At 52.1% G+C, this 139,127-nt stretch overlaps 5 protein-coding genes and 1 long non-coding RNA gene across 20 annotated transcripts; 2 read left to right on the top strand and 4 right to left on the bottom strand.

Annotated features, from left to right (window-relative positions):
* The first annotated feature begins 22,227 nt into the window (after positions 1–22,227).
* LOC103877422 lies at positions 22,228–29,253 on the top strand. The gene is made up of 2 exons (XR_002516942.2): positions 22,228–27,554; positions 27,967–29,253. It is a non-coding gene; the product is annotated as an uncharacterized LOC103877422 (long non-coding RNA).
* Positions 29,254–41,683: 12,430 nt separating this feature from the next.
* On the bottom strand, positions 41,684–68,780 carry FRMD8 (FERM domain containing 8). Of its 5 annotated transcripts, none has more exons than XM_009185650.4 (11): positions 68,595–68,780; positions 68,235–68,319; positions 65,808–65,975; positions 61,684–61,785; positions 61,258–61,316; positions 60,960–61,126; positions 58,628–58,849; positions 56,151–56,274; positions 55,139–55,282; positions 49,764–49,968; positions 41,684–43,161 (listed from the first exon to the last, which is right to left on the bottom strand). In XM_009185650.4, the coding sequence occupies exons 2-11, from the start codon at positions 68,317–68,319 to the stop codon at positions 43,043–43,045; spliced, it is 1,395 nt and encodes a 464-aa protein (XP_009183914.1). In that variant the 5' UTR covers positions 68,595–68,780; the 3' UTR covers positions 41,684–43,042. The 5 variants fall into 5 exon arrangements, with proteins under 5 accessions (XP_009183914.1, XP_021781252.1, XP_021781254.1 ...); XM_021925560.2 differs by having other exon boundaries at positions 65,808–65,972; positions 68,595–68,755; XM_021925561.2 differs by lacking the exon at positions 41,684–43,161 and adding an exon at positions 49,036–49,335.
* Positions 68,781–72,030: 3,250 nt separating this feature from the next.
* SLC25A45 (solute carrier family 25 member 45) lies at positions 72,031–80,546 on the top strand. Of its 7 annotated transcripts, none has more exons than XM_003909577.5 (7): positions 72,031–73,112; positions 73,629–73,683; positions 75,594–75,637; positions 75,852–75,923; positions 76,213–76,398; positions 78,689–78,947; positions 79,090–80,546. In XM_003909577.5, the coding sequence occupies exons 2-7, from the start codon at positions 73,647–73,649 to the stop codon at positions 79,356–79,358; spliced, it is 867 nt and encodes a 288-aa protein (XP_003909626.1). In that variant the 5' UTR covers positions 72,031–73,112; positions 73,629–73,646; the 3' UTR covers positions 79,359–80,546. The 7 variants fall into 7 exon arrangements, with proteins under 7 accessions (XP_003909626.1, XP_009183919.1, XP_009183918.1 ...); XM_009185655.4 differs by having other exon boundaries at positions 75,535–75,637; XM_009185654.4 differs by having other exon boundaries at positions 73,622–73,683.
* A 19,967-nt stretch (positions 80,547–100,513) lies between these two features.
* TIGD3 (tigger transposable element derived 3) lies at positions 100,514–105,148 on the bottom strand. Of its 4 annotated transcripts, none has more exons than XM_021925566.2 (4): positions 104,547–105,148; positions 104,404–104,439; positions 103,593–103,842; positions 100,514–102,325 (listed from the first exon to the last, which is right to left on the bottom strand). In XM_021925566.2, exons 3-4 carry the CDS (start codon positions 103,622–103,624, stop codon positions 100,894–100,896), a joined length of 1,464 nt encoding a protein of 487 aa, XP_021781258.2. In that variant the 5' UTR covers positions 103,625–103,842; positions 104,404–104,439; positions 104,547–105,148; the 3' UTR covers positions 100,514–100,893. The 4 variants fall into 4 exon arrangements, with proteins under 4 accessions (XP_021781258.2, XP_021781259.1, XP_021781257.1 ...); XM_021925567.2 differs by having other exon boundaries at positions 103,794–103,842; XM_021925565.2 differs by having other exon boundaries at positions 103,794–103,842; positions 104,404–105,148.
* DPF2 (double PHD fingers 2) lies at positions 105,148–124,871 on the bottom strand. 2 transcript variants are annotated; one of them, XM_003909580.5, is made up of 12 exons: positions 124,713–124,871; positions 118,820–118,980; positions 118,289–118,396; positions 117,800–117,963; positions 114,912–115,004; positions 114,680–114,758; positions 114,128–114,169; positions 112,948–113,085; positions 112,694–112,822; positions 112,393–112,505; positions 109,479–109,560; positions 105,148–106,435 (listed from the first exon to the last, which is right to left on the bottom strand). In XM_003909580.5, the coding sequence occupies exons 1-12, from the start codon at positions 124,742–124,744 to the stop codon at positions 106,359–106,361; spliced, it is 1,218 nt and encodes a 405-aa protein (XP_003909629.1). In that variant the 5' UTR covers positions 124,745–124,871; the 3' UTR covers positions 105,148–106,358. The 2 variants fall into 2 exon arrangements, with proteins under 2 accessions (XP_003909629.1, XP_003909628.1); XM_003909579.4 differs by lacking the exon at positions 114,128–114,169.
* A 6,050-nt stretch (positions 124,872–130,921) lies between these two features.
* Positions 130,922–138,268, bottom strand: CDC42EP2 (CDC42 effector protein 2). The gene is made up of 2 exons (XM_003909581.4): positions 138,132–138,268; positions 130,922–133,049 (listed from the first exon to the last, which is right to left on the bottom strand). The coding sequence occupies exon 2, from the start codon at positions 132,692–132,694 to the stop codon at positions 132,062–132,064; it is 633 nt and encodes a 210-aa protein (XP_003909630.1). The 5' UTR covers positions 132,695–133,049; positions 138,132–138,268; the 3' UTR covers positions 130,922–132,061.
* Between the last annotated feature and the right edge of the window lie 859 nt (positions 138,269–139,127).

Below are 139,127 nucleotides of genomic sequence, written 5' to 3'. Positions count from 1 at the left end.
TGCTAAGCCGGGGGATCTCCTGGGCCCCAGGTGCCTGGAGAGCAGAGGCTGACTTCCCCTGTCCCACCCGGCACCTTGTGGTCCCAGCTGTTTGCCTTCCTCCACAAGGGCTGGTTCGTTGGGCCCTGTCTGCCCACCCATCTCCAGCCCAGGCCTCAGGATTTCTGGCCTCTCCCGTTGGACCTCATCCCCGCCAGCCCTCCCTGGAAGAGCCACCCTGGTCCTCAGATGTGGAGAGGAGGGTGGCGGTGAGTTGATCCTGGGAAGAAGAGGGCAGTGGGGGGTGTGCCCCGAGGGGCTGGGCCACTCCAGGTAGGCCCCTCAGCCTTGGGTGCAGAGCCCCCAAGCTGTCCCTGTTCCGCTCCCCCAGGAGTGGCTGAAGAGGCTAAGTTATCAGCTGCCTGTAGCCCCAGGTCCCCTGCTGTATTCCCAGGGCTCCAGGGGATGAAGGAGGGGATAGCAGGGCAGGAGGGCTTCTGGGAGAGGCCTGGGGTGCCCCACCCAATGCCACCCCTCTAGGAGACAAGATATCCCTGGTGGGGTGGGAGGAGAGGCCTGGAGCGGGGAGCTGGAAGGAAGCAGAGACACTGCGGGGACTCGAACCCCAGCCCAGCCGTGCTGGACGTGCCACCACCAGTGCCTTTTGCTTTTTCCTGCTCACTCTTTCACAGATCAGAAGGTGAAAAGCAAAACCTGAGTGCGGCCATGGGCCACACTCAGTAAAAGAAACACCTGCGGCGGCTCCGCGCCTCCCTCCCTCCCTCCCAGGCTCACCTCCTGCCTTCCTTACTCCCTTTGCAGAGGCACAGCCAGGGGCCAGTGTCCCCCAGCTTCACATCCACACCTCCCAGCATGCCACATGTGTGTCCTGACTCAGAAGCATGAAGTCAGGCCAGCAAACAACACGAGACACAGTCCTGCACGCTCTGGGACGGTGTACGCAGACACAAGCTTCTGTGTGTGTGTAGAAATGTTCAGAAAGAGTCTAGGAAACTTGAGGGGACATCTCTGTGTAGTAGGGTGGGATAGGTGAGGGCACAGGGATTTTACTTGCATTTTGTACCCATGGCTTGAATTTTTGACTCTGTGCAGATCACTTTTATAATTAAAGACACAAATCTTTTCATCTGAACAGGAAATCTAAGACCTGGGGACACTTAAGGCACCCGGGCCTAGTGGAAATGGTTCTCTGGGTCTGCTGGGCCCCAAGCACCTGAGGTCACACAGACACCTGCCTGCCTCACCTTCCGTTCTCTGATCTGCCAACCACCGTCAGCTGTGGATTCCTTCCCGGGAGCTGGCATCACTGGAAATGAAGTCGGAAGTAAAGTGCCCCACCAGCCTCTCTCCTGTCACTTGACTCTAACCTGGAGTCCAAGTTCTGGGGAGGACGGGTCCAAGTCACCAGGGCCCCAGGACCCAGAGGTACACGAAGCCCACCTGGACCCTCAGCTGGTACTTGCCCCAGGCCACCCTCAGGATCCGCGGTCCACAGCACCACTGCTCTTGTCCGAGGCTCTGCCTCCCCTGGGCCCACGGCGGGTCCATGGGAGCCTCCCACGAGCTCTGCTGTCCTCGTTTTGAGAGTCCTGTCCTGGCTGCCATGGAGGGAGGGCCCCTGGAGCCCCTCCTGCCAGTGCTGAGGAGCTCAGAAGCCCTCCCCAGCGAGGTCCAGATGAGAAACAGAGGCTCAGAGAGGGCTGTAACCTACTCAGGGACACACAGGAGGTCAGGCCAGGTTGAGAGCTGGGTGCCTTCTACTCATCCTGATGAATCTGAGCAGAATCAGCCCCCAACTTATCCACAACTTCTCTTTCACACAGACACACACACACACACAACACACACCCCAAAGTCTGAGGACTACCAGGTGGGCTCCGAGCCAGGCCTGCGGGCCTCAGACCTCTCAAAGGGGTGGGGAACCTGCTGGGCCAACTGCCTTTGCCCCCTCCCCCTCTTCGCTCATGCCCCATCCCTCCTCACACGTCCATCTCCCCTCACAGCCCCGCTTCAACTTCAGCCCCCAAACACACCGCGGTGCGGGCACTTACTTACTGCAGCAGAGAGGAAACGTTCACGGCCATCTAAGTCCCAACCTGCCGATGAAGCAACAAAGCTCTGGCCTAAGAAGGCCTCAGAAATGGGGGCAGTCAAAACACACTCTGTAAGATGAGCAAAGAATTAATTCAGCGTGTTAGCAACAGGACCCTCGGGTGCGTGCTGTGGGACGAGCGAGCTACGCGGGGAAACGTGCCACCGGCTTCCAGGGACCACTGCACTCCGTCAATGAGCAGAAGTAAAAGCAGTGGTGTTGGCAGGGCCAAGGGGAAACAGCAGCCCTAGAGCCATCTGGGGCGCAGGGCAGTGAGGAGAGCCAAGTGACTGGCCCTTCCCTCTGGCTGGTGGGGTTGCAAACCAAAAGCCGCCTTGAGGTATAGAAGGGGATTTGCCCAAAGATATTTGTGATTGTACAATTTGTAACCACAAAACTCTGGTGCTGGCCCACATGGCCCAGGTGGCAGTGACAACCTGTCACCCTGGAATGCCCCAGAGGACCCCAACCAGAACAGGTGGATTATTTCAGCACAAGTAATTGTGTCCCCACACAGTAACTACCAATCACAACAGTGTAAAATAAACACACGTACAGAGGCAGAAAGCAGAAAAGATATAAAAATCATTCCAGATTCAGCAGCTGAAAATAACCCCATAGATATTTGAGTCCAGTGCAAACAGGAAGACAGCGGAGTGTGTGTGCGCACGTGTGCACACCTTTAGGTCTGCACAGTCAACACCAGACACAGTGAAGCCCGAGCAGCAAGCAGTCCACAGCCAAGGGCCGTTAGCATTGGGAAAACCAATGCATCCCCGTGCATCAAAACACATGGCGCAGACTGCGGAGCCAGCTCAGGGGAAGCGGAGAGACCCCAGGAACGACGGTGAGAATGCAACTCCCTTGTTATTACACATGATATGGCAGATCTGGATTTGACCAACAAAATTGGGAGGAACTGATCCAGATGTGGAATGTGACAGAGAATCCCTTCCCATTGCCATGGAACATTTATAAAAATAATCATACGTTAATCAATGAAGAAAGGGAGCTATACATTTAAAAAAGGAGAAATTGTACAGGCCACTTCCTCAGATAACCATTCTAACTAGGGTCAAATTATACATCAGGATCGAAACCACAAACATATAGGAAATAAGATAAAGTCTTTTGTTTTTTTTTTTTTTTTTGAGACGGAGTCTCACTCTGTCACCCAGGCTGGAATGCGGTGGCACGACCTTGGCTCACTGCAACCTCCGCCTCCCAGGTTCAAGCAATTCTTCTGCCTCAACCTCCCGAGTAGCTGGGACTACAGGCATGCGCCACCATGCCTGGCTAAATTTTTGTATTTTTAGTAGAGACAGGGTTTCACCATATTGGCCAGGCTGGTCTTGAACTCCTGACCTCGTGATCCACCCCCCTCGGCCTTCCAAAGTGCTGAGATTACAGGCTTGAGCCACCTGCTCATCTGATAAAGTATTTTCTTAAATACAGATGGAAGGCCTTCATGTGCCCTGGGGATCACGTCCTGAATCCTCATGGTGGCCCCCAGGCCAGGAAGTTGGCCCTGTCCCTGCCAGCCCCAGCTTGCACCACTTCAGGCTCCAGCCAGTTCCTTCACAGCCCAGCAGCTTGCTCCTGCCCTCGCAGACAGGAATGCTGTCCTTCCAGCTTCTCCTACCCTTCAGGTTAGAGCCCAAAGGTCCCCACCCCTGGTTAGGGCTGTTTTCCTTCTTGGGGGGGCACTACACTCCTTGGTAACTGTCAACACGACTGCCCTTAACTGATGATTTGTGCATTGCCACCTGAGGCCTGTCCCGGCTGAGAACAGCAGCAGCGTGAAGGCGAGGCTGTCAGCTACTGCCTGTGTCTCTGGGGACCAGCTCAGGCTCTGGCCACGGGGGATGTTGATGGAGTGACCATAAAAAAAATAAAAAAAAATAAAATAAATCAAAACTGTGGAATGAGCAACAACTGTCCACTGTTTCCCTTTGCTGGATACCCCACATGCCTGCTAGGCTCTCGCTGCCCACACAAAACCTTACATCTTCCTTGGATGGCATCAGTAGCCCCCCTCACAGACACTGCACACCCCAGCAGTTGAGGAACCAGCGTGGCCACAGCGGGCTGAGGGCATAGTGGTGCTAGAGCAAGACTGCCTCACACCCTCGACTGCACAGCCACCCTTCACCTCCCCTCTTCCACTGCTAAAAGTACGCAAGTGTGATCCTAAGTGAACCAAACACACAACGCAAGCCTCTAGAAAAAGAGTAACACAACAAAATCCAAGGCATGCAGGAGGAAAGGATTAATGAAACAAAAGTAGAAATTAATAAATGATAAAATGAAAGCAGAACTGCTTACTTTATCTAAAGCTGCTTTTTTCAAAAGGCCAATAAAATAGATTTCTTGAAAGTCTTATTAAAGACAAACTAGGAATAAAAAAAGTGAAAAACTATGCATAAGGAGGATATAAAAATATAAAATGATACTCTACACTAATACATATAAAAAAGGTAATTAAGATAATATAACTTTGAAAAACTGACTTGTAAGGCGGAGCTTCAGTGAGTCGGTGATCGCCACGCACTGCACTCCCCAGCCTGGCGACACAGTGAGACTGGGTCAAAAAAAAAAAAAAAAAGAAAACTGACTTGTAATGAAATAGAAATATTTAATAGCCCAGTAATCCTGGAAGAACCTGAAAAAGTTTTCAAGGTTGGGCACAGTGGCTCACGCCTGTAATCCCAACACTTTGGGAGGTTGAGCGGGGGAGGATCACTTGAGTCGAGAAGTTTGAGACCAGTCTGGGCAACACAGGAAGACCCCACATCTACTAAAACAAACAAACAAACAAACAAACAAAAGTTTTCAGAACCACTGAAGCTCCTAAAAGAAGTGCCAGCCCCAGCTGGTGTTACACGACCCTCTGTGCCATGCAGCCTGCAGTGCAGAGGGTTGGGAACTTGTCTAGATATTTCCCATCATAAAGGGACAGGAAACAGCAGCTCCCCTCACTCACAAGTACCTGCATGATACTACTCATATTCAGTTTCACACAAACCAATAGATAGGCTTGAATACTATTTTTATCCCCATTTCATCCACCTGGAAACTTGCTTCATGAATTTAAGAAATCCGGCTAAAGTCACACACTACTGAGTGGCAAAGTAGGGAATAGAAACCAAGTTGTTGGGGTCAAAGCCGTGCCCATGACCACTGACCCCGACTGTGTCTCTGCCTCCCCTGCTATCCTACCAAAACCTGCCCAATGATGCCCTTAAGTCCAAGCAGAACTTCTAATTCATTCCTTTTCTTCTCTGTTTTGTTTTTGAGACAGAGTGTCACTCTGTTGCCCAGGCTGGAGTGCAATGGTGCGGTCTCAGCTCACTGCAACCTCCGCCTCCTGGGTTCAAGAGATTCTCCTGCCTCAGCCTCCCAAGTAGGTGGGACTACAGGCACCCACCACCATATCCGGCTAATTTTTTTGTATTTTTAGTAAAGATGGGGTTTCACTATGTTGCCCAGGCTGGTCTCAAACTCCTGACCTCATGATTCACCTGCCTTGGCCTCCCAATCTTATTTGCTTTACAAGTCCTGCTTCAGGACTACCTTCCCTGACCACTGCTGCCTCCCTCCCAGCATTTGCCAGGGACTGTCATTGCCTTAGGTTTTACTTTTTTTTTTTTTTTTTGAGACGGAGTCTCACTCTGTCACCCAGGCTGGAGTGCAGTGGCTGGATCTCAGCTCACTGCAAGCTCCGCCTCCCGGGTTATGCCATTCTCCTGCCTCAGCCTCCCGAGTAGCTGGGACTACAGGTGCCCACCACCTTGCCCGGCTAGTTTTTTTTTTTGTATTTTTTAGTAGAGACGGGGTTTCACCGTGTTAGCCAGGATGGTCTCCATCTCCTGACCTCGTGATCCGCCCGCCTCGGCCTCCCGAAGTGTTGGGATTACAGGCTTGAGCCACCGCACCCGGCCTTTTTTTTTTTTTTTTTTTTGAGACAGGGTCTGTCTGTCGCCAAGGCTGGAGTGCAGTGGCGCAATCAAAGCTTGCTGCAGCCTTGAACTCCTGGGCCTAAGCAATCCTCCCACCTCAGCAACTAGGATTACAGGCACAGGCCACCACACGTGGCCTTCTAATTTACTTCTGTGCCAACAAAATAAAACTCAGGCCTAGGAACAGCTTGGTTCAGAAATCACAGATAGACTTAGTATTCCATTAGTACAAATCGAAAAATTAAGTTCATCATCAGATGATAAAAGGAATAAAGCCTGATACTCATCTCAAAAGATGCAGAAAAGACATTTGAATAAATCCAGTACCTATTATTATTTCAAATTTAAAAACTGCTTTTTTTTTTTTTTTTAAGAGATAGAATTGCACTTCTCAGCATTTCACATTAAGAACCCAACTGCATCTTTTTCTCTGCCTCTAAACACCTGTAGTCTGATAGGGACACCCCCCCAGACCTTAATCATTCACATAACACCTTGAGACTTTCTGCCATATCTGACTGAATATAGCCAGTTATTTTTTCCCCTTAAATCAAGTCACTTTTTTTTTTTTTTAAACAAAGTCTCGTTCTGTTGCCCTAGCATGATCTCAGCTCACTGCAACCTCCCCCTTCCTGGGTTCAAGTGATCCTTGTGCCTCAGCCTCTAGAGGAACTGGTATTACAGATGTGCACCACCATACCTGGCTAACTTTTGTATTTTTAGTAGAGACGGGTTTCTGCTATGTTTGCCAGGCTGATGTCGAGCTCCTAGCCTCCTATGATCCGCCCACCTCAGCCTCCCAAAGTGCTGGGATTACAAGTGTGAGTCACCTCACCCAGCCAAATCAAGTCACTTTTAAAATACAAATTTATTCTATGTCTAAGGACATTATCGATACACTGAAAACACAACCCACAGAATGGGAGAAAATATTTGCAAACCATATATCTGATAAAGGCCTAGAATCCAGAATGTATAAAGAACTCTTACAATTCAGTCATAAAAAGACAAACGCTGCGGCCGGGCGCGGTGGCTCAAGCCTGTAATCCCAGCACTTTTGGGAGGCGGCCGGGTGGATCAGTCCAGAGGAGGTCGAGACCATCCTGGCTAACATGGTGAAACCCGTCTCTACTAAAATACAAAAAAATAGCCCGAGGCCCGGGCGAGGCGTGTTAATCACGCCTGTAATCCCAGCACTTTGGGAGGCGGTGACCCGAGATCCCTGAGGTCAGGAGATGAGACCACGGTGAAACCCCGTCTCTACTAAAAATACAAAAATTAGCGAGGCGGTTGTGGGCCTGTAGTCCCAGCTTCTTTCGGGAGGCTGAGGCAGGAGAATGGGGCGTGAACCGGAGGGCTGCAGTGGTGAGGTCAGCCACTGCCTCCAGCCTGGGGCTGACAGAGGCTCTCTGTCTCAAAAAAAAAAAAAAAATAGCGAGGCGGGTGGCGAGGCCTGTAGTCCCAGCTACTCGGAGGCTGGCGGGAAGAATGGCGTGAACCCAGGAGGGCTTGCAGTGAGCGAGGTCGGCCACTGCACTCAACCTGGGGCATTCCGGCGAGACTCCGTCTCAAAAGGCTCCTTAAAAAAGTGGACCAAGGCTCAGCACAGACACTTCTCCAGGGAACACGCGCATACGGCCAACAGCACCAGCAAAGGTGCTTGACAGCATCACTCATCAGAGAAATGCAAATCCAAATGACAACAGAGGCTACTTCACACTCCATTAGAGTGAGTCTAACCAAAAAGTCAGATAATAACTAGCGTTGGCAAGAATGCACAAAAGTTGGAACCCTCTTACTTACTGGTGGGAATGTAAAATGCTGCATCGACATGGGAAAATAGTCTGGCAGTTCCTCAAAAATATAGAGTTACTATATGACCCAGTAATTCTACTCCTAGGTATTTACTGAATTGAAAACACATGTTCGCACAAAAACTTGTACACAACTGTTCATAGCACCATTGTTCATAATAGCCCAAAACCAGAAATAATCCAAATGTCCAAATGATGTGTAAATAAACAAAATGGGGTCTATCCATACAGTAGAATATTATTCAGTCAGAAAAAGGAATGCAGTACTGTTCTATGCTACAACATGAATGAACTCTGAAAACATGCCAGACCCATGTTTGAAAACAAGAAAACAAGACAGACCCAAAAAGACAAATATTTTATGATTACACTTACATGAGGTCCCTAGAAGAGGCAAATTCACACAGACAGAGAGCACAACAAAGTTTACCAGTATGACAAAGGTTACCAAAGACCAGGGGAAGACACAAGTAGGAAGTTGTTTTTTTTTTTTAATGAATACAGAGCTTCTGTTTGGGATGATGAAAAAGTTCTGGACATGGATAGTGTCGATGGCTGCACAACATAGCAAATATACTAAAAGCCGCTGAATAGTACATTTCAAAAGCATGAATTTTATCTCAATATTTAGAAGGAAAAATATTCTTAGAAGAAACAATATTACCATCATAAATGGAAAACCGGTAATAACAAAATACATACATACATATTAAGATTTACAATGTCTATTGGCAAGTCACCCTAACTCATCTTACAGACCACCAGCAGGACAATTACCCCTCTGGGCGACATGAAAAAGGCTGCCGGGGGCTTATGTCCAGTGCCCAGGGTCCAGCATGGCCCTCTTCCTCGGCTTGCTGATGGATCCCACTTCTATAGTGCGTCAGGAAGGAACCAGACCACCGTGCTCATGGCTTGATAGTTATTGCAGCCAATGGGAACAAGACAGGAAGAGAGAAGCATAGAAAATGGAGTAAGGTCTGTGAATAATGTAATCATCAAAGGTGACTGTTTTTCACTTGGTATACCCAAGAGACCAGGGCTCACTCCCTGTCAAGAGTGACTAGCATAATGCTTGCGTTATTTCATTAACCCTCATCCTACTTCTTTTTTTTTTTTTTTTTTTTTTGGGGCAGTCTCCTGTGTCTCAGGCTGGAGTGCAGTGGGCGTGATCTCGGCTCACTGCAAGCTCCGCCCAGTTCACGCCATTCTCCCGCCTCAGCCTCCCAAGTAGCTGGGACCACAGGCCACTACCGCCCGGCTAGTTTTATGTATTTTTTTAGTAGAGACGGGGTTTCACCATGTTAGCCAGGATAGTCTCGATCTCCTGACCTTGTGATCCACCCGCCTCGGCCTCCCAAAGTGCTGGGATTACAGGCTTGAGCCACCGCGCCCGGCCCCTCATCCTACTTCTTACAGATGGGGAAACTGAGGCAGAAAGCAAATAAGTAAATAAGTAGTGGGTCCAGGATCAGATCCCGGCTCTCTGACTTGAAAGCCAAGACACTATATTGCCTCCCAATTGACCCTAATAGTGAAGTTTAGCGTATCTATTTACGAAACAAAGCATAGTTATTTAAAAGTCTTACCATATACTACCATCATCAGAAATTTAAATAGAAAAATATATCCAACTGCAGTATAGACTGTTAAATTTCAAAGGACAAACTTCATAAATGTGCATAACCTATATAAAGAGAAGTTCGATACTCCCAAGAAAACATGAAAATCATCATATCCTAAATGAACAGGGAGTTCAATTCCTCAGTGGGAAGTCACAGTATTATAATATGGTTATAAATGTAATGAAATTCCAATACAAATTCAAACACTACTAAAAAGAATGACATGCACCTCTATTACCATATATCAAACTCAGTCAGTAGAAAGCTAAAATAATGAAAACATTGGGTTGGCACAAGGAAAGACAGATCTGACAGAACAGACTAAAAGTCCAAAAACAGATGTCTATTAAATTATTTATATTTAATTATTTGAGATGGAGTCTCGCTCTGTCTCCCAGGCTGGAGTGCAGTGGTGCGATCTCGGCTCACTCCAAGCTCTGCCTCTCGGGTTCACGCCATTCTCCTGCCTCAGCCTCCCGAGTAGCTGGGAATACAGGCTCCCGCCACCATGCCCGGCTAATTTTTTGTATTTTTAGCAGAGACGGGGTTTCACCATTTTAGCCAGGATGGTCTCCATTTCCTGACCTCGTGATCCGCCCGCCTCGGCCCGCAAAGTGCTGGGATTATAGGTGTGAGCCACCACGCCCAGCCCCTATTTATTTATTTATTTTTTGAGATAGAGTCTCACCCTGTCTCCCAGGCTGGAATGCAGTGGCACGATCTTGGCTCACTGCAACCTCTGCCTCCTGGGTTCAAGTGATTCTCCTGCCTCAGCCTCCCGAGGAGCTGGGATTACAGGCGCACACCACCATGCCCGGCTAATTTTTGTGTTTGTATTTTTATTTTTTTGAGATGGAGTTTTGCTCTTATCACCCAAGTTGGAGTGCAATGGGGCAATCTTGGCTCACTGCAGCCTCCACCTCCCAGTTCAAGTGATTCTCCTGTCTCAGTCTCCTGAGTAGCTGGGATTACAGGCACCCACCACCACGCCTGGCTAATTTTTGTATTTTTAGTAGAGACGGGATTTCACCATGGTGGCCAGACTGGTCTCAAAATCCTGACCTTAAGTGATCCACCCACCTTGGCTTCCCAAAGTGCTGGGATTACAGGTGCGAGCCACCGCGCCTGGCCTATTAAATTATTTAGTCCATGGTTATCAAGTGGCATTCAAATCAGTAGAGAAAGTAGAATGATTCAGTATATGGTGTTGGGAAAATCAGGTTGCCATTTGAAATAAGTAAATTAGATTCCTACATCTTGTGCTATAAGCCAAGTAGACGGATTAGAGTTTAATGTCAAAAACAAAACCATAAAGAAACCAGAAGAAAATACGATATAACACCAAAGTATGAAACCATAATAATAAAAATGGATAGACTTGGTTACAAAATTTAAAACCATTGGCAAGATCCAACACTTAAAAGGCAAACTACAAATGTGAACGATGTTTTGTAATAGGTAAGGGTAAATGTCCTCAACACAGTTTTCACAAAGCAATGAAAACATAGGTGAAGCCCAAAGTAGATGCACAGATCAGCTCTAACAGACAAAAAATATCCATTCAACCTCACAGAATCCAAAAGTGGAAATTAAAATACTGAGATACCATTTCTTGCCTTCAAATCAGCAAAGATAAAAACAAAGACGGTGAGGGGCCAGACTATGGGGACCCCCCACTGGTCACCTGCTGGGCGCATGGGCTCTGCCTGCCTGGGAGGAGGGCGCTCGGCAACAGAAGTCAAACTGCTCACAGCCTCTGGGCCGGTTTCTTTCACTGTTAAGAAACTGCCAGGCCGGGCGCGGTGGCTCAAGCCTGTAATCCCAGCACTTTGGGAGGCCGAGACGGGCGGATCATGAGGTCAGGAGATCGAGACCATCCTGGCTATCTGGTGAAACCCCGTCTCTACTAAAAAAATACAAAAAAAAAAAAACTAGCGAGGCGAAGTGGCGGGTGCCTGTAGTCCCAGCTACTTTTCCGGGGAGGCTAGAGGCAGGAAGAATGGCGTGAACCCAGAGGAGAGGAGCTTGCAGTGAGCTGAGATCCGGCCTGCACTCAGCGGGCGACAGAACAAGACTCCGTCTCAAAAAAAAAAAAGAAAACTGCCATAAGGAAATGGTCAGATGTATGCACAACAGTGTCTCAGGAAACAGAGAAACTCACCCCACCCTATTTCAATAAAGTCAGAAAAAAATCCTCATCAGAAAACAGAATAGTGTTTCATTTAAAAAAAAAAAAATTGAAGCCCATACACATCTTTCTGGAGTGGAGGCAGGTGGCCTCTGCCTTATTTGTGAAATAGGAAAGTAGTGGAAGTAAAGACTTTGGCATCTTGCTCCAGGCACCTAGCTTGCAGCTCTATTGTAGAACAAGGAGCCTAGTGAAAGAGGAGTAGACTGACCCTGGGGAAACCACGGCAGATCCCTATGCAGAATGGCAGTGCTGCGGAAGACGGTCAGTTAGGGAGGAGACAAAGAGGCCCCCGCTCAGCAGCCTCGAAAAAACCCCCGTGCACCAGACAGGAAGGACAATGTGTTCATGACGGTGGCCTTGAGACTCTGAAGAAATGGCAAGTTCTGGTCTATATAAGCCCTCGTAAGGCAGAAAAGCATGCGATATATTTTGTAAAAAGCTCCAGCGGGCTATGGACACCAGGAATAGGCTGTTCAGGGGTTGGGCACAGGGGTCAGGTGCTGGACACTAGAACAGGACTCCACTCCGACATTCCAGGTACATAGAACTTCCCAGTGAGAAGAGCTAGCCACACAGTAGCAGAGGCTTGGAAAGGAACCCACCCCAGCACAACTCTCTCTGAATGTGACCTTGGCTGCAAGCTGGGTTTGTATGAACTTACTGGCATTTTTAACAAGACAGTGTGTATAGAAGCATTTCAACTGCAAAGACCACTGAACTGGACACTGTCAGCGTGACGGTAACAAATAACCATTAGGCAGAGCAAAATGTAAATAAAAGTACTCTGTGATGGGGGTAGTCAGTGAGATGGGGAGGGTTCGGCCAGGGGCAGTGGGAACAACTAGAGTGGAGGTAGACAGAACAAGGCCAGCTTTCTGTGAAATGCAAAATCAAATTAAACAGATGTGAGTGGATGGAAAGATGCACCTTATTCTTATATAAGAAGACAACGGCATGAAAACATCACAGGGATGGTTAAGGTAAACATGCAGCCTGGAATAGCCTAGAGAATTCTGGAAAAGTAGAATAATGAGGTAGGGCTTCCCTTTCGCTATTTTAAAGTACAGACTACACTATGTAAAACCATTAGCAACTGGCATGTGAATAGACAGATCAATAGCTAATAGCTGTATTAGCCAGAAAATGGTGTAAGGACAACAGGCTAACTAACCCTGTCACTTGTTACACTAAAATTAATTAAGTCCAGATAGAACCCTCCAAAATAAAAATAAAAAGAGAGTTAGGAGAAAACATGGGGTTTAACAACAACAAAAAAATCTTCGGCCGGATAAACCTTTTCGAACTACTCATAAAATCCAGAAACCATAAAAGAAAATTAGTATGTATATATAAAAAAACTGAAGAGCAAAATATTACAACAAAACTTAAAGATCAGTGAGAAACAGGAATGTATCTGAAAGGGTTAATTTCCTTAATATGTAAAGAGCTCTTATTAATCAGTAAGTATACAACCCAATAGAAATGCAAATCAAAACTACAATTAAATACTATTTTCCACTTCTCACATTGACAAATAACCAAGTTTAAGAGCACAGCCTGGGTGAAGGTGTGGGGAAATGTCAATGGGACCCACCTCCCTGCAGTGGAAGCTGGGGGCATCCACCATATTCGGAAATTCACATATGCTGTGCCCGGAATTCCTCCTGAGGAAACTTTCCCTCGCAGAGGTACTTGCCCATGTACATAAACACACATGTACACAGATATGCGGTACAGCCTTACCTACAGTAAAAATTGCTGAAAACAACTTAATGGTTCCCCAAAAAGGGAATGGGTAATTCAAACACAGCTACCACACAGATGATGAAAAGACCAAGGCAGACATGAACATAGACATGCAGTGCTCACCTAGATGTACTAGTAACTCAACAGTCCAAAGTACAAGACGGGCTACGTGGTGTACCCACGCCTGTACAGCTTTATACATACACACGTTCTCTGGAAAGAAACTGCAGCAACTGGCCACGACAGTGGCCTCTGTGGGAAGGGAGGCTGGGGGTTAGAGAAAGATGCCATTGAATCACCCACAGGGTTTGAAGTTCGAACATGTGCAGGTATTGCTTTGAACAGTTTTCACACATCTATTCATAGGTGAAATTAACTGGAAGGAAACCAGCAAAGCATTTGCCTTTGGGGTCAGCACAGGAGCAGGGCCTTGCTTTGACACACAGATGGTGGGTCACACAGTTGTCACCTTGACAGAAAAGAGGGACAGCACACCAGTCACTCTAGGAGCTGAGGCCAGAGGAACTCAGGTATTGCCTTCTAGAGGTAGTAAGTCCACCGGGGCAGATGCCAAGCCGGGTGGTGCCTGGCTGTGTACAATGTTCAGCTCCCTGTGCCCCTATGAGTGCCCCTATGAGGTAAGAGCCAGAGCCGGGCTCACACCTGAGCTCCTGTCATGTGGCGGCCCCTTACAGGACAGAGAGTGTGTACTTAGGCCCTGAAGCTGCCACGCTGTGCCCAGCGGAGGGTAGGTGCAGACAGCACTCCTTCCCAGACCAGGATGCCACGTAAGATTTCAACAAACTAAAGAGACAAGTGAATAAGAGATTATTAAATACCACTTTTTACAAATGTCACAGCTGCTTTCCTAGAATAGTTTGTTTTTTGTTTATTTAATCTGCTTAGGGGAAAGAATGCCAGGAATTACACTCTGGGACCTGCAGGATCCACTATTGTGTTGTGCTAAGCTAGGCGCCATGTTATACCCCATTCTGGTATAGACAGGCAGTTGTAGCCACTAAGCAGTTTTACCCAAATTCCACGGCACATGAGGAGAGGACCAGCATTATTCTATTTTGGCAGCAGACACTTTCAACCCATCTCACAAAACAGTGTCACCAACCAGATGTGCCAAGAGCCAGAGCAGGTGAAGACGCCTACAGATGCTGCCTTCTCTGGATACTGCCTCTGGGTGCCTCAGCTCAGCAGCCAGAGGAATGCAAAAGAGATCCCTGCAGCACTCTTTGCGATGGCTAGAAAACTCTGTAAATAACCTCAAAGCCATCACTAGAAAAATGGTTAAAATAACCACACCAACACGCACAATATTACATGTTATAGAGTCATAAAAATAATGGTACACATTGTATGATTCCATTTTAGGGCAGAGAATAATAGGATAAATTTTAGTACATCCACAGCCAGAAAATGTCTGAAGGAATATAAATGAAGTTGTCATTAGTAGTTATCTGAGGGGTCGGGGATTACAGAGGAACTTCTATTTTCTACACGGCCTTTTTCTGTAGTGTTTGAATTTTAATTACAAGACTAGTGATTTATAAATTCATACACTCCACAGCCCCATCCATTACGATAGCACATAATATAATAACATTAGCCATGGACTTACCTAAATCTGCATAATTTTGGTCTCTTCAGGACAGTTGCTGCAATGCAGGCATAAGCAGAGGACAAAGCCACAGTGTGACCTGGGTGCAGAGCACTAGGTTGGGGATCCCCAGCAGATACATGACAAGAGCAATTTAAAAAATTATACCTTGACAAAATTATACATGATTATATGTCTTGGACCCTGGGAGTCTTATCAGCATTAAGCCCATGAATGCTAAATTCACACACAGATGACAAGAATCTATTGTACCAATTAAAGTCTTAGTAGGTCACTGCATACATGATAGACCAAAGAAGGCAACCAGCAGAAATTTAAGTTTCATATATAGAGTGTCGTAGAGGATATGAACAACAGATACTCTCATACTTAGGTATGCAAAGCTGGACACCCACTCTGGGGGGCAACAGGGCAGAATGGAGGAAAACGTCGGACTCACGTCCTACGACCCAGGAATTTTGCTTCTTGGTACCTACCCTGAGAAACGCTCATGCATTGTACACAAGGGGTTGTGTATGACAATGATCGCACAGTATTGTTTGTAATATCAAAAGATTAGAATACTGTAAATTTCCATTAATAGCAGAAGGGCTAAACTCATAGACATACCATGCAGCAGTTGAAAACAATGAGGGCAGTTCTCTGTGTACTCCCAGGCATCTCTCTACTGTTAAATGAAAAAGTAATCCATAATGTACAATACTATTTTACCACTTCTATAGTATCAATAAAATACAATAGTATTTTACCACTTCTATAGAAAATAAACAATGCAACATCTTTTTCAGATACAAATGGAAGTGAATAAGAAGAGGTATAGCAGGAAACACAGCAAACTGGTAACACTGGTTACCTCTGGAGGGTGGGGGATTGTAGTGTCAACCTTGTCAGTCACCTTTCAACTCTGTATAACAAGAAAACACCCACATATGACTTCTACAAGGACACTAAGAAACAGTGTCGTTGAGAAGCAACCTAGTCGCCATGGATGGGAGAACTGATGAACTAACTGAGGTATAGTCACATGATGAGCTCTATCCAGTAAACAAAATAAATGATCTACCCCCGGGCAGGGGCTGAACCTTACCATCATATTAAATGAGAATGTTCCATAAGATTACATGCAAAATAACAACTTTTCTATAAAAATAACTAAAATATAAATATATACTTTGAAAAACACATTTAGATCAGATTCTTTTGCAAAGTTATATAAAAACAAAGCAAGTGAGAGATGAACCCACGATTCAGGATGATTATTACCTCGGCCTAGTGGGTGGCAGGGGGCGGCAGGGGGCGGCAGGGGAAGGCGGGTAGTCTGGGACCACATAAGTGGAAGGGGTTACTGTCTGTATTGTCCTAGTTTTGTATTGGATAGGAGATTCAGAAATGCTTACCACATTATTAAAAAACAATTAAGGAAAGCAAATAAAAGAGAGCCATGTTATGTCCTGAATCAAAGACTAAGATTTACCCAGTTCTGTGTATTTGAGTTCCAACACAGAGAGAACATTCTTGCCTTAGAAGAGTGTTCTAGCCTCCATTTACTAGATTTTAAAGCACAATGAAAAGTGATGATCATTAAATTCCACTGCATTTTATTGAAAACAACAACAAAAACTGGAGCCTAAAATTTCCAGAAATAGATACAGACAAAAAATGTTAAGAACCATTTGATCCAGCAATCCCACTCCTGGGTATCTACCCAAAGGAAAAGAAGTCATTATACCAGAAAGACACTTGATGGCAGCACAATTCACAATTGCAAAGATATGGACCCAACCCACCAACCAGTGAGTGGATACATAAAATGTGGTATCACTATGCCATGGAATATGACTTAGCAATAAAAAAGAACAAAATAATGGTTTTTTGCAGCAATTTGGATGGAGTTGGAGGATATTATTCTAAGTGGAGCAACTCAGGAATAGAAAACCAAACACTGTGTGTTCTCACTTATGAGCGAGAGCTAACTTATGGGTACAAAAAGGTACACAGAGTGACAACGGACACTAGAGACTCAAAGTGGGGAGGGTAAGGGGGGGGACGGATAAAAACCACATATTGGGTACAATGTACACTACTCAGGTGACTGGTGCAGTAAAATCTCAGACTTCACTACTGTAGAATTCATCTATATGATCAAAAGCCATTTATACCCCAAAAGCCACTGAAATTTAAAAATATATATATATATCACACACGCGGGTGCGCACACACATGAAGAAAAAAAAGAAAATTATAAGAAGTTAATATTGACAGGCCTGGAACAAAAAAACAAAGACAGTATTTAGTCATTAAAATTTTGCTATTTCAACTTCATCAGTGTAATTAATTAATTTAAATGGAGAGGAGTGTTCATTGTAACCATAGGAATACATACATGTTTAGCTACTAAAGAAAAAATAATCAGAAGCAAATTCAATGGACTTATCAGTTATTATTAGACTTACCAAAGACTTATCAGACTGATTTTTAAAGTCCTGGTACAATAGATACTTTTTGCACCAACAATAACAGGAACAATGGAGGATAAGGTTTACAATCATAAGTGGCAAATGTGGCCTTCCCAATGATACTAAGAGTTCATGATCATTATAAAGGTCAATATGAAAATTTCACATGGTTAGTGGTCAAGGAGGAAAAATGCTGATAGAAACGGTGGTAAAATAGAAAATTATAAAAACCATTCGATCCAGCAATCCCACTACTGGGTATCTACCCAAAGGAGAATAAATCATACCAAAAAGACACCTGATCACAGCACAATTCAGAATTGCAAAGATATGGAACCAAGCTACATCCCATCAACTGATGAGGGGATAAAGAAAGGTGAGTACAGAAATATAGACTAAGACAACTAAAATACCTTAAAAAATACCTTATAACGTTGGATTTGGCATGGATTTCTTGGACATGACACCAAAAGCACAGACAACAAAAATAAAAACAGATAAATTAGACTATTTCAAAACTCAAAACTTCTGTACATCAAAGAACACAATCAACAAAGTTAAAAAGTAACCTTATGGAATAAGAGAACGTATTTGCAAATCATATATCTGATAGAGGGTTAATATCCAGAATATGGAAACTCCGACAAGTCAACAATAACCCTAATAACCCAATTTTTAAAATAGTCAAAGGACTTGAAGGGACATTTTTCCAAAGACAACATACAAATGACCAGCAAGCATATGAAAAGATGCTCAGCATCACTCATCATTAGGGAAATGCAAATCAAAACCACAATGAAATGTCACCTCACACCCACTAGGATGGCAGCAATCTAAAAAAGCAGAAAATAACAACCGTTGAGGAGGATGTGGGAAACTCAGAACCCTTGTGCACTCTTGGTGAGAATGTAAAACGGTGCAGTTGCTATGAAAAACATACAGTGGTTCCTCAAGAAATTAAAAATAGAAATACCGTAAGACTTAGTAATACCACTTCTGGCTATATACCCAAAAGAACTGAAGGTAGGATCTCAAAAAGATGTGTGTACATTACAGCATTATACTTGTAAATGCAATAATATAGGTACTTGTACATAGCACCATTATTTACAATAGCCAAAAGCAACCCAAGTGTCCACTAACGGATGAATGGATAAACAAAATATGATATAAAATACAATATTATTCGGCTTTTAAAAAGGAAGGAAATTCTGACACATGCTGCAACATAGATGCATCTTGAGGACACTGTGTTCAGCAAAATAAGCCAGTCACAAACAGACAAATACTTCATGATTTAACTCATATGAAGTGCCTGGAGTAGTCAAACTCACAGAAAGTAGAAAGAATGGTGGTTGCCAGGGCTGGAAGGAATGGAATGTTTAATGTTATTTAATGGGTACAGAGTTTCAGTTTTGCAAGATGAAAAAGTTCTGAAGATTGGTTGTACAACAATGGAAACATACTTAATACTACTGAAAGTATACTTAAAAATGATTCAGACGGTAAACTTCCATTATATGTATTTCACAGTAAAAATTTTTACGAGTAGCAACAAATAAACAAAATTGCAAAAACGTGATGTTAGCAGCTATGTAGGGAAATGGATATAATACACTCACAAGAGGAAGTGTAGCTTTTTGGAGTCATTTGAGTCTGTGAAGAGTTATAAAAGTGTAAGTTCTCACTGCCCAGGCAATGCCACTCTGGGGATACATATGTACACTAAATTTACAGAGATGCTCACAGCTGCACGATTTAAAATAGTCAAAACAGTTTAACAACTCAAGAGATGGGCTAAATATCCTTTAGTATAAGCACAATGGCATAAAATCATGCAATCATTCATTCATGATCTTTTTTGAGGATGAACAAGCAGATGAAAGTTATGCTTTCCACAGAAAAATACACACAATTTCAGAGCATTTATAGACTTCTAGAAACCCATCCATGGGACTTCCTTTGGGAAGGTTAAGAATCCTGAGAAAAAGCCTCTTCAAATGTGTTTGTGAACTCTGCCGGTACAGGGAAATATTAGTGGAAACAAAACTAAGTGTAGAAACAGATCAGACCAGAACATGTACACTGATTCCCGTTGCATGAAAAGTCCAGCGCCAGGCGGGCGGGCAGCCAGCCACAGAACAGGGACTGGGACCCAGGAGGAAGGGGCTAGACCTGACGCTAGGCACCAGAGGAGGCGGGGAAGGAGGGCAGAGGCAGGAGAGTTCACTGTGAGAGCTCAACAAGGAGTAGCTGCTGCCAAACATCTACATTCATTTACTCGCATTTCACAGACACAGGCTTGGGGAGGTTAAGTAACTTGCTCCCAGACATAAAGTTGCCAAGTAGTCCAGTCAGGATTCGAACCAGTTCCAGTGCCCTATTAGGTCCAAATCTACTCAGATGGGGAAACGGAGTCAGGGATGAGCAACAACCAGAGGCCCATTCAGGAAACACCAGCCTGCCCTGGAGGTCTTCTGCAGTGAACCCTCCCACTGTGACAACAACCCTCACAGGACAGGGCTCTCTGGTCACAGGAGGTGGGCTCTGAGAGCACCATGCCCCTCCTCACACACAGACTCCACAACACACTCCACAGGGAATAAGGTTTAAACGTAAAAAAACGAAACCATACAAGTTCCACAAGAAAGTATGGATTAAGATTTATACACTCTTGGGGTGGAAAAGATCTATACATAACAAGTTCAGAAACCACAGTGATGAACTATCCTCAGAAAATCATGTAACTTTTATCTATCTGAAACACAAAATTAAAAGGCAATCTATAAGCTGGAAAAAATATTTGCATCAAATATAACAAAATATTATTAATATCCTTAAGATGTAAATAGCTTTTACAAAACAACCAATAGAAAAATGACTAACTAGGAATTCGAAAATCATACACACACGCACACACACCACAAATGGTCAATCAACATATGGTAGAGATGTTCAATCGCCAGCAGACAAAGCAATGCTCACACCCACAGGGAAAGCAGACTCGATCCACTGGAGGAGCAAAGTTTTCAATGTGATAAAGCCCGTTCTGAGGAAGAGGGGAAGGCATCAGGTTTGCCTCACTAGTGAGAACACTAATTGAAAAAAATCCCTCCCTGGTGGGCAGTTCAGCAATATGAACCTGAAGTCTTAAGAGTTTAACAGAGTCACTTCCTTCTCGAAATGTATTTAGCATTCCCAAAGAGATAACAGACGTGAAAAAGTCTGAGCTACAAGTCATCCCAAGTATTATTTACTAAGAGGAAAAAAAAACCTAGAAAATACCCTGTATGTCCACTGAATCAAGATTGTTTAAATTGATAAAGCCATGCAAGGGAACATCCTGTCATCATTAAAAGAAGGTGTTCACTATATACTAGTCACAAAATAGAATTTATGGCATAATCCCATTTTTGTATAAAAATGTACTTATCCCATGCATACAAAAGAAATCCTCCAAAAGCAAATATGCCCATAACGATTGTTAATGGTAAGATTACTGAGGACTTTTTAAAAAAATTTCCTTATTTGCAAACTTCACAGTAAACTTTTTTTTTTTTAGCATATTAGAACTCAATGAAGAATTATTTAAAAGAGAGGAAAGGCAGTGCAGGGCTGGGGGTCCTGGAGGGTGGTGGCAGGTCATCCTAACCAGCAGGCTGGAAGATGCTGGAGGGGATGTCCTCACTCAGAGGAAGGTCACAGTCACCTGCCTTGGAACACACACCTGCTCATTTTTTCGTAATGTTAGTGTTCATTTTGCTATCTTCCTGTTGCCATTTCCAAACAGCATCAGTATGTTTTTGTTTGTTAAATATGAACACTTAAAACACATCATAAACATCTGAAAGCCTATTTGGGCATGTCTTCATTTCATGCCAGCACTGCACCGTAACGAGTAGCACATAGAGCCAGAGGGTAACACTTCCTCCAGAGGCCTCACCGTACATGGAGAGTTAGCCCTGGCATTAAGGGTCCTTGGAATCCCTTAAGAGTCACACTCAATAAGATGCACCGAGGGCAGCTGAGTCAATCTCCTTTTTGTAACACAGGCCGTTCCTGCAGTTCTCATTGTCGCCAACCTGGGCATACTGATGAGCCTCAACCAATACCGGCTCTCAGGGTCCTTTCCTTTTTAAAAGAAGTTCAAGTTCAACTTTTGCTATTCTTATGCCCCATAACTTTCAATTTGCACAAGATCAGCCATGCCCGCTCACTGAATTCCATTATATTACCCACACCTCTGGAATTCACAGAAAGTCTGAATTCAGATCTATGCATAAGGATGCAAACTGATTAGCAATAATTGCTGGCACTGCCATCAACACCTCCTGTTGATCTCACTTGATCTGAGGATAATTGCAAAGAATGTGGCCCCAGCCCCTGGACTGGAGTGGAGGCAAGGAGGGTGGCGAGCTGTTTTCAGCAGTCAGCCTCACCTCTCTGCTCCTGTGTCAACAAGTGCCATTTCATCCCCACTTCCAATCCCCAACATTTATACCCTGTGAATCAATTTTTTTTTTTTTTTTTGAGACAGAGTCTCGCTCTGTCGCCCAGGCTGGAGTGCAGTGGCCGGATCTCAGCTCACTGCAAGCTCCGCCTCCCGGGTTTACGCCATTCTCCTGCCTCAGCCTCCCGAGTAGCTGGGACCACAGGCGCCCGCCACCTCGCCCAGCTAGTTTTTTGTATTTTTTAGTAGAGACGGGGTTTCACCGTGTTAGCCAGGATGGTCTTGATCTCCTGACCTTGTGATCCGCCCGTCTCAGCCTCCCAAAGTGCTGGGATTACAGGCTTGAGCCACTGCGCCCGGCCATTTACACAGAGGCATCTATAGCAGTTATCTTCCAGGGTGGAAGCAACAGTTTTGTAATAATCATAAAAAACAAGAGGAGAAACAAGGAGTTCTGAAAAGAAGACAGGGTGGTTATAGAGGTGCTGGGATAAAAGCAAAGCAAAGGGGTAAGATAGGAAAGGAGGCCTGGATTGTTTCTGGGGCATCCAGGGAAAGGAGTGGCAAGCAGGAAGAGGACCCTGAACCCTGCACACAGCAGTGCCCCATTCTGGCGGTGCCATGAGCACAGACAGGTTTACTGGGTGGGTGGCTCAGTGACTTCTTTCCAGCACTCAACCCATTTGTCAGTAGTGTACACGTGGAGGGGTCACCCAGATACAACGGCACAGGCAAATAAGACACAGTTGTAAGGACGGCAGCCAGTCCCGCAGCTCATGAGAAGGAAAGAATCCTTCAGGTCATGATCCCCCACCATTTGTGTTGGTCCCTCTGGCTAGTCCCAGTTCAGCCCTTATCTCCCCTTCTCAGGCCAACAGGCCCAGATGAGTAGAACAAGCCTCCCTTGCTGCTCCCTTTGAAACAAGCACCTTCCTTCTCAGCACAGAGGCTGGCAGTGGCTTCCATTTTATGCCCAACGTTTGTCTCCTGTAAGCATAAACCTTACACCCCAAGAGGTAACACCGAACAGCAGTGCAAGGACAGAACAGTCCCACCCAGGACACAGAGGCAGTTTGCAAGCCAAGATGTACCCTCCAGATTCCATGTGCTTCTGCTCACACCTTTGCACAGCCTCTGCTTGCTTAGTGTAGCACACACACAGGGAAGCCCAGACGTTTTAGTCACTCAGTGAGAAAAAAGCCAAATTCTTTAGTGAGATAAGAATTACACATATACTTAGACCCAAATCCCAGACACATTCCAGCCTCCCAAAGACTATGGAATATACATATTATGTGTCCATTTCTGTTTTTATTCAGACTTTCCCCTAACCAAACAAAAATAAGTACCACTTAGAACTCTAACCAGGTAATGTTTTAAAATATTATGGCAAAGTACTCCCCACCTACACACACCCACCTTCACTGGCTTGAGTGGTTCATCACATTTCAAACAAATCATTACCAACTCCCAAGAGATACCCTCCCCACCCAGCAGTCTGCAGACCACTTGGGATAATAGCAGTTCTATCTGTGCATGGCCTTAATTACTTGGAGCTAGCAAATCTAGACCTAAATCTACAATATGAAGATACATCCACAACTTCCTTATGAAGAAAATGTGATAGGGGTCGAGAAATGTAACATAGCAATACAACAATTCTCATGAGTTTAGAACTCAAACCTTTATTTGTGCTGTAAAGTGGAAGAAAAATGATTAGTAATTACGTACATGACGTAACAGAATTAGTTCTTACCATACAGAGCAACACACCAGTACTTTTAACCATCTACTTTTACAGTTTCAATTTCACAACAGCATACCGGAGACTATTTCCCCATACATGCATGAATAATACACTCTAAATCCCAACAACAGGATGTTTGCATCATCCCCAAGTCACTGGTTAAGGACTAAACTACCATGTCAACATATTTTTAAACATTTAAAAAACGGAACCCAGAAGACAGAAAGATCCCAAGGATAAAAATAACCATGATTTTAAAAATTTTAAGTGAAATTTAAAGGGAAGAAGGAAATGATAAAAGGCCATTGGTATTACTTTACCAATTCAATACCGCAGCTCATTACCAAACAGGTTTTTCAGATCACACATGTAGTAAAGGCACCTCACCCACTCCCTCCCCACAATCCCCATCCCCTTTCCTTTTTAGCTCTTGTTTTCCACATGGATTTTAGGTGATAGTTTCCCCTCTAGCCTTGGATCATTTATAAAGCACAAACATTCAAACTAAAAATACAATAAATTATTCATTCTAACCTTAGCAAAGGTACATGGATTCTGTCTGCTACCAAGTATTAATTTTACAGTGACCACAAAAGGTTATTTGGTTCTTGTTACAAAGACTACGATTTGAAGATACTAGGTAGGTAAAAATTTTGCCATTATTAATATCGACCAAACACAGAAAAGACAACAGAAGTGTTTCTAAGGCACGATTTACATACAAAATTCCCTCGAAATGCACTGCAATTTCACTTCACTCACGATTTTCAATCACAAGGTATCTGTGACAAATGAGTTACAAATCCAGAGGAGCCCATCTGATCTCGTCTTAAGCGGTCCCTTAAATATGTCAAAAGCCCACAATGTAGGCATTTACAAGGTTTTTCTAAGACTTCCAGCTCCTGAAAAATCACACCTTCACAGCTTCAGATTGACCACCTAAGTTGCTAAGGGACAGTGAAGGATGCCGATCTGCTGTGTCTACAAGTCTGACACCCATCTTTCTAATGATTAATTCACTTGATAACACCCACACCCCAAATAAAACAATCCTCTAAAACAGGCTGCCTTGGTCACCGGGAGGAAGCTGGTAAAGACACCTGCCCTGCCTGTGAGATGGCATCATACACCCTCCCTGCGGGTTCTCGGAAAACGGGTGACTCTGTGTCATCTGTTTTCGGTTACACTTTTTCAGTCTTCCCCACCTTGCAGCAAGGCAAAACAATTGTTTTGGGGTTTTTTCTTTTTTTTGCACTTAAAGTTCTAAGCTTTCTAAGCAACTTTTCACTTCCAAGCAACAACTTAACCAACACTTACTATTATTAATTAGTATTTTCTTGGCTCACCCACCGCACAAAACTCCCCAAAGCCCCAGAGAATTTCCCTTCAACCTGCATTTCCTACCACCCACACTATATACCTAACCAACCCTCTCTCCTTCTTCACCTTCATCCCTCCCAGTACCAGTGCCAAGCTGCACACCCCCATCCCCCACACTGCAACTCCCACGGGACCAGTGCCAAGCTGTCCCCTTCTCCCGGTCTCCCACAACTCCCACCTCAGGGTCCTCTTATTAGAATGCCAAAAAAGCATTATGAAATCTAACGAAGTTCAGGTGCAAAAAAAACGAAGCAAGAACAAAAGAGCACTACCGGTATACCCACCATTACCTTCTCTTAGTAATCTGCAATGCAATCACAATGCCCAAACTAGACCTGCCATTTTTCACACACAGATTTGGGAATGACCAATTTGTACCCTCCCAGAGTTTAGCATAACACAATGACACTCTTGACAATCTGCTTCCTCTAATACATCCCCCGTCTAAGGCATTTAAAATTAAACAGCTTTCCAACACCCCAAGTTATTTCATCAGGCTAAGAACTTCTCCGAGCAACGCATAGGCAGGCAGGCAAACAGGGGGGGTAGATGAGAGGTCACGGGGCTCCATCTGCAAGCTCCATCTATAAGGCATCAATCTGCGTTGTGGCATCAACGTTAAAATGTTCTACAGCTTAGGGATCTTCTTGAAGCAAGGTTCCAAGCACAGAACTAGTATGACCGGAGGCTCAATTTAGAAGACGCAGCATCTGAAAACCTTTACCCCAGGAAAGGAGGGGTGCCTGCTGGCATTCATGGGCTCTGGAACAAGCATTTATTCAAAGCTGATGGCCCCTCGAGCCGGATGCATCTGCTGTGGATATTTTAAGATTGCCCCCCATAAGCTCATCTGAAAACTTTAAATGGTAGCCTCCTGAATACAGGGCTTCCCCAGCAAGGCCTGGAAACACGACATTGGAGAACTTCCTCCTCCTAAGCCTCTGGAAATTCAATCTGCAGGCATCAATTGAGGCGGGCTCTCTCCTCCATGGTCTCCCCTCCTGCACTGCTAGGACTCACACTGGCCAGGGGCTCCATGTCTCCCGGTTCCATCTGCTCGCCATGAGGAACACTATAGTAACAAACCACGGTCTATGAGGCATTTTTGTGACTTTCAGCTGGATGGCTGCAGGCCCACCCAGGGGTGCACATTCACTCCCCACCCTCTCTGCAGGCAAGCAACACCGATCCGCCCCACCCCAGCCTCAGCGGGAAGGCCTCTCTTTCTCCACCATTACCAACAATACCGACTCCAAAAGCCACTCGGCTACTGTCCCGGGCTTACCAGACGACCAGGTAATGTTTTAAGTGAATGGGTAAGTTAAAGGGAGGAGGAGGGGTGGAGTGAGCTCACAGAAGAGTTTAGCGCCAAACCTAGAGAAAAGTCCAAAAGGAGCACTGCCACCTGGAAAATAAAGCGTTGGTCAATGTTGTCCCAACACCCGAGCAGCGTGCCTCGCAGTCCCGGCCTGTCAAACATGCTAGGTGCTGCACCAGTCACCAGTGAGGATGGCGCCTTAACTCCACATCACGCCTCAGACCACCCCTCACCTCCGCCCAGGGGCCTGGCTTCGCACCCAGACCTGGACGCTCCACCAGGCTGGGCCCGGCCTGGGCCCTGTCCCAGGCCGAGCGAAAATTACATACCACCCTGGGCCAGAGCGGTCAGCCCCGCCGAGCTAAGTTCAGTTCCACAAGACCAGGCCTCATCCCCAGGCGGGTTCACAGCCCTTGGTCTGGAAAAAAAGGGGCTGCTGGCATGGACAAGTTGAAGCTTGGCCCTCCCGGCCCTTCTGCAGCCCTGCACCCACTGCCTGCCTTCCTGATCGTTTCCAGGGCCGCAGCGGCCCATTCATTCCTCGTGGCTCCTCCACCCCTTCTACCTCTCCCTGCCTTCCTCCTTCCACACAGACCAGCGCACGGGGGCTCGCTCAGCCATGCAAGAGCGGCTCCCTCCCAGAGGTCAAGTTCCCCCTCCAGCAGGCAGTAGGGACAGCCTGGCCTGGAGCATGGCTGTCCTCTCTGGGGGCTCCTGCGGGCATTTTCCACCACGCAGCCTGCCCCACTGTAGTTTCTTCAGACCTAGTCTCCTTGTCAAGCTTCCTTCTCGTACCCCCAGGGCCCCCAGTCTCATCTAACTCAATCATCTCTCCCTGTCTGTCCCGAGGCCCTGAACTGGTCACTTCCTCCCCCACAACTACACCCAAATGCGCATCCCTCCCTATCGCTAACTTCTGCTGGACCGGCCACAACTTTTGCTTTTATAGCCCTCGGCCGCGTCACCGGGGTCACTGTTCAACGGGACGATTCCTCCACGGCCACCGGAAAAAAAGTCCCTCCCCGACCCGGCCCGGGGAGATGACCCGGGCGGTGCATGGTCTCCCAGGCGCCCCCGACGCAAGGACCCCAGTTTATCCCCGCTTCTCCTTAGCAGTGCTTTTTGGGATCGCGGACAGCGCTCAAGGTGACATTTGGAAGGCGGATGCCATGACGAAGACTTTCTTCCTGGGTGTTGGGGTCGGGCGGGGCGCGCTTCCCAGAGAGAGGGGCTCGGGAAGAGGCGGGCGGGGGCGCCCTCCTAAGTGGGCGACGGGAGCCGCCGGGGTCGCCTCAGGTCACCACGCCCCGACGAGGCCCGAAAGAAGGGCCGGCAGGACGTCTGGAAAATTCCAGGCGGCGGCGGAGGGATCTCTGCAGAGGGCGCGTCCCGCCAGGAGGCGCGCGTGACTCTCGGGCGGCGGCTCCGAGTCTGGCTCGGCCAGTGACGTCAGCGTCCGGGCGGGGGGGGGGGGGGGGGGGGGGGGTGGAGCGGCCCAGAAGCCCAGCAGCCCAGCCGGGCGCTGCGAGGGGACGTGTAACGCCCCGCACCCCAACAGGCGGTTTCTGTGGTCTGGAAATCCTGCTGCGGGCTGATGGCGTCCAGGATCCAGTGGGTGACAACATGGAATCCCGTGGAGCTGCGCGGGCGCTTCGGGGACAGGCGTCGTGGTTGTGACTGTTCCCAGGGGCCTGGCGAGGGGACGTGTTTCCTGAGAACGCGCATCCCTGACGGGGTAGAACATTCAATAAGTGTGTTCAGGATGGATTAAGTGGGAAAAGGCCGTTGCAAAATAATGTAAAACCAAGATTTTGTGCGGAAAGCAGTATCTGTCATAGCCGAGGGACCGGCTGTCGCCTCATTTTACATTTGGGTGGGGATGGGGAGAAAGGTTATTTGTTTATTTATCTGCGGCATTTGCAAGCAGGCACCCCTAGCCTGGCTCTTCTGGAAGCAAACCTGGTGAACTCTTGAGCCCTCCACCAAGGCAGGCAGGACCCGAAAGTCTGGAGAGGACTTTGGACCGTGTAGCGGGCGCCTCCCTTGCTAGGGGGTGCAGGGTGATGAGGAAGCCCTGGCCCCTGAGGTAGAGGTAGAAAAAGAACCCCGGTCCAAGTAACCAGAACGGAAAATGGGATCTGACAGGAACTCCTTGCCAGGAACCTCTCCCTGGTTAACACCCACACCCCATACAAAACAACCCCCTAAAAACAGGCTCCCTTGGCAACCGGGAGGAAGCTGATGACATTTCGCCTGCGTCTGTGAGGTGGCATCAGCAGGCAGGGCTGGGCCCGACATGCACCCCTCCCTGTGCTTCTCGGAAAACTGGTGACTGTGTGTCATCTGACCTTCAGCACAGAAGGTGGTGATGTGGCAAGCCCAGGCTTGCTCCCTGGCGGCTGCTTAGCCCTGTTTCTCTGCCGGGGGAAGATTCCGGCAGTGCGGCCTCCTCCTGACTATATCTCCCAGGGTGGGTTGGGGTGGGGTGATTTGGCCTGAAAGAACCGTGTGGAAAGAGGGAATTGTCTGTCAGAATGTTCTAGAAAGCTGGGCAGCTTATGAAACGTATGGAGTGACTCCCCTGCTGCTTCACAGTACTGGGCGGTGGAGTCAGCCAGGCCTTTCTTTTATCTCTCCAGGCACCTGAGAGGTGGGTCATCCCCACTGTAGTGCTGTTTCCGGGCCCCAGTTGATGTCTTAACTTGCTTTTCTCTATCTCAGGTCTCAAAATCTCTCTAATTCACACACATCATTCCCAAATCCCAGAAACAAACTATGGTAGATTTTATTTTTCAAAAAAGAGTGGGATCCAATTGCTTTTGAAGGCCAAGGTGGGAGGATTGCCTAGAGGCCAGGAGTTTGAAACCAGCCTGGGAAACACAGCAAGACCCTGTCTGGACAAAAAATGAAAAAAAAAAAAGGCCAGATGCACATGACTGCCTGTAGTCCCAGCTATTGGGGAGACTGAGGCAGCAGGATCTCTTGAGCCTAGGAGTTTGAGGCTACAGTGAGCTAGGATTGTGCCACTGCACTCCAGGCTGGCCAATACAGTGAGACCCCTTCTGATACATGTATATATGTATGTATTTTCTTTCTTAAGTAGGGAGAATTATTATTATTATTATTATTATTTTTTTTTTTTTTTTGAGACGGAGTCTCGCTCTGTCACCCAGGCTGGAGTGCAGTGGCGCGATCTCGGCTCACTGCAAGCTCCGCCTCCCGGGTTCACGCCATTCTCCCGCCTCAGCCTCCGAGTAGCTGGGACTACAGGCGCCCGCCACCACGCCCGGCTAGTTTTTTGTATTTTTAGTAGAGACGGGGTTTCACCATGTTAGCCAGGATGGTCTCGATCTCCTGACCTCGTGATCCACCCGCCTCGGCCTCCCAAAGTGCTGGGATTACAGGCTTGAGCCACCGCGCCCGGCCTAGTAGGGAGAATTATTGACATACAAAGCATAGGATTCTGTAAAGCATGGGCTTCCCTGTCACAAAGGGAACCAAGGCTCTTTTGTGCCCTTGTGTCTGGAGCTGCCTCTGCCACCCTGGGTTTTTGAGGATAAAAGGGCACTGTTTCAGAGGGTCCTTATGTAGAAGCTTTGCTGGCCTCCAATTTCCACACAGTTCATTTTTCTCAGGAAAGGAACATATTTAAGGAGAGATGAGCTGAGGGTAGACAACCACATGGGTATCTCTGTCCTGCCTTAAGGGGCCAAAGCTGTGCCCACAGTAAGAAGGGTACACATTGGGCCGGGCGCGGTGGCTCAAGCCTGTAATCCCAGCACTTTGGGAGGCCGAGGCGGGTGGATCACGAGGTCAGGAGATCGAGACCATCCTGGCTAACATGGTGAAACCCCGTCTCTACTAAAAATACAAAAAACTAGCCGGGCGAGGTGGCGGGCGCCTGTAGTCCCAGCTACTCGGAGGCTGAGGCAGGAGAATGGCGTGAACCCGGGAGGTGGAGCTTGCAGTGAGCCGAGATCGCGCCACTGCACTCCAGCCTGGGCGACAGAGCGAGACTCCGTCTAAAAAAAAAAAAAAAAAGAAGGGTACACATTGGACCTGGGTTCTGCTCTCTTCTTCTTCAAATAAGTCTAAAAATACCTCTGCCCTGCTGGAGGGCGAGAGCAGGGAGGCTGGTGTCAGCAGATTTCTCTAGATCAAAACAAGTTGTTCCAGAAAACAGCAGCAAACAGAGGCCCTTGGATTCCGGGGTGGGGCTGGGTGGTGAAGGCCCCACCCTGCCCGGGTGGGTGGCCACCGTCTGCTTCTTCCCAGGCAGGCAGAGGAACAGAAGGGGGGGCTGCTTTGGCAACATCTGGATTCCAGGGTCAGCGCCCTGTCTCCAAGGCCTTCCTTCCTTTTCTTTTTTTTGATGGAGTCTTACCCTGTTGCCCAGGTTAGAGTGCAATGGTGTGATCTCGGCCCACTGCACCCTCCACCTCCTGGGTTCAAGCGATTTTCCTGTCTCAGCCTCCGGAGTAGCTGGGATTACAGGCTTACACCACCACGCTGGCTAATTTTCTTTTTTGTATTTCTAGTAGAGACAAGGTTTCACCATGTTGGCCAGGTTGATCTCAAACTCCTGGCCTCAAGTGATCTGCCTGCCTCGACCTCCGAAAGTGCTGGTATTACATGGGTAGCCACAGCGCCTGGCTCTGTCTCCAAGCCCTTTCTTGCGTCTATTGCCAGTCAGGATCACTGGTCTCTTGGGTGCCTGGCCCCCACATCTTGTTGTGAAGCCAAGTCAGCTCTGTGGTTTCTAAACATATAGACAGACCAGTCCCAGGAAGTACCTGGGTTTTCCCATAGGAGCCCCTGGAAAAGGGGAGCAGGAGCTGGGTAAGAAAGGGTGGTGCTTCGGGCTTATACCAAGGGCAGGACAATGACAGTGTTGCTACTACTGCTTGAGAATGTGCAGGGCCGCAGCCCTCCATTCTCCATGGGTCCAGTTCTGGAGCTGTGGCCTCCAGGGCCATTTTGGGCTCCCTGCTCACCAGAGATCTGAGGCCTAGGCCCTTTCTGAGCCCTGAGGCCCCTCAGCTCAGGGCCTGGGTCTGGAAACTGCAGTGTCACTGTGTGCTGGCGGGGAGCCCGTCTTTCATGCCTTGTAGCCAAGGCAGGAAACATAAGCTGGGCCCCATCCCCAACTCTAACCGGCCTCTTCCTGTGAGGCTCTGGCCTGCTCTGCCCCCCTCTCTCATGTGACCAGGGCAGGCCACCGCACCCAGCCTTGCTTCGCCCATTTTGAGGCTCCTCTCGGCCTTAGCATCTCTTGATTCTGACAATGTAGTTTTTCCTGGAACACTCTTCACCCAGTTGCTGCCTAGTCCACCCCCACTGCTCCTTCAGGCTCTGCCCCAAGGTCACCACTCAGCCAGCCTCCTGACCACGGCTGTAAAGCACCCCCCGAACTTGATCTCCTCGAGGGAAGGGTTTCGGTCTGTTTTGCCTGGGATCGCTGTCCCCTGGCACGGGACTCTGTACTTTATGTTTTGTAAAGGTCACTGAGCACGGTGAGGCTCTGGGTAAATATTTGTGGACTGACTGAGGAAGGGAGTTCCCAGGTCAGCTGTGATGACAGGCCCAGCTCTGTGGGTTCCTAGGTCAGGAGGCAGGAGAGGGAAGGGCAACAGCTGCTCTCTGTGGACTGGGACTGCCTGGGGTGGTCAAAGAGAACTGGAGTGCACGCTCCGCCACACGTTGGCAGAGGCAGAGGCATTTGAGGGAGAGGGGACTCCCACGGCCTTGTGGTTTACAAAGCCGAGGTGAGGTGAGCATGTCCCGGAGCTGCTGCACCCACAGGAGCCACTGTGCCAGCCCCAGCCCCACGGGCCCTTCCTCCTTCCCAATTGTCCTGGGCCCTCCTTCAGCACCTCCCATACCCCCCACACATATTGAGCCCTCCAGCTATTTTTAACACTTTGACCTAATGTGGGCTGGTCCACCACGTGTGCTGGAAAGCAGGCTGCCCGCCAGGAAGGCGAGGCAGGGGAGGGCCCCTCAGGAGGGAGCTTCTCACTCTTGCATTTGACCCGTCTCCTCGGGCTGTGTGGGGTCTGTGTGTGCCGTTTCCTCACTACTGTCGAGGCAGATCTAAGGGGGGCTTCCTCTGCGCAGGGCCAAGCCCCAGGCCTCAGGCTGTGCTTTACAGGAAAGAACTTTGCGGTGTCAGCCCCTGCATCTGGATCTCCTGGGACTACCCCCTGTTCCCTGCCATGCTAGAGTTCCTGGGCGCCTGCCCCTTACCCCAGGCCCTGGTCCCCCGTCTTCCTGAGCACGCACTCACTCCTTGGAGCCTTGTCTGAGCTGGCACCCCAGAACACCCTGCCCTCCTTGCCTCCTCCTGCCTCTTCACTAGCTCACTGTCACCTCTGTCTCCTGTAGCCCCATCCTAATGGTCACAGCGTTCACCAGACCTTCCTTTTCCCATCCTGCCATGCTGAGCGCCTGTGTCCTCACTCCTGTTCCCGCAGAGGGAAGGCCTGTGGAATGCGTGTTTGGGCCCCATAGCCCTGCCTCCCCGGGCTGCCCTGCACCTCCAGCGGCCCCTAGACCTCCTCCAACCCTCCCCCCCCCCCCTTGGCCAAATAAGCAAGCCCAGCTTTCCTAGGCCCCACACTTTTGCCTGTGCCAACCTTTCCAGCTTCCTCCCCAAGCCCACCCACTGGGAATCCTGGCGCCAGCTCCTCTAAGCAGGGAGCCCGGGTGCTGACATCCCACCACCTCCACCCCAGGTCTGCAAAGCCCTCTCTCTTCTCCAGGACCGCCAGCAGCCCTGCCAGAGCCTACCACTTTCTCTTGGGTCCCTACTGACGGGAATGGCGCACTGTGCTTGTCCCGGTGGCCCCATCACAGCACCGGTTGTGACTGTCCTTGAATCTCTGAAGGAGGCTTTTCTGCCCCAACCCACCTTGGTCTGATTGAGTGCCCTCTGTGAGCAAGTTGGCCGTGGTGCCAGCGCTTCCGCGGGGGAGTAGAACCCCCCTGCCCGCGAGGCTGCTGACCTTGACGATGCTGTATGGGAAGCCTGGCTGGGAGAACCTGTCAGGGTCACTTCCACCCCCACAACAAAGTGCCAAGGTCAGATGGGCACCGGACAAATAAGTCCTTGGGAAGAGCTGGGACTATTATTTTTCTCTCTTTTTCAAGTTACGCCAAATAGTTAAAAATAGCAGGAGGACTTAGTGTGTGAGGCGGGGACAGGAGGTACTGGAAGAGGACCCAGGGCAGCTGGGAAGGAGGAAGGGCCCAGGGGCAGAGGCCGGACAGTCAGCTGCCTCAGGAGGGAGGCGACTAGTGCCAGGTTGTGCTCACCCCATCTCTTAGATGTCTGCAAATAGCCCCAGTTTAAATATTTTTACTAAGTTGTCATTTCACAGAAAAACACACGTCTAAAGCAGAATCCATTTCCAGGACATGGATGCTAATCTTTGGAAAACTCAGGACCCATCACGAAGTTGAGGAATGCCCTCCCTTACCACCAGGGAAACAAACCCCTTACCCTGTGTTCTTGAAAGTTGGGGACCCCCATCATGGGCCCAGTGGTAGGAAGAAGGTCAGGGCAGTCAGGAGCCAGGACTCCCACTCTGAGAGGGGGTGAGCACGCAGCGCCAGACCCAAGGCCCCCCCACATTCTGCCGTAGGGCACGACCCTGGTTCCAGGTTGCCTGGGCGGGCGGTACTGTTCACTGTCCCTGCAGCCGGTGGGGAGGAAAGAGTGGGCTCAGCTGCCCCCTGCTGGCCACAGCCGAACCAGCAACCTGCAGATGGACGCAGGCTCCGCCCCACCCACACTGTCCGCCCAATACGGGCGAGGGGCACTGGACTTGCTGCTTAAAACTGAAGTCCTCAGACCCAGGCCCAGCCCTGCACCCCTGTTCTGGGTGAAGTTGGGTAGTCTGCCTACTTTTTTTGAAATGTGGGGTGGATTTGGACAGGGAGAAAATGCCAGGTGGCTCTAAAGTCCTCTGCGCCAGGGAGAAGAATGAGCGATGAGAATCTGTCCCGAGGCCTGCACCTCCTTTGGGTCAGGACTGTCAGTGTCCCTTAGGCTCAAAGTCACAGGCTTTGGTTGACTGACCCTGCTCCATCCCATGCCCTCTCACTTTGCACCATTTACCTGTATCCTACTGAGCCGGTCAGGCCCCCTCCTCCAGGAAGCCTTCTTTGATCACTGCTCCCCCACCAGTCTATTGTCTGTTCGTCTTTGTCTTGTGTTGGGTGGTGGCCGGCACATCTGTTGGGGCATCATGTGTGTGCAAAGTGACCCATTTTCCTGGTCTTTATGTTCTTATGCCCGGTGTCATCTGAAAAGCTGCCTGGACTCTGAGCTGATGTCTCCATGGGTAACTCAGTTGCTAATCCTGCAACTCTGTGTGCAGGGAGCAGTTGGAATTCCTGCTCCCTGACAAGTGTCAGAGGCCCCTGGCACATCCTCCCCAGCCCTCTCCTTTCCAGCTTTATCTGTGCCCCTTGCACCTTTGTTTTGTCAGACTGAGCATGACAGCGTCCTGGGTCGCCTTGGTTGCTGTGGCTTTTCTGAGTCCCAGCAGCACCTCTGGCCTCCCGTGGGTCTCTCCATGCACTACCACTTGGCTGAGGGCTGGCCATATGAAGCCTCAGCTGTGGGTCTGCGCAGGCTTCTTGCTGGGCTTGGGTTGTAGCTGGAGCCTCCTGTGTCCAGCTAGCCCCGGGTTGGGAAGCCCCCAGGAATGCCCCAGCTGCTGCGGTAAGTGGATAATGACCTGGAAACCGCAGCCTCAGAGGGGACAGTAGGATCACATGTGTTGACTGTTCTGGTCACCTCTGCCACCTGCATTCTGAAGAGCTAGGGATCGTCTGGGAACTGGGGACTGTGAAGATCTTGTCCCACTGCACTGTCCTCAGGGGCAGTCTGGGCAGAGCCTCTTCAGGTCTTCCAGCCTCTGGATCCAGGTGCTGGCTGAGCCAGGCTGTGTGTGCCAGGCTGGCGGGGTGGGGAGTCACTCCTGCTGCTCCGTGCAACCCAAGTGTAGCTAGGATTTAAAAATAACAGCCTTTGCTGTGTTAAAGAGCCCCAAAGAAGTCCAAGACAGTAATCTGTAGGGTGGTGGGAAGGGTTAACTGTGTTCCTCCAAAAGGATATGTTCAAGTCCTAACCCTCAGTGCATCAGAATGTGACATGATGTGGCACTAGGATCATTGCAGGTGTTATTAGTTAAGATGAGGTCGTGGTGGAGTAGGGTGGGCCCGTAGTCTAATCTGACTGGTGTGCTTGTAAGAACACAGCCATGTGAAGACACAGACACTAAGGAAGATGCCAGGCGACCACATAGGCAGAGACTGGCTGTGCAGCCGCAAGCCAATGAATGCCTGAGTGGCTGGCAAGGCAGCAGAAGCTAGGAGCAGAAAAGGAAGGACTGCCAGGGTTGCAGAGGGAGCACGGCCCTGCTGAAACCTGGATTTTGGGCTTGTAGCCCCCAGAACTGTGAGACAATCTGTTTACTTTTTTTTTTTTTTTTTTTGAGACAGAGTTTTGCTCTGTCACCCAGTGCAATGGCGCTATCTCGGCTCACTGCAACCTCCACCTCCCAGGTTCAAGCGGTTCTCCTGCCTCAGCCTCCTAAGTAGCTGGGATTACAAGCATGCTCCACCATGCCCGGCTAATATTGTATTTTTAGTAGAGACAGGGTTTCACCATGTTGTCCAGACTGGTCTCGAACTCCTGACTTAGATGATCTACCCGCCTCGGCCTCCCAAAGTGCTGGGATTACAGGGGTGAGCCATCGTGCTGGGCGAGTTTCCATTGTTTAAAGCCACCCAGTTTGTGGTACTTCATTATGGCAGCCCTGGGACACTAAGACAGGTAGGAACCAAATGACTTTCGGTCACAGTGAGTCTTAAGGATGAGTGAGTGAATGAGCCAGACACGATCACTCACAAATGCAGCCATCACAGGCTGCAAATGCTTTCACATCTGTCACCCATAACCCCCTGAAGCACAGGTGACTGCTCCACTACGCAGATGAAGAACCCAGGGCTCAGAGAGCTGACTTCTGGCCTCACAATGGCATGACCACCTCCCCAGACTCTGGAAGTCCAGGTGCCTGCCTCTCCTTTGCAGATGTGCACAAAACACCGTGCCCTTGTGGGTGGGAACAAACCACTACTCTTGAGCGCAGTACCACCCAGGCACAGCAGGCATCATATCGTATCTCTTTTATAACCTGAGAAAGTAGGTATAGGCCGGGTATGGTGGCTCACGCCTCTAATCTTAACATTTTGGGAGACCGAGAAGGGTGGATCACCTCAGCTTAGGAGTTCAAGACCAGCCTGGCAACATGGCAAGACACCGTCAATACAAAAAATACAAAAATTAGCTGGGTGTGGTAGTTTGTGCCTGTAGTCCCAGCTACTTGGGAGGCTGAGCTGGAAGGATCTTTTGAGCCCAGGAGGCAGAGGTTGCAGTGAGCTGTGACCCCGACACTGCGCTCCAGCCTGGGCGACAGAGCGAGACCCTCTGTCTCTCTCTCTCTAAATAAATACTCTTAAAAACCAGTGAATAACAGAGCATTCTTACTTTGGGCCTGTGGAGTAAGAATAGTCAGTTTCAGCAGGGGACAGCAGTACAGCCAGATAGGCTAGGGGGAGTGGGGCAGGGGACATGGGGTGTTGGGATGCCTAGGTGGGGAGGGGGTTGGAGAATGCGTTTTTTGTTTTGTTTTGTTTTGTTTTGAGACAGAATCTCGCTCTGTCACCCAGGCTGGAGCGCAGTGGCATGATCACGGCTCACTACAGCCTTGACCTCCTGAACCCACGTGATTCTCCCACCTCAGCCTCCTGAGTAGCTGGGACCACAGGCGTATGCCACCACACCGGCAATTTTTTTTTTTTTTTTTTTTTGAGACTGAGTCTTGCCCTGTCATGCAGGCTGGAGTGCAGTGACATGATCTCGGCTCACTGCAACCTCCAGCTCTCAGATTCAAGCGATTCCCCTGCCTCAGCCTCCTGAGTAGCTGAGATTACAGACATGCGCCACCACGCCCAGCTAATTTTGTATTTTTAGTAGAGACTGGGTTTCTCCATGTTGGTCAGGCTGGTCTCAAACTCCTGACCTCAGGTGATCTGCCTCCCTTGGCCTCCCAAAGTGCTGGGATTACAGGTGTGAGCCACTGCGCCCAGCCACCTGGCTATTTTTTGTAGAGACAGGGTCTCTGTTGCCCAGGATGGTCTTGAGCTTCAAGACTCAGGGGATCCTCCCGCCTTGGCCTTGAGCACACCTAGACTTTCAAAAGGGAGGGGAATGTGCTTAGGCAGAAGCCCTGAGGCCGGAGACTGCAGGGTGTTCTGGAAACAAGTGGAGCCAGTGTATCTGGTGGGCCAAGGACAATCCAGGACTTGTGGGGCCTGAAACATATTTTTAGAGGCCCTTTTTTAAGATAAATTTTTTTTTTTTTTTTTTTTTTTTTTTGAGACGGAGTCTCGCCCTGTCACCTAGGCTGGAGCGCAATGGCACACTATCTTGGCTCACTGCAAACTCCACCTCCTGGATTCAAGCGATTCTCCTGCCTCAGCCTCCCGAGTAGCTGGGATTATAGGCATGTGCCACCACGCCTGGCTAATTTTTGTGTTTTTGGTAGAGACAGGGTTTATCCATGTTGGTCAGGGTGGTCTCAAATTCCTGGCCTTGGGTGATCCACCTGCCTCGGTCTCCCAAAGTGTTGGGATTATAGGCATGAGCCACTGCGCCCAGTCAAGAAAAATAATTTTTATTATTTTTTGAGATGGAGTTTTGCTCTGTTGCCTAGGCTGTAGTGCAATGACACAATCTTGGCTTACTACAACCTCTGTTTCCCAGGTTCAAGTGATTCTCCTGCCTCAGCCTCCTGAATACCTGGGATTATAGGTGCCCACCATCACGCCCAGTTAATTTTTTTTTTTTTTTTTGAGACAGTCTCGCTTTGTTGCCTAGGCTGGAGTGCTGTGGCATGATCTCAGCTCACTGCAACCTCTGCCTCCCAGGTTCAAGCGATTCTCCTGCCTCAGCCTCCCGAGTAGCTGGGACTACAGGTGCCAGCCACCACGCCTGGCTAATTTTTTGTATTTTTAGTAGAGACAGGGTTTCATCATGTTGGTCAGGCTGGTCTCGAACTCCCGACCTCAGGTGATTCCCTCACCTTGGCCTCCCAAAGTGCTGGGACTACAGGCATGAGCTACCACACCCAGCCTAATTTTTGTATTTTTAGTAGAGACAGGGGTCTCACCACGTTGGCCAGGCTGGTGTCAAACTCCTGACCTCAAGTGATCCACGTGCCTTGTCCTCCCAGAGTGTTGGGATTATAGGCGTGAGCCATTGACCCTGGCCTTCGACTGCTGAGGGCCCCCAGGTGCCCTCCTTTCACTGGGACATTAGCCTGGATTATGCGAGCGACGCCGTGTAATCAGAGGGTCCTTCAAGAAGAGTCAAAGATGTGAGGACAAAGGTCACTGTGACCTGAGGACTCCACTTGCCTTTGCCAGCTTGGAAGATGAGGAAGGGGCCAGGAGCCAAGGAATGTGGCGGAAAGGGGTTCTCCCCCAGCGCCTCCAGGAAGGAAGGAAGACACTGAGACCTCCACATCTGACTGACAGAGCTTGGGATAATGAACGTGTGTTGTTCTCTCCGAGGCCATGGTCCTGTGTCACAGCAGCAACAGGCAACTGACACAGGTGGCCTGGGCAGACTGGGTTTGGGCAAGAGGGAGGGGCTCCAGGCCCATGAATGGGGGTGTCTCTGCCATCGGCAGCCCTGCCACTCCTGTGGCCCCAGGGCACCCTCCCAGCTTTCCAGACACGGCACTCAGGCGGAGGAGTCTACACCTGTTCAGGGCCTCGGCTGCCCAGACACTAAAGCTCCCAGCAGTCCAATGAGGTGAGCTCTTTTTTTTTTTTGAGACGGAGTTTCACTCTTGTTGCCCAGGCTGGAGTGCGATGGCATGATCTTGGCTCACCACAACCTCCGCCTCCCAGGTTCAAGTGATTCTCCTGCCTCAGCTTCCCGAGTAGCTGGAACTACAGGCATGCGCCACCGTACCCAGCTAATTTTGTATTTTTAGTAGAGAGAGGGTTTCTCCATGTTGGTCAGGCCGGTCTCGAACTCCCGACCTCAGGTTATCCACCCGCCTTGGCCTCCCAAAGCACTGGGTTTACAGGCATGAGCCACCACATCTGGTCGAGGTGAGTTGTTTTTTTTGGGGGGTTTTTTGGGGACAGGGTCTTGCTCTGTTGCCCAGGCTGGAGTGCACAGTTGTGCGAACACAGCTCACTGTATCGTCGACCTCCTGGGCCCAGGTGATCCTCTAGTCTTAGCTTCCCAAGCAGTTGGGCATGACACACTTGTGCCACCATGCCTGGCTAATTTTTGTATTTATTTATTTATTTTTGTAGCGATGGGGTTTCGCCATGTTGCCCAGGCTAGGCTCAAGTGACCCTCCTGCCTTGGCCTCTCAAAGTGCTGGGATTACAGTAGTGAGCCACTGTGCCTGGCACTGTTATTCCCACGAAAGGTCACAGGTACCCATGGTCATGGCATTGTGCTGCCTTGCCAGGCAAAGACGATCGCACAGAGGACAAGCCACTCACTGTCATGGACACCCAAGGAGATGGCCCTGTTCCCACGACCACGCTGCCAAAGGGACAGGTGGCATACTCCTCCCGTCTCTGGAAACATTCATTGTGAACCTCAATCTCCCAGTGGTGCTCCTCCTGCAGGCCCAGGTCCTGGGTGGCTGCTGCAGGGCTCGTAGTCCTTCAGGGGGGTCTGCTGCTGTCCTTTCCCTCCCAGGTAGGTGTTGACAGCAGGATCTGTGGGAAACAAATGGCCTCCTGCCAGGCCTGGAGCATGAGGTGCCCTCAGGAAGGGCATGAGCATCTGCAGTTACCCACCTTGGTCCCCAAAGGAACCCCAGAGCCCCTCCTGGGCAACCTGGGCCTGGCAGTACTATAAGCCACCAAGACAGCTTCACTCGGGTGCTCCATGGGCATCAAACTGGCCGGCCTGAGGGCTGCACACCTCGATACACGTTTCACGAAAACCAAATATGCAGCCTGTAATCAACTCCTGGACTGTCACAGACACACCCTCATTATTTCATATCATGAGCCGCCCCAGAGTTTGTTAGAAACTGATTTTATTAATAAGTCACATGATACAAAAGAATGAGAACATTCAAAGAATGAGTAAAATCCTGCTTTGTCCCAAACGACAAGCAGAAAATGTTAAGGCACAATGGATGCTCAGAAAACAAGAAGCTGAAGGGAAAACACGTCATCTGTGTACTCAGACATACACACTCCAACCCACCACACTGACACACCCTTGCCCGCCCATCAGATAAGAATTCACCTGGAGGGCCGGGCGCGGTGGCTCAAGCCTGTAATCCCAGCACTTTGGGAGGCCGAGACGGGCGGATCACGAGGTCAGGAGATCGAGACCATCCTGGCTAACACAATGAAACCCCGTCTCTACTAAAAAATACAAAAAAAAAACTAGCCGGGCGAGGTGGCGGGCGCCTGTAGTCCCAGCTACTCGGGAGGCTGAGGCAGGAGGATGGCGGGGAACCCGGGCCGGAGCTTGCAGTGAGCTGAGATCCGGCCACTGCACTCAGCCTGGGTGACAGAGTGAGACTGGCCTCAAAAAAAAAAAAAAAAAAAAAAAAAAAGAATTCACCTGGAATCAGCTGGGGGCGGTGGCTCACGCCTATGATCCCAGCACTTTGGGAGGTCGAGGCAGGCGGATCATGAGGTCAGGAGTTCAAGACCAGCCTGACCAACATGGTGAAACCCTGTTTCTACTAAAAATGCAAAAAGTAGTGGGGCGTGGTGGCACGCACCTGTAATCCCACCTACTCAGGAGGCAGAGGCAGGAGAATCGCTTGAGGCAGAAGTTGCAGTGAGCCAAGATTGTGCCACTGCACTCCAGCCTGGGTGACAGAGCAAGACTCCGTCTCAAAAAAAAAAAAAAAAAAAAAAAAAAAAAAAAAAAAAAAAAAAAAAATCACCTGGAATCAAAGCAGTGGGGCTGGAACAACCTGCACTGGAGCCGCCAGAACAGGTGGGCAGGTGGCTTGGTGAGACCGAGCAACTCCGGGAGGGGAGACGAGAACTGGCAGCTGACATGACCCTGTGGCCAGGACATTCCAATAGACTAGGGGCACTTCCCGGGCCTCTTCTTTCCGCCTATTATTTTAACAAAGTCCATGCTGCCGGAAGGCAAGCCCACCTCAAAACACCTGGCACATTCACAAGCTACCAAAGACAGGAGGGTGAACGGGCTCTGATACTTGGAGAAGCTTCCTCTCCCACGGCTTTCCACCGGGAACAGAAGACAAAGGCAAGCTCTGTGCTGCCACAGGAAGTCCCAGGAAGCACCTGTGAGACCCGCACACCCACCTCGGAGGGTCCCAGGGCTGGGAAAGCCCTCCTCTCGGGCTCAACTCATCTGGGACAAGACAGAGCCCCTGCTGCCCGGAGGGCAAGCTGGGACCAGAGAAGCCAAGCACCCACATCAAAGTCATCTTTCCAAGTGTCCTCGAGAAAGAGACTGTCTTGTGTAGCCCAGGCTTTTCTGGGCATGCACTGCTGGCCCCAGAGGAATCCATGGTGCCGCCTGGGAAGGAGCGCGCAGCAGAGGTTACCCATGGGGCTTCCTGGCGTTGCCCCGGCACAACTCAAATGACCAAAGACCAAACTGAAACCTGAAGACCCAGACACGGGGAGGAGAGGGCAGGTCTGGCCAGTCCGCTAGGGGAGCTGCCGGGGCTCCAGGGAGTGCCCACCCGGGGATTTTCAGGAGTTTTTCAGACTGTGAGTGTGGGTCTGGAGGCCAGGTGGTCCACAGGACAGCCACCTCCCAGCAGTGACATCACCAAAGACTACCAGAAAGGCATGCTCCTTCTGGTGTCTTGTGCCTGCAAAGGAGACCCAGAACGAGGGGCACAGGACCCCAGGTAGGGTCCTGCCTGGCTCCCTCCATTCCTGATTCAACTAGGGAGGTGTGGTGGGGGCCCTCACCATGTTTCCGTCCTGGTTCAATCCAGAGAGGCCCCTCCCACCCTCCTCAGAGTGGTGGCCCAGCCTGGCAGGTGGCCCTGGTGGCCGGGGGTGGAGCACCAGCAGAAGGCAGGCAGGAAACTGGTCATCCAAGTACAGGGGGTGGAGCACTAGCAGGAGGAAGGCGGGGACTGGTCACCCAAGTTCAGGGAAGAGGTCAAAGGCACACACTGGACCTTCAGGTCCCAAACCTCAATCCTTGGTCCTCTGCCACTGGAGCTGCCACCGGGGTACTTTGGAACAGGGACACTGCCCATCTTGAGGTGGGCACAAAGGCATGTTTCTAGGTGAGGTGGCAGCTGCAGCTTGATCAGATGGTCCTGAGATAGCAGCAGGGCCCAGTGTCTGGGGGAAGGGTGGGCAGGCTGCAGAGGGGCCCTGCGGAAGGCCCTGGCCAGCTTTGCACAGCCCGGGGCCAGTCACTTCTCTGTGGTCTGAGAAATCTGCTGAGGCAGCCCACCCCATGTGCATGACCCATGAGACTGCTGCAGCCAGCCTCTGCCCCTCAGGAGGACAGTGCCGGGCCAGGGCCCCCACTTGCCCTCCTCCTGCCGGGTGCGGTGTCCTCAGCCCTGCTCCAGGCTGTCGCTGGGTTGCACCACGGTGTAGCTCCCCTGGCCCAAGGACAGCTGCCGGCTGAAGAAGGATGTGGTGCGCTTCGGCTTCACTCGCCTGATCCCCTTGCCTGCGAGGGAACGGGAGGGCACACTGAGCAGAGGTGCTGTCCCTGTGTGATGGGGCTCAGGCCCAGGAAGCCGGGTTCTGGATCCAGCATGACGGCTCCTTCCAGAGCCTGGTCAGACTGAGCTCTCCTCATCGAGTCTCAGCCCCCGTCAGCGTGCTACAGTATACCTGAGCAGCGCTCCCTAACACTGCCGACCTAAGGTCATCACAAACAAGGAAGGTCTTCATAGCCAAGAGAAGCCTGGGGAGATGCGACAGCTAATGCAGTGTGGGGTCCTGGTGGGATCCTGGCACAGAGGAACGTCTGGAAAACACTATGGAAATCTGACTTTGGCTAATAATAGCAATCCCGGGTCATTAATTAAAACAAAAGTACCATATTGCTGTAAGATGTTAGTTTTTGGTTTTTGTTTTGTTTTGAGACGGAGTCTTGCTCTGTCACCCAGGCTGGAGTGCAGTGGCGCGATCTCAGCTCACTGCAACCTCCGCCTCCCAGGTTCAAGCGATTCTCCTGCCTCAGCCTCCTGAGCAGCTGGGACTATAGATGCATACCACTACGCACACTAATTTTTATATTTTTAGTAGAGATGGGGTTTCACCATGCTGGCCAGGATGGTCTTGATCTCTTGACCTCGTGATCCACCCGCCTCGGCCTCCAAAAGTGCTGGGATTACAGGTGTGACAGGGCCACTGTGCCTGGCAAATTTTTGTATTTTTAGTAGAGATGGAGTTTCACCATATTGGCCAGGCTGGTCTCAAACTCCTGACCTCATGATCCACCTGCCTTGGCCTCCCAAAGTGCTGGGATTACAGGTGTGAGCCACCATGTCCCACCTTTGTGTTTTTTGTTTTGTTTTGTTTTGTTTTGAGACAGGCTGTGTTGCTCAGGCTGGAGTGCAACGTTACAATCATGGCTCACCGCAGCCTTACCTCCTAAGCCCAACTGATCCTCCCACTTCAGCATCCCCAGGAGCTGGGACTACAGGTGTGAGCCATGGCTAATGTTTTTTTAGTTTGTGTAGAGACAGGGTCTTGCTCGATTGCCTAGGCTGGTCTCGAACTCCTGGGCTCAGGTGAGCCTCCTGCCTGTCTCCCAAAGTACTGAGATTACAGGTGTGAGCCACCGTGCCTGGCCAAGACATTAATAATAATTTTTTTTTTTTTTTTAGACAGGGTCTCACTGTCACCCAGGCTGGACTGCAGTGTTGTGATCATAACTCACTGAAGCCTTAACCCTTCTAGCTCAGGTGATCCTTCCATCTCAGCCTCCCAACTAGCTGGGACTTCAGGTGTACGCCACCATGCCCTGCTAATCTTTTTTTTTTTTTTTTTTTTTTTTTTTTGAGACGGAGTCTCGCTGTGTTGCCCAGGGTGGAGTGCAGTGGCCGGATCTCAGCTCACTGCAAGCTCCACCTCCCGGGGTTACACCATTCTCCTGCCTCAGCCTCCCGAGTTGCCAGGACTACAGGCGTCCACCACCTCGCCCGGCTAGTTTTTTGTATTTTTTAGTAGAGACGGGGTTTCACCGTGTTAGCCAGGATGGTCTCGAACTCCTGACCTCGTGATCCGCCCGTCTCGGCCTCCCAAAGTGCTGGGATTACAGGCTTGAGCCACCGCGCCCGGCTGTCCTGCTAATCTTTTAAACAGAGATGGGGTCTTGCTATGTTGCACAGGCTGGTCTTGGACTCCTAGACTCAAGCAATTTGCCTGCCTCGGCCTCCCAAAGTATTGGGATTATAGCCATCTCACCTGACCAAGATGTTAATTTTAAAGTCAAGCAACAGAAGAAAAATGAGCAAAAGAAATCATCAGTAATTCAGGAAGGAAATCTAAATATGATCAAGCATGTAAAAATTTGCAATCGGCCAGGCGTGGTGGCTCACCTGAGGTCAGGAGTTCGAGACCAGGCTGGCCAACATGGCGGAACCCTGTCTCTACTGAAAATACAAAAATTAGCCGGGCATGGTGGCAGGCGCCTGCAATCCCCGCCACTCGGGAGGCTGAGGCAGGGAGAATCGCTTGAACCTGGGAGGCGGAGTTTGCAGTGGGCCGAGATTGTGCCATTGTACTCAAGCCTGGGCAACACAGCGAGACAGTCTCAAAAAAAAAAATTTCCAATCTCACTGTGTTCAAACACCAGCCCAGACAAGTTTCCTTTGGCTCGGAATGATTACACTCATTGTGGGTGAGGGCATAGGAGGCAGATGCCATCTTCTCTGCTGTGGAGGGTACACCTGGGTACAACCTCTCTGGAAGGTGGCAGGTATGAAAAGCCTCTTCAAAATCAGCATATTGCCCAGGCATGGTGCTCACATCTGTAATCCCAGCACTTTGGGAGGCCGAGGTGGGAGGATCATTTGATCCCAGGAGTCTGAGACCAGCCTGGGCAACATAGTGAGATGCTGTCTTGACAAAGAATTTAAAAATCAGCCGGGAGTAGTGGCTCATGCCTGTAGTCCCACCTACTCAGGAGACTGCAGAAGGAGGATTGCTTGAGCACATAGGAGGTAGACGCTGCAGTGAGCCTTGACTAGGCCATTGCACTCCAGCCTGGGCACCAGAGTGAAACCCTGTTTAAAAGAAAAATCTGCACACTTTTACAACAGCAAGGCCATTTCTAGGAACGTATCCTGAGGAAACAGTTCAGATTCTAAGGAAACACTTTGCCGTAGATGTGCTGTTTAGAAGAGCCGAACGCTGAAAACTGTAATGCCCACAAGCAGAGGTCTGGGTGAAAATGAGCGTGCTAAAACTATGCTAAGAAATGCCACACAGTGGTCCAAATTACACTGTAGAAAAAGTTTGCTTTTTCTGATTATAAAACTTATTCTCGGGCCGGACGCGGTGGCTCCGCCTGTAATCCCAGCACTTTGGGAGGCGAGGTGGGATCACCTGAGGTCAGGAGTTGGTTAGCCTGACCAGCATGGAAGCACCATCTCTACTAAAGGGAGTTACAAAATTAGCTGGGCATGGTGGTGAAGCCTGCCTATAATCAGATACTCGGGGAGGCTGAGGCAGGAGGTCGGCTGGAACCCGAGGTGGAGGCTGCGGTGAGCGATATCCCTTGCACTCCAGTTTGGGCAGCAAGAGTGAAACTCAGCCTCAGAAAAAGAAAAAAACAGGGCGGGCGGTGGCTCAAGCCTGTAATCCCAGCACTTTGGGAGGCCGAGAGGCGAGGCCGGATCGCGAGGTCCAGGGAGATGAGACCATCCTAACATGGGCTAACATGGTGAAACCCGTCTCCACTAAAAAATACAAAAACTAGCCCGAGGCCGGAGTGGGCTGAGCCTGTAGTCCCAGCTACTCGGGAGGCTGTGAGGCAGGGGAAGAATATGGCATAAACCCGGGGAGGCGAGGAGCTTGCAGTGAGCTGAGATCCGGCCACTGCACTCCAGCCTGGGCTGACAGAAGCGAACTCCGTCTCAAAAACAAAACAAAAACAAAAACAAAAAACAAATTATTCTAAAATTACAAGACTTGTAAGGTTCGTGCTCTGGGCGAGGCCTTGTTAGCTCAAGCCTGTAATCCCAGCACTGGGGAGGCGAGGAGCCGGGTGGATCCGCGAGGTCAGCGAATCCGAGACCATCCCACCAGGCTAGCAGAGATTTGAAACCCCGTCTCTACTAAAAATACAAAAAAACTAGCGGGCGGTGGGTTGCCTGTAGTCCCAGCTTCTCAGGAGGCTGAGGCAAGAGAATGCGTAAACCGGGGAGGCCCGGGCACGGTGACGGTGCTTACTGCACTCCAGCCTGGGCGACAGAGCGAGACTCGTCTCAAAAAAAAAAAAAAAAGATTCGTGCTCCAAGAAGTACAAAGAAAAAGTCAAAGCTACAGCGGCCACAGCTGGGCCCTCCTGCCTCATCTTGTGGCTGCTTTTCATGCTGTCCGTGTTACTCATTTCTTTTTTCTTTTTTTTTTTTGAGCAGTCTGGCTGTCATGCGGAAGTGCAGTAGCCTTGGTGCTCACTAACTCCGCCTCCCACTCATTCTCCTGCCTCAGCCTCCCCGGAAATAACTGGTTCCTGAAGCGCCATACACCTCGCCAGCAGACCCCAACTCGGCCCTGGTAAGCGAGGGGTTTCACCGTGTTAACTGGATGTCGTCTGTTCGATGATCCTTCCACGTCCCGGCACCTCATGTTCCAGGCTTCCTTTCCATTCTTTTTCTTTGAGACGGTCTTGCACTGTAAAGCCCCAGGCTGGAGTGCAGTGTAGGTGGGTCGCGGCTCCTGCAAGCTCCCGCCTCCTGGGTTCCGCCATTCTCCTGAGTAGCTGGGACTACGAAGCCCGCCTGCGATCCGGCTAATTTTTTGTATTTTAGTAGAGACAGGGTTTCACCGTGTGTTAGCCCGGATAGTCTTCATCTCCTGACCTTGATCCGCCAGCCTTGGCCTCCCAAAGTGCTGAAGTTACAGGCGTGAGAGTCCAATCGCCCAGGCTACTCATTTTTTTTTTTTTTTTTTTTTTTTTTTGGGGGCGTCTCACTCTGTCGCCCAGGCGGGAGTGCAGTGGCGGATCTCAGCTCGCAGCTCGCCCTCGGGTTCCTCCTGCCTCAGCCTCCCGAGTAGTTGGGACTACAGGCAGCGCCACCACCAGCCCGGCTAGTTTTTGTACTTTTTGAAGTGAGGCGGGGTTTCACCGTGTGCGCCAGGATGGTCTCGATCTCCTGACCTCGTGATCCACCCATCTCGGCCTCCCAAAGTGCTGGGATTACAGGCAGGCCGCAGCCCGGCTTTTGTTGAGATGGAGTCTCACTCATTTGCCCAGGCTGGAGTGCAGTGGGCAATCTCGGCTCACTGCAAGCTCTGCCTCCCGGGTTCAGCTATTCTCCTGCCTCAGCCTCCCGAGTAGCTGGGACTACAGGCACCACCACCACACCTGGCTACTTTTTGTATTTTCAGTAGAGGCGGGGTTTCACCATGTTAGCCAGGATGGTCACCGATCTCTGACACCATTGATCTGCCTGCCGCAGAAGCTCTCAAAGTGCTGGGATTACAGGCATGAGCCACCGCGCCTGGCCTATTATTTATTTATTTTTTGAGACAGAGTTTCGTTCTTGTTGCCCAGGCTGGAGTGTAGTGGTGTGATCTTGGCTCACCGCAACCTCTGCCTTCCTGGGTTCAAGCGATTCTCCTGCCTCAGCCTCCCAAGTAGCTGGGACTACAGGTGCCCACCACCACGCCCAGCTAATTTTGTATTTTTAGTAGAGATGAGGTTTCTCCATGTTGGTCAGGCTGGTCTCGAACTACTGACCTCAGGTGATCCGCCTGCCTTGGCCTCCCAAAATGCTAGGATTACAGGCGTGAGCCACTGTGCCCGGCCAGGGTATTCCTTTTTAAAAATAGGGTCTCGGGCCGGGCGTGGTGTTTCACTCCTGTAATCCCAGCACTTTCGGAGGCCAAGGCGGACGGATCACGAGGACAGGAAATCGAGACCATCCTGGCTAACATGGTGAAAAGCCATCTCTACTAAAAATACAAAAAATACAAAAAATTAGCCGGGCATGGTGGCGGGCACCTGTAGTCCCAGCTACTCGTGAGGCTGAGGCAGGAGAATCGCTAGAACTGGGGAGGCAGAAGTTGCAGTGAGCCAAGATCACGCCACTGCACTCCAGCCTGGGTGACAGAGCGAGCCTCCGTCTCAAAAATAAACAAACAAATTAATTAATTAATTAAAAAAATATATATAGGGTCTCATCGTTGTCACCCAGGCTGCAGTGCAGTGATACAATCGTAGCTCACTGCAAACCTCCAACTCCTGGGCTCAGAGATACTCTTGCCTCATCAGCCTCCCAAGAAGGTGCACTACAGGCATATACCACCATGCTCAGCTAATTTTAAGTATATTTTGTAGAGACAGGGTCTCACTCTGTTGTCCAGGCTGGTCTTGAACTTCCGGGCTCAAGCGATCCTCTTTATCTTGGCCCCCCAAAGTACTGGGATTACAGGTGTGAGCCACTGTGCCCTGCCTGGGTACTGTATTTTTACCAGCTGCACTGAACACCCCAGGATGTGGTCACAACAGTGATTTACCCAACGCTTTATTTATTTATTTATTTATGAATGAGACGGAGTCTTGCTCTGTCTCCCAGGCTGGAGTGGAAAGATGCAATCTCGGCTCACGGCAACCTCTGCCTCCCAGGTTCAAGCGTTTTTCCTGCCGCAGCCTCCCAAGTAGCTGGAATTACAGGTGCCCATCACACACCTCGCTAACTTTTTTGTATTTTTAGAAGCGACAGGGTTTAACCATATTGGCCAGCCTGACCTCAGGTGATCCTCCCGCCTCGGCCTCCCAAAGTGCTGGGATTACAGGCGTGAGCCACCGTGCCCTGCCTACCCAACACTTTAATAACAGATGTTGAGTAGTTTCCCGGATCACATCCTGGACGATGCTGCAGAACACGTCTGTGACGTGGCAGTGAGAAGGGACAGGAAAGGCACTATGGCCAAGGCCCAGGCTCGCCCTGCTCACAGCTGGGTCCTGAGATGGAGGCCAGCTCACACTGGGTCTGGAGCTGCTCTGCAATGCCTGTCCTCAGGAATGCCCCCCGGTGTGTGCATGTGCATGCGTGTTTGTGTGTGCATGTGCACAGAAGGGCTGCTCACCGTCCTCCACGTAGTCGATGGTGGAGAGATGCTGGATCCGGCTGGACACCACGCTGCCCTGCCTCCGCAGCTTGGGGCGCTGAACAGGAGCCGGTGAGGAGCTGGGGTCTGAGGGCGGGCCTGTCGCACTGTCCTGGGGGCCTGCGGGCTCCGCCACCTGGCTCAGTTCAATGCAGTACTCAATGAGGCTGCTCATCAGTTCGGCCTGGGGAGGAGGGAGCAGTGTGATGCCTGGCCAGACCCCCCTTCCATGCCTGTTGCTGAGTCTGAAATGAGCTCTGTTCTCTGGTTGGGGAAGCAGGGGAGGGGACACACATTGCTCAGGAGGGAGGGAGGGAGTGGGGAGGCGGGGGAGGTGTCCCACTCGGATGACTGTGAAGGTGAGTCCTGGTGGATGAGGAGGGGTCCCCAGGTCTGGGAGTTCGGGTGGGAAAGAAAGAACATTCTAGTCAGAAGGCACAGCCCAGGAAGGCTGACCCTGTGGGCAGAAGAGGTAGGGAGGGAGGGGGAAAGGAGCCCGGCTGCTGCAAAGAGGAGGAAGAGTGGGGAGGCGGGGCGGGGAGGCGGGTAGTGCTGGCTGGGAGGAAAACCTGTAGCCAGGAGGAAGGGGCGAGATGTCACAGGGCAGGGGCGGGCGGCTCCCCGACAGCACATTCTTCAAAAGTGACTCCTACTCAACAGGTGTGAAGCATGAGGCACACTGACAGAAAATATACAGCAGCCGGGTACCAGCAGGCACAGCTGGGCACCAAGGACAGGGCCCTCAGGGGTCTGAGGGAGTCACAGACAGAGGGCATCAAGAGGGTGGTGCCCCTTAGTCAGGACACAGGTATTTCCTGAGTGCCTCCCACGTGCCAGGCACTGCTGCAGGCCTAGGACAAGGTGAGTCCAAGTAGACAGGAATGGTCACCTGTGCTCCCGACTGGTGGGGCTGGGTCAGACGCTGGGAGTGGCCCTGTGGAGACTAGCCTGGCTCCTGCCTTTCTAAGGGCAGCTACAACCCCTCTGGGTGGCTGAGGAGGGGGCACTGCTGCCCGGCCCAGAAGGAAGAGCAGAGGCCTGGTGGACTCTCCACACTCCGCGCCCTCAGCTCAGTCCACCCGCACTCCTCTGCTCACCGAGTGGACTCCACCAGCCAAAGGGCAGTGGGCTGGCGAGGGGACGGCAGCTGGTGGGGACGGAGTCCTGAGCTGCAACCATAACAGGGAAGCCTTCTAAGTTCCCTAGAACAAAAACTGCACATTGAGGCTCAGGGAGCCTGCCGTTCACATGCAGCTGAAAGAGGAAGTTCCATTGAACATCCGTCCAAGAAAAAACTCAGCAAGCCAGGCTCAGAAAGGAACTTCCTCAACCTGATTAAGCACATCTCTGAAGAACCCACAGCAAAATCCCACTTATTCAGTGAAAGACAATGCTTTCTCTCAGGCCGGGTGCGTCAGGGACGCCTGCTCACACCTATCCATCCTACACTGGGGGTCAGAGGCACTGTCAGGCAAGGCAAGCAAGAGGCACAGATAGGAAAGTGAGACCCAGCTTTCCCCACTCAGACCACACGACTGTCCACATAGAAAGTCCCAGGCCAGGCCAGGCGCCATGGCTCATGCCTGTACTCCCAGCACTTTGGGAGGCTGAGGCGGGTGGATCACCTGAGGTCAAGAGTTTGAGACCAGCCTGGCCAACATGGTGAAATCCCATCTGTACAAAAATACAAAAATTAGCTGGGCGTGGTGGCAGGCTCCTGCAATCCCAGCTACTCAGGAGGCTGAGGTGAGAGAATCGCTCGAACCTAGGAGGCGGAGGTTGCAGTGAGCTGAGATTGCGCCATTGCACTCCAGCCTGAGCGACAGAGCGAGACTCAGTCTCAAAAAAAAAAAAAAGACCCAGGCAGACACAGGGGCTCACGCTTGTAATCCCAGCACTTTGGGAGGCCAAGGTGGGAGAATCATTTCAGCCCAGGAGTTCAAGATTAGCCTGGGCAACATAGTGAGACCTTGTCTCTACAAATATAATAAAATAAAGTTAGCCTGGCACGGTGGTGCACACCTGTGGCTTGGGATGACAGCTTGAGCCCAGGAGGTTGAGGATGCAGTGAGCTATGATTGCGCCACTGCACCCCAGCCTGGGTGACAGAACGAGAGTGTTTCAAAAAAAACAAAAACAATTGGCCGGGCGCGGTGGCTCACACCTGTAATCCCAGCACTTTGGGAGGCCGAGATGGGCGGATCACGAGGTCAGGAGATCGAGACCAACCTGGCTAACACAGTGAAACCCCATCTCTACTAAAAATACAAAAAATAAGCCAGTTGTGGTGGCAGGCACCTGTAGTCCCAGCTACTCACGGAGGCTGAGGCAGGAGAATGGCGGGAACCCAGGAGGCAGAGCTTGCAGTGAGCCGAGATCGTGTCACTGCACTCCAGCCTGGGCGACAGAGTGAGACTCCATCTCAAAAAAAAAAAAAAAACAAAAAACCACAATTATATTTCTATATAAGGAAATGATCAATTGGAAATTGAAATTAAAACAGTGTGGCATTCAGCGGTGGTGGCTCAAGCCTGTAATCCCAGCACTTTGGGAGGCTGAGGCCGAGATTGGATCCTGGAGTCAGGAGATCCCGAGACCATCCTATGGCGCTAACATGAGGTGAAACCCGTCTCCTATAAAAGCTCCAAAACTAGCCGGGCAAGGTGGCGAGAGCCTGTAGTCCCAGCTACTCGGGAGGCTGAGGCAGGAGAATGGCGTGAACCCAGGAGGCAGAGCTTGCAGTGAGCTGAGATCAGGCCACTGCACTCCAGCCTGGGCAACAGAAGCGAGACTCGTCTCAAAAAACAAACAAAAACAAAAACAAACAGTGGCATTTACAGTAGCACTGAAAGAAAAACAGGGATAAATCTAACAAAAGAAATAGAAGTGGCCGGGTCGCGGTGGCTCAAGCCTGTAATCCCAGCACTTTGGGGAGGCGAGGCGGACCCGGATCCGCGAGGTCAGGGTGGGGGCCATCCCTGGCTAGCTGCAGAGGGGTGAAACCCGTCTCTCTACTAAAAAAATACAAAAACTAGCAGATGCTTGATGGCCGGAGCATGCAACAGTCCCAACTACTTGGGAGGCTGAGGCAGGAGAATGGCGTGAACCCGGGGCTGTAACACAGTGAGCTGAGATCCGGCCCTGCACTTAGCCTGAAGCAGAAACAAGACTCCGTCTCAAAAAAAAAAAGAAATAGAAGCTTTATATGCTGAAAACTATAAAATATTAATGAAAGAAATCAGAGACAAATAAATGGAGATACAGAAATAAATGGGAATGGAAGACTTAAGAGGTCAGTTACCTCAAAGTAAAATCAATGCAATCTCAATAAAAATCCTAGGCAGCCTTTTTGGAGATTGAATTGGGGAGCGTCTAGAAGTCAACAAGCTGATGCTAAAACTTCTATGGAAATGCAAAGGAACTGGAATAGCTGAAACCATTTTAAGAAAGAACAAAAGTCTGAACATCAGTCTATCTGATTTCAAGACTTATTTTTTGAGCAAGCGGTCTGGCTCTATAAGCCGGGCTGAGATGCAGTGGCGGATCTCGCTCACTACAACTCCGAGGGTTTCACGCCATTCTCTACCTCAGCCTCCAGTAACTGGGACTGGCTTTCCTCACTTCCAGCTAGTTCCCCTGACACAGTGAAGGCGAGGAGTTTCACTGTCGATGCGGATGGTCTCGATCTCCTGACCTATGATCCCTTCGACCGGCCCCCTCCCAAAGATGCTAGGATGAAGCAGGCTTCCTTCCAGGCCTATTATAAAGGTTCAAAAATCAATATATCATGTGATTATTAGTGAAAGACACACATAGATCAGTGGTTTAGAAGAGGGAATCCAGAAACAGACCCATATATGCACAGCCAATTGATTTTCAACAAAGAGGTCAGGGCAATTCAATGTCTGTTTTTCTTTTTTTTTTTTTTTTTTTTTTTGAGATAGAGTCTCACTCTGTTGCCTAGGTTGGAGTGCAGTGGTACCATCTCAGCTCACCACAATCTCCACCTCCTGGGTTCAAGTGATTCTCGTGCTTCAGTCTCCCAAGTAGTAGCTGGGATTACAGGCGTGTGCCACCACACCTGGCCAATTTTTCGTATTTTTCGTAGAGACGGGGGTTTCGCTATATTGGCCAGGCTGGTCTTGAGCTCCTGGCCTAAAGAGATCCTCCCACCTTGGCTTCCCAAAGTTCTGGTTTTACAAGCATGATCCACCGTGCCCGCCAATTCAATATCTTTTCAACAAATGACACCGAAACAATTGAGAATCTGTAAACACAAACATGAACACTGACCTGTATATCACACCTGATGTAAAATATTGACTGCGATGGCCGGTAGGCTTATATTTACACAACTTCCACAAGAAAACGTGACAAAATCTTTGTGGTCTTGGGTTAGGCAAAATTTCTTAGGAAACAAAAAGCATAAACCAGTCTCCGTCTCAAAAAAAAAAAAAAAAAAAAGAAAAGAAAATTGTGAACTTTGAACATAAAGGTGAGAATATCTTGGAGTTCAAAGCCATGAGGCAGGGACAGGAGTGCCCTCGAGGGGGGTCAGGAAAACGGGGAGCAGCAAGGGAAGCTGGGGGAGGAGGTGGCTGGTGGGGGCGGAAAGAAGCTTCCAGGAGTGTGTGGTTAAGCTGAGAAGGGGGAGGGGCCTCCTGTGGCAAAGCAGAGGCCCATGGGGCTAGGAGCAGCCCCCAGCGTGGGAGGCACAGGGGTGGGGTCTGGCTGTGAAGGGAGGGGTGAAGGTGGGGAAGGGCACCAAAAGGAAGCTGGAGAGGTGTGGGATGAAGGATCCAGAGAGACCCAAGATGAAGGCGGGACGGGGTGGGAGCAGTCCTGAAAGGGCCCTGCGGCAGGGAGGGGCCTCTGATGTGACCCAAGTGGGAGAGGAAGGGGCAGGGGAGGGAGGCTGGGGTGGAAGAGGTGCTTGGTGCTGAGTAAAACACGCCGAATGAAGGGGAAAATCAAACACGGGCTTGGAGAGGCCCAGTGCTTCCACGCCCACCGTGGGTGACTGTGAGCAGCGTCACAACAGCACTGCTCTTGGGGACAGGAGGGGAGGGTGCAGGCTGGTCTCAAAGCACTGGGCAAGCCCTCAACAAACAGCTGCCGGAACCCACAGCTGCCACCGCCACCGGTGTGGAGTCCGCAGACCAGGCCTCCTGACCTCCCAGGGCGGCTCTCGGTCAGCAGGAGTCAAGGCACCCCTTGTACCCAGGCCGCTTTCATCCTCAGGCCCAAGGCAGCTTCTCACCTCCTTCCCTGCCAGCCTGGTGCCTCTAATCGTCTGGGACCGAGGACACCTGGGCCCGGCCTCCCCACCCGTGTGCAGGCACCACCCGCGCTACCTGCTTGGAGTAGATCTTGAGGAGCTTGTTGACAGGCGTGCCCTCGCTGTCTCCATCGAACTCCAGCCACAGGATGGGCTCCTCCTCCTCAGGGGAGGTGTGGTCCCACGACAGTTCCTGGAAGCGCAGGCCCAGCAGGACGTGCTGGCCAGCAGGACACACAGAGCCAGGCTTGACCCCTGGGCAGAGGTCTGCTCCCCACCCCATCCCACTCAGACACCACCAGGAGGGGACACCTGGCCAGGGTGTGTGCCTCTCCAAGGCTGAGTCTACATTTGTTCATGTGTTTCTCTAAGGAGAGAGCCTCAGCTTTCATCAGAGCCTCCCGGGGGCTGCGGTCCAGGGAGGCTGAGATCCCCTCTCCCACAACAGTCCCACCAGCGGGCCAAGCCCCTGACAGCTGGGGATGCACGTGGGGGAGGAGGCAGGTGGGGAAGGGGAGCCTCTTCTATGAGGTCGGGGGTGGCATCTAGCATGAGGCTGAGCTGGGCCCTGCCTCCCAGGGCACAGATGGCAGGAGGGGCTGAGGTCCCTCTTCTGGGACAACCAGAAGCCAGTCAAAACTCCTCTGCTGGCTTAGGGGTGAATTTCTGCCAGGGACAGGTAATCTGCCCCACGGGGCTGGCTGCTGACGCGGCCCTCTACCCAGGGCAGGGAGAAGAGGACATGGTCAGCCGAAGAGGGCTCCCCCGCAACAGGGTCTTCTGGAGCACCAGGCTGCTCTCTAGCCATCAGCCGGGCAGAACAGAGGGCCCTGCTGCCCTCCCTCCACTCAGGGGTGGAAGTCCCAGCTGCGGCCTCCCCTGCCCCGGCGACGCCACAGCCTAGCATGTTGGGCAAGAGGACCCAGGATCACCCTCAGGGGCTACAAAGACATCTGAGGGAGGCAGGGTCCCTCCCAGATAGTCCACCCACCTTGCCCCCAGGCCCCCACAGGCCCAGAGGAACCAGGAAGGCCTGAGTCAGGAGCCCCCTCCCATCCTCTCCACCCTGGAGGAGCTGGGGGCGGTACCTTCTCTCTGCTGTCGATGACGTGCACGCCTTCCAGACTGATGGCCACAGAAACTGGCTTGCGCCCACCCCGGTGCAAAAAGCCTTGGGCCGGCTTGTCAACCTCGCCGTGGAAGAAGGCACATCTAGGGAGCAGACTGGGGTCAGCCTCCGGCCGGCATCAAAAATGCTGAGGGAGGCTGCTCGAGGCCCCAGCCTGGGCCCTGAGAAGCTTCTGCTGTTTGGGTGACTAAACCTGCTCTGGGGAAGGGAGAAATGGAGATGGGATGAAGGGGAGGCTTCGTGGGGAGACAGCATCTGAGCTGGCAGTGTGTGACTGGAGGGAGAAGGGCCTGATGGCACACAGAAAGGTGGGCACTGCAGGCGGAGGCAAGTGCGTGGCCCCAGGCGTGGAGCAAACCAGTCATGTGGGCCTGGCACTTGGTCTGGGGGCCAGGGCTGCGGGAGGCGGCCAGGAGAGCTGGCTGGCCACTGTCCAGGCAGACACCTTTCAGTAGCAGGGGCCTGCTGGGAAGCACGAGGAGGTGAGGGGAGTGGCTCTAGGGCTCAAAACTGAGAAGAGCTGCCGCCTGTCCCTCCTGCAGCCTTGCCTTCTCCCATCCCTCGGGTTCACCCTTGCCCTCACCACCCACTGAGCCAGAGCCCAAGTTAAACCCCGCTCTCTCCACGCAATGGGATGGAGCCAGAGACCAGCACAGGCCACCTTGAATCCTAGGGCCGTCCGCTCCAGACTCCTCTGGAAGACTTCTGTCCCCCAGGCTCAGCTGATGGCCAGACCTCCGATTTCACTGAGGAAACCGAAGCAGCCAGGAGAGGGCCACCTGCCGGTCAGCACACATGGCTGTCACCTCCTCCTCAAAATCACTATAAGACCTGTTTCTTCACCCCATTTTACAGCAGGGCTGTGACAGCTGGTCACACTCGCTGTCTCCATCCCTGCTCACGCTCGCCCACCAGGCTGGAGCCCACATCCCTCGCTGGCTGCCAGGAGGACAAGCGGGACGTGCGCTCGGAGCTACTGCGGGTGGAGCCCTCCTGCCTTGCTAGGGGCCCAGGGCCCCTTCTCACCTGGCCCACACTTGCCTCCCAGCATCTCTCCAGGCTTCAGGTGCCATCCATATGCATAGGATTCACCAAATATGAGCTCCAGTTCAAACTGCACTAGACACCAGAGGCCCACTCGAAGTGCCTAACAAGCATCTCAAAATCAACATGTCCAAAGCAAGCTCCCAGCCGGGCACGGTGGCTCACGCCTACGATCCCAGTGCTGTGGGAGGCTGAGGCGGGAGGATCACTTGACCCCAGGAGTTCCAGACCAGCCTGAGCAACAGGCAAAACCCCGTCTCTACACAAAATACAAAAATTAGGCTGGGCGTGCTGGCTCCCAGCACTTTGGGAGGCCGAGGCGGGCGGATCACCTGAGGTCAGGAGTTCGAGGCCAGCCTGGCCAACATGGTGAAGCCCCGTCTCTACTAAAAATACAAAAATTAGCCAGGCATGGTGGTACGTGCCTATATCCCTGCTACTTAGGAGGCTGAGGCAGGAGAATCGCTTGAACCCAGGAGGCGGAGGCTGCAGCGAGCCAAGATCATGACATTGCACTCCAGCCTGGGCAACAAGAGCAAAACTCCATCTCAAAAAAAAAAAAAAAAAGCCAGGCATGGTGGTACACACCTGTGGTCCCAGCTACTCAGGAGGCTTGCTTGAGCCCCGGAGGTCGAGCCTGCAGTGAGCTATGATTGTGCCACTGCACTCCAGCCTGAGTGACAGAGCAAGACCCTGTCTCAAAACAAAAACAATCACATTCCTCAACTTTCCCTGACTGCTCCACAGCACCGCCCCCAGCTCAGCCGATGACGAAACCATCTGCCAGGGGCTTAGGCCAGTCCTCTCTGCCTCCTCTCCTTTGCTTCGTCCACTGCACATCCATCTGGCAAATCCTGTCACTCTGCCCTCAGATGCCCTGCATCTGACCATCTCGCCTGTTCTGACCACAGGGCCCGAGCCACACCCCACCCTCTGGTCTCCTGGCTGCCGCCTGTGCCCACTGACAGGCTCTCCTCAACCTCTCTGTTCTCGTCTCTCTCCACTAGAACGTCAGCTTCACCAGGCAGGGGCATGGTGTCTGGCTCAGAGCGGCCTCCAGTGCCCAGAGCGCGCGTGCAGTAGGTGCACAGAGCTGTTTGTTTGTGTGACAGAGACAGCCGGCTGAAGGCGAGGTCGGCCGGGCCAGTGACCAGGCGACTGTGCCAGGTAGGAGGAGAGGACCCATCCAAAGGGTCCCAGCCCCTGACAGGGGAAAGGGGAGGAGGACAGGTGCCCAGTTTGGGATGGTGGGGCCTGAGGTGCTCGGGACAAGACACCACTTCATGGGGACACAGCTCAGCTGGGGCAGAAGTGGGCTCACTGGCAGCTGTGCTAGCAAAGCCCAAGGACAGTCTGCGGGGGGTTGGGGGACCGCGGTGCTGTGCCTCTCACCCGTAGAAGGGCAGCTCGTGGCACTTGAAGAGGTAGGCACGGTAGTGGGTGCCCAGGGCGGCCTCGCACCCGCCGTCGCTGCCAACCTCCTGCACCTGGCGGTAGGCGTTCAGCAGGCCCTGCTCGCCCGGCCCGGCCCTGGTCCCGCGGCCCCGGAGGGCAGCAAAGAGACCCTGGCCCCGCTTACAGAGGTGGGCAGGGAGGAAGGAGTCCAGCTTCTCCCTGTGGAGGAAGGAAGACGGGTGCTAGCAGCCCAACTAGAGGTGCCAGGCTCACAGGGGAGGGCGGGGAAGCAGGGCTGCCTGGAGGAAGTGGACACACATCTACTTCCAAATCAGACGCTGGGTAAGGAGCCCAGGAGGACACCCAGGCACCAGACGGAGGGGGTTCGGTTCTTGGCCCCTCTCTGTAGGGCAGACTCCAGGGCTGGCCTGCCTCTGCCACGAGCAGCTGCACAGTTGGTGAGAGGCACCTCCTGTCCTGCTCCCGCTTCCCCTGTAGAGTGGGGATGGTGACGCCCCCACCTGTCCTGGGTGAGCTCCCCTGGCCCTAAAACCTGACAAGCTCTCCAAGTGCAGGCCAAGGACTGTGATGGGGCTCCCTATGAGGCCCACCTGGGGCTGTCCCTCTGCCCATCCAACCTGAGGTCACCGTCTGAAGCCAAAGGCTCATCCTGCAGCTCCAGATGCCTGCATCTCCAGCCAGGCCCCCCCTTTCCTGCACTTCCCACCAGTCCTGCCTTAGCCAGCAGCCTCTGCACTACAGCCCCATGTGCGCCAGGGTCCCCCACAGGGCCTGGTCCTGTCTCCCAACCCTTCCTGCCTCCTGCCTGGTTGGCTACCACATACCCACCCAGGAAACTCATAGCAGCCGAAGGGACAGACTTCGCCCCCAGAAAGGAAGGAGCTCACCACCCTGAGCGCCCGCAGTGTGCCTCGCACTGCAGAGGTCCCCTTACCCCCACCTGCAAGGGCACACAGACACACAGGGCAGCCAGGCAAGTGAAGGAGGCCCAGGAGGCGGGCCCAGGTCTGCAGCTCACAGCGAAGGCGAGAGGCTGAGGGAAGATCTGGAGGCCAAGCAAAGAGCCCCCGCCCGCCTGGAATCAGACTGCAGCTGGAGGGTTTCAGAGCAATGTCTGTGTCACCAAGTCAGGACCGCTGGGATTTCTGAACTGGTGGAACTTTTATAACCAAAACCGGTGCAGAAGTTTTAATGCTCTCAATGCTTTGTTCTGCCAGATAAAAACGTGACAACGCCAATCTACAACCAGCACAGGCTCACAAAAGAAAGGGCATCTCCCCCCAACACACAAAGCAGGAGAGGCCCTGGCATAACCGCAGCTGATTCCCCACCTCAGGTAGCGGCTCCTGTGTGGGCTGGGGACCGGCCATCAGATAAGCTGCAGTCAGAGCGCTCAGTTCTTTTTTTTTTTTTTTTTTTTTAAAGACAGAGTCTCACTCTGTTGCCCAGGCTGGAGTGCAGTGACACACTCTTGGCTCACTGCAACCTCCACCTCCCGGGTTCAAGTAATTCTCCTGCCTCAGCCTCCCGAACAGCTGGGATTACAGGTGCACGCCACCACACCCGCCTACTTGTTGTTTTTAGTAGAGATGGGGTTTCACCATGTTGGCCAGGTTGGTCTCGTACTCCTGACGTTAAGCGATTTGCCTGCCTTGGCCTCCCAAAATGTTGGGATTACAGGCGTGAGCCACCATGCCTGGCCCCTTCACTGGAATTATTTCTAAACCTCAGGATAATCCTCCATGGAGACCAGAGACTGGCCTGGGCTTTGGCAGGACAGACTCAATCCTCACCACCCAAGGCCCTGCTAAGTTACACAGCAGAGAGCTCGGCTCTTGGAGAAAGGGCTGGGAGGTGGACAACCAGCATGCTGACTGCCTAGGGAACATCCCAGGAGTCTAGAACTAAACTGGCCTGTTACTGGTGACAAAGGGTCAGTATTTGGTGGTCTGGAACTAAGCTGGCCTGTTACTGGTGACAAAGGGTCAGTATTTGGTTGGTCTCTGGCTGTGACTCCAAAAGCCCAGCTCCTCTGACCTCGGCCGGAGGCAGGGCTCCAGATTCTTCTCCCAGACTTCACTTCACCTGAGGCTCCCACCCAGGGCAGGTGAGGAAAAGGAGGCTGAGGGGCAGAGCAACTGCCTAGGGCCAGAGTGAGCATGCGGGGCTGAGGCCTCCTGACTCCAGGACCCTGCCCCAATTTGCGAGACCGAAGACTGCTTGTAAGTTTGAAGACTGCTTGTAAGTTCGATTCCAAGGACAAACTCCCCCATCCAGCGCCCCCGCCTCAGGTCACACAGGCCCTCACCTCAGGGCGCAGGCTGCCGGCTGGCCGGGCTGGTAGGGCCCGAGCTGGACGCGGCACACCAGGGCGCCCAGAGCCTCGCAGTCCTCCACGTCGCACGGATACCGCGCGGCCAGCACGTTGCCCTTGGCCTCCTCATAGAGAAGCCGCAGGACCTCCTCGTCGCGGATCTGCAGGCGGGTGTGGCAGGGAGAGCCGCTCAGCTGGGCTGGGGCGAGGTGCAAATGTCCAGAGGTCTAGGGACAAGGAGGCTGGGCACAAGGGGCTGGGCCTGGTGGGGCTACCAGGGCTCCTGCCTCACCTGGAGCTCCCGCCGCTTTGGGAAGAATACGTTCCTTCGGAACTGCAGGAAAGGCTCATCTGGGGAGACAGGCTAGGTCACTGCCAGGCATCCCCATTCTGCTTAGCCCTGCCCTCTCCCCTGACTGGCCCAGGCGCCAGCCACCAACCTCACCGACCCCGGCTGAGAAAACCGGAGGGCTGTGCAGAGGGTGGAGTGCGCAGCTCATCCCAACGTGCCCCCGCAGCTCCCAGCCCACCCCCACTGGGGCTTCTCTCAGGGACCCCGTCCTCCCCTGCCAGTGGTGGCTATCGGAGCCTGGGGGAGACGCAGGCCCTGCCCCTCAGTCAGGGTAGTTCCTTGCTGGCAGGGCCCTGGCTGGGCTGGGAGCCAGAGCTGCAGACTCAGGTGGTCCTGAGACAAGGACAGACAGGCAGCAGCACTGACCCATGGCCACGTCGTCGTCCGGGGCACTGGTGAAGCGCAGCAGCAGCTCCGGCCACTGGCGTCCCAGCTTGTAGGGCTGGTGCTTGGGTTTCAGCTGCACCTCTGCAGGACAAGATGGGGAGCGGCCCATGCAGCCTCCGGCCAGTCCAGCGGCTGCCCTCCCACCTTTCACACTGCATAGCATGACAACAGTCACAACCAATAGTAACTGAGCAGGTGCCAAGGGTCCAGAGCCATTTACTCTGCAATAACCCTATCCCCCATTTCACCCATGGAGCAAACGAGCCTCAGAGAGGTCAAGTTCCTTGTCCAAAGTCACACAGCAAGCGACGAGGGTCTGGCTCCAGGCACAGCCAGCCACTAACTGTTCACTGCAGCCCCGGGGCAAGCTGAAGCTGGAGGCTATGGCCGAAGGAAGGTGCTAGGGCACAAAGGAACCCGCAATGCCATCAGGAAGCAGAACCTGAAATTGGCAACTGGGGCCCAGAGACCCGAGGGGCTGCCTTGCCCTCCCCCTGGCAGAGCCTGGGCCTCCCCGTCGTCACTTCCCACCCCCAACACCTCCAAGGAGCTCTAGCTGACCTTCCATCCTGCAAGCTCTGCACCTCTGTGGCCCACCCGCAACCCAGCTCCTGCCTGGCCCTCCCACCTTATCTCCTCTCACTGCCTCTCCCGCGCTGCTCCTGCCACCCTGGCCTTCTTAAATCTCCTGACTTGAATCTCAAGTCATCCCCAGCTTGCTTGTGCCAAGGCCTCTGCACCTGCTGTTCCTCTTTTCCTGGACTCCTTTGTCCCAGATCCTCCTGTGGCTGACTCAGGTCTTAGTTCAAGGACCGCCTTCCCTGGACGCCTAACTACTAAGGCAGCCCTTCCTCAAAATTTACCATCAGCCCGATGGCGCCACATCTGTTTGCCTTCACAGGCTGATCACTACCTGACATTCCCTGCTGCTGCCACCCACAGGGCTGCGGACTTGTCCACCGCTGTATCCCTGGGGTGCAGTGACCTCACCAGGGGTTGGCAGAATGACCAAGTGCACCAGTCCAGCCCTTCAAACTCCAGGCTGCCCCATGCCACCACTGCTCTGGACCCAGGACTCAGTGCCTCAGGCCAGGAGGGACAAAGCCTTTCAGCTCACACACCAGCACCCACCAAAAAAAAGTGGCCATGGGGGTCTCTGCCTTTGAGAGGTGTGAGGCCACTTCCAAGTTCATCCAGAGATGTATGGGGATGTCTGTCACCGGGGTACAGGAGCCAGAGCTTGCTCCAAGCCTCCTGAGCTCTGCCTGATCCACATCTCCCCGCTCTACCGTTCCGTGGTCCCCACTGATGGCCGATCGCCTCTCCTGCTGGCCTGAGGCCAGGGGTCCTCATCTCTGCTCTTTGGGCTATCTGGGCCTTCCACCTGGAAGAGCAGTCACAGCCTCCAATTGGGCCCCCTTCCCACAGCCCTTCGACTCATCCCTGCATCCAGCCTCTGCAGCCCTTTCTTGTCCCATCATTTCTGGTCCCATCATTTCTGGTCCAGATTTCCCAGAGGCTCCACAGCCCTCCTTTACAACCTAAACCCTGGGCCCCACCCATGTCACCACCTCCAGTAGGGAAACACCATTTATTTACCCCCAGTAGTCGCCTCCCTATTGACTGGGTGAAAGGGCTCCATCAACTCCCCTCATAGAGTCTTCATGCTCTCTCTGTCTGGAAACTCAAAGGATGTCAGGGTTGGAGGACACAGAGATCACCCACTTTACAGCGGGGAAACTGAAGCTCGGGAAGGCACAATGCCTGAGGCCACATGGGGCTAGTGGCTAAACCAGGAACAGAGCTCTGCTTCCTAAACCTCCCTTCACCATACTTTAGGTTCTAAAGTTCCAATGGTGGTTGGGCGCGGTGGCTCATGCCTGTAATCCCAGCACTTTGGGAGGCTGAGGCGGGTGGATCACTTGAGGTCAGGAGTTCGAGACCAGCCTGGTCAACACGGCAAAACCCCGTCTCCACTAAAAATACAAAAATTAGCCAGGCGTGGTGTCACTTGCTTGTAATCCCAGCTACTCGGGAGGCTGAGGCAGGAGAATTGCTTGAACCCAAGAGGCGGAGGTTGCAGTGAGCCAGAATTGCACCACTGCACTCCAACCTGGGCAACAGAGTGAGACTCTGTCTCAAAAAAATAAAAAATAAAAAATAAATTATTAGAGTTAAATTAAGTTCCACCAGTGCCTTCCCTCCAGTATTCCCAGCATCTAGAATACCACGTAGCCTGAGAGAGGCTTTGCACATCCTCGTGGAACGAGCGCAGTAACTGACTAGATGGGGCCTAGAGACACCCTGGAGATAAGGATGCCCTTCCTGCTGTCTACAGCCCAGCCCTGCCCAGCCTTAACCCCAAGCCCCAGCAACTCAAAAGACTCCTTCCTGTCTTCAGTGCAGTCCCAGAACTTCCAGATGGGGCCTTCCTGCCTGGAGGCTGTTGTCTAAATGGCACGGAAGGTCCTTGGAGCCCTGTTCCATGCAGAGCGACAATGGCATTGAGAAGGCTAAGTCCTGCCAAAACATCCGGTATGAAGGGCAGCTCCAGAAGCCGGCGCCCCTCCCTGCCCTTGCAGGGCACTCGCGGCCCTGGAGCATCTGTCACTGGTTCACCCTATCAGGAGTGTGGGGGCAGGGGGGCAAGAGTTCTGGGAGGCCCAAGTCACAGCTGAAGTGGCTTTTCAACCTCCCTGAACCCAGCCTGGGAACAGAGTGGGTGCTGACTATGTGCCGGGGTCTTCTGCCACCATCCTCCTGCGTGGGCTGGGCAACAAAGCAGCCCATTCATGTCAGTTCCAGCCTCCGGCTGTGGGAGCAGCGGGAATGTGGCGAGGAGGGAGCGGGGATGGAGGAGGTGAGAGGCGGAGACAGGCTGCCCAGCAGGCTCGGGGAGCTTCTCGAGGCAGGGCAGGGGCCGACCCATGCAGAACTGTACCCCTAGCTTTCAGACACAAACCAAGGGGCCCACAGTCCTGACCCGAGGCCCGGAGGTGAAGGGCAGGTGACTGGGCTGGGCATGGGGCGGCCGAGGAGCCGGGGCAGCAGGAAGAGGATGGGCGAGAAGCTCCCAGCAGCAGCTGAGCAGGAAGCTCCTACTGGCAGAGGGGAGGGGGTGGAGGGAAGGATAAGGGTGGGGAACAGGGGCGCCAAATGTTCCCTCTCCCCCCACCAGCAACCTCAGAAGACGTAACCCTTGGGCCTGACCCAGGCTGTCCTGGGACTGGTCACCCCCTTCTTGCCTGCGTTCCTCTACAACGAAGGGAATGTGTAAGCTAAGAAAACTCGCCTGGCCATGGCACCGATTTACTAAACGACGACATGGGGCAGCCTCTTCCTTGACCCCCTCCTGTGCGAACCAGCAGGCTCAGAGACCCTGTTCACTGAGGGACCCCGGGCTGAGGGTCCAGAGAGCCACTGCCCCCAAGTCCCTCCATCTTGCAATCTCAGCCTGAAAGGGCAGGATGTGGGTGGTCATGAGGCCAGCCAGGCAGGGCTGGAGGCCCCCCTCCCAGAGAAGTCAAGTCTACTCTTCCCACCCTCGCTAAGAGCCTCAGGGTCAGAGGGGCCTACTTCCTGGGCCATGTCCCTTCTCCTCCCTGTTCCCAAGGAACAGAAACAGTTCAAAGAGGCCGACCGGGAAGCCACTCAGGTCTGAATCTGTCTTGCTCCTGCCACACAGTGGTCTCACCACCTTAACCACAACTTCCTCATCTGCAAGACTGGCCTGGGCCTGAGGATAAGGTGGAAATCAAGGCTCCCAAACACCACCCAGGTTGTGGCAAAGGTTATGCTCGGCAGACAAGGCCCCCTTCCTCCCTCCCTCCTGCAGTACCGTTCCCAGACCACCCAGCCCCAGCACGACCTGGGGAGCAGGCGTGGCCACCCCTCCACCACCAGCAGAAAGACAGACAGCAGGGCCAGGAGCGGGGGCCTTCTCAGGGCTCTAGGTGCTTAGATGGGTGGACAGCTCAGGATAAACCCAAGTCCCACCTTCCCCCATGCGCAGTGGCCAGCGGCTCCAAACACTGCCCCTCCCTCCTACACTGGTCAGTGCTCTTCCAACCCTCCAGCCTGGGCTCCTCACTGCCAAGCCTTACCCAGCAGAGGGGAGACCAGCCAGAGCGCGAAGACATCCAGGGCAATGTCCGGGAGCTGCAGGACCTCGCGGACGGCGCGGTGCAGCTCGTGGGCACTGAGCGAGGGTAGGTTCTCCACAGCCAGGGGCACCACCGTGTCATCCGCCAGGTATACCAGCACGTCAGCTGCTGTGATGGAGGCCAGGCAGGCTCAGCTGAGGCCTCTGCCTGGCACAACCAGGCCAGGCCAACCAGGTACCCTCTACCACCCACTGGGGCTGGAGCCCCCACCCTACACCCCTCAGGGGTGACCAGGGCTACACTCCTGAGACAAGAGTCCACGCCAGAGGCACAGCCCCAGCAGCCCCCAAAGACCCTATCATGGCTGCTGTCTATTAGTGCTTCCTCGACGCCCTCAAACTACCCAGAAACCCAGTAACTCCTGCCCAGAGACCAGCCCCACCCCAGTCCCCCAAGATTAAAATTAAGCCTGGCCATTGCAAACCTGCCCCTCACCGCCATAGCTGCCCCAAGGATTCAGCTGTTCTGCCCTGAACAAGAACATTCCACAGATGTGAAATTACGGCACAGAGAGGCTGAAACCATCCTGAGGCTATGGCAGTCTGTCTGTCTGTCTGGCAGCAGCGAGAGCTGGTAACCCACTGCTGTCCTCAGGCAAGTCTCTCTCTGACTCAGGCTAAGATGGGAAGAGAGGATTCCTTAGGTCACCCAGGTTAAAGCAAGTTCTCAGCTTCCTTAGGACTCTTCAAGTCTTAGGACTCTTTAAGCCTCAGGAGTCAATACTGGGTCTTTCAGATCAGCCTGAAGCAGCCTAGGGAAGAACAGCCCAAATAGCTGAGAGTTCCCTGTGACAACTTGTGGGTTCCAGAGCCAAACGGAGACACCTAGAAGAGCAACCAGATTCAAATCCCCATCCCTGGGACTGCAGGCAAGGCGAAGGAACGCCGAGCTTTGGGGCCGACATACTCGGGTTCCCATCCCTGCCTGGTCGCTGGCCAACTTCAGCGAGCCAATTTAAGTGTCAGTTACCTCATCTGTAAAAGTAGAGCTAATACTCCTCCCTCCAAGAGTGTGTGGAAGGGCACGGTTTCTCGTCTACACAAGGGAAGGTGCTTCTTGGACCCCCAGTCTGTTATGCTCCAGCAGCTACTCTCAGAGATCAAAAAATCACTTCCAGGAGGCTCAGGTTCAGATCCACTTCACAGGCAAGGAGAACTGAGGCACTGGAAGCTGCAGTACGTGATCACCTGGACAGCTTCCATAGCCTGCCTGCGACTTAACCTCCCTAGGGCCCAGTTTTCTCCCTATCAAATGAAGATCATGATCCCTGCTTTCTTTTTCTCTTTTTCTTTTTCTTTTTTTTGAGATGATGGAGTTTCACTCTCATTGCCCAGGCTGGAGTGCAATGGTGCAATCTCAGCTCACTGCAACCTCCGCCTCTCGGGTTCAAGCGATTCTCCTGCCTCAGCCTCCTGAGTAGCTGGGATTTCAGGCATGCGCCACCATGCCCAGCTAATTTTGCATTTTAAGTAGAGACAGCGTTTCTCCATGTTGGTCAGGCTGGTCTTGAACTCTCGACCTCAAGTGATCTGCCTGCCTCGGCCCCCCAAAGTGCTGGGATTACAGGCGTGAGCTACTGTGATTACAGGCGTGAGCTACCGCGCCAGGCCTGATCCCTGCTTTCAAAAGGCTATTTGGGAGAAAGAAATGACACAGCTGGGTGCGGTGGCTCACACCTGTAATCCGAGCACTGTGGGAGGCCAAGGCGAGCAGATCACGAGGTCAGGTGATCGAGACCATCCTGGCTAACACTGTGAAACCCCGTCTTTACTAAAAATACAAAAAATTAGCCAGGAGTGGTGGCGGGTGCCTGTAATCCCAGCTACTCAGGAGGCAGAGCTTGCAGTGAGCCAAGATCTCGCCACCGCACTCTAGCCTGGGCAACAGAGCGAGACTCGGAAGGAGAGAAAGAGAGAAAGAAAGAGAGGAAAGAAAAGAAAGAACAAACAAACACAAAGAAAGGATACAGAGAAAGTGAATGTGTCACTTTTCTATGTTGCCCAGGCTGGTCTTGAACTCCTGGGCACATGTGGTCTGCCCACCTTGGCCTCCCAAAGTTCTGGGATTACAAGCGTGAACCACATCAGACCTCACTTTTCATTCATACAATCTCATTTGAATTTCACAGCTATGTTAAATAAGCTCATTTTACAAATGAATGTGAGATTCACGAGGACCCAACCTGGCCAGTAAACTAGTGACAGAGCCTCTGACTTCTGTAAGTTTTCCACATCTGAATGTACCTTATTATTTCTTAGTTGATACATAAATTATCTTTAATGAAAAAGAAGACAAGCCAGAGCCACTTCTCCAGGGTCCCAGGGTCCCAGGAGGGTGTGGAAGAGAGGAGATGCGGGCGGGACCCACCTCGGGCTCCCACGGAGGACACGCTGCTTCGGTGGGACCGCTCAGCGGGGCCGGGCTGCCCGGTACTGCCTTCTGTCCCGTCCATCTGCAAAGGCAAAGAGAAACAGCAGTTACCGGGAGCCAGGGATGGGGGAGTTGGAGGTCTCCTCAAGCTCTCAGTGAGGACGGTAAGGGGTCCCAGGCTGGGTTCGCAAGGTTGAGCGGCGCTGCCTGGAGGGGCCAAGAGTGCAGACCGGGCACTGGTGGGAGGGGTGCGGGTTGCTACGGTCAAGAACGGAGGTCGACCGGGATGCCCAGGCAGGACAAGGCGCACCGCCAGCCGGGGACGGGGGCCCGGGCCAGACGTCGCCGTGCTCTCACCACGCAGGGACACAGAGCCCGCCACCTGAGAGGCCAGGCTCCTGCCCGGAATCCTGCCCCGCCGCCAAGCCGGCCACCGGCCGCACTCTGGCTCCCGCTAAGGATCCAGCTGTCCGGGAAGCTACGCGGAAGCTGAGGCTGGAGGAAGCGCGGCGCGCGAGGCCCCGCCCCTCCGGCCGACGGGAGCCAATGGGAGCCCAGGGCCGCCCCGCGCGGCCCGCGCATGCCCGGACGCCAGCCTCGCGTGTCTAGTCACGCCCGTGGGGTGGTGGCGTCACGTACAAGCCCCGCCACCACCCGAGTGATCCAGGGCTAGTTTCCCCTCACAAAGGCCCCGAGTGTTGGCCTGTAAGAGGGTTTGGCGAAGATTCGAGAATCAGGCTAGGGGCCTTGGCATGCCCACGCTGGGACTTCGGGCTAGTTCCCTGCCTGTGAAATGGACACTTCGTGGCACGTGCCAGGGATCCACGCGGCGCTGGCAGTGGCCTGTAACTCGTAGCTCTCTCGGCAGTGGTCAGGAGAATGGGTCCTGGCCCATTCTCATCCTGGACAAGTCCCTTCTCCTCTGGGCCTCAGTTTTCCTCATCTGTAAAATGAGAAGGTTGAACTCAAGGACTCCCAAGGACTATCTCTACTCTCAAATGATTATTAATATATGTCTATGTCAGAAAACCAGGACAGACACTCTGTTTTTCCAGGGAGCAGTCACGTGAGCCCTTGCAATCTTATATAACAGCCTAGGAGACCTTGAGGTGTTCCCAGGCTGGGAGGAGACTTGGGGCCCCAAAGAGGCAGGTGTGAAACCACCTACCCTCAGGGCCACGTCACTGACATGTCCTGGTAATGCAACGTGTGTGCATCTGAGATGTGGAACTCGGGGAGAAAAATAAGTCCATGGAGCACCTTCTGGGGCCAGAGGAACCAGAAGTTGTTTCAAGTGACAGCAGTGGGCTTGGTGATCAGGAACAGAGGGCGGTGGGTTCACTTTGCCCTGGTTCCCTGGGATTGGAAAGCAGCTCTAGCTCCTGGCTGAGTCCTGCCTTCTTCAGCATGTGAAGCAGCTCTGCCTGCCCTCCTGTGATCCACACTGCCCCACAGCTGAGCCCATGACACCACATCTGCCTTGCTGATGTGACCTAAGGACTTGAGGAACTCAGACATGGGCTGCAGGGAAGGGTGTCCAGTGAGGGCAGGCATCTCCTTCCTGGTTCTCAGCTCTGGGACCCTCAGACCAGGACACACTGTATCTCCATGGCCTCTCAACCCAGCTGGAGTGAAGCGGGAGCAGAAGAGTTCGGTGTTGTTTTGAATGCTTACTGGATGCAGGGCCTGTGCTAGGTCAGGGGATGGAGACTGAGGGGAGACATGGCCCAGCCCTCAGGAAGTGTCTGTTGTGGTTTAATTGGTGAGTTGAGGAAGAGGGGAAAGAGGAAGAAGCCCAGGAGAACAGCACATTTAAAACCACAGCACTTTGGGAGGCCAAGGCAGGAGGATCACCTGAGGGCAGGGGTTCAAGACCAGCCTGGGGAACATAGTGAGACCCCATCTGTAAAAAAAACCCAAAAATCAGCCAGGTGTGGTGGCACACATCTGTGGTCCTAGCCATTCAAGAGCCTGAGGTGGGAGGATCGCTGGAGCCCAGGAGTTCAAGATCACAGTGAGCTCTGATAGTGCCATCCGGCCCCTGTACTCCAGCCTGGACAACAGCGAGACTCTGTCTCCAAAAAAATAAATAAAACCACAGAAGATGACAGCATTGCTTTAAGAACTATGAAATGCTACAAGCAGGAAAAGTCTTGCTGTGTGTGGGGCACGGGGCCAGGCCCTTTCCCCGTTTCCTGTGTCGTTCTCACGCTTCCCGAGAGTGGAAATAAGTCTTAGCAGTTGCCATTTACGTGCCAGCCACTTTTTACAGTGCTTTAATCCTTAGAACTCACTAAAAGGTGAGTATTGTATCTCTGTTTGATGTCAAAGACTGACACCGGGGAGTCTCTGTGGTGGTGGTAGGGAGGCTGGAACCTGGGTCTAGCCAAGGAAGGTCACTGGGAGAGAGTCCGGGAGGCTGATGGTGGGGAAGGAAAGGCATTCCATGTAGTGGGAACTGCACGAGCATGGTTAGGACCCCAGGAAAGACCCCCGCTGTGTCAGAGCACAGCAGGTGGGTGGCACCATGGGGGAGGCCTTGAACCCCAGGATGACAGATATGGGGCAGGTGTGTCAGACAGTAAGAACATTTTGGAGGTTGTGAGCTAGAGATTCACAAGATGACGCCATGCGTGGGTGGGCTTCCCTTCAGGAAGGCCCTAGGGAAGTGGGAATGAGGGTCTTGAACTGGGGTGAGGCGGTGAGATTGGAAAAGAGAATGAGACTCATTCTGAAATGAGGGAGGAGGTGGCTTCCAGCCTTTAGAGCCGAGAGGCTTAGACATCAGTTAGCCCGACTGCTGTCCTACTTTGGCAAACGGTAATAGACCCCAAGGCCCACAGAAGGGGCTGCTTAACATCGCTCAGGGAGATCATGTAATCACCCACTGGGTTCACCTCACCCTCTGCCTAGACAGAGCCAGTTTGTCAAGACAAGGGAATTGCAATAAGGAGAGTTTAATTCATGCAGAGCTGGCTGTACGAGAGACTGGAGTTTTATTGTTACTCAAATCAGTCTCCCTGAGAATTCCAGGACGGAGGTTTTAAGGATAATTTGGTGGGTAGGGGCCGGTGAGTTGGGAGTGTTGATTGGTTGGGTCTCAGATGAAATCATAGGGAGTTGAAGCTGTCCTCTTGTGCTGAGTCAGGTCCTGGGTGGGGGCCACAAGACCAGATGAGCCAGTTTATGGATCTGAGTGGTGCCCGCTGATCATCAAGTGCAGGGTCTGCAAAATATCTCAGGCCCTGATCTGAGCTTTTACAATAGTGATGTTATTCCCAGGAGCAATTTGGGGAGGGTCAGAATCTTGCAGTCTCCAGCTGCATGACTCCTAAACCATAATTTCTAATCTTGTGGCTAATTTGTTAGTCCTACAAAGGCAGTCTAGTCCCCAGGCAGGAACAGGTTTTGTTTTGGGAAAGGGCTGTTATCATCTTTGTTTCAAAGCTAAACTATAAACTGAGTTCCTCCCAGTTAGTTCGGCCTATGGCCAGGAGTGAAAAAGAACAGCTTGGAGGTTAGAAGCAAGATGGAGTCAGTTAGGTCAGATCTCTTTCACTGTAATAAATGTATCAGTTATAGTTTCCCCCACCCCGAGACGGAGTCTCTCTGTGACGTCCAGGCTGTAGTGCAGTGGCATGATCTTGGCTCACTGCAACTGCCGCCTCTCGGGTTCAAGCGATTCTTCTGCCTCAGCCTCCCAAGTAGCTGGGACTAGAGGCGCCTGCCACCACACCTGGCTAATTTTTGTATTTTTGGAAGAGACGGGGTTTCACTATGTTAGTCAGGCTGGTCTCGAACTCCTGACCTCAGGTGATCCATCTGCCTCGGCCTCCCGAAGTGCTGGGATTACAGGCAGGCGTGAGCCACTGCACCCTGAGCCACTGCAGCCGGCCTGTATCAGTTATAGTTTCTGCAAAGGCAGTTTCAGGAATAGGAAGCAGAACCAGGACTGCAGCCCAAGCCACCACGAGAGGCCAGTCTTTGGGGATGGTCTTTCAGGACGATATTTGTGGGTGGCCCAAGGAGCCCCAGGCAGCTCCAGAGGGAGGAAGTGGGAGGTCCTGTTTCCAGAATCTGTCCACCCACGAGAAAGCAGCAGGGGTGGCTGGGTTCTACCTTAGCCACAATGAGAGGAGAGGTGTGAGCAGGACTGGGCCTTGGGCGTCTCCCATAGGAGACTAGGAGCTGCAGGGAGATGTGGAGGGGACGATGCAGGTGTCACTGGGCCTTGATGTTTCCCAGGGCCTTTTGGCGGTGAGAAGAGGGAACTGGAGCCCCAAGGCTGCCGCTGATGCTGCTCGCTGACATTTCCGTTCATTCAGTCACTCAGGATTTATTGAGCGCCCACCCCGTGCCACCCGCTGTGAACAGAACACCCAGAGATCCCTGCCCAGACGGACAAGTTCTTCCTGTCACATGTTGGGGTGATAACTGTGATGGAGAAAGAGAGGAAGAGCCAGCAGTGCCTCCGGCTGGGGAGACGGGGCAGACCTCACCGAGGTGGTGACATTTGAGCCCCAGCTGAAGGGGTGCCAGGGCAAGAGTGCCCAGGAAGAGGGAAGAGCCTGGAGGCAGAAGGCTGACTGAAGAAGAATCTGGAGGCTCGGGTGGCTGCAGCAGGGAAAGCCAGGGGGTGGGTGGCAGGACGTGAGGTCAGAGGAGAATGGGCGGCACCCTGTGGCTCACAGATCCTTGAAAGGGTTTTGGTTTTGACTGAGCAGAACCGGGCCATTGCAGATCAACATGCACTTTAAATGATCAAAACCCCCATCTTTCCCCTGGGAAGGAGGAGGCCAAGGAAGGCTGTGTTTCTGACTCACACGGGGGAGTCGGGGGAGTCGTAAACAACCCTGGAGAGAACAGCCAGGCCTGGTGAGTCACTCCTGGGAGTGGCTCCTCCCCACCCTGCCACGCAGCCGGCAGCTGCGGGCTGGGCCTACCCCCTGGTGGCCATGCTCCCTCCGCACCTGGCCCCTCTCTGTGGCATGGGGGCGGCCGTGCCCCTTGGTGGCGATGAATGGGAGTGGAGCTGGGCTGGCTGGGCAGGCAGGGGCTTGCCTCTTGCTGACTAAGGCAGCCCTGGAGGGGCCCGACCATGGGGCAGGGACCCAGTTGCCATCTCCAGAGCCAGGATCATTGGCCAGGCTGGGGAATCAGGGCCCCTGTGGTCCTGGCACGCCTGGCCCGTGAGACTGTACTCTGCATGACTCCTCCAGGTGGCCAGGGTCACCAGAGCTGGCTCGCTCCCCTCTGCCAGTTGCTGGAGGTCCGGGCACCAGGCCACATCTCACCTTCCCGCCAGGGTTAAACATTAGTGGGAGGTTATTAGCGTGGGCCAGGGGAGGGAGGGGGGAAATTCAACTCTGTCTCCTTTGCTGGAGCCGCCAGTTTCTGCAAGCCCAGACAATGCCGGTGGAGGAGTTTGTGGCTGGCTGGATCTCTGGTGAGACATTTTTCTTCCTTCTGTCACATCAGACCCAATGGTAGGTCACTCCCTGGGGAAGATGGGTGACACGGGAGGAGTGGAGACCAAAGTCTGAGTTCCGGCCTGGCAGGAGGATCACTTGAGCCCAGGAGTTTGAGACCAGTCTGGGCAACATAGGGAGGCCCCTGTCTCTACAAAAAATCAAAAAACAAATTAGCTGAGCATGGTGTAGTCCCAGCTACTCAGGAGGATTGCTTGAGCTCAGGAGTTCAAGGCTGCAGTGAGCTATGACTGCACCACTGTACTCCAGCCTGGGTGACAGAATGAGACCCTACCACAAAAAAAAAAAAAAAAAAAAAAAAAAAGGCAGGGCGTGGTGACTCACATCTGTAATCCCAGCACTTTGGGAGGCTGAGGCAGGAGGATCACTTGGGGTCAGGAGTTTGAGAACAGCCTGGGCAACATAGGAAGACCCTGTCTCTCTAAGAAATGAGAGGCTGGGCCCTGTGGCTGATGCCTGTAATCCCAGCACTTTGGGAGGCCGAGGTGGGTGGATCATGAGGTCAGGAGTTCAAGACCAGCCTGGCCAACATGGTGAAACCCCTAACTCTACTAAAAATACAAAGATTATAGCCAGGTGCAGTAGTGGGCACCTGTAATCCCACCTACTTGGGAGGCTGAGGCAGGAGAATCGCTTGAACCCGGGAGGTAGAGGTTTGCAGTGAGCTGAGATCACACCACTGCACTCTAGCCTGGGCAACAGAGCGAGACTCCATCTCAAAGAAAAAAAAAAAGAAATAAGAAAAAAATTAGCCAGGCTTGGTGGCGCATGCCTGTGGTCCCAACTACTCCAGAGGCTGAGGTGGGAGGAGCCCTTGAGCCCAGGAGGTTGAAGCTGCGATGAGCCATGATCATGCCACTGCACTCCAGCCTGGATAACAGAGCAAGACCCTGTCTTTAAAAAAACAAAAAGTCTGGGTTCCCTGGAGCGCCCCAGAGCCAGCTGTCCCCAGTCCTCCGGGGATTGGCCGATGGGGAGAAGAGAAGGTGCAGGTGGGAGGTGCTGCCTCTGCCTTCCAAGGTCACTCTGCCTGACACCTGCAGAGGGCGGGAGAGCCAGGTGAGCACCCTATACCTTGAGCCCTGCTCTCCAGACCCACCCTGTGGAGCTCACAAAGGAAGCTCTCCTTTGGCCTCACCTGCTGTCCTGAGCTCCTTCTGGGCCTCTGCCCTACCTGGCTGTGGGCCGCAGTCCGGGGCCCTGAGGCCTGTTGTGCTGTGGTCCCAGCCCAGCTTCTGGGTGGCATTCCTCTTAGGAGAAAGAGAGGGATGTTCTGAACCTGCCTCCTGGGAGTGCGACCTCCCCTAAGCTCCAGAACCAGCCTCCGCTGTGGAGGGCAGGGCTAGCAGTGGGCAGGTGGACGGGAGGGGAGAAGCTCCTCCGCAGGTGCCCAAGCATGACCCCCATCAGGGCCCTGCAGTTCTGCGTGGCCAGCTGGCAGCAGGGCCTGCTCTGGATCCTGGCGACAACATTATGAGTTGAAGAAAAAAAGAGTAAAGCTCTCGGCGAGGCAGGAACCTGGGTGATTCGCCCAGAGTCCCATGTCTCATAGGCAGTAGGTTACCTGGGTATGGGCTCCAGAGAGGACACATGCATCTTTGGCTGGCTCTTCCCTCCTGGGTGTGCGTCCTCAGGTGGGGCCTGGGGTCTTACTCCCTTGTCCCAGTGCCTTCCTGGCCCAGTGCCTGCGTGGAGGGGGTGTCGGGGCAGCTGGAGTCTCTAGAGCTTGGCAGGAAGGTGGCTGCACGTGTCTGAGATGGTGCTGCTCTCCTTCCTCCTGCCTGAACCCCTCTTTCCTCTTGGCACAGACTTGCTTCCTGGGCCTGGCACGAGGGCCCTCACTCATAGCACCTTCTTGTCACCACAGGAGCTCTGGGCTTGGTCCTGGGACACCCCTTTGACACTGTAAAGGTGAGTTTAGGAGAGGCACCAGAGGAATGAAAGATCGCACCTAACCCAAACGTCAGGGTGCCCTGAGATCAGGCCTGGCTAATCTTGCCTTTCCTGCCTCTCCTGCTGGCTGGCATCCTGCTTGAGGGGGCAGAGGGAAAGGTTGGCCCACCTGCCCATCCCGCCACCCCACCTGCCCATCCCGCCACCCCACCTGCCGTGTTCTCCCACCCAGGTGCGCCTGCAGACCCAGACCACCTACCGGGGCATCGTTGACTGCATGGTCAAGATTTACCGCCATGAGTCCGTGAGTGAACCACTCCTTTGGGGGAGGCATCTGGGGCCATTGGTGCCAGCTTCCCGCTCCAGCAGGGTTCTGCCCCTGGAGGAGAGAAGACCATGTCTGGGATCCTTGGGGGGCCTGGGTGGTAGCCTGGCACCCCAATGGCTCAGCCTCAGCCTGTCCCCACCTGTCCCCACCTCCCTGTGGCAGGACTTGGGAGCAGTTTCCAGCCAGAGGCTGCCTTTCCAGGGCTGGAGAGGACAAAGGGGAGGCCCCACGGTGCCTACTCCAGTGCCACTGTGTCTCTCTGCAGCTCCTGGGCTTCTTCAAGGGAATGAGCTTCCCCATTGCCAGCATAGCTGTGGTCAACTCTGTCCTGTTTGGGGTCTATAGCAACACCCTGCTGCTGCTCACGGCCACCTCCCACCAGGAGCGGCGGGCCCAGCCACCCAGCTACACGCACATCTTCCTAGCGGGCTGCACCGGGGGGTTCCTGCAGGTGAGGGGGCAGTGGGTGGGCACACACGAGTGTCATAGGGATGGTCATGTCGATCTGTCCTCTTCCGCCCTGCTCTGGTGACCCACAGCTATGGAGGCACAGGCCTCCTGGAGGGGAACAAGAGGCCTGTGCTGTGGCTTTCCAGGCTGCAGGCCTTTCGGGGAGCGCTGTGGGGAACGGAAGAGGCAAAAGGCAGACAGAGCTGGCGGGCAGTACCAAGAGGGTGCTGGGAGAAGCAGCCTGGGCCACTCGCTCCAGCTGACAGGGCTTGCCCTCTTCCAGAGGGGTCTGCCAGACTCAGGGCTGTGGGGACCCCACTCCCCAAGGAGACCTTTGACCCTGGAGAACTGCCAGCCCCCCGCAGAGCTGTGAGCTCAGCCCCTCTGGCCAGGTCCTGATGAGGTCCTGACACTCCCCCGGTCCCGCCGGCTCTACCCTTTGCCTGCAGCGCTTGCGTGGCCATGACCTGGGAGCCTCACCTGAGGCCCCGGCCCAGCAGGGCATTAGCCATTAAGTCACTGCCGTCATTTGGGCTTTAGGCTTTAGAGGGGCAGATGAAGGGAAGAGGGACCAGCCGCCGCCAGTGGGAGCCGGTACTGACAGATGCCTGTGAACATAAGCAGGCACAGGGTGCGCCCGGTACCCACTCACAGCCCCACCGCGAGCCAGGGTCGCCCTCTCCTGGGCGGCTGCCCCCAGTTCCCTGTCACACTTCATGGGGCAGAGAGCAAGGACAAAGGACAAAGTCAGGCTGCTCCTTCAAATGAATTAATGATTAATGAGACCCCCGGAGGCCCTGGCTTTTCTTCTGCCCCTTCTTGTGCGAGGTGTCACCTATAGGTTTCCTGAGTCCCACGAGCCACATCCCACAAACACAAGGAAGAGAACCGAGGCCCTCAGCTAAGTGGCCAGGCGCAGCTTCTAAGTCACCCTGCCCCCTCCAGCTCTTTGGAAAGCAGAAGCGGGGACTGTGAGGGCCGCTGATGGAGCCTGGGTTCACAGTCAAACCTGTGGCTTCCGTTTACCAGAGTCTTAGAAGAAAAATGTGTTTTAGTGTGGAGTGGAAGAAGAGGCAGGGATTGGCAGCCTCTGACAGGCACAGATGTTGCCCTGGGCTTGGCCAAAGCTGACCTTCTGAAATAGCATCTGACATTCCACCACCCCGTGGGACTGTCACCTGGCATCAGCCTCACCCTGTCCTCAGCCCCCAGGAGCTTAGGGCTCAGAACACCCCCCGAAGCCCTGAGCTCAGCCCTGCCAGCACGCTCTGAAGGGTGGCACAAGGCCCCATCTCCCAAGGGATGGTCCCCAACCTACAACCCTTCCTGCCAGGGCCAAAGTAAACAAGCGAAGACTTGGCCTGCCAAACCCTAAGGACCGGCACCGGAGGTGACCGCCAGCCCCCGTTGCCATCAGCCATCGCCAGGGTTGAGGAACTGAGCCCATGAACCTGTCACAAAACAAACGAGCGAAAAACACATAAGTCCCTCCTAGATAGGCTAGCCTCAACATGGACTCTGACTCTCACCTGGACTCCGAAAGCCATCTTGACCTAGTGGCATCTCTGACCCAAACCTTAACTGCCGCCATCACTCTCTACATCCCCCCAGCACTGACCCTCACCAGGACCCCAGCCCCAATTCCATCCCAAATCTGTGTAGTGTCTGCTTCCGCCGATGCTAAGAGCTCTAGCACCTGCCAAGTCCCCCCATTACCCACCTTCTCACACTCAGAAGCCTCTTTGGTGGAATGCTAATGGGAGGGAGTCTTGCCTCTCCAGAGGCAGGAAGGGCTGGCCCCGTGCACCCCGGGCCTCTGAGAAGTGGGTGCAGGAGAACAACACTCGCGAGGGGACCTCCTTCACCCTGGGAGAGGGTGGCCTCTTTGCTATTTCACAGTCACAGGCTGAATCCTTCACTTGCCCCTGCTCACTGTGCAGGTATGCTCACTGCCGGCTTTAGGGAGGCCAGAAACCAACCTGCTCCTGCAAAAAGAATCCGGGCTTGTTCTGAGTGCCTGGTGCAGGCCAGGCAAGTTGGTCACTGTTGCATGAGGAGGGGGCAGTGCCTCTCGCTCTTGGGCCTGATGCCAAGGGAGGTGGCCTGTCCCCATCACATGCAGACATCCTGGCCATCCCAGCCACACATGCACGTGAGAGGCTGGGCACTGGCAGGGTTCCTGAGGAACCGGATGATGCGGTAGTCTGCCTGCATCCTTCCTCTTGTGAATGTAAGGGGCCAGTTCCCAGCCCAAAGCCCCACCTGGGGCCTTCATGTTTCGTCCCCAACAGGCCTACTGTCTGGCTCCTTTTGACCTCATCAAAGTCCGGCTACAAAACCAGACAGAGCCAGTGGCCCAGCCGGGTAGCCCCCCACCCCAGTACCAGGGGCCCATGCACTGTGCAGCCTCCATCTTCCGGGAGGAGGGGTACCGGGGGCTGTTCCGAGGAGCCTGGGCCCTGATGCTGAGGGACACCCCCACGGTGGGGATCTACTTCATCACCTATGAAGGGCTCTGTCGCCAGTACACACCAGAAGGCCAGAATCCCAGTAAGTAAAGTGGTGTGAGAGGACGGGGGACAGAGGTGTGTGTAGCAGGCAGGGTCCAGCGGGGACTGGGGAAGGAGATTAGGGTCTGGGGAGGATGCTGTGTTCTTGGTCTGACCCCTGCTCTGGGCTCCCTCTGCCCCAGGTTCAGCCACAGTGCTGGTGGCAGGGGGCTTTGCAGGCATTGCTTCCTGGGTGGCAGCCACGCCCTTAGACGTGATCAAGTCCCGGATGCAGATGGACGGGCTGAGACGCAGAGTATACCAGGGGGTGCTGGACTGCATGATGAGCAGCGTCCGGCAGGAAGGACTGGGGGTCTTCTTCCGGGGGGTCACCATCAACAGCGCCCGTGCCTTTCCCGTCAATGCTGTCACCTTCCTCAGCTACGAATATCTCCTCCGCTGGTGGGGATGAGCCCTGCGGCAATGCCAATGGCTCCCTATCAGGCCCACGGCCCGGAAGCCAGTTTGAGATTGGAGGCCAGGTTGAAAATCTGCAGCTTGCAAATCAGTGCAAGAGGCTCAGCCCTTCCTAACCAAGGCACCTCCTACCCGAGCAGATCTGGGCTGGGCAGATGCCTGCAGGAGCCAGAAGCCAGGGGGCCTGGGCAGCCTCCCTGTGTAGCTGGCCTTGACTCCTTTGCCTCCCACGTCTGTGAAACAGGGAGCATGAGGCACAAGTGAGCTGGCAACATCCTAGCCCCTGTCCTGTGCCGTCACCTCTTTTTTTTTTTTTTTTTTGAGATGGAGTCTTGCTCTGTCGCCCAGGCTAGAGTGTGGTGGAGCGATCTCGGCTCACTGCAACCTCCGCCTTTCCACCTTCCAGGTTCAAGCGATTCTCCTGCCTCAGCCACCCGAGTAGCTGGGACTACAGGCGGGCACCACCACGCCCAGCTAATTTTTTGTATTTTTAGTAGAGACAGAGTTTCACCATGTTAGCCAGGATGGTCTCAATCTCCTGACCTTGTGATCCACCCGCCTCGGCCTCCCAAAGTGCTGGGATTACAGGTGTGAGCCACCGTGTCCGGCCGCCTTCACCTCTTAAGGAGATCTGAGACTTCGCTTCTGAGAGTCCCCGCTGCCTCCCACCTCCCTGCCTTTCAAAGCTCTCTCCCCCATGACACAGGATAACCCTATGTCTCCTCCGGCCGGAATCCTTCAGTGGCTCTCATCACCTTCAGGAAAAGCCCAGACTCCTTCCATCGTCCAGGTTCCTCCCTCCCCACGAGGCTTCGTTCTCCTGGGGTTGCTTCCTGGACCCTGAACAAGCTGTGCTCTCATTGCCTGGGCCTGGCCAGCAGTGCCCGGCAGGGTGACGCCACCATCCCCCCGGCTGGCCCCACTTTCCTCTGAGACCCAGGCTGAACCTGGTCTTTGACTCGCCTCCCCACCTGAGGCTGACTTCGGCGTTCCCAGACACCCCACCCGCATACCTGCCTTGATCATAGCACTTGCCTGCGCTTCTTCAGAGTCGTTAATTTGCTTCTCGGCTTCCCCACTGGACTGTGAGCTCCCTGAGGTCAGGGATTGCGCTTTGGATGGTTTCGAGCCTGAGCTTGGTGCTTGAACAGACATGTGTGCAATAAATGCTCATTAAATGATGCGACTGTACTCCTGACCTGTCTCTCCCACGCCAGCCGCCACACCTGCTTTCTTGGTCTTGCCACACAGCTTTCTGTTGAATCTCCCAGCCCCCATTTGCCTGCTCTGACCTGTCTCGAGGTCACCTGCAGTGGAGCTGGGGGTCTGTCTGCTTTGCCCACTCCCAGCCGATGGCACTTGTTTTCTTTTTCTTTTTTTCTCTATTCTTTCTTTTTTTAGATACAGGTCTCACTCTGTTGCCCAGGCTGGAGGGCAGTGGTGCCATCATAGCTCACTGCGACCTTGAACTCCTGGGCTCAAGTGATCTTCCCACCCTAGTCTTCTAAGTAGCTGGGGCTCCAGGTGTGTGCCACTGCACCTGGCTAATTTTTTATTTTTATTGTTTGTAGAGAGGAGGTCTCACTATGTTGCCCAGGCTGTCTTGAACTCCTGAGCACAGCCAGCCCTCCCACCCTGGCCTCCCAAAGAGTTGGGGTTACCGGTGCGAGCCACTGTTGTTTTCTTTACCCATCTCAGTTGCTCAGTGGGAATTAAAAACTGGCTGAGAGGGTTCTTCTAACTGACAACAAAATTGAGCATCAAGGGCCATTTGTACCCACTAATGTCCCTATCTGGTCTGAGACCAACATGAGTGCACCTCATGGTGACCTGAATTCCTGCCATTTACCGGTGCCTCCCTGTAGAAACAATCACAGTGTAATGATCACAGCTGGCAGAGAGGCAGCCTCGGCTCAGAGGCAGTTTGCAGCTTGTCCTAGGCCACACCACGGGTAAGTCATACGATGTGCTTGGATGCCTCTGAGCTTCCAGCCCCAGCGTCCAATTACTTAGCTACCCTGCTCCACCTGGGCACATGGGGGTCTTCCGTGAGTCGCCTAAGTTCAACTGCCCCCACACTACCCTGGGCTAGACCCGCTGGGACCATGCTCCGTCACGTGCTCATCGGAGCTCTCCTTCACCAGATCCTGTGCTGGCCTCCAGCCATCTGCAGCTAGTTTTTGTATTTTTAGCAGAGACAGGGGTTTCACCATGTTGGCCAGGCTGGCCTCAAACTCCTGGCCTCATGTGATCCACCCGCCTTGGCCTCCCAAAGTGCTGGGATTACAGGCCTGAGCCACCGCGCCTGGCTTTCCTCTGTGATCCCTTCCGAGTGGACAATCTCTGAGCCCACCCAGCAGCACCACAGTGCCAGGGACTCCAGGCTGGACACTGCAGTGACGGTACAGCAGGCGCCAGAACACCACCGGGCAGCCAGAGGCTTGAAGGAAGCAAACAGGACGCATGAGGAGGAGGAGGTAGACTCCTATAAACAGTGCAGAAAGTAGGCAGGAGGGCAGGTAAGAGTGATCCTCTGTTGTTTGCTATTTCTCATCAAATTACTAGTCAGTGGGAATTCCCATTTGGGCGCCCCTGTTTCTGAGAGAGAGCTGTTCTCCTCTGTCCTTTGCCTATTAAACATCTGCTCCTAAACTAAAAAACAAACAAACAAACAAAAAACCAGTTAGCAAGGGAATAAAACGAAAAACATCTATTTTTTGGCTTTAGTTAAATGGGCTCCCATTCTCCCTCTCTGGTTCTATCCAGAGGCATCTCCTAAAGAGCCTGGAGTGCCCCTCCTCTAAACTCCACCTTTACAGCCAGAAAGAGTGGCTGGCAGGCTGTGATTGGCTCACGCCTGTAATCCCAGCACTTTGGGAGGCGGCGGGCGAATCCGCGAGGTCAGGAGGTCCGGGTCATCCTGGCTAACATGTTTGAAACCCGTCTCTACTAAAAATACAAAAACTGGGCCAGGCAGCGGTGGCTCAAGCCTGTAATCTGCAGCACTTTGGGAGGCGAGGCAGGCGGATCCTGAGTCAGAATCAGAGACCATCCTAACTGCTGCAGTCAGAGAAACCCATCTAGAAATACAAAAAAAAAAACTAGCGAGGCCCGAGGTGGCAGGCGCCTGTGATCCCAGCTACTCGGGAGGCTGAGGCGAGGAGAATGGCGTGAACCCGAGGGGCTGAGGAGCACAGTGAGCTGAGATCCGGCCACTGCACTCCAGCCTGGGCGAGACTCCGTCTCAAAAAAAAAAAAAAAAAAAAAAAAAAAAAGTGGCCCAATTTCGAGTGGGATTAGGAGTTCAGGCCCAGGTTCTCCATGGCCCATAGCAAAGGCTACCCGCTGGGCTGGGAGAACAGTCCTGGAGTGAGTTGAGGGTTTAGTATTGCATGATTAGCGAGCAAATAACTCACTCCTCCTGCACGGAGGCCCCAGGAGGAGATGCCACTACTGGAGGGGAGGGCAGAAAGACAAAGATGGGGCAGGAAGGGACCAGAGAGATTCTAAAAATCTAGATGTTGGCTGGGTGGTGGCTCTCGTCTGTAATCCCAGCACTTTGGGAGGCCAAGGCATGCAGATCACCTGAGGTCAGCAGTTCGAGACCAGCCTGGCCAGTATGGTGAAACCCCATCTCTACTGAAAATACAAAAATTAGCCAGGTGTGGTGGCACATGCCTGTAATCCCAGCTACTAAGGAGGCTGAGGCAGGAGAATCACTTGAACCCAGGTGGTGGAGGTTGAAGTGAGCCAAGATCACCCCATTGCACTCCAGCCTAGGTGACAGAGAGAGACTCCATCTCAAAAAAAAAAAAACCATGAAATCTAGCCAGGCGTGGTGGCTCATGCCTGTAATCCCAGCACTTTGGGAGGCTGAGGTGGGCAGATCACAAGGTCAGGAAATCGAGACCATCCTGGCTAACACAGTGAAACACTATCTCTACTAAAAATACAAAAAATTAGCCGGGCGTGGTGGCGTGCGCCTGTAGTACCATCTACTCAGGAGGCTGAGGCAGGAGAATTGCCCAAACCAGAGAGGCGGAGGTTGCAGTGAGCTGAGATTGCACCATTGCACTCCAGGTTGGGTGACAGAGCGAGACTTCGTCTCAAAAAAAAAAAAAAAAAAGTTTTTAATCAGCAGGGTCTCATAAGATGCATGTGAAATTGCTTAGGGATTTAACAGATGGTATTTGAGATTGCTGTTATTTTTGTGAACTCTTTTAGACAGAAGAAATCCCTAAGAACTAGGAGATAGTCTGTGAACATGCTTTGAGGTTACAAAGGAGGTGGAGTCTGTCAGTCACTTGCAAAGAGCTGATAACTTGAGCAAACATGTTAAACGAAGTCCCACTGGACTCCTGTAGTCCAGCGTCATACTTCTTTTTTTAGCAGTGACCACAGCTGAAGAAATTCCAGAAGACTAACTTACGTGTGTAGTGACACTCCCTGTGGCTTTCCCCACCGCACTCCAGCCTGGGGAAAGCTACATGCGCAGGGAAAGAGGGAGAGGACACAACCACGAGATGACTCTGCTTAAATCACTTTGACCAGACTCAGGAAACAGCTGAGCCAAGGGGGTCCACACTGTGAATGTGACTTAACTGGTGTCTGCAGTCTGCTCAGGATCCTGAGTGCCAGGCCCACACTGCTGTCTCTGGTCACACATCCTGGGGTGTCCCAAAGGCACCTCGAGTTCCCCCAGCCTGCCCTGCTGCCCTCAGCTCTCAGCCTGGGCTGATGCCTCAGAGGAGCTCTCCTTCCCCCACGCCATGCCAAAAGAGTCCCTAACTCCTCTTTTTTTTTTTTTTTTGAGTCAGAGTCTCACTCTGTCACCCAGGTTGGAGTGCAATGGCGCGATCTCTGGCTCAGTACAACCTCCGCCTCCCAGGTTCAAGCAATTCTCCTGCCTCAGCCTCCCGAGTAGCTGGGATTACAGGCGCCTGCCACCACGCCCAGCTATTTTTGTGTTTTTAGTAGAGACAGGGTTTCACCATATTGGCCGGGCTGGTCTCAAACTCCTGACCTCGTGATCCACCCGCCTCGGCCTCCCAAAGTGCTGGGATTACAGGCTTGAGCCACCGCGCCCAGCCCCTAACTCCTCTTAACCCTTTGAAAGATTTCTACTCCTTCCCAGTTTTTTAGAGATGGGGTCTCACTATGCTGCCCAAGCTGGTCTCAAATTCGTGGGCTCAAGTGATCCTCCTGTTTCAGCCTCCCAAAGTGCTGCGGTTACAGGCGTGAGCTACCGCATCTGGCCTCCACTCCCTCTTTACCAATCCTAATAGCACAGCCCTGGTCCTGTCTCAGATCTGAACATGTACTTTACCTTTTTTTTTTTTTTTTTGAGACGGAGTCTTGCTCTATCGCCGAGGCTGGAGTGCAGTGACAAGATCTCGGGCCACTGCAACCTCCACCTCCCGAGTTTAAGCAATTCTTTGCCTCAGCCTCCCAACTAGCTGGGATTACAGGCACCCGCCAGCACGCCCGGCTAATTTTTTGTATTTTTAGTAGAGACGGGGTTTCACCATCTTGGCCAAGCTAGTCTTGAACTCCTGATCTTGTGATCTGCCCGCCTCAGCCTCCCAAAGTGCTGGGATTACAGACGTGAGCCACCACACCTGGCCCACGTGCTTTAACTTTTGGCAGTACTATTCTCCCCAAGTTTCCCTGCTCCTCGGTGGCTTCCCAGTCCTCTGTAGAACCGGGGCAAGCTCCCTCCCGCAGCCTGCAAGGCTCGCAGGCGTGCACCTCCGCTTGGTTCCTTAAGCACATCAGGCTCCCTCCCATCACAAGACATTCGCACATGCCCTTCTTCTTTTCATTTTTTTTTTTTTTTTTGAGACAGAGTCTCGCTGTGTTGCCCAGGTTGTAGTGCAATGGCACCATCAAAGCTCACTGCAGCCTCAACCTCTCAGGCTCAAGTGATCCTCCCATCTTGGCCTCCCAAGTAGCTGGCATTACAAGTGTGTGCCACCTTGCTCATCTAATTTTTATTTATATTATATTTTATTATTATTATTTTTTTTGGAGACAGAGTTTCACTCTTATTGCCCAGGCTGGAATGCAATGGTGCGATCTTGGCTCACCGCAACCTCCACCTCCCGGGTTCAAGTGATTCTCCTGTCTCAGCCTCCGGAGTAGCTGGGATTACAGGTATGTGCCACTATACCCGGCTCATTTTGTATTTTTAGTAGAGACGGGGTTTCTCCGTGTTGGTCAGGCTGGTCTCAAACTCCTGACCTCAGGTGATCTGCCTGCCTTGGCCTCCCAAAGTGCTGGGATTACAGGCGTGGGCCACTGCATTCAGCCTAATTATTATTTATTTATTTATTTATTTATTTTTAGTAGAGACGGGGTTTCACCATATTGGCCAGGCTGGTCTCAAACTCCTGACCTTGTGATCCACCCACCTCGGCTTCCCAAAGTGCTGGGATTACAGACGTGAGCCACTACGCCCAGTCTAATTTTATTTATTTATTTATTTTTGAGACAGTTTTGCTCTTGTCGCCCAGGCTGGAGTGCAGTGGCATGATCTCGGCTTATGCAACCTCCACTTCCCTGGTTCAAGAGATTCTCCTGCCTCAACCTCCTCAGTAGCTGGGATTACAGGCGCCCACCACCACACCTGGCAATTTTTTTGTGTTTTTAGTAGAGACGGGGTTTCACCATGTTGACCAGGATGATCTCGAACTCCTGACCTCAGGTGATCCGCCTGCCTCGGGCTCCCAAAGTGCTGGGATTACGGGCATGAGCCATTGCGCCCAGCCTAATTTTTAATTTTTTTTGTAAAAATGGGGTCTCATTATGTTGCCCAGGCTTTTTTTGAACTCCTGGACTCAAGCTATCCTCTTGCCTCGGCCTCCCACAGTGCTGAGATTGCAGGCATGAGCCACTGTGCCTGGCTGCACATGCCCTCTGCCTGCCTGTGTGCCTCCCACCCAGCCTTCAGCTCTCAGTTCAACCACACTTCCTTAGGGAAACCTTGATCACATTCCTTTGACTTATGCCTGTTGTTTGGAATCCCCTGGGGAATTTGTGAAAATACAGATTGCTGGGTCCCACCGTCGAGTTTCTGATTCAGTAGGCTTGGGGCAGGTCCAAGATTTGCCTTCCATTATGTTGGAGATAGGGTCTCACTATGTCGCCCAGATGCTGCTGCTGCTGCTGCTGCTGAGAGCAACGCCATCAGAACCACTGGCCCGCGTCCTCACACTGTCCCCCGTCATCAGTCTACAATGACACACTCTCATTCATGTAACCCTTGCGTTATATCTGTCTCTCCTCTAAAGTATGAGGTCAGGGAAGCAAAGACCCCTGTGTTAGCTCTTGTCAAAATTCTAACTGGCATACAGAGGAGCTCAGTAAATAGTTGTTGGCTGGATGCCAACAACTGGGCTCACACCTGTGATCCCAGCACTTTGGGAGGCCGGGATGGGAGGATCACTTGAGCCTAGGGGTTTGAAACCAGCCTGGACAACATAGTGAGACCCCCATCTCTGCAAAACTACAAAAAAATGGCCAGGCACAGTGGCTCATGCCTGTAATCCCAGCACTTTGGGAGGCCGAGGTGGGCAGATCACCTGAGGTTAGGAGTTTGAGACCAGCCTGGCCAATAGAGTGAAACCCCTACTGAAAATATAAAAATTAGCCAGGTATGGTGGTGCGTACCTGTAGTCCTAGCCACTTGGGAGGCTGAGGCAGGAAAATTGCTTGAACCTGGGAACTGGAGGTTGCAGTAAGTCAAGATAGCACCACTGTACTCCAGCCTGGGTGATGGAGTGAGACTCCATCTCAAAAACAAAACAAAACAAAACAAAACAAAAAAACACCAAAAAAATTACCTGGGTATTGATGGCATGCGCCTGTGGTCTCAGCTCCTCAGGAGGCTGAGATGGGAGGATCGCTTGTGCCTGGGAGGTTGAGGCTGCAGTGAGCCATGATGACGTCACTGCACTCCAGCCTGGGCAACAGAGCAAGACACTGTCTCAGAAATAAGTTATTGAACAAATGAGTGAATGAATAAATAAAAGGAAGCAAGCTAGTCTTCCCCACTTCCCCTGTGGCAGGCTGGTGCTCCAGAATTTATGTAGTGCTCTCCTACTGGAAAGCGATTAGATTCCCTATCAGTGATAATAAACATAATTTTTAACTTTAGGAAGTTGAGGTGGAACAAGACTTAAAATAAATTTAAAAATGTGTAAGCAGGCCGGGCGCGGTGGCTCACGCCTATAATCCCAGCACTTTGGGAGGCCGAGGCAGGCGGATCACAAGGACAGGAGATCGAGACCATCCTGGCTAACATGGTGAAACCCCGTCTCTAATAAAAATACAAAAAATTAGCTGGGTGTGGTGGCGGGCGCCTGTAGTCCCAGTTACTCAGGAGGCTGAGGCAGGAGAATGGTGTGAACCCGGGAGGCGGAGCTTTCAGTGAGCTGAGAACGCGCCACTGTACTCCAGCCTGGGCGGCAGAGTGAGACTCCCTCTCAAAAAAAAACCAAAAAAACGTGTAAGCAAAAACTCCGTTGTATGTAAGAAAAACCAATTCCACCTGAGGAAGAGAAAGAGTTAAAGTCCTTTAAAAATTGAGTGCCTGTTTTTCTGTGGCTAGTGAGCCTTATCTCTCGCTTTCCCGGGCATTGTGAACTCTGTTTCTCTAGCTGTGCAGCTGCAAGGTCACCAAACAGATCATCTCAAGTCAGAAAACACGTTGTTCCTTGAAAAGTAAGAAATAATGTAATGCATGTCTTAATTAAATAACTGTCTTTGTTTCTCGCTTCTGTAATATGCTTCCCCCTGCACAAATCTGCCCCTGCCCCACGAAATGCTTAAAAGGTAACCAGACTCTTTGTTCGGGGCTCAGTTCTTTGGATGTTAATCCGACTGGGTCTGTGCACCTGAGTAATTAAATAATTCCTCTTCAACCTCTCGGTCTTTCTGATTCCTTAATTATCCCGCTGCAGAGGCAGGAGGATTGCTTAAGGCCAGGAGTTTGAGACTGCAGTGAGCCATGGTCTCCTGGCTGCACTCCAGCCTGGGCGACAGAATGAGACCCTATCTCAAAAAACAAACAAACATAGTTTTAAAACCATTACTGCTGGGCGTGGTGGCTCAGGCCTGTAATCCCAGCACTTTGGGAGGCCGAGGTGGGTGGATCACGAGGTCAGGAGATCGAGACCATCCTGGTCAACATGGTGAAACCCCATCTCTACTAAAAATACAAAAATTAGCTGGGTGTGGTGGCGGGCGCCTGTAATCCCAGCCATTCTGGAGGCTAAGCCAGGAGAATGGCTTGAACCCAGGAGGCAGAGGTTACAGTGAGCCAAGATCATGCCACTGCACTCCAGCCTGGTGACAGAGGAAGACTCTATCTCAAAACAAAAACAAAAACAAAACAAAACCATTGCTAACTTTGCAAAAAGTAAGGGAACTTCCCAAGGATCCCTTCAAAACAAGAAAGGGTGTAAATCAGGGTGCTGGAACTGGGGCCTGGCCAAATGTTGATGACTCCATGACCTTGGAGATTAAGGAACCGCGGGGAACAGATTAGACCTTGAGTCCACATATGGTGGGGCAGCCGAAACCAAGGCTCGTAGTGGATTCCTATGGATCCTGGAAGGGGCTACCCATGCAGTGAAAGGTAGACCAGAAAACCTCCACCCACCAGTAAGGGAATTGATCGACAAACTCTGCCCCTTTCCTTTGTGGTGGGAACAATTTAGGAATACCTGGACCCATGAATTCAGAACCTGTGCCTGCTCCCTGTACTCCCTTCAGGTCTGGGATGCCTGCCTCTAGGAAATGAATGTGTCATGCTAGTAGTGTCCCCTTGTGTCTGGTGGGAGTAACTACACATTTTTTTCTTTTTTTTTTTTTCAGAGGAGTCTTGCTCTGTCACCTAGGCTGGAGTGCAGTGGCGCGATCTTGGCTCACTGCAACCTCCACCTCCCAGGTTCAAGCCATTCTCCTGCCTCAGCCTCCCGAGTGGCTGGGATTACAGGCACCCGCCACCACGCCCAGCTAATTTTTGTATTTTTTAGTAGAGGTAGAGTTTCACCATGTGGCTCAAGCTGGTCTCGAACCCCTGACCTCAGGTAATCCACCTGCCTCAGCCTCCCAAAGTGCTGGGATTACAGGCGTGAGCCACTGCACCTGGCAACTACACATTTTTCAAACAGAGCGCATCCTAAATCAGGATCTTCAGGTTTTCCTGAGATTAAGTCCAACTAATAAAAAATTCCCTTACACAACTCAATAGCAAAAAACAAATCACCCAATTAAAAAAATAAAATAAATAAACAGGCCAGGTGTGGTGGCTCACGCCTATAATCCCAGCACTTTGGGAGGCCAAGATGGGTGGATCACGAGGTCAGGAGATCGAGACCATCCTGGCTAACATGGTGAAACCCCGTCTCTACTGAAAATACAAAAAATTAGCCGGGTGTGCGCCTGTAGTCCCAGCTTCTGGGGAGTCTGAGGCAGGAGAATGGCATGAATCCAGGAGGCGGAGCTTGCAGTGAGCCGAGATTGTGCCACTGCACTCCAGCCTGGGCTACAGAGCGAGATTCCGTCTCAAAAAAAATTAAAATAAAATAAAATAAAATAAAAAATGGATGACCGGGTGTAGTGGCTCATTCCTATAATCCCAGCACTTTGGGAGGCCAAGGTAGGCAGATCACCTGAGGTCAGGAGTTCAAGACCAGCCTGGCTAACATGGTGAAACCCCATTTCTACTAAAAATACAAAAAATTAGCTGGGCGTGGTGGTGCACACCTGTAATCCCAGCTACTCGGGAGGCTGAGGCAGGAGAATGTCTTAAACCTGAGAGGTGGAGGTTGCAGGAGCCGAGATCGTACCATTGCACTCCAGCTTGGGCAACAAGAGCAAAACTCTGTCTCAAAGAAAAAAAAAAAAAAAGGGCAAAGGACCTTCACAGACATTTTTTCAAAGACATACAAATGGTCAACAAATTTACAAAAAGGTGCTCAACATCACCAATTATCAGAGAAATGGAAATCAGAACCACAATATCACCTGCCATTGGCCTAGAAAAGATAGGCTGGGTGCGGTGGCTCACGCCTGCAATCCCAGCACTTTGGGAGGCTGAGGCAGGTGGATCATAAGGTCAGGAGATTGAGACCATCCTGGTTAACATGGTGAAACCCCGTCTCTATTAAAAATACAAAAAAAAAAAAAAAAAAAGATTAGTTGGTCGTGGTGGCAGGCATCTGTAGTCCCAGCTACTCAGGAGACTGAGGCAGGAGAATGGTGTGAACCTGGGAGGCGGAGCTTGCAGTGAGCCGAGATCGCATCACTTCTCTCCAGCCTGGGCATCAGGGAGAGACTCCGTCTCAAAAAAAAAAAAAAGATAAGTGTTGGTGAAGGTCCTCACCCTTGCACGCTGTTGGTGAGGACGTACTTGGTTCAGTTGTTATGGAAAACAGCATGGAAGTTCCTCAAAAAATGCAACGTAGAACTACCATATGATCCAGCCATCCCATTTCTGGGTATATATTTAAAGGGACTGGGTCAGGTGTGGTGGCTTATGCCTGAGATTAAGAGAATGGCGATGACTTTTCACAAGCATACTGCCTTCAGGCACTTGTTTAACGAAGCACACCCTGCACAGCCCAAAATCCGTTAAACCTTGAGTCACCACAGCATATGTCTCTTGCAAGGACAGGGTTGGGGGTAGGGTCACAGATTAACAGCATCTCAAATACAGAACAAAATGGAGTCTCTTATGTCTATTTCTTTCTATATAGACACAGTAACAGTCTGATCTCTCTTTTCCCCACATAGGACGCCATCAGAGGGTTTTAGATAGGCAGGAACAAGTCATTCTTGGGGTTCTAGAAGAACGGAGTCTGTGTAGGGTGTGTCAAAGATGTAAAACCTAGAGGCAGAGAGACTCTGACTGATCCAGGTAAGAGAAGGTGAAGCCTGAGCCAGATCCTGGGAGTAGGATATAAAGAAAATGGTTTACTGACTGGGCGTGGTGGCTCACACCTGTAATCCCAGCACTTTGGGAGGCCGAGGTGGGTAAATGACCTGAGGTCAAGAGTTCAAGACCTGCCTGGCCAACATGGTGAAACCCCATCTCTACTAAAAATACAAAACACTAGCCAGGCGCGGTGTCACATGCCTGTAATCCCAGCTACTCAGGAGGCTGAGGCAGGAGAATCGCTTCAACTTGGGAGGTGGAGGTTGCAGTGAGCCAAGATGTTGCCACTGCTCTCCAGCCTGGGCAACAAAAGTGAAACTCAGTCTTAAAAAAAAAAAAAAAGAAAAAAAGAAAAGAAAATGGTTTTACCTGGAAAGGATATGGGCTTTGGACACACTCTAGCTGGTAAAAATACAGGCTGCAGGCTGGGCACAGTGGCTCTTGCCTGTAATCCCAGCACTTTGGGAGGCCAAGGCTGGTGGATCATTTGAGGTCAGGAGTTCAAGAGCAGCCTGGCCAACATGATGAAACTCTGTCTCTACTAAAAATACAAAAATTAATCACGCATAGTGGCGCCCATCTGTAATCCCAGCTACTTGGGAGACTGAGGCAGGAGAATAGCTTGAACCCACGAGGCAGAGGTTGCAGTGAGCGGAGATCGCACCATTGCATTCCAGCCTGGGTGACAGAATGAGACTCCGTCTCAAAAATAAAAAATAAAAATAAAAATACTGGCTGGGCACGGTGACTTAACGCCTGTAATCCCAGCACTTTGGGAGGCTGAGGCAGGTGGATCACCTGAGGTCAGGCGTTCGAGACCAGCCTGGCCAACATAGTGAAACCCCCATCTCTGTCAAAAATAAAAAACTAGCCGGGCGTGGTGGTGGGCACCTGTAGTCCCAGCTATTCAGGAGGCTAAGGCAGGAGAATCACTTGAACTGGGAGGTGGAGGTTGCACTGAGCCAAGATCACGCCACTGCACTCCAGCCTGGGAGATAGAGCGAGACTCCCTCTCAAAAACAGAATAAATAAATAAAATAAAAATATAAGCTGCATGCCAAAATCCTAAGGGTGACCTTTCAGTCTCCACCATTGGCAATCACAAGAATTTTGCCTGGCAGGCTTCATGGAGGGAAGCTGCCCTCCCACCCCAGTTTAGTGCATTGCCTGTGCATGGCAGATTTCCGGAGAGAGTTGCAGTCAAAGACTCCAGGCCCCCAGACTGCCCTGCTCCTAAGCTCACCTGCATTCCTAGACAGGCACCTCTATTCGGGGACCTGGGCTGAGGCAGTTTCCAACAGCTTCTACCAAGACCTCCTGACTGGAAGCAATGACTGAGATCCTTTCTCCACTTCGACTCAGTACCTCTCATTCCATCCTTTCTCCGCTTCGACTCAGTACCTCTCATTCCAGCCCTTCTCCCCGCCTCCCTAAAGTCCACTTCAGGTCAGGTCTGTAAAGAGCAAGGAGCTTTTATTCTTTTTATTCTGAAACTCCTTGACAGTGAAACTGTTCCTGTCTGACCCTCGTCCCGTGCTGTTCTGTAAAATGGAATGCTGGGGAGCTGGGACCTGTTTTTGCCTCTTGCTTGTAGGTTGCAGTGAATGAAAAGAAGCTTTTGTGTTACTTCAGCTTGCTTCGTTGTCCTAATTGACCACCTCCACACCTGGCAGCTTGAACTAACGATTCCCTTTCAAACACTTACGAAGCCACCTGCCGGCCTTCCATTTTCTAGGCTGAGATCTCAAATCATTTAGCCTTTCCTCATAGGGTCTATTTTTTTCTACCCTGAATTCATATAAATTGTTCTTTTCTGAAACTTTTCCAGTTCTGACATATCTCTTTTTATTTTATTTTATTTTATTTATTTTTGAGACAGAGTCTTGCTCTGTCGCCTAGGCTGGAGTGCATGGCATGATCTCGGCTCACTGCAGCCTCCGCCTCTCGGGTTCAAGCGATTCTCCTGCTTTAGCCTCCCGAGTAGCTGGGATTACAGGTATCCGCCACCATGCCCAGATAATTTTTGTATTTTTAGTAGAGACAGGGTTTCACCATGTTGGTCAGGCTGGTCTCAAACTTCTGGCCTCCCAAAGTGCTGGGATTACCCAGGTGTGAGCCACTGCACCCAGCCTATTTATTTATTTATTGGTTTGTTTGTTTGTTTGTTTTTGAGATGGAGTTTTGCTTTTGTTGCCCAGGCTGGAGTGCAATGGCATGATCTCAGCTCACCGCCACCTCCACCTCCCAGGTTCAAGCAATTCTCCTGCCCTAGCCTCCTGAGTAGCTGGGATTACAGGCACCTGCTACCACGTTGGGCTAATTTTGTATTTTTAGTAGAGATGGGGTTTCTTCATGTTGGTCAGACTGATCTCAAACTTCCAGCCTCAGGTGATCCACCTGCCTTGGCCTCCCAAAGTGTTGGGAATTACAGGTGTGAGCCACCGCACCCAGCCCATATCTCTCTTTTTTATTTTATTTTATTTATTTTTTGAGATGGAGTTTGGCTCTTGTTGCCCAGGCTGGAGTGCAATGGCACGATCTCAGCTCACTGTAACCTTGAAGGGGTGGCCTGCCCCTCCACACCTGTGGGTGTTTCTCGTTAGGTGGAACGAGAGACTTGAGAAAAGGAATTGGACACAGAGACAAAGTATAGAGAAAGAAAAATGTGGGCCCAGGGGACCGGCACTCAGCTTACAGAGGACCCACGCCCGCACCGGTCTCTGAGTTCCCTTAGTATTTATTGATAATTATCTTTACCATCTTAAAGATAAGGGAGTGGCAGGACAATAGGATCATGGTAGGGAGGAAATTAGTAGTAAGACATATGAATAAAGATCTCTGTGACATGAATAAGTTCAAAAGAAAATGCTGTGCCTTGATATGCATATGCAAACATCTCCATAAACCTCTTAGCAGCATTGCACCAGCAAGTCCCGCCAGCAAGTCCCACCTTAGGCCGTAAGGCGGTTTTCTCCTATCTCAGTAAACAGAGCATACCATCGGGTCTCACACTGAGATTTTCCATTGCCCAGGGACGGGCAGGATTTTTTTTTTTTTTTTTTTTTGAGACGGAGTCTCGCTCTGTCGCCCAGGCTGGAGTGCAGTGGCCGGATCTCAGCTCACTGCAAGCTCCGCCTCCCGGGTTCACGCCATTCTCCTGCCTCAGCCTCCCGAGTAGCTGGGACTACAGGCGTCCGCCACATCGCCCGGCTAGTTTTTTGTATTTTTTAGTAGAGATGGGGTTTCACCGTGTTAGCCAGGATGGTCTCGATCTCCTGACCTTGTGATCCACCCGTCTCGGCCTCCCAAAGTGCTGGGATTACAGGCTTGAGCCACCGCGCCCGGCTTCGGGCAGGATTTTTAACCAGCAAGCTGCCTTCAGGCACTTGTTTAACAAAGACACATCCTGCACAGCCCAAAATCCATTAAACCTTGAGTCACCGCAGCGCATGTCTCTTGCAAGGACAAGGTTGGGGGTAGGGTCACAGATTAACAGCATCTCAAATACAGAAACAAATGGAGTCTCTTATGTCTACTTCTTTCTATATAGATACAGTAACAGGCTGATCTCTCTTTCTTTTCCCCACAAACCTCTGCCCCCAAGTTCAAGCAATTCTCCTGCCTCAGCCTCCAGCGTAGCTGGGATTACAGGCATGCACCACCATGCCCGGCTAATTTTGTATTTTTAGTAGAGATGGGGTTTCTCTATGTTGGTCAGGCTGATCTCAAACTCCTGACCTCAGACGAGCCGCCCACTTCGGCCTCCCAAGTGCTAAGATTATAGGTGTGAGCCACTGGGCCTGGCCCTACATCTCTTTTTAAATGTTGAAATCAAAATTACAGGCCGGGCACGGTGGCTCACACCTGTAATCCCAGCACTTTGGGAGGCCAAGGCTGGTGGATTACCTGAGGTCGGGAGTTTGATGATCAGCCTGACCAATGTGGAGAAACCCCGTTTCTACTGAAAATACGAAATTAGCCGGGCGTGGTGGTGCATGCCTGTAATCCCAACTACTTGGGAGGCTGAGGCAGGAGAATCCCTTGAACCCGGGAGGTGGAGGTTGTGGTGAGTCGAGATCGCACCATTGCACTTCAGCCTAGGCAACAAGAGCGAAACTCTGTCTAAAAAAAAATACACAATCTCTCCAGGTCTTACCAAAGCAACAGAGAGCAGACAGATTAGCTCTCTGTCCTCAGGTGTCCCGCTCCTGTCAGAGTAGCAGAATATAAAACAACACTTTACAGCTGGTCTCTTCCCAGAGTTTTTTTTTAAAAAGACCCATAATTAATCTCTTCCTTGAATTGCTGTCATAAGGCAGACATTTCCCAATTGCAGATAACTTCATCTGCTCATGCAAGCAATATTCCCCGAACGCTTAGCTTGTGGCTCAGGCCCTGTTCTGGGACTGTAACGTCAATAGTGAATAAGACAGAGAGGATCCCGTCTGTCAAGGCCCTTACTTTTTGTTGTTGTTGTTTGTTTTTTGTCTTGTTTTGTTTTGCTGTGTTTTTTCAGATGGAGTTTTACTCTCGTTGCCCAGGCTGGAGTGCAGTGGCGCCGTCTTGACTCACCACAACCTCTGCCTCCCAGGTTCAAGTCATTCTCCTGCCTCAGCCTCCTGAGTAGCTGGGATTGCAGGCATGTGCCACCACATCTGGCTAATTTTGTATTTTTAGTAGAGACGAGGTTTCTCCAGTGTTGATCAGGCTGGTCTCGAACTCCCAACCTCAGGTGATCCACCTGACTCTGCCTTCCAAAGTGTTGGGATTACAGGCGTGAGCCACCACGCCCGGCCAAGGCCCTTACTTTTTAGAAGAGGGAGAGCAAGAATAGACATTAAATCCATGAGCACAGTCATTTTAGACAGCGAAAGGTATCAAGATGAAAATAAAATAATGATGTCAGTGAGTGACAGGGTGCGTAGTCAGGAAAATGATCTGTGAGCTGCGTTGTGAATGATTTCTCTGCAAAGGGAACTGTGGGTACCAATCCAGATGGTTAGAAACAGCTTCATAGGGTTAAGAAACAGAAAGCAGTGCCTATGGCAGCAAGTGAGGGAGGCCAAGGAGGGGAGGATGTCAGAGAGGTGGACAGGCGCCTTTCACCGGGGAGTGTTTAGATTGCATTCTAAGCAAAATAGGAAGTTGGTTTGCCTTTTCTTTTCTTTTTTTTTTTTTTTTTTGTGGGGTGGGTTGGAGCTGTGTGGTTTAGATAAAGGAGGAACAAGATATGTTTTTGTTTATTTGAGGCAAAGTCTCACTCTGTCGCCAGGGCTGGAGTGTAGTGGCGTGATCTCGGCTCACTGCAACCTCCGCCGCCTGGGTTCAAGCGATTCTCTTGCCTCAGCCTCCCGAGTAGCTGGGACTAAAGGTGCCCGTCACTACGCCCAGCTAATTTTTTTTTTTTTTTTTAATTTTTAGTAGAGATGGAGTTTCACCATGTTGGTCAGGCTGGTCTCAAACTCCTGACCTCATGATTCATCCGCCTCAGACTCCAAAAGTGCTGGGATTACAGACATGAGCGATCGCGCCTGGCCCTGCAAGATATGTTTTATGTGTGTGTTTCTGGTTTCTTGGTTTTTTTTTAGAGACAGGGTCTCACTTGTGTGCCAAGACTGGAGTACAGTGGCATAATCACAGCCCATTGCCACCTCAAATTCCTGGGCTTAAGCAAACCTCATGCCTTAGTCTCCTGAGTGGCTGGGACTACAAATATACAAGTGTGCACACCACACCTAGCTAATTAAAAAAAAAAATTTGTTTATAGAGAGACTCTCTCTCTATCTTGGCCAGGCCAGTCTCAAAGTCCTGGTCTCAAGCAATCCCTTGGCCTTCCAAAGTGCTGGGATTACAGGTGTGAGCCATGGCGCCCAGCCTATGTTTTTGTTTTGTTTTGTTTTGTTTTTGAGACAGAGTTTCACTCTGCCACCCAGGCTGGAGTGCAGTGGCACAATCTCAGCCCACTGCAACCTCTGCCGATTCTCCAGACTCGGCCTCCCGAATAGCTGGGACTACATGCACACGCCACCAAGCCCGGCTAATTTTTTTGTATTTTTAGTAGAGACAGGGTTTCATCATGTTGGCCAGGCTGGTCTCAAACTCCTGACCTCAGGTGATCCACTGCCTTAGCCTCGCAAAGTGCTGGGATTAAGCCACCGTGCCTAGCCTATGTTTTATGTTTTTAAAAAATTTCATTCTAGGCCGGGCGCGGTGGCTCACGCCTGTAAACCCAGCACTTTAGGAGGCTGAGGCAGGTGGATCATGAGGTCAGGATATCAAGACCATCCTGGTTAACACGGTGAAACCCCATCTCTACTAAAAATACAAAAAATTAGCCAGGCGTGGTGGCAGGCGCCTGTAGTCCCAGCTACTTGGGAGGCTGAGGCAGGAGAATGGCATGAACCCAGGAGGTGGAGCTTGCAGTGAGCTGAGATCACGCCACTGTACTCCAGCCTGGGCAACAGAGTGAAATTCCGTCTCAAATAATAATCATCATCATCATCATCATCGTCATCATCTCATTCTAGTTGCTGTGTGAAGAACAGATGGGGAGATGGGGAGCAAATATGGAAATTCAAGACCAAGTAAGTTAGGAAGCTCCCACAGTTGCTTGGACATCCCAAGAGGTAGGATAGAAAGGAAAGAGAGGCAGCAAAGGCAGCATCTACTATTCCCAACAGACCTCAGCTTTTATCAAGGCCAGGCAATCCTATCCAATTCTGCAAGTGTTGCCGCATGTACACCAAGGCAGGGGAGGGAAGGACAAAGATGTTATGTGTTATTTCAGTGTATTTCCAAGCCTCTAATGAACACCTTCTATGTTCGGATGGCACCTAAGGCTCCCGGGCAACAAAGATAAGGAAGACACAGTCCTGTTCCTAAGTTGCCTTCAAACTAGAGGGAGAAATAGAAAATTGCTGCAATATAGGTTACAGAACAAGATAGACAGGATCACTCCTCTTTTTTTTTTTTTTTTTTTGAGACGGAGTCTCGCTGGGCTCCCAGGCTGGAGTGCAGTGGCGTGATCTCGGCTCACTGCAAGCTCTGCCTCCTGGGTTCACGCCATTCTCCCGCCTCAGCCTCCCAAGTAGCTGAGACTACAGGCGCCCGCCGCCACGCCCGGCTAGTTTTTTTGTATTTTTAGTAGAGACGGGGTTTCACCATGTTAGCCAGGATAGTCTCGATCTCCTGACCTCGTGATCCACCCGCCTTGGCCTCCCAAAGTGCTGGGATTACAGGCTTGAGCCACCGCGCCCGGCCTAGGATCACTCCTCTTAAGGCCCTTTAAACAAATCAATATTTGTTTTATATAATTTTTATATGTCTAGTAGAAATGGGGTTTCACCATGTTAGCCAGACTGGTCTCAAACTCCTGACCTCAGGTGATCCACCTGCCTCTGCCTCCCAGAGTGCTGGGATTACAGGCATGAGCCACGCAGGAAGCCTGGCCCAGTATTTGTCTTTCTGTACCTGGCTTATTTCACTTTGTATAATGCCCTCCCGGCTTATCTACATTGTCACTGTGGGGAAAAGAAAGAGAGATCGGACTGTTACTGTGTCTATGCAGAAAGAAGTAGACAAAAGAGACTCCATTTTGTTCTGTATTTGAGATGCTGTTAATCTGTGACCCTACCCCCAACCCTGTCCTTGCAAGAGACATGTGCTGTGGTGACTCAAGGTTGAATGGATTTTGGGCTGTGCAGGGTGTGCTTTGTTAAACAAGTGCCTGAAGGCAGCTTGCTGGTTAAAAGTCATCACCATTCTCTTAATCTCAAGTACCCAGGGACAAGCACACTGCGGAAGGTCGCAGGGACCTCTGCCTAGGAAAGCTAGGTATTGTCCAAGGTTTCTCCCCATGTGATAGGCTGAAATATGGCCTTGTGGGAAGGGAAAGACTTGATCGTCCCCCAGCCTGACACCTGTGAAGGGTCTGTGCTGAGGAGGACCAGTACAAGAGGAAAGAAGGCCTCTTGGCAGTTGAGATAGAGAAAAGCATCTGTCTCCTGCCCGTCCCTGGGCAATGGAACATCTCGGTGTAAAACCCGATTGTATGTTCTGTTTACTGAGAAAGGAGAAAACCGCCTTAGGGCTGAAGGTGGGACGTGCTAGTGGCAATGCTGCTCTTTATGCACTAAAAAGGTTTATGGAGATGTTTGCATATGCATATCAAGGCACAGCACTTTTCCTTAAACTTATTCATGTCACAGAGATCTTTATTCATATGTCTTACTGCTGACCTTCTCCCTATGAAGGTCCTATTATCCTGCCACTTCTAAGATGGTAAAGATAATGATCAGTAAATACTGAGGGAACTCAGAGACCGGTGCCGGTGTGGGTCCTCTGTATGCTGAGCGTCCCCGGGGCCCACTTTTTCTTTCTCTATACTTTGTGTCTCATTTCTTTTCTCAAGTCTCTTGTTCCACCTAACGAGAAACGCCCACAGGTGTAGAGGAGCAGGCCACCCCTTCAGTCCTACCCCTAAGCTTGGTTGGCTAAAGGCCCTTCCTACCCTCCAGGTCTGTCCTTGCACTCCGCCCCTACCTCCGCAAGTATGCCATGCCCTGGCAGAACTGCCTGCCCCCGCCCCAGCACACTGTGCTCCTTCACTCCAGTCAGACTCTGCGCATGCTGTCCCTTGGTCTGGGACACCCTTCAAATTGCAGCTCAAAGCTCGCCTCCCCCTGGAGTCTCCCTAGCTCTTGTGGGGCCAGGCACTCTGAACAGCCGTTATTACAGCCTTAATCACACTCCACTGTCATGGGCTGCAAGGTTCTGCCCAGCAGAGACACCATCTTTGCAACTTGTTCACATAGGACGCCTTGCTGAAGTGATATTGTGAATTGAGCAAATGAAAAAAAAAAAAGAATGAATGACTATTCCATTCCAATTCCAGCTCCTTTTTCTGTTTCCCTGACATGTCCGTAGCCTGCCCAACCCCACACAATCTGAGAGCTATTGGAACTGTTGGAGCTGCAGCTTCTCTGGGGCAGTAGCTGGGATCTGTCTGTCCTGGAGCTTCCTTCTCAGGAGGGTAGCCCACAAGCAGTGCCCGTGCCCTGAGAGTCCTTGCTGTTGAACATCCGGAAGAGGAGGATCCCTACTGCTCATGGACAGACAGCTGCACCGCAGCGACCATCAGCAATTAATTTTCTAAATCTGAATGGAAAATTTTTACCCTTCTCCCACGAAAATAACACCCTGGCCTCTTATCTGATTAAAAACTTTATTTCCAGAAGCAGAACTGTTTTTAACAGAGTTCAAGGAAGAAGTCTGTCCAAAAAGCCCACACTCCAGCTTTCTAAGCGCCCGCCTCTAGACTAACTCCCTTTCTAAGGCTCTATAACTTTCAAGCAAGGAAACTAAGTAGCCTGGATTCCTACCCTTGAAGCCCCATCTTTAGAGCTCTCTTCCTGGGGCTTGGACGACTGCCACTCCAAGCTCAGACTTGGTGTCCCAACTTCTCTCCCTTCTACACCTTTATGACAGTTCTATTTCCACAGGAAAGAGACAGCCCGGATCTGCCTTCTGAAGAGGCCGTTTCCATGGGAAACAGGAGAGGATGGGGCTCTGGCAAGCAGCAAAGGTGCCTTCATAGGCAGCAAAGCCGCTCCACCTCCTCCTCACAGTCGTAGAATTTTTCAAACAGCTCAGGAGAAGTGCTGTTGCACTCAAACCACCTCCTCAAGGTGCCCAGGGCCCGGAGGGCATCAGCTTTCGTGGGCGGGGGCTCAAAGGCACCCTCTCTGTCCCTCTCCTCGTCTTCGGTGCCTGTCTCCTCTTTACACACTCCAGGCCCTGGCTCCTCACCCTCCAGGTCCACAAAGCGGGAAAACTCCTCTAGGCTCAGCCCGCCGGGAACTGGTGGCATCTCAGAGGCTTTGTGCGAGGACGGGGGCGTTTTGCCGGGAGCCAGCCCTTCCTGAACGAAGCTGCTGAAAATGAACTGAGGCGGCACCTTGGCCCAGGCGGCAGACGCCACGTGCAAGGCGTCCAGCACGGTGATGCCCGCCGCGGCCTCAGCCAGCGAGGTGCCATCCCTGTCGCTTTGGATGGCAGCCAGTTTGCTCAACAGCCGGTGTCGGTAATGGGCCTTAAAGGCCCGGACCACTGAGCTGGGCAGGGGAGGCGTGGTGCTAGAGGCGGCCAGAGGCAAGAGCTTCACGTGGTAGAGCCCAGGCAGGCCTGCCAGTCCCTCCACCACTCGGGCAGCCAGCAGCAAAGCCACCTGTCGGCCCTGCTGTCCCATGTCCCGGTCAAACTGTGCCAACCACTCTAACCAGGGGACGCCCAGGTCAGGGTGGTAGGAGGCAGGCAGAGCCTCACTGCGGACCCCAAAGAAGCATCTCGGGGCAGCCTGGAGCCCCCCCAGCAATACCCGCCGCTTCTCGGTGCCCCTGCTGTTGGCACACAGCAGCACCTGTACTTGATCACATGCACCCAAGTTGCCGGGCACTGCCCGATACAGTAAGGGCAATTCAGCACAGCCAAACACGTCCTCTGGAGAGAAGTCTTTTAGGGAAAGAGGCAGCTGAGCCTGGGATGTGAGGCCTGGGGGAGGTGGCTCAGAGGGGAATGAAGGAGCAAGAACATGGCGGGCCCCAAAGCCGACGTTGTTTCGGCGTTTCCAGCGGACCAGCCAGCCGATGCTGGGCACGAAGTCCTGGCCCATGATATCGGCCAGCTCCTTGGCTTTGTGGAGCAGCATGGGTCCCGTCACGTCCCAGGCCTTGGCGCGGGCAATGTGGTACCAGCAGAGCAGAGCCTCGTCGATCCCGCTGTACTTGGACTCCCGCTTGCGCTTGCGCTCTCGGTTGGCTGTGCCGCTGCACCAGTCCGCCAGCAGCTTCTCCTTATTCTTGCAGATGCGCGAGATCTGGGGCTGGGAAACCTGGAAGCGCCGGGCCACCTCCGACTGGGACATCTTGGACTCATCCAGGAGTTCCAGCACCTGGATCTTCTCGGCCAGGGACAGGGCGTGAAGCTTCTTCTTGCTGCTCAGCTCCATGGCCTCTCCGGGGCACCTGTGCGGGGAGGAAAGAATGAGCGGGTAGAGTAAGCTGAGGCCGGGAGGGCTAGGAGAGGAGCGCAGGAGGGAAAAAAGATTAGATGAGGACGTGCGCAGGCACCAGGGGAGACTGGACCCGCCGGAAGAGGCAGGAAAGTGGCTAGGCCGAGTGGAAGCCAGCTGGCCCCGTCCCCAGGATGCCAGGGCAGAGCTGGGGAGGGGGGTCTCTCCGGTCAGAAGGACAGGGGAGTCTGGGTTGGGGTCTGGCCTCACTGGGGGAGAAGGATGAAGAGTGGAGGGGACAGCTGCAGAGATAACAAAGGCGCACGGACGGGGGAGGGCCTGGGGCTGGGGCCGAGGGGGCAGGTGTGGGCTACGGGGCAGCAGGGGAGGAGCCCCCGGGAGGGAGTGGGAGGCGGCCTGGGCTGTATTCAGATGACGCCGCTGGGGGCGGGGAGGTGGGTGGATGCACACAGAGTTGAGGTGACAGGTGTACAGACGACAAAGGGGACAGAGGGGGTCTGAAGGAGCGAGGCTAATTTGGTGCCGGGTCCTGAAAGGGAAGCTGGGCGAGGGTCCGCCCTGAGGGGAGCGAGAGGGCAGGGCCGAGGGCGCAGGTGCACGAGCGACAAAGGGCGGGAGGCCTGAGGAGGCTGCAGGCAGCGGAGGGGCGGGGTGTCCCCGCTGGGAGGGTGGTCGCCTGGGAGGGTCCCAGGGCGCCGGGACTATCGCCTGAACCCAGGCAGGCCGGCAGCCGGGCTCCGCGCCCTGGCGGGTCACTCCCCCTCGACCCGGAGTCTGTCGGCGGGGTGGCCCCAGGCGCCCGCCCGCCCGGCCTCCCGCTCCGCACCCACCTCAGGCGCTGGTCCCGCGGCTCCAGCCCCTGCCCCTAGCCCGGCTCCCGAGCCCCTGTCCGGGCGGCGACAGCAGAACAGGGGAGGGATGGGCGCCACGACCCCGAGGGCACAGCGGGCCGAGGGGCTGCGCGGGCGGCGGGCGGGCGCGCGCACAGCAGGGCCCCGTGCGCGCCGCCCGCGCCGGGCTCTCTCCCGGCTCCGAAGTCCGCGGTGCGGCCCTTCTGCACCCACCCGCTGCAGCCCCGCCCCGGCCCAAGCAGATTGGCCCTCAGTGGCGCCCCGTCCCTCCCCCGGCCAAGTTTCAATGGACGCCGCGGAAGTGGCGGTTCGTCGAGCCCCCTGGGGGCGGAGCTTCTAGCGAGGAGGGGCGGGAGGCGGAGCCAGGAACCTGCAGGACATCCCCGGGCGCCTCCAGTAGCCGCTGACCTCGAGGGCCCGACGAGCCTTGTAGGCGGCATGAGGACCACCGAGCTGACTTGGCGTCCCAAAGGCTCCCTGGCCGTGACCCTAGGCCGCCTCGGCTTCTTCGGCTACCAAGCAGGGCTAACGGCCCTCACGGAGTTGTTTTGGGAAAACGATGAAAGGAGAAAATGGATGCAAGCTTTAAGCCACACAAAAGCTGGTTACCATGGACAGCGCTGGCTCGTCTGTCGGCCACGGAAACACTGGGCCAGTTCTGATTTAGGACGACTAAGGACTAATTTTTATTAGATTTGGTACTTTACAAGATTCAAGTTCTTAAATTCAAGATCTGGTATCGTTCCCTTCCCTGCTAACCTTCAGTCCCTAATTAAACGCAGACGTCTTGATCCGCAGCCCAGCTGCTCTCCAGCCTCCCTACTCCCTGCGCTCACAGCTCCGCATCCTCTGCCTTCCTCACAGGCTTCCGTCTGCAACCCCATCCTACCGGCTGACACTGTCCAACTCTCCAAGACCCATCTCAAATCCCACCTCCCGCAAACCCTAAATTTCCTCATTTTGGCCTGCTATAGCCTTCTTAATTTGAACATTTCTTTTCTGGCTCTTAGACTACTCAGCCGCCAAACAGCATTCATTGCTTTACTCCCTCCCCGCCTGGCCTACTTCAGTGGAAAAGCATGAGGACGGGCTGCGCTCTGCTCCTCACACAATCCCCAGCCCAGAGCACCCTGCTTATTTACTGAACATAACAGTGCAGGTAGGCCTAGGCTTTCCATAGGCAAGGATGACTTTCAGAATGTTCTAGAAAAAAGGATACTTCAGGGGGCCCGTAACTGCTTGATTCAAATATTTCCTTTAAAAACATAAAAACAGCAGTTGGACTTCTAAAACACACACTCAGGACATATATGCTGCCACGTAAGCTGTCAACATGTTCACTTTGTCTTCAGGGAAACTTACTTTGTGCACATCAACGTGCCCTGGGAAAGGCTGCAGGGCTGCACTGCGGGCAGTTCAGACCCTCGGGCACTTGCTCTGGCCTGGGAGCACTGCAGGCAACTGAAGCCACACAGACCCTGCTCCTGCAAGAACTTCTGTGTGTCCCATGATGATGTCATTAGTTTGCTTATTGATTATATAAACTTCTGGTCCTGTTTTAAATGTCTGAGATTGCAAGGTCAACTGTTATAAACCTGTCACCACTTCCATCTATGTATCCAAGACTAACAGAATTTTCTCCAAACCAACTGAAACACAAAAATGGATGTTAAAGTTGATTTTAACCCAAATTTTGTATTGATCAAAACAGCTTCATTGTTCTTTATAACAAATAATTGTTATAAACTTGAATTTATGTAATAAATTAAGACTAACAAAGTAACCAATTTTATATTTGCTTTACATATTGGGGTTCCACAAAAAAATTTTAATTTGGGGGAAAAAAGCTGTATTTCAAAACTTTTTTTAAAAAAAAAAAACACCATCATGGAAATCTTAACATGAAATGGCCTTCTTAATGGAGAGAGGCAGGAGATAAACCATCCAGCAGAGGGCTCTGTGTAAAAACATTTATTTTTACTAATGTTTAGAATACAGGAACTAAAGAAAGAAAAAAAAGACACCTCAACTCCAAAGCGACAGTGAGTTAGGGCCTGCCCGCGGCCAACGGGGAAGGCTACTCCAGGGTGTCCTGGCATGGACTGTCCCCCCACTACTTAATGTCAGTGCCACTAAGCAGAAAACTTGAGGAATCAGGGTGTGAAGACCTTACCAGCTGCTAGCGAGCGTGCAAGGGAAGAAAGGGATGTCTATGTGGCTTCCCCATGAGCTGAGAGCCAGCATACACGGGGCAGGTGGCAGAGGCTCCCAATTCAGTTAAGAGCAGGAGGCTGAATGCCCAGGTCCAGGAAGAACAAAAAGGGGATTTTGGAGGTAGGCTTTTTTGTCGTGTTAAAAAACAGGCACATTATCCATCTCCCTGTAGCCCCCGAGCTGCTGGCCTGGCCCCCTGATCCTTCCCCTCTCCCCACAAAGCCAAAAGGAATAAGAAGGGAGGCAGAAGATGAGAAATTCCAAGGGTAGGGAATGCTTCAGTCACTGGAGACCGCCCATAAGAGTGAGCCAAGAGAGCACTGGGAGTAACAAGGTGAAGCTGCTGTTCCCCCGGGGTAGGGTGGAGTGGGACAGGGCAGAGCCAGGAGGGTGACTGAGAACATCCTGACTCCAGCAAAGAACCCTCTGTAGCAGGAACAGAGGGCCACAGAGAGCCACTCTGGAGGAAAGAGGTGAGGCTATGCGGCACAGGGGCATGGAAAGCTCCTTGTGGACGTGGCCTCAGCTTGCTCGCTCCCAGCTCCCTGGCCTGGCTTGCCTCTGGGGGATGGGAAAACTCTGGAGACCAGAGTGGAGGAAGAACAGAGAGAAGTGAGCTGCTCTCCCACTCTTTCTAGGAGGACACTGTTTGAACCCTGTGATCACCAGGGCCTGGGCCCAAGGCAAGCAGAGTGAATGCACTTAATGGAGAGCAGAGAGAGACTGGGCCACACGTACGCCTAGGGGCAGTGTGTTGCTCCTTTCTCCCTGAGGGCCTGGGGCCAGAGGTGGTCAGAGCTGCCACCTCAGCTTGCAGCTGCCAAAGGCAGGCTGGCACAACCACCCCAAGGTTCTCTGGACTTGTGAAGGAGAGGAGGAATAAGGGAAAGATGGGTATGAAATATGAAGTGGAGGAGAGAAACAGCCTTAGATATGTCGGGGAGCAGGGGGGTGGCCACATCAAGAGGAGTTCTGGTTCTGGTAGATGGAAGCTTTCTCCTTCAACAGGTCCAGACATAGATGGCAGCTCCAACTTCCTGCAGAGAAGCAAAATGGGGTCAGGATGGGTCCCGCACAATCCCTATCTGCTTGCAATTCCTCTGCTCTTGATACCCCATCTCTATAGCAGGATCAGCTACAGGTAGGATGAGGGATGCTCTGCGGCAGGAAAGTTCCATGGTTTCCTGAGCTGGGATAAACCTCTAAGTCTTCAAATATTGTGAAATATCCTCCTCAATGGAGATGAAAGAAATCATCATCTAGAGGACTTCAGAATACCAGTGCCCAGGCCCTCTTGGCCCTATTAAATCAGAAGCTCTGGGAGTATGAAGAGGGCCTGGGAAGACAGAAGTTTGTCAAGCTACCTCAGTTTTTTTTTGAGACGGAGTCCTGCTCTGTCGCCCAGGCTGGAGTGCAGTGGCCAGATCTCAGCTCACTGCAAGCGCCGCCTCCCGGGTTCATGCCATTCTCCTGCCTCAGCCTCCCGAGTAGCTGGGACTACAGGCGCCCGCCACTTCTCCTGGCTAGTTTTTTGTATTTTTTTGGTAAAGACAGGGTTTCACCGTGTTAGCCAGGATGGTCTCGATCTCCTGACCTCGTGATCCGCCTGTCTCGGCCTCCCAAAGCGCTGGGATTACAGGCTTGAGCCACTGCGCCTGGCCGCTACCTCAGTTTTAAGACTTGTGTAGTTTCACGAAAAAACACAAAATAATTGTCCCTTAAGAAAAACAATTGGTTCATTCCTTGTTTATTAATATTTACTATGGCTGAATTCTTCTAATTTTTTTGAATAAAATTAGTCCTTAATGCCTTGAAACGGTAAGCAAAATTATACATATGTGCATGTGGACATTATTCTAGGGGAAAGGATCCACAGCTTTTATCAGCTCTTCAGAAACATGTGACTCAAAAATGTAAGTCCTTTCTAACCCAAAGGTCAATAAGGTTGGCAAACTTTTCTGTAAAGAGCCAGAGTGTTACATATTTTAGCGTTTGTGAGCTACATATAGTCTCATGCACATCTTTTTTTTTTTTTTTTTAACTCCCTTTATTATTTTTTGTCAAAACAAGAGTTTCCGCTCTGTTGCTCAGGCTGGAGTGCAGCAGCATGATCTCAGCTTACTCCAACCTCTGCCTCCCAGGTTCAAGCAATTCTCCTGCCTCAGCCTCTCTAGTAGCTGAGATTACAAGTGCACAGCACCACGCCCAGATAATTTCTGTATTTTTAGTAAAGACAGGGTTTTGCCATCCTGCCCAGGCTGGTCTTGAACTCCTGGGCTCAACAGATCCCAAAGTGCTGGGATTACAGAGGTGAGCCACAGCACCCAGCCAGTTTTTAAATTTTTTTTTTTTTTTTTTTGAGACGGAGTCTCGCTCTGTCGCCCGGGCTGGAGTGCAGTGGCCGGATCTCAGTTTACTGCAAGCTCCGCCTCCCGGGTTTACACCATTCTCCTGCCTCAGCCTCCCGAGTAGCTGGGACTACAGACGCCCGCCACCTCGCCTGGCTAGTTTTTTGTATTTTTTTGGTAGAGACAGGGTTTCACCATGTTAGCCAGGATGGTCTCGATCTCCTGACCTCGTGATCCGCCTGTCTCGGCCTCCCAAAGTGCTGGGATTACAGGCTTGAGCCACCGCGCCCGGCGCAGTTTTTACATTTTAAGGGGATTTTTTTTTTTCAGGCTAGGCGCAGTGGTTCACACCTGTAATCCCAGCACTTTCGGAGGCTGAGGCGGGCAGATCACTTGAGCCTGGGAGTTCGAGACCAGCCTGGGCACCATGGCAAAACACTGTCTCTACTAAAAATACAAAAATTAGCCGGGTGTGATGGCATGCCTGTAGTCCCAGCTACTCAGGAGGCTGAGGTGGGAGGATTACCAGATTACCTGAGCCCAGGGGAGCGGAGGTTTCAGTGAGCTGAGATCATGCCACTCCACTCCAACATGGGCAACAGAGCAAGACACTGTCTCAAAAAATAAAAATTAAAAAGAAAGAAAAGAAAAGGAAAGAAAAGAAAAGAAATAGCTTGCAAGCTGTTTAAGCTGGCTGTGGCTGGATGTGGCCCATAGGTTGCAGCTTGTAGCTTGTTGACCCTGACTTAGAACCTAGAACATCTGATACTTCCAGGGGTTGCCCCTCAGCTGCCTTAACACTCCAGTGAGGACGCTCGGGCCCGCAGCTCTCCACCACCTCAATGTCCCACGGAACTTTAATAGGAAAGCCATTTTGTAATATAGATAGTCTGTATGATGGTTAAAAACAAAACATAAACACGCGACTTCTCCCCAAAGCAGATTCATAAACTGGGCCTGACAGAAGCTGAGTACTCCCCTGCAGCTGTTAAAGGACTCTCAGACTTTGTCAGTGGCCTCATTCTCTAGAGGGGTGACAGCAGTTTGACCAATATGTTACAAGTCAGCTTACATCACACAATGAAACACTTTCTCTTGCCTGTAATGCTGGCCCACATCCTTTGTGCACAGTAACAGCTCCTGGGCATTTGTGTTCTGAGTAAGCGCCTGAATTTCTGTACAGGAGGAGTTTATGCACAGAAATCCAGCTGGAAGGGGACTTGTGGAGATGCAACCAATTCTTGGTGCCACCACTGGTTTCAGTGAATAGCTTCCATAAACTTGGACCATTATTACTCTAAGTTATGGGAGAATTCAGGCTCCAAAGTCAAGTCCCTTCCCAATTCAGAAGGGGAAGGGATAGGAAATAAATGCTCAAATCCATCAAATTTCAAGAGTTGACTGTAGAAGCTTCACATCAGATAATCTACCACTTGAGTTTCCATGACTGGTTGGAAGAAAATAAATCATTCCTTCTGGGTGACTGATCTTGGCTCAGCATCTGCTTTCTTCTGGGCTGTGGATTTTCTGTTGTAAATGTAGCTGATAATGTGCAAACACTAAACCCTTTAAGTTGAAATGTTAGGAAGGCATTCTAAACTGAGCCAAGGCAAGGGGCTTTACTCCCTAAGTTGGAAGAATATGTAAGTGATAACATAAAGAACATAGAACTCAGTATTTTCCAAGTAACTAATAAAATAATTGTTCTAAGTAAAAGATCTGGGCAACTTACCTTCAGGGGGCTCAGACATGGACGGGGTGAGACAGTACATGTGGTAGCCACGATCGCAGTCATCACAGAAGAGCAGCTGGTCCTGAAGTAGGCAAGAGGGAAGAGGATGGGGATTGAATGACTGATGTGCCTCAGGCCACTACAGGAAGTGGGAAGGCTTCTGTGACATGGCTATTTCCAAGAGGGGTAGGTAGCAGGTAAGAACAGATGCAGGAATCTTTTTTTTTTTTTTTTGAGACGGAGTCTTGCTCTGTTGCCCAGGCTGGAGTGCAGTGGCCGGATCTCAGCTCACTGCAAGCTCCGCCTCCCGGGTTCACGCCATTCTCCTGCCTCAGCCTCCCGAGTAGCTGGGACTACAGGCGCCCGCCACCTCGCCCGGCTAGATTTTTGTAGTTTTTAGTAGAGACGGGGTTTCACCGTGTTAGCCAGGATGGTCTCGATCTCCTGACCTCGTGATCCGCCCGTCTCGGCCTCCCAAAGTGCTGGGATTACAGGCTTGAGCCACCGCGCCCGGCCCAGATGCAGGAATCTTATGTAGGAACCACGCTGTCCCTCTCTACCGCAGATTCAGTCACTGTCATCTCTCACTTGAGTCCTTTCAGAGCTCCTAATCGATCAAATCGCCTCCAGTTTTTTTTTTTTTCCCTAAAGCCCAAGCTCTATAGATATATTTTTTTGAGACAGGGTATTGCTGTCACTCAGGCTGGAGTGCAGTGGTGCAATCACAGCTCACTGCAGCCTTGACCTCCTGGGCCAAGTGATCCTCCTACCTCAGCCTCAAGTAGCTGGGACTATAGGCACACACAACCACACCAGCTAATTTTTGAATTTTTCTGGACAGACAAGGTCTCCTTATGTTGCCCAGGCTGGTCCTCAATTCCCAGGCTCAAGCAATCCTCCCACCTCAGCCTCCCAAAGTGCTTGGATTACAGGTGTGAGACGCCGTGCCCAGTGACTATTTCTTTTTGAGACAAGGTCTCGCTTTGTTGCCCAGGCTGGAGTGTGGTGGTGTGATCGTGGCTCACTGCAGCCTCAAACTCCTGGGTTCAAGTGATCCTCCCACCTCAGCCTGCCAAGCAGCTGGGGTTAACATGTGTGCCACCACACCTGACTAAGTTTTAATTTTTTTTGTGGAGACAGGGTCTCCCTATGTTGCTCAGGCTGGTTCTGAATTCCTGGGCTCAAGTGATCCTCCCGCTTCAGCCTCTCAAGTGTTAGGATTATATGCATAAGCCTCCATCCTTGTCCCTACAGTCTACCCTCCACACAGCAGCCAAAGTCTTCTTTTAAAAATATAAGACAAGGGCCAAGCGCGGTGGCTCACGCCTGTAATACCACCATTTTGGGAGGCTGAGGCAGGTAGATCACCTGAGGTCAGGAGTTCGAGACAAGCTTGGCCAACATGGTGAAACCCGGTCTCTACTAAAAATTAGCCAGGCGTGGTGGCAGGCGCCTGTAATCCCAGCTACTTGAGAGGCTGAGACAGGAGAATTGCTTGAACCTGGAGGCAGAGGTTGCAGTGAGCTGAGATTGTGTCACTGCATTCCAGCCTGGGTGACAACAGTAAAACTCCATCTTGAAATAAATAAATAAATAATAAAATAAAATATAAGACAATACCAAACATGGTGGGTTCCCGCCTGTAATCCCAGCACTTTGAGAGGCCAAGGTGGGAGGATTGCTTGAGCTCAGGAGTTTGAGACCAGCTCAGCAATATGGCAAGACCCTGTCTCTATCAAAAATATAAAAAAAAGAAGCCAGGCATGGTGGTGTGCATCTGTGGTCCCAGCTATCTGGGAGGCTGAGGTGGAAGGATTGGATTGCTTGAGCCTAAAGGGAGAGGTGGTAGTGAGCTAAGATTGCATCGCTGCACTCCAGCCTGGGTGACAGAGAGACTCTGTCTCAAAATAAATAAATAAATACATAAAGAATAAATAAACAGCCGGGCGCGGTGGTTCACACCTATAATCCCAGCACTTTGGGAGGCTGAGGCAGGCGGATCACCGGACGTCAGGAGTTCGATACCAGCCTGGCCAACATGGAGAAACCCCATCTCTACTAAAAATACAAAATTAGTCAGATGTGGTGGCACGTGTCTGTAATCCCAGCTACTTGGGAGGCTGAGGCAGGAGAATCGCTTGAACCCGGAAGGCAGAGGTTGCAGTGAGCCAAGATCGTGCCACTGTACTCCAGCCTGGGCGACACAGCAAGACTCCATCTCAAAAAAATAAATAAATAAAATAAATAAATACATACATACATAAATAACCATGTCACTTCTCTGATTAAAACCCTTTGACAGTGTCCTATTGTACCTAGAATAAAATCCAAGGCCCCACAGATCTGGCAGTGCTTGCCTCTCTCATCTCATCCCCCACCATCCTCTCCCATGCCCTATCATTTGGCTTGTCCACTATAAGGCCTTGGCACTGGCTACTCCTTTCCTGGGACTGCTCTACCTCCAAATCTTCTTGACTGGCTCCTTGGTATCACCAAAATTTCAACACCAGCATCCCCCTCCCAGAAGAGCCATACCTCACCATCAAAATAAATCACTTATGCAATTATTCTCTGCCACATTACTGGTTTCATTTTTTTCATGGCACATTATACAAATCTCACATCCTTGCTTATTGTTGTTCCTGTAAGAACGTAAATCTCATGAGGCAGGGACCTTGTTTGTCTTTAGTATCTTTAGTGCCTAGAACAGTGTCTGACATAAAATCAGCACTCAATATATATATTATCTGGCAACAAATCAGAGTTCTGACTGAGATGCTAGGGAGGGGCATGTGGCATGTAGGAGGGATCTTGCTCCCTTTTTAAAAAAAGAAAGCTCACTTTAGAGGGAACTGTGCAAACAGCAGTAAAAGCCCAGAAGGAGCCATGCTGAGGAGGGGGCGGGGATACACACGTCATTCTCAGAGGTGCCACAGATGTTGCAACATTTGCACTCGATGCACTGCCAGCGGTACGTCTTCACTGCCGCCATCATCACGGGGGTAAACTGGAGGCAAGATGGATGCCCTGTAGTGGGGGAAGTGAGTGAGACAGACAGTTGGAAATGCAGGGGGAAGAGAAGAGCTCCTGCTTGTGGCTACATCTTCTCTTGGTTAGGTAAAGAGAGGTGGGCTGGTTATGACAGCACTAGAGGCCAGCAAGCCAAGAGCCCCTTGGGGACTGGGCACAGCAGCAGCCTTCACGGGAGGCAGTACCTGAGCGGCCACAGTCAGAACAGGACACCAGCTCCTCAGGTTGTCCCGTCTTCTTGTTAATCTTTGAGTCCCCCAGGCAGAAGTCACAGTAGTTGTTGGGCAAGGCCAATCCATCAGGACCCTTTTTGGCTGCAGAGAGAAAGACTTTTGATGACGCCCATGGGGTCCCTGAGCCACTCAACACCCATGCAAGGAGTGGTTTTCATAACCAGGCCAACTTCTGCTTGCCCACCACTTCTGACACCTCAGCTTACATTTCTGCTCCTCAGACCTCTGGGAAACAGGAGTGGGTGGCTGGGAGTCTTCCTTGTCCTCGCCCTCCTCCTCAGCCAAGTGGGAGTGGGCATAGTGGTAACTGAGGCCTGGTCGGTTCTTGTAACGTTTTCCACAAACTGAGTGGGGAGAAGATTGCAGAGAAAGGTGTTAGGATACAAGAGTAACATGTCCCCACCCCTGCAAACTGTGGGGGCTCCACCTGAGGCAGAGGGCAACCATCCCTTCCCCTAGCAGCTCTACTCTGGGACAGGCCTTGAGTGATGGCCCCTTTCCCTCAGCCACGAGCATCAAGCCCTGGGGCTCTCTAGCCTCTGGGACTCTTTCACCTCCTAAACTCCAACCCCATGGCCACCACTGCTCTTCCATGTTGACTTTTGGGGGCTTAGCCCTCGCCCCATCACTAGTTAGTTGCTCTGGGATATAGTAACAGTCTGGGACGCTCCAGGTCAGGAAAGGGAAGGATATTCCTATAAGTCTTTGGTGTGGCAGGAAGGGGGAAAAGCGGATAAAACTCCAAACGTTTTTACCCATCAGTAAACGTGGGAGGCTCATGCTACCCCACACAGACCATGGAGCCCATCTCCTCTGAATGTGCGTAAATAAGCAGGGGTGGGTTTCTTGGGGATATCCTATCAATGAAGCCAGTTGGGCAGTTGTCCCCAGAGAAATTCAAACACACTCCCACATAATTGCCCTGCCCAGGCCTGCCAATCAGCAAGGAAAGCAGATCCCCACAAGGCATTTTGTCATCTTGACAGGTAATACCAAGAAGGGCAAGGGGGCCAGCAGGAAAGGAATGGGGAGAGAGGATGGCAGGAGGTGGTGGGGCAGTGGGGAACATGAGCTGACCACCAGGTGCCTGATCTGGGGAGGGAGCGGAAGGGTCTGATTGTAATGGGCTCCTGATAATGCTTCTGAAGCCACCCCATGCACTGGGCTGAGCAGCTCTAGGAGTAGGTTTGTGGGAGACAAGCAGTGGTAAAGGCAGCCTCCAGGACTTTGAGGAGTAGAGCACAGCAGAAGTTCCACTGCTCCTACCCCCATGCCATTCCAGAGATTTTAAAGCTAGCATCCCAGGAAATGAGAAAGGCAGGAGGAACAAGGGAAGAGGGAAAAAGGGACAGGAAAACCACAAGTCTGAAAAGTTGAGAGAGCTACCTCTCTGGGGCGCTTTCGAGGTATGCTTTTGTTTGAAACTATCTGAAAGACAGAAAGAAAAGTCATGAGAAGAAGGCCTTGATACACTTGAGACAGGAGCAGCATCAGCAGGAAAGCGGAGCAAACGAGAGAGAAACCCCAGCGGCGATGGTGCTCCCAGGGTGGAGGGACAGAAGCGGGGCAAGGCAGAGAGAAAGAAAAAGAGAACAGATGTTGAAAAACTCAGTGTCAGACCCCTGGGGCCCTGGCTTAACTGAGGCCAGGAGACCTGCAGGCCGTCTGTTGAGAGGCCAGCCCTGCCTGCTATGGCCCCCACAAGCAACCCCACCCCAGAAGATGGCAGAAATCTTTCCCAGAGCATGCAGGTCCCACCCGTCATATAGCAGGGCCCCAGGCCTCCCAGGGGTCTCAGACGGAAGCAGTCAGCAGGCAGGACAAGAACCCAGGTTTGTTTTAAAACTCTGGGCAAAAACATAACCCTCCCTCCTCTCATAGCCTGAGCAGGAGCTGGGTCCAAGGCAAGGTCTACCCACCCACTTGTGAGGCACTCACTGTCACAGGCATACGGTTTATCCCGGTCCTCCAGGATGGAAGCATCCAGCTTCTTACGGGCACTGCCCACACCCTTACCCTGCCATGAAGAGCAAAGAGACACCCTTATTGTGGTAGCTGGGCCTGAGGAGTTAGACTCTTTGGGAAGTGGCTGCTAATCTCACTTGAAATAAAACAAGGAATTCCCTAGGCCACCCTGTCCCAAGATGCAGGTAGCACGCTGGCCCCTCACCTTGGATTTCCCCTTTCCCCGACGCTTGGGAGTATCTTCTTCATAGTCTTCATCATCGAGGTCATCCAGGAAGTCATCTGGTTCTAGGATCCGCTGAGTGGACAGCAGGGTTAGCATGGGTAGAAATATGTGCATCCAAAAGCTCCCCTATGATGAGATTGGCCAAGGCCACCCAGAACCTCCTCTGTGACCTGGTCCCACCCACAGGTGAATGAGCCTCATTTCTCACCAACACCCTTCAAGCACCCTACAATCCTGCTCCTGCTCCCTTCCATACTTTGGGATTTCTTTTTTTTTTTTTTTTGAGACGGAGTCTTGCTCTGTTGCCCAGGCTGGAGTGCAGTGGCGCAATCTCGGCTCACTGCAAGCTCCGCCTCCCGGGTTCACGCCATTCTCCTTCCTCAGCCTCCCGAGTAGCTGGGACTACAGGCGCCTGCCGCTGCGCCCGGCTAATTTTTTCTATTTTTAGTAGAGACGGGGTTTCACCATGGTCTCGATCTCCTGACCTTGTGATCCACCCGCCTTGGCCTCCCAAAGTGCTGGGATTACAGGCGTGAGCCACCGCGCCCGGCCACTTTGGGATTTCTTTCCCCTGTGCTTCACATTATTTCCTTAGCCTGAAATGCTTTCCCTACCATGCCACATGGCCAAATTAAATAGCATGCTTCCAAAAGTTTGCCCCGATGCCACAAGCAGCCATTTGCCTCTCCTGCCTCTGATTGGCCACCCTGGGAGCACATTATTGGTGGTTCTGTCCTGACACTCGCCTCCTAGTTTAAATGAAAATGTTGTTGCTTATTTGTGTGACTTTGTGGGAAGTTTTTTTTTTTTTTTTGAGACGGAGTTTCACTCTTATTGCCCAGGCTGGAGTACAATGGCGCAATACTGGCTTACCGCACCCTCCGTCTCCTGCGTTCAAGTGATCCTCCTGCCTCAGCCTCCCAAGTAGCTGGGATTACAGGCATGCGCCAGCATGCCCAGTTAATACTATATTTTTAGTAGAAACGGGGTTTCTCCATGTTGGTCAGGCTGGTTTTGAATTCCCAACCTCAGGTGATCCACCTACTTCGGCCTCTCAAAGTGCTGGGATTACAGGTGTGAGCCACCGTGGCCGGCCATGGGAAGTTTTTTTTTGAGACGGAGTCTCATTCTGTCGCCCAGGCTGGAGTGCAGTGGTGCGATCTCAGCTCACTGCAAGCACTACCTCCCGGGTTCATGCCTGAGTAGCTGGGACTGCAGGTGCCCACCACCACGCCTGGCTAATTTTTTTGTATCTTTAGTAGAGACGGGGTTTCACCATGTTAGCCAGGATGGTCTTGATCTCCTGACCTCATGATCCGCCTGCCTTGGCCTCTCAAAGGGATTACGGGCGTAAGCCACCGTGCCCAGCCCATGGTAAGTTTTTAAACTGCTTTGTTTCAGCTTGTCTGTGAAATGGGGAACACAGGACCTCCCCCATAAGGTTGTACAGACTAAAAGAGAAAGGGCATGAGAAAGCACTTAGCCCAATGCTGGCATATTTATAGCTCTTATTTTTATATATGGTCTTATCTTCTCTGTTGGCAGAGACCAAGTGTGTTTCACTGTGCAACCTCGGGGACCAAAAAACTTTGTGACACAAACTTTTGTGATAAAAAAGTAAAGTATTTAGGGATAAAAGTTTGTTTCCCTCCCTCCCCAGACAGAGTCTCCCTCTGTTACTCAGGCTGGAGTGCAGTGGCATGAGCAGAGCTACAGCCTCAATCTCCTGGGCTCAAGCAATCCTCCCACCTCAGCCTCCTGAGTAGCTGGGACTGCAGGCGTGTGCCACCATGCCCAGCTAATTTTTTATTTTTATTTTTAGTAGAGACAAGGTCCTGTTATGTTGCCTAGACTGAAAAGTTTTTGATATATGCATCTTCCTCTCAAACGGTTTAGCAAAGACAGATAAGGCAAATGTGGCAAAATGTGAAACTGATAAATCTAGGTAAAGAGTATACGGTATTTCTTTGTACTATTCTTGTACCTTCTGGTTTTAATTTTTTGTTGTTGCCCAGGCTGGAGTGCAGTGGCATGATCCCGGCTTACTGAAGCCTCCAACTCCCAGGCTCAAGCGATTCTCCCACCTCAGCTTCCCTAGTAGCTGGGACAACAGGCACATGCCGCTATGCCCAGGTAATTTTTTTTTTTTTTTTTTTTTGAGACGGAGTCTTGCTCTGTCACCCAGGCTGGAGTGCAGTGGCGATCTCGGCTCACTGCAAGCTCCGCCTCCCGGGCTTACGCCATTCTCCTGCCTCAGCCTCCCGAGTAGCTGGGACCACAGGTGCCCGCCACCTCGCCCGGCTAGTTTTTTGTATTTTTTAGTAGAGACGGGGTTTCACCGTGTTTGCCAGGGTAGTCTCGATCTCTTGACCTCGTGATCCGCCCGTCTTGGCCTCCCAAAGTGCTGGGATTACAGGCTTGAGCCACCGCGTCCAGCCAATTTTTTTTATTATTACTTTTTGTAGATATGGGGTCTCACTTTGTTGCCCAGGCTGGTCTCGAGCTCTTGGGCTCAAGCAATCCTCCTGCCTTGGCCTCCCAAGGCAGGCCAAGGGATTATAGGTGCTGGGATTATAGGCATGAGCCACTGCACCTGGCCTCTTTTAATTTTTTAAATGAAAATTATATATGTGTATAATAATAACGTTCTGTGATAAAAGTGGATGAATGAGTGAGAGTCTATACTTAGAAGCAAAAGAGAAGCCAGTCAGTACCTGACAATAACCAGGGATTGAAGTAAGAACAGAACTGCAGGGGCCTGCTTCCTGGACCCCAGCTTCTGTTTCAGTTCTAGAAACTGCATGGCCCCAGTGAAGAGGAGGCTGATTTCCATCAAAGCTCCCTTAGCCACAGGGATAATCTTGTACCTTTCGCGCTCGACTGTTGGTCACAGGAAACTCGCCCAGGCTGTCATCATCAACTCGGGGATCCGGGGCGCCTCGCTTCTCCAGGGGGTCAGTGCGCAACAGAGCCTCTAAACTACTGCCATCCTGAGAGATCAGCCCCTCCTTCTTCAGGGTTTGGTCTGTGTCTGCAAGCAAGATCAGGACGAAGCAAAGCTCAGAATGGCTGAAAGCAGACTGCTCTGAGTCCACATAATGCTAGGGCTTACCAAAGGTCTGTCACTGTCTTTTGTTCTCCGGATGCCCAGGAATTAAGACACCCTAGTTCACTTGGCACCGTAACTTATCTGTTTACCTGTCTCCCCTTCTAGACTAAGCTCTTTAAAGGAAAGAATCACATCATACTCATTCGAGTATATTTGGGATCTAGTACTGGGCCTGGTGTATCGTAGTGATTAGCAGGCTCTCACCATGCAGAAGGCCACGCCTCTGCGCAGGAAGTATGTGCCTTACCTGGCTTAATAGATGGGAAGGAAAGTCGTGGATCCTCAGGGGGATGGGCTCGCCGCTTTTTCCGCCAGCGCCGGGCAGGGTAGGAGTACAGCTGTCCAGAGGCCAATCCTACGGCAGGAAGAAAGATAGAAGTCAGGCCCTAACCCAGTATTAGAAAATAATACCAAACACTTTCTAATTACGTAGTCCCCTCCTTTTGAGTTCTAGAGCAAGGGAGGAATTCTGACAGTGAGGGCCTAGGGGGTTAGATGGAACAGTCTGTGGAAAAGAAAAATAGATATATAAGCTTAGGGGCCTTGGCTAATACATAGTTCTCCAGACACACAATGGCCTCAGCAGGGTAGAAAACAAAGATGCTGGTATCAACCTATCTGCTTCATCCTCCCTGCGTTTCTAACCACAGGAAGACCATATTCATCCATAGGTGGAAGGCAGTAGGGAAAACCCTATCAACTGTCTCATCACCTAAGATGAGGAGGCTTCTTCCTCCTTATGCTCCTGAGTCCCCTTCTCCCAAGTCTGGACCCTCACCTGGACCCCGGTGTCGCTTTTCCATCCAGATGTAACAATTGCTCTGGGCTACTCCGGTCTGTGAGTCCAAGAAAGGCAGGCGCACGCTGCGCTCAGCACAGAGGCGAGCATTGTAATTGTGGCACTGCTCCATGGCATCTTTGTAGTACTGCTCCCCAAGGCTGCAGAGAAGATAGAAACCAGGCGTGTGTGTTGGAGTGGGGAGCATAGGGTACTGAGCTATTCCTCTCCCCTGTCATCTGCTTCTCTAGAAGGCTCAAGGGACTGGGAGGCTGTCTCTTCCATTCTATTTGCCTCCACTTCTGCCTCATGGGACACCAAGCCCCTTTTCTAGGCCACCATTAGGAATTACTTTACGAATAAATTACTATCAGGAACACATGATTTCATGATGTCTAATCAGACTTAAGTCTAACCCCCAAAGAGGGTAAGGAACTAATGTTCACTCCATGTGTCTCACAAGCCCAGCCCTGTGCTAGTTAAGATGTTATTTCTCAACCCTTATGACGCTGAGAAGCAAACAATAGTCCCCCCTAAGTTCCTCCTTATTTCCTCCTTCCTAGAATCACCTCCCAAATAAACTACATGCTCCCACATCCTTGCCCCAGGGTCTGCTCCAGAAGGAAAGAGTTCAAGGTCTAGGGGACTTATTAAAATGTATTCAGCAAACTAGTAAATCCATACAATGAAATTCTATTTAGCCATAAGAAGGAAGCTCTTCACATACTGATATTAAAGAATTTCAAGTTAACTAGGGACAAAAAGCAAAGCAAGGTACACTGCTGAGAAGTGTCAAAGAAAGCTATCGTTATGTAACAAAATGGAAAAGAAACTGCAGGTCAGCAGGGAGAAAAAGTGGGTGACTAGGCCACTTCCTTCCATATGCCTTTTTATATCTTTTGAATTTTGAACTAGGTTTTTAATCAACTAATTAATTTTACATTTATGGAAGATATCTACAAGTACCTGAAGTTCCTTGAAGTTTTTATTGAGCGCCATCACTGATAAGAAACTTGTTTGCTCTAAGGCCCATCTTAGGGTGCTTCTCTATTCTTCTCTACGTTGCCCAAGCTAGACACAAACTCCTGGCTCAAGTGATCCTCCTGCCTTAGCCTCCCAAGTATCCGGGAATAGAGGCATGTGTCACAGTACCCGGTGTCAATCAATCTTAAACCAAAGGCAGAACTGATTTCTTTCTCATAGTGTCCCCAGTACTCACGAAGATGTCTGAGATACAGTCAGACCTGACTTGAGAGTAAAAAGACCTGGCTGGCCTGCAAGTCACCACATGAACATGGACATTTAGTCAACCCAGGTGGACCTTGGCTATTCTTCTATAGATTGAGGAGGTTGGACCAAATGAGCTTTGACATATCAGGATTTTACAAGAAACAGCCTGGGGATGAAACGGCAAACAGATTAAGTCTCTGTGGTTTCTGTCCGTAACTCGGGCTACACCAAAAAATCCTGATCTGGAATGTGATGGGGGCCTTCAGCGAGCAGCCACAATAGACCACTGCATAACTTACCATGTGCCCAGCAGTAAAAAAGACATATAGCACACACAGAGATGGCAACGCCACAAATACGGCCTGGTATGATTCAATGAGCTGTAATGACTGTAATCTGAGGTAGGCACAAATCTCACGTTGGAGAGCAGAATGGAGAAAGCAGCCTCGCCTCTGCGAGCTCGCCTTTAGGAGGCAGCCACGTCTTCACCACACAGAATAAAACTGGATAAACAAGGCTGAGTGCCGCAGCTCCTTTGTTTCTACTGATGGGAATTGATACTGACACTGGAAGTCAAATGGAAGGCAGGGCCAGGCTGGCGAGGGCTGCAAAGTCAGAGCAAGGAGGCTGGAAACAGTATTGGGAGGAATGAATAAGAGATGTTCTGTCAGGGCTCTTGTGAGCTACGTGGGATTTCAAAAGGTAAAGCAAACAGTCTTGGGGGTACAAGGGCTGGGAATGAAACGTGGAAGTGTTTGTGATGGGGAGAATCTGATGAAGAGAGAACAGGACAGGATGAGAGTGAGCTCTTAAGAACTTAAGGGAGGCTGGGCACAGTGGCTCATGCTTATAATCCCATCACTTTGGGAGGCCAAGGCTGGTGGATCTCTTGAGACCAAGACTTAGAGACTAGCTTGGGCAACATAGTGAGATCCCATCTCTACAAAACGTTAAAAATAAATAAACCATCAGCTAGGTTTGGTGGTGCAGGCCTGTGGTCCCACGTAGTCCCTGGGGTGGATGAGGTAGGGGAATCATTTGAGCCTAGAAAGTTGAGGGTGCAGTAAACCAAGGTTATACCACTGCACTTCAGCCTGGGGGACAGAGGGAGGCTCTGTCTCTTAAAACAAAACAAAACAACAACAACAACAAAAACTTAAGGCTCCAGTACCAAGAAATGTCAAGTTAACATTAACACTGTTCTCTCTCTCTCTTTATATATATACATATATATCTTTTCGAGACAAGAGTCTTGCTTTGCCGCCCAGGCTGGAGTGCAGTGGCGCAATCTCGGCTCACTGCAGCTTCTGCCTCCTGGGTTCCAACGATTCTCTCGCCTCAGGCTCCCGAGTGGCGTGCGCCACCATGCCCAGTTAATTTTTGTATTCTTAGTAGAGACAGGGTTTCACCATGTTGGCCAAGCTGGTCTCAAACTCCTGACCTCATGATCCGCCCACCTCGGCCTCCCAAAGTTCTGGGATTGCAGGCGTAAGCCACCGGCCCAGCTTCATTTTTTTTTTTTTTTTGAGATGGAGTCTTGCTCTGTCACCCAGGTTGGAGTGCAGTGGCGCAATCTCGGCTTACTGCAACCTCTACCTCCTGGGTTCAAGTGATTCCCCTCCCTCAGTATCCCGAGTAGCTGGGATTACAGGCACATGCCACCACACCCAGCTAATTTTTGTATTTTTAGTAGAGTGGGGTTTCGCCATGCTGGCCAGGATGGTCTCAATCTCCTGACCTTGTGATCCGCCCGCCTCGGCCTCCCAAAGTGCTGGGATTACAGAGCCACCGCGCCCAGTCGCCTCTTTCTTTTTTTTAAGACAGAGTCTTAAAGTGTCACTCAGGCCGGAGGGCAGTGGTGTGACATCAGCTCACTGCAACCTCCGCCTCCTGGGTTCAGGAGATTCTTGTGCCTCAGCCTCCCGAGTAGCTGGGACTACAGGTGTGCGCCACCCCACCTGGCTAATTTTTATAGTTTTAGTAGAGATGGGGTTTCACCATGTGGGCCAGGATGGTCTCGAACTCCTGACATCAAGCGATCAGCCCGCCTCAGCTTCCCAAAGTGTTGGGATTATGGACGTGAGCCACTGCACCCAGCCAAGACTTTCATTTCTGACATCACATTTGGCAGGGACAGAAACTTACAAATAAGAAAATTCTTAAGGCCGGGCGTAGTGGCTCATGCCTGTAATCCCAGCACTTTGGGAGGCCGAGGCAGGTGGATGACCTGAGGTCAGGAGTTCAAGACCAGCCTGGCCAACGTGATGAAACTCCATCTCTACTAAAAATACAAAAATTAGCCAGGTGTGGTGGTGGGCACCTGTAATCTCAGCTACCCGGGAGGCTGAGGCAGGAGAACTGCTAGAACCCAGGAAGCGGAGGTTGCAGTGAGCCAAGATTGTGCCACTGCATTCAAGCCCGGGCCAACAACAGCGAAACTCTGTCTAAAAAAATTAAAAAAAAAAGAAAAGATGAGCCAGTGGTCCGACCTCAACATACTCAATGTATAACATCAGCTGTCAGAAGACTACGTACACTATAATCAAGAGAAGTGCCAGAAAATTATCTCCAAATGAACTGGAAGAATGGAAGCCCCTTCTTAAAGGGATAATTCTGCGGGAGTACGTATTAATTGTGATCTGAGGCCCTGTGCAGCTAGAAATGAGGAGGAGAGAGTTGGTTTCTCATTACTGGCATTCAGGAATTAGTGGCTGGTGATGCTCACAATCTCTACAGTTTTTCAAAGAGAAACAAGATGTCATGCTCTGTTTAAATGGGCAACCCCTCACTTATGACACAACTTGAAAGCACTGGCAACCCTATTTCCCCGAGGAAAAGCTTCCAACACGAAGAGCCTCACTACGTTTAACTCTCAAAACCTAGGCAAGTCTGATACTCCTCCAGTACAATGAGAATCTTTCTTTTTTTTTTTTTTTTTTTTTTGAGACGGAGTCTTTGCTCTGTCACCCAGGCTGGAGTGCAGTGGCGCCCACTCGGCTCACTACAAGCTCCGCCTCCTGGGTTTACGCCATTCTCCTGCCTCAGCCTCCCGATTAGCTGGGACTACAGGCGCCCGCCACCTCGCCCGGCTGGTTTTTTGCACTTTTAGTAGAGACGGGGTTTCACCGTGTCAGCCAGGATGGTCTCGATCTCCTGACCTTGTGATCCGCCCGTCTCGGCCTCCCAAAGTGCTGGGATTACAGGCGTGAGCCACCGCGCCCGGCCAAGAATCTTTCTTTTTATTTTTGGAGAAACTTGTGTAAAACATCCCCTTACAATGGGATGAGGGAAGTCAACAAAGACGCAGGGAAACAAAGAAAGAACATCTGAGTCAGGAAGGATAACTGGATAAATGGTAGATCAACAGTGTCATTTCTAAATTGAGAAAAATGTCAGCCTGAAGAGAGAGCTGGGGAAACTGGAGTGGGCAGATCAGAAAGACAATAGTGTTGGGAGGAGGGGTGGCTGAAAGAGACAGCAGGATAAAGCAGAAAGCAACTTAAAAAAAAAAAAACAAAACCACAAGAGGAGGAAAGGCACTTAGCTTAATGGAAGTGGGAAAGCATTCTCAAAGAAAAGGCTTCAGGCAGGAGGGAGAAGCAACTTACTCTTTAAAAAGGCCCCTAGGAAGAGAGGGGCTCAGGCCACGACAAAGACAGATGAGAAGCTGTGAGTCCCTTAGAATACTTACCGAACCTTTACCTCATCACCCAGCCAAAATCCAAAAACCCTGACTGGACAGTTAGACACCACTCAATTTTCCCACCCTTGCACCAAGCCCAACATACCCATTAAAAGAAGTTCTATTCGCCCACCGGGCATTAACCCAATCTAAAACTCATTCTGATTCTCCTGTAGGAATAAATCAAGTCAGTCCCAAAGCATCTTTAACTCACAGGAAGCAGTTCATAGGCCGGTGTCCCTGGCCCCAACAGCTATTAACTTTAACTTGCTTGAAATCTGACCAGCACAACGGTATCGCATCATAGGAAGAATGCCCACTTATATGGCCCTTTAGGCTACTAAGCTGTCCTGAACGGCTTCGGTCCAGTTGCAGGTTTTTGATGGTTGCCACTGGAAGGCGCCAAGGCCCACTCCCCTTCTGGATCCCCTCCTCGCCAAATGCTTCCCAAGAATATTTGTAGTCTTAGGTACCTGCCACCCAAGATCCTCCCAAACATCACGGGGTTGCTTGGAACTGAAACAGCCAGCCCCGCAGTGCACCCTACAGGGGCCGCCGAGCCTGTTGCTGCAGCCGACGGGACGGGGCGGGATGGGCGGCGGGTTAGCCGTGGGGCCGCCCGGGCCTCGGCCCCGCTCCTCTGGACTGAGGCGTCTCGGGAGAGGACCGGGACGGTGAGTCTCGCGTGCAGGCAGGGCGCCATGCTCTGGAAACCGTCAGCCCCGAGGAACGCTGAGGCCACACAGCCCAGCAGAGAGGCCGCCCGTCGGGGCTCCAGTGTGCCCCCATCAGGGCCTCCACAAGTTTCCAAAGAAGCGCAACGTCTTCTCCGGAGTCTCCTATTGCCCTCCCCACCAGGAGTCGCAACATGGCCTTCCCGGGGATGTCCCTCTCTCCGCCTAGTCCCTTTCCCCACAGCCCCCTACTCCCAGGCCCTTTACAAAACCTGCCGCCCTAGGAGAGAAAGAAACCACCACTCACAGCTTCACTACATTCTCCACCACAGCCGCCATCTTCCCTGCTCCTCTCCCTCGGGCCGGGAGGCCCCAAAGTCCGCAGCGCGCAGGCGCCGGGACCGCACCGGGGTACCAGGTTCCTCGCCCTCTGCGCAGGCGCCGTCCGGGCGCGCGCACGAGAGCGAGCACCGAAGAAAGAACTTTAGGCCTGTTCCCGGGGGCCGGGTAGGACCCCACGGGAGCCCGACGCGCAGGCGCAACCGGAGACTGGCGTGCGTCCCGGAGCTTCGGTTCGAGGCCCGCCTCTTCTATTTAGAGCAGCAGGAGTCGGGGCCGGGCGCAGTGACTCACGCCTGTAATCCCAGCACTTCGGGAGGCCGAGGCGGGCGGATCACGAGATCAGAAGATCGAGACCATCCTGGCTAACACGGTGAAACCCCATCGCTACTAAAAATACAAAAAATTATCCGGGCGTGGTGGCGGGCGCCTGTAGTCCCAGCTACTCGGGAGGCTGAGGCAGGAGAATGGCGTGAACCCGGGAGGCGGAGCTTGCAGTGAGCCGATATTGCGCCACTGCACTCCACCCTGGGCGACAGAGCGAGACTCGGTCTCAAAAAAAAAAAAAAAAAAGAAGAGCAGGAGCCGGGCGCGGTGGGTCAGGCCTGTAATCCCAGCACTTTGGGAGGCCGAGGCGGGTGGATCACCTGAGGTCAGGAGTTCGAGACCAGCCTGGCCAACCTGGTGAAACCCCCATCTCTACTAAAAATACAAAAATTGGCCCAGCATGATGGCAGGTACCTATAATCCCAGCTACTCGGGAGGCTGAAGGGGGAGAATCGCTTGAACCTGGGAGGCGGAGGTTGCAGTGAGCTGAGATCATGCCATTGCACTCCAGCCTGGAAGACAGAGTGAGACTCTTGTCTCAAAAAAAAAAAAAAAAAAAAAAAAAGAGCAGGAGGAGGGCAGTCACGGTGGCTCCCAGCACTGTGGGAGGCGGAGGCAGGAGGATTGCTTTGAGCTCAAGAGTTCGAGACCAGCCTGGGCAACATATCGAGGCCTCCTCGCTACTAAAAATTTAAAAATTACCTGGATGTGGTGGCGTGCACCTGTGTTCCCAGCTACTCTAGAGGCTGAAGTGACAGGATTGCTTGAGCACAGGAGGGTCGAAGGTGAGTGAGCCATGATTGCGCCACTGCACTCCAGCCTGGGCAACAAAGCCAACTCTGTCTCAAAAAAACCAAAAAACAAAAAACAGCCCAAGTTAATCTTCAACTATCACCTCTTTTCACCCTTTAAAAGCAAATAGTACTCCCTATCTCTGTTACCTTGTTTCTAGGTCCCGCTTCCATCCAGTTTAATGGGAACTTTGTTCCCACCTGTTCACTTGAAACAGCTCCTGTCACCACGACCTCCCTTTCAGCAGATTTAGAGATCTATTTTCTGTCCTCATGGGCCTGTCGACCCCCATTACACCGTTGGCCACTCTCTGCTTTTCAAACTCTTCTCCAGATCTTTGAGACGCATTTCCCTCCTGGCTGTCCTTCCCCACTGGCATTTCCTTTCACCCTCTTCCTCTGTTCAGCCTCTGTCAGAGTCCTCAGGGCTTGGTCATTGGTACTTGTCATTTTTCTTTTCTTTTCCTTTTTTTTTTTGAGAGAGTTTGCTCTTGGTGCCCAGGCTGCAGTGCAGTGGTACAATCTCAGCTCACTGCAACCTCCACCTTCCAGGTTCAAGTGATTCTCCTGCCTCAGCCTCCCGAGTAGCTGGGATAACAGGCTCCCGGCCATCATGCCCAGCTAATTTTTGTAATTTTAGTAGAGATGGGGTCTCACCACGTTGGCCAGGCTGGTCTCAAACTCCTGACCTCAAGTGATCCGCCTGCCTCGTCCTCCCAAAGTGCTGGGATTTCAAGCGTGAGCCACCACACTGGCTATCATTTTTCTAATATACCTTATTTCACCAATTCCAAGATGCACATATTCTCCCCCCTCATTTTAATATTTCAGAAGCAGGACACATGTTACCATTGCTATGTCTTTGTTTGTTTTTGAGGTGGAGTCTCTCTGTCGCCCATGCTGGAGTGCAGTGGCACGATCTTGGCTCACTGCAAGCTCTGCTTCCCGGGTCCACGCCATTCTCCTGCCTCAGCCTCCTGGGTGTCTGGGACTACAGGCGCCTGCCACCACACCCGGCTAATTTTTTGTATTTTTAGTAGAGACGGGGTTTCACCGTGTTAGCCAGGATGGTCTCGAACTCCTGGCCTCGTGATCCACCTGCGTCGGCCTCCCAAAGTGCTGGGATTACAGGTGTGAGCCACTGCGCCGGGTCTCCTATGTCTTAAAATCATATTTAGCAGATGAGAGTTGTAGAGGTGTTGTCATTACTAACCTGCAGTTCAAAACATGCAAGATAGGTGTTAGCAGCTTGGAAAAAACCAGAGATGATGCTGGTGTATTCTTTTTTTTTTTTTTTTTTTTTTTTTTTTTGAGCCAGTCTCGCTCACCGCCCAGGCTGGAGTGCAGTGGCGGATCCAGCTCACTGCAGCTCCCACGCCTCAGGCTCATCTCACCTCAACCTCAGTGGCACTAAGTTCTAGGCGCTCCCACTCCCCCACTTGCAACTAGTTTGTATTTTTAATGAAAACGGGGTTTCACCGTGTTAACTCCGACAATCTCGATCTCCGACGGTGAAACCCCGTCTCGGCCTCCCAAAGTGCTGGGATTACAGGCTTGAGCCACCGCGCCCGGCCATGCTGGTGTATTCTTTTTCCCAAGACAAAGTCTTGCTCTGTTGCCCAGGCTGAAGTGCAGGAGTGCAATCTCAGCTCACTGCAACCTCTGCCTCCCGGATTCAGGCAATTCTTCTGCCTCAGCCTCCTGAGTAGCCAGGATTACAGGCACGCACCACCATGCCTGGTTAATTTTTGTATTTTTAGTAGAGAGGGGTTTTCGCCATGTTGGCCAGGCTGGTCTCGAACTCCTGACCTTGTGACCGCCTGCCTTGGCCTCCCAGAGTGCTGGGAATACAGGTGTGAGCCACTGCATGCGGCCTATAAAAATATTTTTTAAAAATTAGCTGGACGAGACAGAAAGTAGCATAGTGGTTGCAGGCACTAGGGGGTGGGGAGAATGGGAGCTAATGTTTAATGGAGACACAGCTTCAGTTTGAAAACATGAAAACAATTCTGGAGATAGATGGTGGTGATTGTTGCAAAATAACCTAAATGTAGTTAATACCACTGAAATGTATACTTAAAATGGTAAATTTTATGTTATATATATTTTACCACAATAAAAAAAAATGCGGGCTGAGTGCAGTGGCTCATACCTGTAATTCCAGCACTTTGGGAGGCCAAGGCAGGAGGATCACTTGAGCTCAGGAGTTTGAGACCAGCCAGAGCAACATAGAAAAACCTCATCTCTACAAAAAATAAAAATAAAAATAAACGGCTGGGCACGGCGACTCACACCTGTAATCCCAGCACTTTGGGAGGCCGAGGCAGGTGGATCAGGGCTAACACAGTGAAAACCCATCTCTACTAAAAATACAAAAATTAGCTGAGCATGGTGGCACATGCCTGTAGTCCCAGCTACCAGGGAGGCTGGGGGAGAACCCAGGAGGTAGAGGTTGCAGTGAGCCGAGATCGTGCCCCTGCACTCCAGTCTGGGTAACAGAGTGAGACTCTGTATCAAAAATAATAATAATAATAATAATAAAGGCCAGGCACAGTGGCTGACGCCCATAATCCCAGCACTTTGGGACGCCAAGGTGGGCAGATCACCTGAGGTCACGAGTTTGAGACCAGCCTGGCCAACATGGCAAAATCCTGTCTCTACTAAAAATACAAAAATTGTTCTACAAAAATGAGCTGGGCGCCAGGCACGGTGGCTCACACCTGTAATCCCAGCACTTTTGGGGGCCGAGGCAGGAGGATCACAACATGGCCAACATGGTAAAACCCTGTCTCTACTAAAATACAAAGAATTAGCTGGGCGTGATGTGCGAGCCTATAGTCCCAAATACTTGGGAGGCTGAGGCAGGGGAATCACTTGAACCTGGGAGGCGGATATTGCAGTGAGCTGAGATAGGCGCCTCTGCACTCCAGCCTGGCACCAGAGCGAGACTCCATCTCAAAACAAAACAAACAAACAAAAATTACCCGGGCATGGTGGCAGGCGCCTGTAATCCCAGCTACTCGGGAGACTGAGGCAGGAGAATCACTTGAACCCGGAGGCGGAGGTGGCAGTGAGCCGAGATGGTGCCACTGTACTCTAGCCTGGGCAACAGAGCAAGACTCCATCTTGAAATACATAAATAAGATGTCCAGAAATAATAACAAGAAAAAATACATTCACACACACACAGAGTAATGTCTGTGAAAGGCTGGGGGAGTGGTGGGTGTCTGGGATTTGAGGGTCATACAGGTGGAAAAGAACTGGCTGAGGGTGGAAGAAGGGGCCACTGGGCCCCACCTTAGGCCACCCCCCTCCTCTCTGTCCCCAGCATCCTCACCTGGGTCGACTCCTCCTGGTCATGCCTGCCATGGCCACCTCCATCCCCGACCTGGCCTGGGTGGTGTTCTTCCTCAAGTCTCCATCTGACCACCTACCTCTCCTGCTTTCATGTCCTTCAGCAGTGTCCCATTGTCTCAGCATCAGCCTGGCCAGCGAAACTATCCCTGCTGAGCCAGCCTGTGTTCCAGCTTCACAGTCCCGCCCTTCCCGAGCTCCAGCTTCTTCCTTCATGACACATTGCAACCATTTGTAACACCTTTCCTGGATGGGGATGGTGGCTCGTGCCTGTAATACCAGCACTTTGGGAGGCCAAGGTGGACAGATCACCTGAGTTCAGGTGTTAGATACCAGCCTGGCCAACATGGTGAATCCCTGTCTCTACTAAAAATACAAAAAATGAGCCAGGCGTGCCGGTGGGTGCCTGCAGTCCCAGTTACTTGGGAGGCTGAGGCAGGAGAATTGCTTGAATCCAGGAGGCAGAGGTTGCAGTGAGCCAAGATTGTGCCACTGCACTCCAGCCCAGGCAACAGAGTGAGACTCCATCACAAAACAGACAGACAAACAAATGAAAAATTTAGCCAGGCATGGTGGCGTGCACCTGTAATCTCAGTTACTTGGGAGGCTGAGGCAGGAGAGTAGCTTGAACCTGGGAGGCAGAGGTTGCGGTTAGCCAAGATTTTGCCATTGCACTCTAGCCTGGGCAACAGAGTGAGACTCTGTCTCAAAACAAACCAAACCAAAACAAAACAAAAACAAAAACAAAACTTCCCTGTGGCTAGTAGTGTTATCCCTAATTTTCTCAGTAACCTTGTGAGGTAGCTATCAGTGGCTCCATTTAATTTTTTTTTTTTTTTTTTGAGATGGAGTCTCACTCTGTCGCCAGGCTGGAGTGCAGTAGTGCAATGTTGGCTTGCCGCAACCTCCGTCTCCCAGGTTCAAGTGATTCTCCTGCCTCAGCCTCCCTAGTAGCTGGGATTACAGGCACGTGCCACCACGCCCAGCTAATTTTTGTATTTTTTTTTTTTTTTTTTTTTTTGAGACGGAGTCTCGCTCTGTCGCCCAGGCTGGAGTGCAGTGGCGGGATCTCAGCTCAGTGCAAGCTCCGCCTCCCGGGTTCACGCCATTCTCCGGCCTCAGCCTCCCGAGTAGCTGGGACTACAGGCGCCCGCCACCTCGCCCGGCTAGTTTTTTGTATTTCTTAATAGAGACGGGGTTTCACCGTGTTAGACAGGATGGTCTCGATCTCCTGACCTCGTGATCCGCCCGTCTCGGCCTCCCAAAGTGCTGGGATTACAGGCTTGAGCCACCGCGCCCGGCCTAATTTTTGTATTTTTAGTAGAGACGGGGTTTCACCATGTTGGCCAGGATGGTCTCGATCTCCTGACTTCATGATCTGCCCACCTTGGCCTCCCAAAGTGCTGGGGTTACAGATGTGAGCCACCATGCCTGGCCTGCTCCATTTTAGAGATGGGGAAACTGGGTCTCAGGCTAAGTGCAACTTGGAGGTCCACACTCTTTTGCTGTGTGGTGGCGGCCTCTGTCTTCACTCTGGTTCCTCAGTGCCTGTGCTTACACATGAGTTTTCTAGCTGGTAGCTCTGGTTTGGCTCAGAATCACATCTGATCACATTAATAGGTCCTGACACCCCCTGCCCTCCCTGCTAGGCATTCCTGATCATGTTGTTTTCTTCGAAGTTTTTACCACTGCTGGAAATCATCTCTTATTTGTTTACCAATTTAATATCCCCCTTCCAACTAGAATTTAAACTCCCAGAGAGCAGGGATGACATCTGCCTTGTATCCCCAGCATCCGGAGCCATGCCTTGTGTACCGGAGATGCTCAGTAAACAGCTGTGGATGGGATGAATCTTGAAGCAGCATCGTGAGACCCTCCCAGCTCCAAGCATCCCTCCTGCATGCTCCCTCGATGCTCTGAAGCTGGAGAAGCTGTTGGTCCCTTGCACACTTTGTGGTTATTCTTTTATTCTTGGGTGTCCCCCACCAGACCCCAGCTGACTGGGCAGGGATTGGCCCCAGGCTTGGCACAGTGCTGAGCCTATCCGAGTGCTCAGCCACCTCTTCCCAAACATCTGAATCAATGTTGGAATATCCACAGCAACACTTGGTTTGCTCCTGTTGCATTCTCACAACAGGCTCAGCGTCAGGTACAACCTTCCTGAGGGCAAGGCCTGTCCTCCACAAAGCCCTCTGGGGCTGGGGTCTCCAGAGGCGAGCCCTCAGCTCTGGGAGACTGTCTACCTCCATGAGGAAACCTGGGGCAAGGGGACAGGGAGCTCAGCCACCAGCAGCAGCATGTTTTATTGCAACCAGAATCCCCGGTCACGTGGGGAAGGGATGGAGCTGGGGATGAGGCAGGACGCATCTGGTCCCTGACAGGGCACTCCCTGTCCAGGATGCAAAGCCAAAGGCCCGGAACAGCTCGCCCAGTGGCCGAGCCCTGCGGCCAGCTGTGCCCTGTCTCTTCCCCTGCCCCCAGTCAGGGCATCCAACGGGGCTGAGGCAGAAGGGAGGTGAAAATGGGGGTCGGTTTCAGCAAAGCCTTCACCCAGGAACCTGAGGGAAGAAGGAGTATTGTGGTGGGGTCCAGGTGCCCCAAGACGCTCAGGGCGCCCTGGGCTGACTTCAGGACGTGTCCATGTGGTTACTAGAGGAAAGCGATGGGGCCTGCCCTGCCCACGTGGAGAGGGAGGGAGAGGGGAAACACGGCTCAGAAGGACAATCACTGGCCAGCGACCACACAGGTGGGATCTTGGGACCCTCACTCCGCCGTCAGGGCGGTGTCCATACCCCACCTCCTGGCTCAGCCCCACCTGGGCCCCCAGCCTAGTCAGCCTCGGGTCCTATGTGGGGATCTGCATGCTATCCAGGTCCTGATCCATGATCTGCAGGACATCGTCCAGGATGGAAGGCCCCAGGTCCACATGCAGGGACAGTAGGGAGCTGGCATGGGACAGGAAGGGCTCCTCAGCCCCTGACTCCGGCGTCAACCCACTGTGGGGGGAGCCAGTCTCTGGAATCCTCCAGATGTCCACACTCCCTCCCTCCTGTGGGGAAGGCTGAGGGGTCTCCAGGTGCAGGCGAGGGGGCTTGGGTGGAGCCTGGGCTGTGGGCAGGGTGAGAGCCTGGGGTCCACCAATAACCGGGAGGGAGATGGCGTTCTTAAGCAGAGGTGATGGGCCATCCGGGAGCTCCCGCCCACACACAGTTGCGGTGCGGGTAAACTGGAAGGGGAGGTCGAAGGTGCCATCCTCCTCAGGCTCCTCCACCACAGTCCCCGGCAGGAGGTGGAACTTGCCCTGCAGGAAGGAGATGTCACCAAACATGTCACTGCCGCCACCACTGCCGATATGAATGGTGTGGCGGAAGTCCCCCAGCGGCGGGCTGATCATGTCCGAGGACAGCAGGTCCCGAAGCTTCTCCTTCTTGCCCTTGCGACTGCCACGCTTCAGATAGATGGGCACCTTGGTGGACATGGTGACCTCACCAGCAGGCCTGGCTGTGAGGCTACAGACTGCCTGCGGAGACCACGCCTCCTCTCAAACTCTCAGCCAGAGGAAACACCTGTTCCAAGGGGTGGTTTGCTGGTGCCCAAAGCTTGCCAAAGGGCTCCTGGCTACAGGGTGGGGCACGACCAAAGTTGGCCCAAGGAATTAAAAAAGATTAGAAATCAGTGAAGTCAGAGGGCTGAGATAACAAAAATCATGTTCTCCCCAAAGGACGGCAAACTCTTCTGAAGAATTGAAGCCAGAAAGGTAGGAGCTGTGTGGGCAGCAGTGCACTTTGGTCTCGTCACCGAGGGTTACTTGTCCCTGGTCCAGGGCTGAGGAGCTGAAACACAAAGGGTGCACACCTGTCAGAGACAGCAGGACTAAAGTCAGACGCAAACATCTTTTTTATTTTTAAGATGGAGTCTCACTCTGTTGCCCAAGCTGGAGTGCAGTGGTGCAATCTCAGCTCAGTGCAGCCTCTGCCTCCTGGGTTCAAGCAATTCTTCTGCCTCAGCCTCCTGAGTAGCTGGGACTACAGGCATGTGTCACCACGCCTGGCTAGTTTTTGCATTTTTTTTTTTTTTTAGTAGAGACGGGGTTTCACCCTGTTGGCCAGGCTGGTCTTGAACTCCTAACCTCAAATGATCTGCCCGTCTCGGCCTCCCAAAGTGCTGGGATCACAGGTGTGAGCCACTGTTCCTGGCCAGAAACATCTGTCTTGTTTCTGGGCCTCTTGTGGTAGCCATGGGAGCCTGAGGGGGTGGGGCACTCCCCTTGCAGGGAGTTGTGCTGGGAGAAGCATGTCTTCACTCTAAGACCCACTGCATCTTAGAGACTCACCACCAGGGCCAAGCCCCTCCCCTTACAGGTGGGAAACTGAGGTGGAACCTGAATGACAGGTCCAAAGTCACACAGAAAGTCTTACTCTAGTCTCTTGCCCTGGGTCCCCGGCAAGGTAGATCTCATCACCCTTATCCAGGTACTCATGCCATACCCCCCACCTCCATTGCATATCTCGTGTGCCCCACAATGTAAGTGCCAGATTGTGGGGTGCCTCACAAATGGCCTTGGCTCCCTACTTGACCAAAGACAGAGAGCTTTGTGGCCACTGTCTCTCCTGCCCAGGCCTGGCAGGGACCTGGAGCACAGCAGGCGTTTGGCCAAGGGTGTTGAGTGGCTGGCACTTCCCATTTGACCCAATCGTATCCCACCTGGAGGTGGGGTCGCGTTTTCTCCTCTCCCTATTAGGAGCTCCTTATGGGCAGGGGCTGAGTCTAGGATAGTTTCTGGCCCTCCTCCCTACCCTGGCACCTAAAGAGAAGGTGGAGTGGGGAGTACGTATATTTTTTAGGTGAGGGGGGCTCTGCTCTGTACCTGGCATTCTTCTGTGCTCTTTGCAGACACATCTCAATTAATCAACACAACCACCCTATTATCAACCCCATTTAAAAATCAGAGGTGTTGGGGCTGGGCGTGGTGGCTTATGCCTGTAATCCCAGCACTTTGGGAGGCCGAGGCGGGCAGATCACAAGGTCAGGAGATCGAGACCATCCTGACTAACATGGTGAAATCCTGTCTCCACTAAAAATACAAAAAATTAGCTGGGTGTGGTGGCGCACGCCTGTGGTCCCAGCTACTTGGGAGGTTGAGACAGGAGAATCACTTGAACCCAGGAGGCAGAGGTTGCAGTGAGCTGAGATCACACCACTGCACTCCAGCCTGGGCTACAGAGCAAGACTCCGTCAAAAAAAAAAAAAAAAAAGAAATAAAATCAGAGGTGTCAAAATTCAAAATTGAACCTGAGGTGAACCTAGAGGTGAAAAATTTTGGAGGATTCCCACAGGGCATTGCAGAGAGAGAGAAGCAAAATGCAAAAACATGATATAGACGATCCGTTTATTGAAAGAATTGACTGCCTGCCTCCCCGCTCTGATACATATGCATGTTATGCACCTGCATGTGTACAGGTCTGTGTAGAATTCTATCCTATATATATATATATATATATATATATATAAAGAGGCTGGGTGCGGTGGCTCATATCTGTAGTACCAGCACTTTGGGAGGCCGAGGTGGGCAGATCATCTGAGATCAGGAGTTCGAGACCAGCCTGGCCAACATAGGGAGACCCCGTGTCTACTAAAAATATGAAAATTAGCCAGGTGTGGTGGCACACGTCTGTAATCCCAGCTACTCAGGAGGCTGAGGCAGAATAATTGGTTGAATCCAGGAGGCAGAGGTTGCAGTGCACCAAGATCACGCCACTGCACTCCAGCCTGGGTGACAGTGAGACTCTGCCTCAAAACAAAAAACAACAACAACAAAAAAAAACAGAGAAAAATCTAGAAGGCCAGCCCTAGGTTGCCATATGGGCTACCTTGACTAGGGTACACAGCAGGGATGGGGTGTGGGGTCACTGATATGGGAGGAAAGGAGTCATCAATAAAAATAACCTGTAATATTTTGGTCCCATGACTATGACATGATCAATGTGTGTAATATATATAAATATGAAAAGATGGTCATCCAGATGTTAACAATGGTTATCTCAAAGTGGTAGAATTTCAGGATGACGTTTCCTTTCTTGTCCAGACCTCTATGAATTCAAATTCTTACTAATAAGCAATGTATTATTTATATGCACATAATATTTATGTAGTCAGAAAAAGATTAAGCTATTTTTAATGTAGAAAAATAAATAGCTATGAAGGGGTGTCATACTGATTTAACAGAAAAAAGAAATGAAGCCAGCAGTCCCTCTGCTTGAGGGTGGGGGATGCATGTGGGACCTGATTGGTCCGGTACACACAAGCCCAGATGTAGACTCAGCATAAAAGGCAAAGAGAGAAACTTGTCCAAGGTCACCCAGTGAGTAAGGGCAGGGTGGGAATTCAAGCCAGATGAGCCCACCCTCCTGTACACCCCACCCCCAGCCCCAGCCAGGGCTCACCAAAGGTGGCTCTTGCCAGTTCTTTGCCTCAGTTTTCATTCTGGACAGGGTGAGGGTGGGGGTGAGGGGGTTGGGAGGAGGGAGCAGGAAGGAGGAAGGAGGATGCAGGAGAAGCAGAGTCCAACTGCACCCCCACCACCAGCTGAGGCCCTTGCTCAGGAAACCCCACCCCAGGACCGGACACCCGGGTCAGTCGTACTGAGCCACAGAGGCCGGACATCTTGCCCCTCCCAGAGCACCTGGAGCTTAACAGGAAACAAACGAATAACTTTCCCATGGTAGAAATCCAGCTCAGCTTGCAAGGAGCTGGGGGGAGGGTGGGGACGCATGAGCACCCCGAGGTCTTGGAATCCCGTCACGCATTCATCCTGTGTCAACCATGCCAGGCCTGGGGGCCATGCTGACAAACATGCAACTTATCGCTCATTAGGAGAGAAGTCCTGGTGGGGCTGACTGGTGGGATGTGCCCAGAGCCTGGGCCAGGTCCTCCCCACACCCCCAACCCCATCACACAGCAGTGCCAAGACAGCCTGAGTGTTTCCACAACAAATTGGGCGTCCCTGACAGCTGTCTCACTCACAGCCAGATGTACACACCCAATTCCAGATGTGGGGAGAATTGAGGGTGAGGCCAGCATCAGCGGCCCAGGGGAGAGCTGGGAATTACAACCCTCACACCGGAAGAATTCAGATTTGGCAATCGCAAGACCCTAGGATCCAGCCTGTCACGCACAGTTTCCCATTTTAATACTTCTAGCCACAGCATAGTGGGGTCATTACCGCCCTTTACAGAAGTCAAAGCTGAACCTCAGAGATGTTAAGTAACATTGGCGAGGTCATCCAGTTAGGAAGTGGAAGAGTGGGTACCCAGCCTGGTCCGTGTGGCTTCCATGCAGTGGGCCACGCCTACCTCCATAATATGGTTAGGGAGCGGGAGAGAAACAGCTAGGCTGGGAACAGTGGGTCCCCAGACCTCCTCCATCTACATTCTGACCTTTGGCTGCCCCCATCTGCCCAACTTTCATGTGTCTAGAGATATGAGAATGAGCTCTCCATCAGGACAGGGCTATGCGGGCTGGGAGGGGAGCTCCCTGCAGCAGTCGGGGAGCAGATAGGAGCATCCTAGCTCTCTGTGATTGCCCTGGACAGGAGCCCTGGACCTCCCAACGAGAAAATGACTTCCGGCAGGCAGGGATCCTCCAATCATGAGGAATATTAGGCCATCTCACACCCCCCTCCCCCCCAAATCAGGAGACTGTCCTTAAATCCGGCTCCACCTGGGACTTCCTCTGTAACCTTCAGGAAGACGCCTCTCCTCTCTGGGTCTCACCTTTCCCATCTATAAAATGGGCTGACAATGAAGCCACCACTAGAGGGCTACTGGAGATCCCACTGCAATATTGCAAATGAGAGCACCAATGTACAACAGCGGGGTTCAGCGGGTTACTGTAGGTTCTATCATTTATTCAGCAAATATCTACAAGACCTTCCTTCCTCAAGCACTTCGGTTCTCCGGGGCCAGTGCTTTGAACAATATCAAAAACGAACGGCTGCTGCCCCAGGCATCCACCTCCTCCCGCCCTCCTAGACCTCGCGGATGCAGAGTCCCTCTAGCCGGCCGCGGGGTCTCCCGGGGTCCCCGTGCCTCTGGAGAGGCGCTCGGCTCCGCGGCCGCCAGGTGGCGCGCGTGCTCCCTTGAGCGCCCCGCGTCCCGGAGGATTCTGAGAGCGCACCGGGGTCTCCAACGCCCCTCCCCCCGGGCTCCAGGCAGGCGCTCCCCAAGGAGCTGCGCGTTCAAGTACCAGACGCGGATTGCCTGTGAGATCTTTTTGCTTCGGGGTTTCTGGTCCCACAATCGGAGAAAAAGGAGGCGATTGGGGACCCTGCCCTAGTCTCTAAGCTCTGGGAGGAACCGCCCCCGTGCTTTCCGGCCTGGGCGATGTCCTAGTGTCCGCTTGGCGCAGGGCCAGAGCTCGGCCGTGCGGGCCCCCGCTCCTCCCACGGGTCCAGCTCCTTAGCTCCGGCTCGGGTTCCGGCGCCGACCCCACCCCGTTCCTACCCGGGCGCAGCCCAGCCCAGCACGGATCCGTTTCAGGACACTCGCGGCCGCAGCTAAAGATAGGAGGACACCTCACCATCGGCTAAAAATATGGCCCCCAGCCCCGGTGGGGACGCTGGGCGGCGGGGCACCCCTGGGTCTCGGGAGGGGGGCGGGGGCCCGGGTACAGAATGGAGGGCAGAACGGGGAATTCGGGGTCGGGATGCGCGGCGCCCCACGGACCGTGGCGGGCACGGGCGAGGCTGCGGGCACCCACATGCAGGCGGGAAACCCATGGAGCCCTAGGCGCCCTCGAAAGGACCTGAGCGAGGTGAGAGGCAGGGCCAGGGCGCGAGCTGGGGCGGGGCGCCACAGAGATGGGCCTCTCGGGGGCGGGGGGGCCGCGGAGTTGCGAAAATCCCAGCCTGAACTCACCGTGAGGCAAGCAGACGGCGGACCGGCGGACAGCAAGGTCTCAGGAGCTGGACAGCGCGGCTGCGGAACCCGACCGGCGGTGAACTTACAGAGCCCACCGCGGACCCCGCAGCCCCGCCCCGGCCCGCGGAGCCAATGCCTGGGCCGCGCCAGCCAAGCCCCTCCCCATCCCCGCCCAGGCCCCGCCCCACTCCGGGCGCCGCCCGGGGCGGTGTGGGAGGTGCAGCTCCCGGGTCCAGCGGTCGCGCGCGCCCTGGGGTCCTGTCCTGGTTCGGGCGTCTGAGGTCCGTATGGCGCAGGGTGGCCTCCCGGGACTCCGGCTGTGCCCATGGGAACTAAAACCCTCGGTTTTAGAAAGGCCGAGAGACAGGCTCCCGAAAGACCGAATTCTTCAGAAATCGCAGAGAGACGGAAGGACAGGATCCTTCCCTGCAGGGCTGGATCGGGGAGGCGCCGGCACAAGTATATTCAGTGACTTCCTGGGAATGAATGAGGCCTTGGAAGCGCCTACGTTAGAATACTACAAACTTGGCCGGGCGCGGTGGTTCAAGCCTGTAATCCCAGCACTTTCGGAGGCTGAGACGGGCGGATCACGAGGTCAGGAGATCGAGACCATCCTGGCTAACCCGGTGAAACCCCGTCTCTACTAAAAAATACAAAAAACTAGCCGGGCGAGGTGGCGGGCGCCTGTAGTCCCAGCTACTCGGGAGGCTGAGGCAGGAGAATGGCGTAAACCCGGGAGGTGGAGCTTGCAGTGAGCTGAGATCTGGCCACTGCACTCCAGCCTGGGCGACAGAGCGAGACTACGTCTCAAAAAAAAAAAAAAAGAATACTACAAACTTACAAGCGAGTTGATGAGTTTACCTTCAGCGAGAAAAGAGAATATGGGAAGGCAGAGGCCGCGTGGCTGGACCCCCGTCTTTGCTGTCAGGCTTCCAGAGTGAAGGTGGGGCTCATACTCAGACTAGTTCCTGGTCCATTCGTTCATTCAGTCAT

This window comes from Papio anubis, chromosome 12 (assembly GCF_008728515.1).
Source record: "Papio anubis isolate 15944 chromosome 12, Panubis1.0, whole genome shotgun sequence".
Classification (NCBI taxonomy): domain Eukaryota; kingdom Metazoa; phylum Chordata; class Mammalia; order Primates; family Cercopithecidae; genus Papio; species Papio anubis.
This window is presented reverse-complemented; position numbering and strand designations above follow the sequence as displayed.

What these genes read in the sequence shown, in the direction of transcription:
- FRMD8 (XM_009185650.4), bottom strand. Translation starts at nt 68,319, where the DNA reads ATGGACGGGACAGAAGGCAGTACCGGGCAGCCCGGCCCCGCTGAGCGG. An exon ending in GGACGACGACGTGGCCATGG is followed by an intron (nt 61,317 to 61,683) that starts GTCAGTGCTGCT and finishes CTGTCTCCCCAG; the next exon opens with ATGAGCCTTTCCTGCAGTTC. An exon ending in CACGAGCTGCCCTTCTACGG is followed by an intron (nt 56,275 to 58,627) that starts GTGAGAGGCACA and finishes TCTGCTCCCTAG; the next exon opens with ATGTGCCTTCTTCCACGGCG.
- SLC25A45 (XM_003909577.5), top strand. Translation starts at nt 73,647, where the DNA reads ATGCCGGTGGAGGAGTTTGTGGCTGGCTGGATCTCTG. An exon ending in AGATTTACCGCCATGAGTCC is followed by an intron (nt 75,924 to 76,212) that starts GTGAGTGAACCA and finishes GTCTCTCTGCAG; the next exon opens with CTCCTGGGCTTCTTCAAGGG. An exon ending in ACCAGAAGGCCAGAATCCCA is followed by an intron (nt 78,948 to 79,089) that starts GTAAGTAAAGTG and finishes CCTCTGCCCCAG; the next exon opens with GTTCAGCCACAGTGCTGGTG.
- TIGD3 (XM_021925566.2), bottom strand. Translation starts at nt 103,624, where the DNA reads ATGCCGCCTACAAGGCTCGTCGGGCCCTCGAG. An exon ending in AGGCTCGTCGGGCCCTCGAG is followed by an intron (nt 102,326 to 103,592) that starts GTCAGCGGCTAC and finishes CTCCCCGCACAG; the next exon opens with GTGCCCCGGAGAGGCCATGG.
- DPF2 (XM_003909580.5), bottom strand. Translation starts at nt 124,744, where the DNA reads ATGGCGGCTGTGGTGGAGAATGTAGTGAAGCT. An exon ending in AAAGCGACACCGGGGTCCAG is followed by an intron (nt 118,397 to 118,819) that starts GTGAGGGTCCAG and finishes TTCCTGCCGTAG; the next exon opens with GATTGGCCTCTGGACAGCTG. An exon ending in GAGGTCTGAGGAGCAGAAAT is followed by an intron (nt 112,823 to 112,947) that starts GTAAGCTGAGGT and finishes TTCTCTCTGCAG; the next exon opens with CCAAAAAGGGTCCTGATGGA.
- CDC42EP2 (XM_003909581.4), bottom strand. Translation starts at nt 132,694, where the DNA reads ATGTCCACCAAGGTGCCCATCTATCTGAAGCGTGGCAGTCGCAAGGGC.